We start from the raw sequence: 139,770 nt of genomic DNA, 5'->3' as shown, positions 1-139,770 counted from the left end.
TGGCGCTGGCCAGTGCAGAAGCCGCAGGAGTCCTGAGTTGGATCCACAGGCCAGGAATATCCCCTGGAGGAGGGAATGGCAACCCACTCCAGTATTCTTGCCTGAAGAATCCCATGGACAGAAGAGCATGGAGGACTACAGTTCATGGGGTCATAAAGAATCAGAACTGAGCATGCACACTTGCACAGGCCATAACTATCTGCTTGCTGGTTAGCAAATCCCCATATCTGTGATTGATTGATCTTGCCTGTCTGGAGAAGGGATTGGAGAGTGGGTATGTGTGGAGGCTGGAGGTTGACTAGAGATGTTTGCCTTGGGCACCAAGAGTCTGAGGGGTGAGTTCATACAAATCTGTGTGAATGTCTCCCAGCTTCCCAGCACAGCCCTCGCCGGGTTGGTATGGCCCCTCCCCCACCTTGCACACTCAGCTCCCCTTCTCTGCCTGCTTCCCTGTCTGTCCTCCTCTTTCTGTCCCTCTCTCCTCCTGATTTCTCTGGTTTCATCCCTCCCTCACTCAGGTGTATTTCTTTCGCCCCCCCACTCCTACCTCAGAAGATCTGCAACCTTGTCCCGTGATCACAACTGGGGGGCTACCTTTTTCTGTGTTCAGGCAGGCTGCACTCATGGCACCTCCAAGTGAGGAGACACCCCTGATTTCTCAGCGCTCCTGCAGCCTCTCCTCTTCAGAGACTGGTGCTCTGCACGTGCTGCTGCCCCCTCGGGGCCCTGGACCCCCACAGTGCCTGTCCTTCTCCTTTGGGGACCACTCAGCTGAAGACCTGTGTGTTTGCGCTGCTAAGGCCAGTGGTAAGTGCGTCCCTAGAAGACTTGGTCAGAAGGAGGGTTAGGGTTGTGTGGAACACAGATTGGGAGCTGAAATAGCTGTCAAGCAGAGTCAGCATTGGATCTGGGGCTTTGAGGGATGAGTAAGAGTTTGGTAAGGGAGGAAGGTGCACAGGGAATGGCATGTGCATAGACTCAGAGGCATGACAGTCTATTAGAAGAAACAGATGGTCATCCCTTGAGGTAAACTGTTAAGTGGAAAGAGATGCTCTGGAGAGAGAGGCAGGGAGCCCTGAGAAGCAGGCTGAGTCCATGGCTTTTCTCCTAACGGCACTGAGGAGCCCTGGAATGGGTGCAAGCAGGGGTGGGACATGATATCAGAGCTGAAGGTGAGAAAGAAACTGTGGGGCTGCATGAGGATAACATGGCAGCCCTGCAGGGGACAGATGGGGAGACTTGAGAGGGAACTGATGTGACTGTCCCCTCAGGCATCCTGCCCGTGTACCACTCCCTCTTTGCTCTGGCTTTGGAAGACCTGTCCTGCTGGTTCCCCCCGAGCCACATCTTCTCCGTGGAGGACACGGGTACCCAGGTCCTCGTCTACAGGCTCCGGTAGGAAGTGTCTCCCCACCGCCCCCCCAAATGTGGGTTAAATGGTACCGGGAGGGCATGCCTTTTGCTGAGGGCTTGGGAACTGGGAGTTTAAAACAACAGTAACCCTTGGATCATCATCTCCCTGCACCTCCTGTTGGGTGTTCCAAGGGAGGGCATGAGCACAGTTCATTTCACAGATGAGAAGACTAATGTTAGAGAGGGTGGTTCACTTGTCCAACATCACACAGCAAGTCAAGGGTATAACCTGGGCTCTGTGAGGTCTTGGCACAGTCTCCCCCTCATCATATCCCCTACTCCAGGGTTCTCCCCTTCTCCACAGCTTTTACTTCCCCAACTGGTTTGGACTAGAGAAGTGCCACCGATTTGGGCTACGAAAGGACTTGGCCAGCGCCATCTTGGATCTGCCAGTCCTGGAGCACCTCTTTGCTCAGGTAGGTGTCTGCATGGGGATAAGCTCAGGGGTGGGGGTACCCAGGGCAATGTCAGGGCTGATGTTTGGGCAGCCTTGGCTGACTCTCCAGTGAGTAGGGCTGAGCGAGGAGGTGGGAATGAATTGGGCGGTATGAAGAGGGAGGGGCTAGTTGTGTGGGCGGGGCTCAGAGTGGCAGCTCCAGGGTGAAGGTTGGCCCAGGGATGGGGGTCTATTGACGACATCAGGGCTCATTTGGGCTGTGACCGGCTCCTAGCACCGCCATGACCTGGTGAGCGGCCGCCTCCGGGTAGGCCTCAGCCTCAAGGAACAGGGTGAGTGTCTCAGCTTGGCTGTTCTGGACCTGGCCCGGATGGCACTCGAGCAGGCTCAGCGGCCCGAGGAGTTGCTGAAGACGGTCAGGTAAGGGCTTCCAGGCTGTGGCGCCCAGCCTCTACCTGGGAGCGAGCCAACATGGCTCCACCAGGGCATCATGAGTCCGCCTCCCCACCTACAAGCCTACAGTGTGTTCATGGGACCCAATCCCTCCCCTTGAACCCAGCCCCCCTGAGACTCCATAGCCAGACCTCAGGCAGCTAAAAAGACTGTGTCCCTGTCTGTCTCATGGACCCCAGCGGCCCTTCCCATGGAGGCCCTCCCTACCCCTATGCCTGTCCCCGAGTGTGTTTCTGTGAGTGTTGTGTGACCCTCTACTGAGGCCACACTTCAACCCTTCACCTAGAGGCTGGGTTGATGTGCCGCCTCGGTCCTCCCTGGCGGAGACCCCGCCCCATACTGAGGGCCCCACTCCGCCCACTTGCAGCTACAAGGTCTGCCTGCCCCCTGGCCTACGCGACCTGATCCAGGGCCTGAGCTTCGTGACTCGGAGGCGCATCCGAAGGACAGTGGGCCGGGCTTTGCGCCGCGTGGCGGCCTGCCAGGCTGACAGGCACTCGCTCATGGTCAAGTACATCATGGACCTCGAGCGGCTGGATCCAGACAGGGCCGCCGAGACCTTCCGCGTGGGTCTCCCCGGCGCTGCTGGTGGTCAGGATACGCCGGGGCTGCTCCGTGTGGCTGGTGGCAGTGGCATCGCCTGGAGCCCAGGAGAACACGAGGTGCGGGGCATGGGGGAGGTGGGGTGGGGGGTGCTGAGCGGGGCCAAGGGCGGGGCCGGGTCGTGGGCGGGGATTGGGGCGGGGCCGAAGGAGAGGCGGGGCAGCGAGGGGGCCTGGGACGGAGGGGCCAGCGCCCGGCTGAGTGAGGTGTGGGTGGGGCTGAGCGAGGAAGCGGGAATGAAAGGGCGGGACGTAGAGGGAGGGGCTAGCAGGGTGTGCGGGAGCCACACCCTGGGTGTGTGTTAGCCCAGAACGCGGCTAACAGCAGGTGGAGCGAAGAGGCAGGACTCGGGGTGGGTGAGGCTCCCGACTGGACTGAGACACCAAGAGATAAAGTGGAGTTCAGTGAGGGAGGGACCGGCCGAGAGAAGGACTCGGGGGTTGGCAGAGGTGAGGGGGCGGGTATGTGGGATGAGCAGGGGAGGGAGTTGAGAGGGGTGGTGTGGACAGCAGGAGGCGGGGCTTGGTGGGGGCTTGACAGGAGAGGGATGGGACTCGGTGAGGCTGGGAGGAGCGGGTCTCGTGAGTGTGGACTGGTGGGGTCCCGGCTTCCAAAAAAGGACTGGGGTTGCGGAGGGGGCGGGATTCCCAGCTTCGGCCCTCCCCCTTCTTCACAGGTCCTCCAACCCTTCTGCGACTTTCCAGAAATCGTGGATATAAGCATCAAGCAGGCGCTGTGCATTGGCCCGGCTGCGGAGCATCGCCTGGTCACCGTCACTAGGACAGACAATCAGATCCTGGTGGGTGCTGGAACCCCCTCCCCTCCTACCTTCCCCGTCCCTGACGGCGGGGACGCGGGATTGTCACCCTCGGACCGCGGCGGGCCCTGACACCGGTCCTCACAGGAGGCCGAGTTCCCGGGGCTTCCCGCAGCGTTGTCCTTCGTGGCGCTCGTGGATGGCTACTTCCGGCTGACCACGGACTCGCGGCACTACTTCTGCAAGGAGGTGGCGCCGCCACGGCTGCTGGAGGAGGTGGCTGAGCAGTGCCATGGTCCCATCACGTAAGGACTCACTGGGGACCAAATCTCTGGCACCCCCCTTCTCGGTGCCTCGGTGTCCTTGCCTCTCGGGAGCCCTTCAACAGCACCAGGTGCATAGCTGGCGCTCAGTGAGTCTGCAGTCTCACTTCTGCAGCCGCTTCCTTCCCTTTGGCTCCTTGAGGCCGCAGAGCCATTTCCTGGGGATGCTCGAGGTGCCCAGGTGTGGGGCTTCACCTGGGATTTCCTCTTTAATCCCCTAGGCAGAAGCCCAGCTTTTGGTTCATTTTACAAATGGGAGTGAGGGAATGTTACCTGGTGACGTTCCCAGGGCTTCAGAGAGACCAAGATTAGAGCTCAGGTTTAGTTTGGTTTCTCTGCCTCCATCTATTTCTCACCATCTTCGACTCTCAGTTCTCTTCCATCTTTCCCCACAGCCTGGATTTTGCCATCAACAAACTCAAGACTGGGGGCTCACTTCCCGGCTCCTACGTCCTCCGCCGCAGTCCCCAGGATTTCGACAGCTACCTCCTAACTGTTTGTGTCCTGGTCAGTCCACCTCCAGGGGCCAGGAGGGCAAGGAGGGCTTCCTGGAGGAGATGATATTTGAGCTGAGAACTGAAATATGAGTCAGCATGGCTTCCTGAAGAAGGGGAGGGAAAAGGCATTCCCAGTGGAGGGAATAGAATGTGCAAAGACTTGGAGATTTGAGGGGAAGAGTGCCGCCCACTTCCACTCAAAGACCACTCACTCCTCTTTGCAGACCCCCCTGGGCCCGGATTATAAGGGCTGCCTCATCCGGTGCGACCCCACAGGAACCTTCTCCCTGGCTGGCCTTGGCCGTCCCCACAGCAGTCTTCGAGAGCTCCTGGCAGCCTGTTGGAATGGTGGATTGCACGTGGATGGGGTTGAGCTGTACCTCACCTTCTGCTGCAACCCCAGACCTAAAGGTGAGCCTGCCTTCTCCCCCGAGCTGAGTAGGCAATCTGGGACCCTGCCTTTCTGTGTCTGTCCCAGCTCTTGAGTGGCAAGTGACAAAGACTGCTGGTCAAAGTAGTCTAGGAGGGAAAAAGGGTGATCTAGGGCTTGTGGGATAGAGGCTGCTTCCAGGGATGGGGGAATCCAGGCACAGCTGGATCTAAGTGATGTCACTAGCACTTAGCCTCTGTTCATCTCTTGCCTGTAGCTCTGGGTGAATTTTGCTCTCAGACAGACTCCTGGGATGGGACAGCTTTGAAGTGTGAGTTCTCCAGATTTTCCCAGAATCCCTAGTAGGACTTGAGACGAGGCTGCCCACAGTATCACCTGCTCATTTGTACCACCTGCAGGGTTCCTTCCATTTCGTTCTCACTCTCTCTCCCCTCACTGGGACTTCCTGGAATTTCTTTTCAAATAAACTGTGTGCCCTGGAACCCTCATCTTAGTCCTGGTTTCTGCAGAAGACCCCACGCTGAGACGGTTTAGTGTCTGTCACTCAGTTGTGTCCAGCTCTTTGTGACTCCACGGACTGTAGCCCGCCAGGCTCTTCTGTCCATTCTCCAGGCAAGAATACCAGAGTGGGTTGCCATTCCCTTCTCCAGGGGATCTTCCTGACCCAGGGATCAAACCCGGATCTCCTGCATTGTAGGCAGATTCTTTATCATCTGAGCCACCAAGGACGTCCCCACACTGAGACAGGGAGTGAGCAATCTTTTGAGGACCTTTCACCTTTGACCTCTAGTTTTCTTCCTCCTTCCACTCCCCATAGAAAAGTCCAATCTGATTGTGGTCCGGAGAGGCTGCAACCCACCCACATCATCTCCTGTTCAGCCCCAATTCCAGTGCCAGCTGAGTCAGATGACATTTCACAAGATCCCTGCTGACAGCCTGCAGTGGGTAAGGGGCTCCAGGAAATGGGGGGAACATGCTACAGTTGGGATCCAGAGACCAGGTCTGCATCCATCTCTGCTCTGTGGCCTCAGTCGTGCGATATAACCTCTTTGTGTCTCTGTTTCATCATCTGTAAAGTTGATCCATTACCTGTGCCTTGCTTGGGCCAGAGCTAAGGGACAGGATCCCATGGGAGCCCTGTTACTGGCCTTTCATGTTGCCTCCTCACTCTCCAGCATGAGAACCTAGGTCACGGGTCCTTCACCAAGATTTATCGGGGCTGTCACCATGAGATTGTGGATGGGGAGGCCCGAGAGACAGAGGTGCTGCTCAAAGTGATGGATGCCAAGCACAAGAATTGCATGGAGGTGAGCAGGGTGGGACCAGACCTTCTGGGTTAGGGCCTAGCTGGAAAGGGGTTGTGGATTCAGAGAAATTTAAAAACACGCAGGGTCGGACTTCCTAGTGGTCCAGTAGTTAAGACTCCATGCTCCCGCAGCAGCAGGTGCAGGTTTGATCTCTGGTTGGGGAAGATCCTGCATGCTGCAGTGCAGCCAAAACAAAAAACAAACAAACAAAAAAAACAGAAAAGAAACCCAAAACCAAAACAAAGAGAACACACACAAGGTCTTAAAATAACAGAAATGTAGCCACAGCATCTTCATGAAATATAGAAGGGTGGGGAATTTATATGCAAACAGGTGGAGTATACCAGACAGAGGGAACAGCCAGTGCAAAGGTCCTGAAGCAGGGCCAAGTCTAGCATGTTTAAGGAATAGCACGGAGAACCGTGGGTCAGGGAGGAATGAGCAAAGGAGAAGAGAGGAATGATGTGGACTGAGGCATCTTCAGGGTTGGGCAACACAGAGGAAGGTTTGAGCCAAAAGGTGAGTGACTCAAGGTAGACTACAGTGGGGACTTCCTGCCTCCATCAAAAAAATCACGACACAGAATACTGTGTGCATTAATGGTGGACTCCAAGGCCAAAGGAAGCTGGTGGCTGGGTCTCCTGGGGCAAGTTTGTGAGCAGCAAGTTTGGGGCTCATTGGTCTGACCCAGGAGTGGAAGAAACCCAAACATGTTCTCTCCTTTCTTTCCTCCCCAGTCATTCCTGGAAGCAGCAAGCTTGATGAGCCAAGTGTCATACCAGCATCTCGTCTTGCTCCATGGCGTGTGCATGGCTGGAGACAGTGAGAGACACTCCCCACCTCTGCCCTGCCTCACTGAGCCCACCTACAGCAGCAATAGCAACACACTCAGAGCCTGCCCTGGCTGGGGCTCCATTCCACTAGGGTCTATCATCTTGTACTCATGTCCCTCCATCATCACTCTGAATAAGCAGCTCCAGGCTCCCACCAATACTTAAGCCCCCAGAATTATCTCATTCAGGTAGACCTGGGTTCTGATCTACTGTGTACCATCTCTGCAGCTTTGCAAGGTCCATGCTGCCTCTCCAAGCCTTGTTTCCATCAGTTCAGCTCAGCAGCTGTTTATTGGGAGCCCAACTTGTGCCAGGAGCTGGGTGCAAAGTATAGAACATGACAGGCTAAGCAGGATGATATATGATTGTGTGTGGTGGGGCATTGTGGGTGATCAGAGGCTGCTAACCCAGCTTGGAGGTCAAGCAGTGATTCTGAGTAGGTAAGGGTACATTCTAAGCTGGAAAGGCAAGAATAAATAGACAGTAGGGAATTGAAACAAGAGGGGTGTTCCAGTCAGAAACACAGAACTTGCAAAGGGTTGGGAGTGAGTCATGGAGAGAACGCGACGCCTTCCAGGCATTACAGGCAAATGGTTCTGAGATGGGAAGTGGGGAAGCAGAGAGGTGAGTAGGGTAAGGATGGAGGAATAGGGGAAGGAAAGTCAGAACTGAGGGTTCAAGCGCCCCTTGAAGATGGGGTTGGGGGCAGAACCTGTTGAATACAATACAGTCCTACCCCCCAACCCTGCCCCTTCCTACTTCCACCAGGTATCATGGTTCAGGAATTTGTATGCCTGGGAGCGCTGGACACATATCTACGCAAGTGTGGCCACCTAGTGCCAGCCAGCTGGAAGCTACAGGTGATCAAACAGCTGGCCTATGCCCTCAACTATCTGGTGAGTGCTCCTCTGCCTGCTCCATCCTCCATTCACAGAGTGGACGGGGCTTTGAGAGTGGGCTGTGTCATATGAATAGGAGTTTGGTAAGGGTGGAGGGCAAGTGGAGGGCATTTGAGACTGAGGGAACAGCATACATACAGGCTCAGAGGTGTAAGAGCAGAAGGAGACAGCTGATCATTCATGGAAGTTGAGGGGACTGGTGAGCAACGAGTCTGGCCCTGGGTGGGGAGCCTTCCCCAGAAGAAAGAACATTAAAGTTGGGGTCTTGGAGGTTGAGTAGAAGTTCATTAAGAAAAAAAGGAAAGAGGGCATGTCAGGCTGAGAGAAAAGCCTGGGCAAAGGCTGCAGCTTAGATGTGTTGCTTGTCCAGGAGCGTATCAGGTCTGTTCACCTGGCAGGAGACCAGAGTGGAGATGTGGGAGAGAGAAGCCCATGAGAAGAGTGACCAAGAGTTGGATTTCAAAGGGCCTTGAGTGCCAGTCTGAGGACCTTTGACTTTATTCTGAAGGGAGTAAGGAGCCATGGGATGAAGGAGCAATGTTTAAGAAGAGGAGGGACACAGGTGGTATATTGCCAGTAGTCTAGGAAAGATGTTGAAGTATGGTGGGCTTTGAAGGATGTGTAGGAGTTTGCCAACCAGCATATTCATTCATCCCCACCCCACCCCCGGCATTTCCCTGTGCTTGGTCCACTTAGGAAGACAAAGGTCTCCCTCATGGCAATGTCTCAGCCCGGAAGGTGCTCTTGGCTCGTGAGGGGACTGATGGGAACCTGCCTTTCATCAAGCTGAGTGACCCGGGTGTCAGCCCCACTGTGCTAAGCCTGGAGAGTAAGTGCTGAGGGGTGAAAGAGGGAGGGACCTAGTGGGGCAGGAAAGCAGATCCCTGATCCCATCTTTGCCTCCTGCACCAGTGCTCACTGACAGGATCCCCTGGGTGGCCCCTGAATGTCTCCAGGAGGCCCGAACACTTGGCTTGGAAGCTGACAAGTGGGGATTTGGAGCCACAGTCTGGGAAGTGTTCAGTGGTGTCACAGTGCCCATCAGCACCCTGGAGCCTGCCAAGGTCAGAGCGCCAGCACTGGCTTCTAGAGCTCTCATTGGACAGAAGGGTAGAATGAAGTTCAGCTTGGGGAGGATGGGCGGGTCTAGGGGGTACCTCTGAGGGTTCACTGGGGGTAACCAGCCCTTTGTCCTGCCTTTAGAAGCTCCAGTTTTACCAGGAGCGGCAGCAATTGCCTGCCCCCAAATGGATGGAGCTGGCCCTGCTGATCCAACAGTGCATGGCCTATGAGCCAGGCCAGAGGCCCTCTTTCCGTGCTGTCATCCGTGACCTGAACAGCCTCATCACTTCAGGTGCCCACTTGGGCCAGGCAGGGTGGGCGGGGCTGGGATGTCATACTGGACCCAGCAGAAGAGTGAGATTTGTATGTGGAGCCTGCCCTGCGTGCCTGGCAAGGTTGGAATGATTGATGACTGTAGCAGTCAGTATGAGCTTCAACAGCTATTGTAACAAACAAGCCCCTTCAGTTCAAGGTCACACACAATGGATATTTAGTTCTCATTCAGTGAGGGTATCCAAGTCAGCAAGAAACTCTCCCTTTGTGGTTCCACCCATCCTATGGCCTTAGGCCCCTATTGGATCCTCTGCAAACAGGAGAGAGAGTATAGAGGGTCCCACTCTAGGTTTTCATGGGCCAGGCCTAAAGGAGCTTCCAGTGCATCTCTCTCCCCTATCACCCCATGGCAGTGAAGTCTGGGAAATGCCTTTCTGTCTGTGTGCAGCATGGGCACTGCGTAAGAGGGCTGCCTTTTCCCAGCCCTACAAAGCGCCTCTTGGCTTGCAGTGGCCCTGCCATAATGCACAGAGAGGGTGAACGTTCAGATGAGGGTCACACAGCAAGTTAGCTTGGGGCGCCCAGGGCCCAATACACTGCTCACTCACTGCCTGTGGCCCCCAGATTATGAGCTCCTCTCAGACCCCACACCTGGCACCCTGGCACCCCGTGGTGGGCTCTGGAATGGCACCCAGCTCTACGCCTGCCAGGACCCTACCATCTTTGAAGAGAGACACCTCAAGTACATCTCACAGCTGGGCAAGGTGAGGTGGGTTAGGCTGGGGTGGGTGGGGTAGCACTCATGCATGTGGACACCAGCCCCATTGTCCCCCAGGGCAACTTTGGCAGCGTGGAACTGTGCCGCTATGACCCGCTGGGCGACAACACAGGGGCCCTGGTGGCCGTGAAGCAGTTGCAGCATAGTGGGCCAGAACAGCAGAGGGACTTCCAGCGGGAGATCCAGATCCTCAAAGCCCTCCACAGTGACTTCATTGTCAAGTACCGAGGTGTCAGCTATGGCCCAGGTGAACCGCTCTTCAAATTACACACCCTCCTCCTTCTGCGCGACCATTCTGGTGGTCCAGGGGCGCTACTGACTGATCTTGTTTATCCAGATCTGCCTTGTTGTTTAGTCATTCAGTCCTGTCCAACTCATTTGTGACCCCTCCCTCCTGGACTGTAGCCCATCAGGCTCCTCTGTTCGTGGGATTCTCCAGGCAAGAATACCAGAGTGGGTTGCCATTTCCTACTCCAGGGGATCTTCCCCATCCAGGGATTGAACTGATATCTCCTGCAAATCTCCTGCATTGCAGGGTGATTCTTTACTGTGGAGCCACCTGGGAAGCCTAAGACTACCTCAGCATCGTCAGTTTTCCCACCTGAAAAAAACGGGTCGCTATGAGGTTAAAAAGAATTAACGTATATTATAGAAAGTACTCAAATAGACTAGTCATACGTGTCAATGTGGCCGTTCCCATTTTATAGAAAGCAATTCTGAGGCCCGGAGGGGACACAAGGTCCCACTCTGATCGGGGAGGAAGAATGGGGAAGGGAAGAGACGAAATTAGGCCCTTTGGTGACTCCTCCCTGCCTCCCCTGCCACCCCTAGGCCGCCAGAGCCTGCGGTTGGTCATGGAGTACCTGCCCAGTGGCTGCCTGCGCGACTTCCTGCAGCGGCACCGCGCCCGCCTCGACGCTGGCCGTCTGCTCCTCTATGCCTCACAGATCTGCAAGGTGCGGGGCGGGGCGCGTCCACAGAGCTGGCTCGATGGGCGGGGTCTGCATGGATTCGCCAGGAAGGCTGAGGGTTGAAGTTTGGGGTCCAGGTTAGGTTGGAAATGCGATTGAGTTAGGGCTAACGTCGGGGACTTCTCTTGTGGCTCAAACGGTAAAGAATCTGCCTGCAGTGCAGGAGACCTGGGTTCCATCCCTGGGTCGGGAAGATCCCCTGGAGGAGGGCATGGCCACCCACTCCAGTATTCTTGCCTGGAGAATCCCATGGACAGAGGAGCCTGGCAGGCTGCAATCCATGGGGTCGCAGAGAGTCGGACACGACTGAGCGACTAACACTTCTAGTAGGTCCAAAACAATAAGAAGGTGAGGACTGGAGTGCAAGATGGGCCAGCGGTAGGGTTAGGCTTGGGATCTGGGTTGGGGCTGCTGTTGGATTCCACGTCAGACTTGGGGCCCCTACGGAGTCATCCTGGGGGTCCACACCCCATGCCCGCCCATAGGGCATGGAGTACCTGGGCTCCTGCCGCTGCGTGCACCGCGACCTGGCAGCCCGGAACATCCTGGTGGAAAGCGAGACGCACGTCAAGATCGCCGACTTCGGCCTCGCCAAGCTGCTGCCTCTTGACAAAGACTACTACGTGGTCCGCGAGCCAGGCCAGAGCCCCATCTTCTGGTAGGGACCTCCTCCCAGCCCCACCCTTCCTCCGTACTACCCTGGCAGCTCCGCCTCTCGCGCTTCGCGGTTCCCGCCCTGCCTCCCGCGGGGAGGGGGCCTGCTGTGGCCACGCCCCCATAGCCCTGGCTCCTCCCCGATCACGCTCCTTTTCTTGTTCCGGCTCCGCCCCTCCCTGGCCCTGCTCCCCACCCCACCCCCGATCGCGCCCCGGCCCCGCACAGCTTTGGAGCAACCTCCCATCCCACAGCCAGGGAAACTGAGACCTCGGAACTGGCTGGGACTGACTTTCTCATAGTCACCTACCGGGACCAGGGCTGCGGCCTTTCCTGTCCTCTGCCTTAATGTCGCATCCCAAGACCTCCCTGGCCCCCTCCAGGTATGCCCCCGAGTCCCTCTCGGACAACATCTTCTCGCGCCAGTCGGATGTCTGGAGCTTCGGGGTCGTTCTGTACGAGCTCTTCACCTACAGTGACAAGAACTGCAGCCCCTCAGCCGTGAGTTGGCACCCCTGGGTTCCCCATACCCTCTCCCCCCAGGTCACCCACTGTCCCTGTGCTGAGGGTCACCCGGTCCCAGCCTTGGATCTCCAGGAGGACCTCTTTTCACTTTGACTGATGCCTCCCACTCCTCCCCTCCAATCACAGGCAGCTCCTTTCCCCATCCATCACAGACAACTCCTCCTCCCCAGTAGGAGGGCCCCCATCCCTTACCGCGGGTGGGTGATTCCCTTCCTTCACTGCGGCTGGCCCCCGCGATAACGGGCGGCCCCTCCCCTCTCCCTGCCGGATGGCTGCTCCCCCACCTCGGGCCCCCTCCTTGGCTCCAGGAGTTCCTGCGGATGATGGGATGTGAGAGAGATGTTCCAGCCCTCTGCCGCCTCCTGGAGCTGCTGGCCGAGGGCCAGAGGCTGCCCGCACCTCCTGCCTGTCCTAGTGAGGTGAGCTCTGGAGGGCCTGCCTCAGTTTCCCACTTTGTAGATTCACCACGGTGTCTTGGGCGAGCCTGCTGATCCCTCTGAATTACTGTCCACTGAAGATATCTCTTGGTTGAGAGCAGGGGTCAGGGAATGAGGCTGAAAGGGATTTCTGGCCTCTGTTTTGCTGCTCTCTCAGTGTACGGTAAAGCAAAAACACTTTCAGAGCCTCAGTTTACCCATCTCCAAAATGGGAATAACAGTGCCTTATAGGGTGGGGGAGGATCAGTTTGCTAACACCTTTCCAGTGCTCATCTCGGAGCCTAGCATACAGTTGGTGCTCAGTAAATGATGATTCTTACAGTTTCTCATCAGAGCTTTTGTGGAAGTGTCTGACACGTGGTTGGTCATTCACAAATTAATTTGCTCAAGCCACAGACATTTATTGAGCTCTGACTGTGTGCTGGGCTTTGTGCTGGGTGCTGGGGACCCAGTGTAGGACAGAACCGATAATACCCCTCCTTCTTGTAACCACCAGAAGCTAACAAGAACATTCTGGTGTTGCTCAGTGCCTAGAAAGAGATGAGGGAGGTATAGTCAGGAGCAGCTTCCTAGAGGGGGTGGTGCCTGAGGGAGCAAGAGGATACCATCCAAGGGGAAAGCTGGGGGAGAGTATTTTCAGTGGAGCACACACCAGGTGCAAAGGCCCTGAGGTGGAAATGAGCTTAGTGTATTTGAAAAATGAGATGGGGGCAGATGTGGCTTCATGGAACACGAGAGGGGGTGATGGAGGGGTGGCAGAGGGAGGGAGACGGGAGGGGATGACATTTTTTTCTAAGACCCATAGGGAGCCATGGGAAGCTTTGGAGCAAGAGAGGGATGGAGTCTAGTTTAAATTTTAAAACTGCGAACACGAGTCATGTCCTTTCTACCACTCCCATGTGACCCTGTTGTCTCTTCTCCACCCCTCAGGTTCATGAGCTCATGAAGCTGTGCTGGGCCCCAAACCCTCAAGACCGGCCATCATTCAGTGCCCTGGGCCCCCAGCTGGATGCACTGTGGGGTGGGAGCCGGGGATAGTGTCCAGAGGCATGAGACTCTCACCTTCCCTGCTTGTCTGGAGGGAGAACACCATTCTCTGTCATTTTTCTTATCTCCTGCACACAGGCCTCCAGGTTCTGGCCTCCATGGCATTGAGCAGGAACCTGCTCCTCTCCGGCCCTCCTGCTTCACAGAGACCCCTCATAGGGTAACTGACATTGCACTTGGGGGAGCAACCCCAGCTTGCAGGGCAACAGCAGCCTTGTGGCTTTGTGAACTTGGGAAGATTCAAGGCAGATGTCATGATGGGGTCTAATGAGCTCCATCCACTCCCCAGAATCAAGGGGCCACATTTAAGGCCCTTCCGTCTTCCCAAGCTCTCAGGGTCTGGCCTGCAGCTTCCTGTTCTCATTTTCAGAGGAGACATTATGTAGCCTTAAATATGTCATCTCAGGCTTCTGTTCCCCTCTCCCTCTTTAGCTGGAGGAAGCCAAGGACAAGAGCAACTGTCCGGGCTGAAAATCTACTCTTTGGGGGGGAGCCTGTGTGACTGTTTGGAACTGTGTAAGAGAACAGGAGAGGCTGAGGTCCCCAGCCTCTGAACCTGAGTGTCCCAGGGCTTCTGTACACTGGGACCCTTTATATCTGGACCAGAGGATCATATAGTTAATGACAATGGAGCCTAACAGGAGCTTTTCATCAGTTGAAGGAAGGAAAGTCATTCTTGGCAGAGGAAACGGCATGGGGAGAGGAAAAGGCTCAGGGTACAGGGGTTAAGAGCACGGGTGTTGGAGCCCACAGTTCTGCCACTTACTTACTGTGTGATGGTGGGCGAGTTGCTTCCTTTCTCTGGCTTCAGTGCATCCTCTGTATAATGGGCAATAGTGTTGGCTCTTGGGTTCTACAGAGTCAACTTCTGGAAGCTTATGGGAAGGCATCTGGTGCAGGCTCAGCCCCCACCACTCCTTCACTCCTGCCTGCAAGGATTTTCTGCCACTTTTGCCTCCCTGGAAAACTCTTATTCATCTCTCAAAACCCCAGCTATCACCTCCCTGCAGCCTTCCCTGGGATTCTCCCACTACTCCCATTCAGCCCTATACTTCCAGCTCTAGGGCTGGGGTATGGCTATATTCAGCTCTGTCTCCTCTGACCTGGAGGCTCCTTAGGGAGCTGGGCTGGGGTGGGCACAAAGAGGACTCTGGGAGTGTTCATTGAATGAATAAAGAAGTTCAGTGGAAAGGCTGGTTTGTTGCTGGACTTGGGCAATGGGAATTCTTGGGGATGTGTGAGCCAGGGAGGAATGTGATCAGAGTTGGGGGATAGAGACCCCTGGGGGCCACAATGGGAGCCTCAGGACATGCTGGGGGAGGAGGGACAGGAGGGTGAGGCCCTCAAGGACAGAAGCCCTCCCCCGAACCCCAGCTGCTGGCCTTGGCTCTGTCCTGGGGAGCTGATTACAGGCTCTTGGGGGTGGAGGGAACAGGCTGCTCTGGGGGAGATCAGAGGGCAAGGCCCTGTTGGGAGGGTCAGACTATGGAGATGGGCCCAACATTACTGGGGGCCAAGGCAGCCCTCTGTCTGCTCCTCAGGACTGATGGAAAGGTTTGGAGAGTGACAGAAACAGAGACACAGGGGGCATGGGAGAGACAGACAGATCTCTGTACCTACTGTCATAGTCTGCTTCGGTGAAAAGTGGTAGGGGATGCAACACAGGGTTTTCAGCTCAGGGTCTCCCCTGCACTGGACTGAGTAACCTTTATGCCTTAATTTCCCTCCTTGGTAAAACTGACACCTAGTAGAGGCCTCCAGCCCCTGTCCAACCCAAGGAGACCCTGATGTGGAGGCAGAACCAACAAACACTCCCAGCCCTGGGGCCCAGCCTCTTGTGACCTTGGGCAAGTATGGGGTCCCCTCTCTGAGCCTCAGTTTCCTTACTTGTACAGTAATAAGGATAACAAGATTCTGAATGTCCTTGGTCTCGGTTGGATGCTCACCAGCACCGGGAATTAATATATCTAAGTTTATTTCTTCTCTTTAAAAGAGTTTAAAAATATATCTTCAGCAGTCCCCCTGGGAAAGATACACCCAGGAAGACAGACCATGGCCATTTTGTGTGGCTCTTAGCCTATCAATGGGTTTCCCAGGTGATGCTAGTGGTCAAGAACCCACCTGCCAATGCAGGAGATATAAGACACATGGGTTCCATCCCTGGGTCAAGAAGATCCCTTGGAGAAGAGCATGGCAACCCACTCCAGTATTCTTGCCTGAAGAATCCCTTGGACAGAGGAGCCTGGTGGGCTATAGTCCATGGGGTCACAAAGAGTTGGTCACGACTGAAGCAACTTAGCATGCACACACACAGCCTATCAATAATCAGGGTGGTGGTTGGACTGGCCCTGGGAGTTCTTATTACAATTGCAAGATGCCTTTCAGCAACAGCCATCAGGAAAGTTTGAAAAAGATTTATTACTTATAAATTACATGGCACACCCGGAAATAACACAGCACACCTGGGGCCAGGTTCTTGTAGAGAAAGCAGTGTTGGCCTGGGTTCCTGCTTTTATTGGGGTCAAGCATAGGAGCCTAGAGTTTCGCAGGCTCACTCTTACTGGTGAATTTAACATGGGTTGTAGTTTAAAGCATAAGAAGAGAAGAACAAATGAAACAAAAACAAAGCAAAAGAGCCCAAGTGGCCACAATGGTAAGATACTGAAATCAATCAAGATGTCTAAAACAAAGGTGGGAAGAGGCAGTCGGGCTCCTTAGTCATATTTATCAGAGAGCCATGGTTGAAGCTGATGCCTGGGCAATCAAAGGATGTCAGACACTCACATCATAAAAATGAGAAAACTCAACTATCAGAGCTTCCACGAGGCTTGCCCTGACCCTGCCCTCGACCTCCCTGGGCCGTCCTTTGGGAAGGCTCTGTCCCCGCTCCAAGGCTCCCAGCTGGGGCAGGCCGGGCGCCTATAAGGGGGATCCCCACTGGGGCCCAGTGCCTCTCACCGCCATGGACCGTCGCCCGCTCATCTGGGCTCTGCTGCTGCTGGGCCCGGCCCTTGCGATCGCCCTCGGTCCTGCTGCCGCGCAGGAGGCGCCTGAGAAACTGTGTGGCCACCACTTCGTGCGCGCGCTCGTGCGGCTGTGCGGCGGCCCGCGCTGGTCTTCCGAGGACGGGCGACCTGTGGCTGGCGGCGACCGTGAGTGCGGCAGGCGAGGACCGTGCGCTGGGGTCTCTGGGGCGGGGTAGGGGTGCAGGTGTCTGCAGACGCATTTGCATGCATGTTCTGGCTTCCTGCTCTGGCGTGTGCGAGTCTGCGGGGAGGAGACCCTGCCTGGCAAAGGAATCAGCGGGAAGCCAGGTAGAGTCTTAACAAGTACAAGGTCAGATCCGATCCTATCTCTATTTACAACTTCAATATTTTGATCTTCAGGAATTTTTGCGTTAATTTTACTAGTAAAATATTCAGTTATAATAGGAGTGATCTTTACTGTTGAGTGTTCTTGGCACCCCCTTAAATTGCTTGCCCTGCGTCAGTGCCTAGCTCTCTTCACTGTAGACCCGACCCTGGGGCATAGGGTATTATGCACAACATCTGTCACAGGCGTCCTGTGTGTGTGAGTCTGTGTGACCTGGGTCCAGATGGGTGTGCCGAGACACACGTGGTGGCATCAGGGAACTGGGAGGGGCTCCAAGGGTGAGTGGCTGTGTCGGGTGTGTACACACACGCACGCGTCACACGCCACCCTTACTGTCTTCTGCTCTGTGAAGCCTCTATGCCTGCTTACCATAGGTGGCATGTGGGAGTGTGCACAGCTGGGGACTTGAGTGTGGGTGTGGGTCGAGAGTGTACATGTCCAGATGGGGTGATTCAGTCTTGTCCGGATGGGGTGATTCAGTCTGGGCCTGGTATAGAGTAGGCACTTAATAAATGCTTATTTTCTATTTGTGTGCATGATGCATGTCTGGCTGCCATGCGGACAGTGTGGGTGGGGTCCTCTGGGGTTCCTCCCTCTATGCTGAATTCCTCCCTATTCCCAGGTGAGCTCCTACGGTGGCTGGAAGGACAACATCTCCTCCATGGGCTGATGGCCAGTGGGGACCCCGTGCTGGCACTGGCCCCACAGCCCCTGCCCCAGGCTTCTCGCCATCACCACCACCGCCGGGCAACTGCCATCAACCCTGCCCGCCACTGCTGCCTCAGCGGCTGCACCCGGCAAGACCTGCTGACCCTCTGTCCCCACTGAATCCTCCTGGGGCGTGGCCTTGGGGGAGCCTGAGATGCACAGGAGTCCAGTCTGGTGAACTCCTGATGCCATACAGCACCATGAAACCCCACATCTAGGGGGATGTTGTTGATTACCCCCTAGAACAAGGTGCTCACCACCTCTCCCAGGCCACCTGTCCTCTGGGGGACCAACTAGGGAGACCACCAGACCCCAAATCTGGCTTGGAGGATCCTTGGTTTTGCAGAGATGCCAGACACTCTTCTCAAATGTTCTCACCTCAGAGGAGCCCCAGGTGCCCCGCTCCCTGCCTTTGACACCCTTCTGTTGTCTCTTCAATAGTAAATAAATAAGATGCCTGCAGAATCTGAAGCAACATTGCATTTTCTCACAGGAAAAAGGGACAAGCCAAGGTCAGCCCTCATTTGGGATTTTCCCCTGACAGCTGCAGACACACTAACACTTCTAGAAACTTAATCACAATTGGAGAGTCATCACAATACACAGTGGGGAAACAGGCCAAGGGAGCTGGCTGTTTGCCTGGTTCAGACAGGGAGGGAGCAGCCAAGGTCAAGATTCGAATCCAGGTCTCTGTCCTGTCTCACGCCTTAAACTCATGTAAGGTCCACTTATCAGTGGACACAACACATGGATGTGTGAATGAGTCGCAGTGGGTTTTTTTTTTTTTGGCCATGTTGCATGGCACATGGGACCTTAACTCCCTGACTAGGGGTTGAAACTGTGCCCCCTGCAGTGGAAGCATGGAGTCTTAGGCACTGGACTACCAGGGAGGTTCCCTCACGGTGGATATATTTAAAAAAAAAATTCGGGGTGTAGTTGCTTTACAATGTTGTGTTAACTTCTGCTGAACAGCAAGGTAACTCAGCCATATGTATATCCCCTCTTTTTTGGGTTTCCTTCCCACTGAGGCAACCACGGAGCACTGAGCAGAGCTCCCTGTGCTGTACAGCAGGTTCTCGTTGGTTATCTATTTTATACATAAATGTATGTGTGTGTCGATCCCAATTTCCCAGTTCATCCTACCCTCCCTTCCCTCTTTGGCACCCATACATTTCTTCTCCACATTGTGTCTCTATTTCTGTTTTGTGGATAAGTTCATCTGCATCATTTTTCTAGATTCCACATATAAGCGATATTATACAACATTTGTTTTTCTCTTTCTGACTTACTTAACTCTGTATGACAGTCTCTAGGTCCATCCACACCTCTGCAGATCGCACAGTTTCATTACTTTGTATGGCTGAGTAACACTCCACTGCATGTATGCAGCACATCTTCTTTATCCATTCTTCTATTGATGGACATTTAGGTTGCTGCCATGTCCTAACTATTGTAAACAGTTCTACACTGAACATTGGGGGGCATGTATCTTTTCGATTTATGGTTTTTTCCATGTATCAGAGTGGGTACTTATTGGTCCAACCCTCACCATTCTCTTCACTTGCATCCTCCCTTAATCCTGAGATGGAAATTATATGATTTGACCCTCTTGGGGGAAAAAATGATATTTGATTATGTGTTCACATATATATTTGTTTCCTAAGGCTGCTGTAATGGCCGCAGATTGGGTGGCTTAAAATAGTAGAAACATACCCTCCCAGTTCTAGAGGCCAGAAATCAAGGTATTGGCAAGGTTGGTTCTCTTTGAAAGGTCCTCAGGAAGATTCTATCCTCTGCCTCTCTCAATTTTTGGTGGCTACTGGCAAACTTTTTTTTTTTTTTCCTGCACCGGGCCTTAGTTGCAGCATGTGGGATCTAGTTCCCCGACCGGGGATCAAACATGCAGGCCCCCTGCATTGGGAGCTTGAAGTCTTAGCCACTGGACCTTCAGGAAAGTCAATCCCAGCTACTGGCAATCCTTGCCTTGCAGGTGCCTCTCTCCAAGCTCTGCTCCCATCTTCACATCACCCTTCTTTCCCGTGTCCCTCTGGGTTTTCAGTTTGGTCTCTTATAAAAAACACTCTCGTTGGATTCATAGTTCACCTGAATCCCACACGATCTTGATTTCGGACGTGCGCAGCACTCAAGAGCCGCTTGCAGCAAACAGCAGCGAGGTGTAACTGGAAGCAAGGTCTTAGTTTCCCAGACTGGGAATCCTAACCACTGGGCCACAGGAGCCAGCAGTTATGGCTAGAATCCCTCGACCTTGCCTGCCTGGTCAGAACGAGTTCAGCAAGGCAGAAGGTAAAGAGTAAAGTAAGTCTATTGAAACATACATGCGAAAAGGCACACGGCTGAGCTCAGAGAGACAGAGTTGTGCTTTGGGGAAGTTTAAATCCTATATCAGGAGGACGTTCTTAGGGTCTTTGCCTTCGCTCAGGCCAGTCCCTCCCCAGGCTGTTCATCTCAGGACCCTCCCCTGGGGTGCGCATGCACCCCTTAGCCAAGATGGATCTCTAAGTGAACGCTTCTGGGAGGATCAGGAGTCATCCCAACTTGGAATTATCCTCTGACTTTTGACCCCAAGGAGCCTTTCTGTGCAGGTGTGGTGTCTCCCTTCTGAAAAGGGGGAGGTGGCGATCCCTTCATCCTTTGCCCAGACAGGGCTTTGCCTCTGTTTGTCCCATGTTGTCCTTCAGTCCCTCAATCATGTCCGACTCTTTGCCACCCCATGGACTGCAGCGCGCCAGGTTACCCTGTCCTTCACCATTTCCCAGAGTTTGCTCAAACCCATGTCCACTGAGTCGGTGATGCCATCCCACCATCTCATCCTCTGTCGTCCCCTTCTCCTGCCTTCAATCTTTCCCAGCATCACAGTCTTTTCCAGTGAGTTGGCTCTTCGCATTGATAGCTTATGGTGAATAATGTCGGATTCATGATCTCTGAAGAATAAGATTTAGCTTTGGGATGAGGGACCAGGCTTGATCACTCAAGAGCTTTTGTGTAGCAGAATTTTATTGAAGTGAAAAAGGAACAGAGAAAGCTTCTGGCATAGACATCAGAAGGGGGATGAAGAGTGCTCCGTTCCCTAGTCTTAGCAAGGGAATTATATACTTTTTAATTGGTTATTACAATAAATCAAAAGAATGTCTCAAGGTTGTGAAGATCTTACTAGATCCACTCACATAATATACATTTTAAGATAACAGGATTAATCAGAGGTTTTCAGGAAGGAGAAACATGTCCTCAAGCAGGATACATTATTGTTATATAATCCTTACTAAGGAATGTAGAAAAAAACGTTTGTTCTTTCCTCCTCCTTGAGAATTCCAGACCCCTTTCTCCTCCTCGGGGACCCCGGATTTCTTATCCACCTGCCTAGGAATTGACTCTCTTAGCATCAGGTGGCCAAAGTATTAGAGCTTCTGTTTCAGCATCAGTTCTTCCAATGAATATTCAGGGTTGATCTCCTTTAGGATGGACTAGTTTGATCTCCTTGCAGTCCAAGGGACTCTCAAGTCTTCTTCAGCACCACAGTTCAAAGGCATCAATTCTTTGGCATCAGTCTTTTTTATTGTCCAGTTGTCACATCTGTACATGACTACTGGAAAAACAATAGCTTTGACTATTCATACTTCTGTAGGCAAAGTAATATTTCTGCTTTTTAATACGCTCTATAGGTTTGTCATAGCTTTTCTTCCAAGGAGCAAGCGTCTTTTAATTTCATGGCTACAGTCACTGTCCACAGTGATTTTGGAGCCCAAGAAAATAAAGTCTGTCACTGTTTCCATTGTTTCCCCATCTATTTGCCATCAAGTGATGGGACCGGATGCCATGATCATAGTTTATTGAACATTCAGCTTTAAGCCAGCTTTTTCACTCTCTTTCACCTTCATCAGGAGGCTCTTTAATTCCTCTTCACTTTCTGCCATTAAGGTGATGTCATCTGCTTGTCTGAGGTTATTGATATAACCTGTTGGTTATTGTCAAGGTTATTGTCCTTGCCATGATGTTTACAAGAGGCAAAGACTGGCTCTTGACCCTGTTTCTGTAGTTACTTCTATTTTGGAGAGCAAAGAGGCAGCTGATGGTAAATTCTTCACCTGGAATCCATCAGTCTCTTGCCTCAGGAAATGCAAACAGAAGGGTGAGTCAGTTAGTGAAGTCACTCAGTCGTGTCCAACTCTCTGCGACCCCATGGACTGTAGCCCACCAGGCTCCTCCGTCCATGGGATTCTCCAGGCAAGAGTACTGGAGTGGGTTGCCATTTCCTTCCCCAGGGGATCTTCCCGACCCTGGAGCCTATTTCCTACCTCAGTATTATCTGAGCCTTACCTTAATGACATCTTCAAAGACTCTATGTTCAAATAAGACCATATTCTGAGTTTCCAGGTGGATGGGAAATTTTGTGAGACACTTCTCAATCCAATGTTACAGGATTTTGTGGCTTTCCCAAGGGCAGTGGGGAGCCACAGAAGATGTTTGAGCAGTGGCAGGGTGAGGTCAGATCTAGCTGGTAGAAACCCCTGCAGCCCCTGACTCATCCTCCTCTGGCTTGGATGCTGTCTCAGCCTCCACCTTCCTTTCCCACAGTCTCCACAGCAGCCACAGTGCTTCTTAAAACTTAAAGCCAATCATGCCACAAGCTTCCCTGGTGGTCCAATGGTTAAGAATCCTCCTACCAATGAGGGGACACAGGTTTGATCCTTGCTCCAGTAAGGAACCAAGTTGGGCAACTAAGGCCGTGCACTGCAGCTACCGAGGCCATGTGACCTAGAGCCCGGGCTCCAAAACAAGAGAGGCCACAGCAGTGAGAAGTCTGCACACCGCAACTAAAGAAAGGCCATGTACAGCAGCAAAGACCCAGCACAGCCCACCCCCATGCAAAAAAACTCAGTCGTGTAATTTGCTTGCTCCAAAGGTACCATAACCCTCAAAACTACCCTCTCTCCTCAGCCCACAAGGTCCCACGTGACTTGTCTCTATGATCTATTCCATCTCCTTACTCACCCAGCTCAAACCACAGCTTCCTGGCTGCAATTCAAATGCTCCCGTTGTAGCTACACGTTTCAGGAAACAAACTCACTCAGAAGGACAATGCAGATAGTGGAGTGCAGTTTATTACACAGGTGGGCCCAAGGCAGAGTCTCCTCTTAGCCAAGGACCCCGACTAGTTTTTGTGAAAACCTTATATACCCTAAGTGTATAAGTTTCCCTGAAACTAGTCTGAACAAAGGAAAAAGAAAGATACAATCAAAGTTAACCTGTGATTCTATGCCTTAAGCTTAGGTAGTTAACAATGGACAATTATCAATAGGCCTGTGGTCATACCTCAATAAGAATAGAATGTATGGTTACACAGATAATTAGGGTATTCTTTTAGGAGATGGAGAGCCCTGGGGCTCTTCCTTCCGGGGACCTGGTTTTCAAGTTGGGCCTGGTTTTCCAGTTGGTATGTCATTTCCGTAGATACTGGGCATATAGCTCAAAGTCCACAGTCCAGCCCAAGATAAGAGTCCTGCTTTCAAGATAGAGCCTGTTCTGTTTCTTCCTTCACTCTAAGATCATCTCATTTTCAGGCCTTTGTATATGCTGTGCCCTCTGCCTGGAACATCCTTTCTCCCAATTCTCCCCAAGGCCATAGCTTCCGCCTTCAGGCCCCATCTCTGCAGATCCAGGCCACTGACCACCTGACCCATTACTGTGTCCAGTTGAAACCGTTAACCATAGATTGGGACTTGAACTCATGTGCTAGGACTCAAACCCAGACAAAACCCTGCTTGAGACTTGAACCCACATGGTTGGGGCTCAAACCCAGGCAAAATCCAGGGTACCTGGTTTCAGAACTTAATGAAGTTCAGGTTCTTGATGTCTCATCGCAGAAAGAATTCAATGAGAGACAAAGTGATAGGTAAGAAGTGGATTTATTCAGATACAGAGAGAATTGCAGAGGGTGAGCACAGTCCTGAAATTCAGGTGGTTGGTTTTTATAGGCTGGGTAATTTCATATGTTAATCAGTGGGAGGATTATTCAAACTATTTTTGGGAAGGGGTGGAGATTTCCAGGATTTCAGCCACCGCCCACTCCTTGGTCTTTTAACAGTGAACTGTCAGGGCACATCTGGGTGTGTCATTGCACTTGCTGATTAAGGACTAGTTCAGTGCAGTTCAGTCGCTCAGTCTTGTCCGACTCTTTGTGACCCCATGAACTGCAGCATGCCAGGCCTCCCTGTCCATCACCAACTCCTGGAGTTCACTCAAACTCATGTCCATCAAGTCGGTGATGCCATCCAGCCATCTCATTCTCTGTCGTCCCCTTCTCCTCCTGCCCCAAATCCCTCCCAGCAACAGAGTCTTTTCCAGTGAGTCAACTCTTCGCATGAGATGGCTAAAGTATTGGAGTTTCAGCTTTAGCATCAGTCCTTCCAATGAATACCCAGGACTGATCTCCTTTAGAATGGGCTGGTTGGACCTCCTTGCAGTCCAAGGGACTCGCAAGAGTCTTCTCCAACACCACGGTCCAAAAGCATCAATTCTTTGGCACTCAGCTTTCTTCACAGTCCAACTCTCACATCCATACGTGACCACGGGAAAAACCATAGCCTTGACTAGATGGACCTTTGTTGGCAAAGTAATGTCTCTGCTATTTAATGTGCTGTCTAGGTTGGTCATAACTTTCCTTCCAAGGAGTAAGTGTCTTTTAATTTTATGGCTGCAATCAGCATCCGCAGTGATTTTGGAGCCCCAAAAAATAAAGTCTGACACTGTTTCCACTGTTTTTCCATCTATTTCCCATGAAGTGATGGGACCAGATGCCATGATCTTTGTTTTCTGAATGTTGAGCTTTAAGCCAACTTTTTCACTCTCCTCTTTCACTTTTATCAAGAGGCTTTTGAGTTCCTCTTCACTTTCTGCCATAAGGGTAGTGTCATCTGCATATCTGAGGTTATTGATATCTCTCCCAGCAATCTTGATTCCAGCTTGTGCTTCTTCCAGCCCAGAGTTTCTCATGATGTACTCTGCGTATAAGTTAAATAAGCAGGGTGACAATATGTAGCCTTGACATACTCCTTTTCCTATTTGGAACCAGTCTGTTGTTCCATGTCCAGTTCTAACTGTTGTTTCCTGACCTGCATATAGGTTTCTCAAGAGGCAGGTCAGGTGGTCTGGTATTCCCATCTTTTTCAGAATTTTCCACAGTTTATTGTGATCCACACAATCAAAGGCTTTGGCATAGTCAATAAAGCAGAAATAGATGTTTTTCTGGAACTCTCTTGCTTTTTTGATGATACAACGAATGTTGCCAATTTGATCTCTGGTTCCTCTTATCTGCCATCCTGGTTGCATTTAATTCTAATCATTTTATATTGTGTCCTTGGGCTGTTATCATTCAAAATTATGCCCTGCCCCTTTCCCTCCTGTTACATTCCCACCTCAGAAGTTTTACTCCTGTATTCTTATGGGAAGCAGAAGTGTGAAGGTCCATCTTCTGTAAATTGCTTCGAGGCTGAATAGAAAGCAGCAGCAGAAATCCCTACGTAGCCATCATCTTGATGTAGAACTGTTGTAACTGGTTCCTTAGTCTTCTCATGTATCTTTTTGCTTGATGAAGCCTATTTGTACCAGCACCCATGCACAGAAATATCTATAAATGACAGAAGACTCAAAAGACATGGTCAAATATCTGATTATAGTGTAACATAAAGTTTGGTTACAATAACCAGAATTAGAAATGATCACATTTAACATAACATACCAAATAACCCTAGTTAAATATTTCTCTTTAAGATAACTCAGGAGCCCTCTAAAACATTCCAAAGTTAGTTTTTAGTCAGAAAAGATCATAAGTCACTGGGAGACAATACTTATTCCCTATCCGAAGTTATAAAGATCTCAAAAGCAAATACAAATCACTTACAGCAAAGAAATTCACCTCAGTCTATTTGTCAAAAGCAGCATTTCAAGGAGACTTCAGAGGGAGAAACCAAATACAGTCTTGTCTTAGCCCATTCCTAACAAAAACCATTTACCCAACTAAATGAAGAAAGCTGATCGCCGAAGAATTGATGCTTTTGAACTGTGTGCTGGAGAAGACTCTTGAGAGTCCCTTGGACTGCAAGGAAATACAACCAGTCCATTCTAAAGGAGATCAATCCTGGGTGTTCATTGGAAGGACTGATGCTAAAGCTGAAACTCCAATACTCTGGCCACCTCATGCGACGTGTTGACTCACTGGAAAAGAATCTGATGCTGGGAAGGATTGGGGGTAGGAGGAGACAGGGACGACCAAGAATGAGATGGCTGGATAGCATTGCTGACTCTATGGACGTGAGTTTGAGTGAACTCCGGGATTTGGTGATGGACAGGGAGGCCTGGCATGGTTCATGGGGTCACAAAGAGTCGGACACGACTGAGCGACTGAACTGAACTGAACTGAACTGAAATTTAATCCAGTCTTAGAAAACCCTTTCTTTGCTTCTTGGTCTGGTGATTTCCCTTTCTAGTTTCAGAACCGGGATTCTGAGACTGATGTCCCCTACAGCGAGCAGCAGCCATTTCTTGAGGGTCCTGTGTAGTAACCTGTCAGGAACGTTTAACTTTAGGATTCCTGTATGTTGTTTTCTGTTTCTCACGAACCCTGTGTTCCTTATCACTGGAACCACTGTGTCCCAGTGGAGCGGCACGCTGTTCCCAGGTCTGAGGTCATGGAATTCGTGCATGGATTTCCTTCAGTAACCTGTTGCCCCAAGGTAAAGCTGTCTAGTCACAACCCTCTTCCTCAGGTTATGGACTGTCCTCTGGCCTTGTGGCGATGGTTATTTCTTATTATTCCCTTGGTAACGGTTGTTATACATCTGGGTTTTGTTCTTTGCCTAACTTTATTTTTTACCTAAGGCTTCCTTGTTTAACAATATATAAGCGCATGCAAATATAAATAAAGCACCCTTGTTCCACTAGAGACTTGGGCCCCTCCCGTGTCCTTCTTTCCCTCTCTGGCTAGTTCTTTGGAGCATGGAGGTCTACCGAGCTCACTTTCCTGCCTGGACTTTCAAGACCTCCTCGAGAGGACACCCTGTGCCTTTGTGAGTTGTACAAGCCCTATTCTAGGGCTTCATTGGTTTTCCACGTAACCCAGGGAATATTAGTCTCTCTCTCTCTCTTTTGCTTTCTTTTTGTCGATTCCGATCCACCAGGTCCCGGGCTGTAAAAAAGACCGCAACAGTAACCATTGGCTGGACCTCTTTGGTCAGACCTGGAACCTCGATATTCCACACTCCAGGGCCTATTAAATCTTCTATCTCAACTTCAGATTCAGTCTGTCCCTTTCTGTTTTCTGTTAAAATCATTTGGCAGTGAGGGTGGTTCCTTTGCCCTTCCAGAAACAGAGTGGCCCCTGTAAGGTAAAGGAACTAGAGAAGGTGAGGTTCAGAAAAAGAACGAGACCGGCACTTTACAGGAACAGATCACCTTTAATGAGTCGAGAAGGGGCAGCCGTGAGATTGGTGAGCTGTCGTGCTAGGTCAAGGGGAGAGTACGTATATACAGAAAACATACGCGGAGATTCATTGTTTTGAGGGGGTCTGTTTTTCCTCAAGGTTATTTTTGATTAGTTAGCTTTAAGCAACTGGGGCAAGAAATTCCTCAGACCGGCCAGAGACTGGGATTGGCTGGGAGCTGAACGTAATCAATCTTAATGTCCGTTCCTTTCTTCAGGGGAGAAAGTTCTTTATTCTGTGTAGAATGGTGGGGAGGACCTGGAGGGGAGTTTTAACTACAGGGTGTTTTGAGCCGTGTAGCTTTCCTTCAGCCCCTAACTTAGTTAGTAAATCTGTTCCCATTAAAGGGATGGGACAATCAGGCACAAGCAGAAATGAACGGAAAAGCAGCTGAGCATTAGCACTGCACAAGAGAGGCTCCAGAAAATCGTGTCCCTGTTTCTTCCCTGACAACTCCATTACATATTCCTTTCGATTGCTAAGGTTTCCAATCCTTTGGGTTAAGACTGAGAAGGTTGCACCAGGGTGTGTCTATAAGAAATCTATCAAGTGGCTGGCCACATTAATGATCACCTGAGGCTGGACATTAGTTATGTAGACAGTATCTCTAGGCAGAGCCACTTTTGGCCTTGAGTCCCGTCGGTTTTCTGATTGCAAAACCATCAACGGCTGAGGGGCCCCCACTGGTCTATGGCATCTAGGACACTCTCTCTGCCAATGCCCTGGCTGCCTGCGAAGGCCACGTCAACCTCAGTCCTTCCTCCAGTGTCCCCTTGGTCGACACAGGATTCACCAGCCTCATCTGGGTACCCATGGGCCTTGAGGTCTGCCAGGACCAGGTTGGCCCACAAAGGGCTGCCTCCTGAGCAGACAAAGCCATTGCGATCATTTGGGTCCCTTGCATATTTCTCTGGGTGTGTTCAGCCTTTTCAGCCATATCCCTATTATAGAAAACCAAAGCCAATTGGAGTAAATCATTCATTAGAGTCTAAGGACCAGCAATTGCTTTCTGAATTTTGTGCCTGTTGTCTGGGGCAGACTGGACTATGAAATGCATAGCCAAAAGGGTCTGTCCCTCAGGGGAGAGACCCACATTTATATGGAAACACAAAGCCTTCTCTAATTAAGTAAAGCCTCCTCTAATCTCCTTTGGAAGACTGCAAGATTTTCATCCTGTTCCTGTTGGACCTCACTCACCGTTTCAAAATTAACAGGTTTTACTGTAAGTTTCTTCATACTGTCAACTACAAATTGGCACTTACCAAGAGCATTGCCAATGACTGAACAACAAAGGCATTTGCCATCCGCCTCCACAGGGACTGAACCTCCTGCTGCTATAGCTGCTGACCTTCAACAATCCCTGAGGGAGTTCAGGGTGGAGTGAGGCACTCTGTGCTCCAGGGAATCTGGTGGGACAGGTCTTTAGATCAATTCAGTTCAGTCACTCAGTCGTGTCTGACTCTTTGCGACCCCATGAATCACAGCACGCCAGGCCTCCCTGTCTATCACCAACTCCCAGAGTTCACTCAAACTCATGTCCATCGAGTCGGTGGTGCCATCCAGCCATCTCATTCTCTGTCGTCCCCTTCTCCTCCCGCCCCCAATCCTTCCCAGCATCAGAGTCTTTTCCAGTGAGTCAACTCGTCACATGAGGTGGCCAAAGTATTGGAGTTTCAGCTTTAGCATCAGTCCTTCCAATGAACACCCAGGATTGATCTCCTTTAGAATGGATTGGTTGGATCTCCTTTCAGTCCAAGGGGCTCTCAAGAGTCTTCTCCAGCACCAGAGTTCAAAAGCATCAATTCTTCAGCGTTCAGCTTTCTTTATAGTCCAACTCTCACATCCATACATGACCATGGGAAAAACCATAGCCTTGACTAGATGGACCTTGGTTGGCAAAGTAATGTCTCTGCTTTTTAATATGCTATCTAGGCTGGTCATAACTTTCCTTCCAAGGAGTAAACGTCTTTTAATTTTATGGCTGCAATCAGCATCTGCAGTGATTTTGGAGCTCAAAAAATAAAGTCTAACACTGTTTCCACTGTTTCCCCATCTATTTCCCATATATTCTTTTGTAAAATGTTTAGGATCCTCAGAAAAGCTTCTCAACTTGTCCTCTGCCATACTTAGACCAGACATTGACAAAGGTATGTAGACTCTTATTGTTTCTCAATTTCCACCAGGAACTTCTTTCAGAGGCAAAACTGTAGGGACAGTTGATTGGTAACTTATATTATTACCAGCCTAGCTGAGCTAAGGATGGGCCCCTTGGGTGACTCAGGGCACAAAGAAGAGGCTTCAGAATATAGGTGGGGCCTCTTCTTCCCTAGCTGTGTCTTCCCCTGAGACAATGGTTCCTCTCTGTAGGTGAGGAGTAGCTCTGGTGCTTCCTTGCAGATTATTTAACTTTTGGATGGCTCCATAGGGTGGGTCAGTTAAAATGTCTTTTGTCTCCTTACCAGAATTATCCCTCGGAACTAGACACATCTTAAATTCCTTTTGGGTCTCATTGTCTAAATACAAGGCCATGAAAATTTGAACATATGGGAAAAAAAATTTTGAACATATGGAAGTTCACTCCATTTAAATTTCCTTCTACAATATGAATCTAACTGCAATATAGCATCATAACTCAAGGACCCATTTAATGGACATTTTTCTTGGCTTCTTAGCTCATACCATGGCCAAACATGATTGCATAACCTAATGAGTTTCTTTGTTTTTAGTCTCAGTAGCCAGAATCTTTCCCAATCCTGGAAGATAAGACCCAGAGGGGTATTGGTTGGGATAGATGCTGCCTGACCCATTTTCACACCCAAACCAGCGATGATGTCTCTAACTCCAGTTCTATCCAAAATTTTACCCTTAAGTCAAAATCCACCACACAATTTGGTCAAGATTTGCACTTAAATTTTCAGATGCTATCCCTTCCAAAGGAGTCTCCCAACCGGTTGTTAGTGCCCAAAAGCTGTCGCAAAGAAATGGCACGAAGACTTCCCCAGTGGTGCTGACGATGAGATGGAGGTGCTTTAGCTATAAGTTGGGAATAAAGGGTCAACACTTGTAAGGGTGAGAGGGAGGGGAATAAAAGCAATCTGGGGTTAACAGAAGAAACAGAGCAGAAATGAGCAAGAACAAAAAAATATAGGATAAAAACCTCAAAGAAAACACTGTAATTCTGTTTTGGACCTGCTGTTGGATATGCATAAGCATACAGGACTGACTTGCCAGTCACAAATAAACAGACAACCGCAGAGCATCTTCCTCAGTATACCTGGCCAGGCTTGGTATCCTGGGACCTCTTTAGGACAAAGACCTGACTCTAAACCTTTTATTACCTTATCAATGTCCTACCTAGGGTGCTAGCTGAAACCGTTAACCACAGATTGGGACTTGAACCCATGTGCTGGGACCAAACCCAGCCAAAACCCAGGTTTGGACTCAAACCCACACGACTGGGACTTGAACCCAGTCAAAACCCCGCTTGGGGCTTGAACCTGCATGGCTGGGACTCAGTCAGTTCAGTCACTCGGTCGCGTCCGACTCTTTGTGACCCCACGGACTGCAGCAGGCCGGGCCTCCTTGCCCATCACCAACTCCCAGAGTTTACTGAAATTCGTTTCCACTGAGTTGGTGATGCCATCCAACCATCTCATCCTCTGTTTTTCCCTTCTCCTCTGCCTTCAATCTTTCCCAGCATCAGGGTCTTTTCAAATGAGTCAGCTCTTCGTATCAGGTGGCCAAAGTATTGGAGTTTCAGCTTCAGCATCGGTCCTACCAGTGAACACCCAGGACTGATCTGGACTGGTTGAATCTCCTTGCAGTCCAAGGGACTTGCAAGAGTCTTCTCCAACACTAGAGTTCAAAAGTGTCAATTCTTCTGTGCTCAGCTTTCTTTATGGTCCAACTCTCATATCCATACATGACTACCGGAAAAACCATAATCTTGACTAGAAGGACCTTTGTTGACAAAGTAACGTCTCTGCTTTTTAATATGCTATCTAGGTTAGTCATAACTTTCCTTCCAAGGAGTAAGCATCTTTTAATTTCATGGCTGCGATCAGCATCTACAGTGATTTTGGAGCCCCCAAAAATAAAGTCAGCCACTGTTTCCCCATCTATTTGCCATGAAGTGATGGGACCAGATGCCATGATCTTAGTTTCCTGAATGTTGAGCTTTAAGCCAACCTTTTCACTCTCCTCTTTCACTTTCATCAAGAGGCTCTTTAAAAGGTTCTTCACTTTCTGCCATAAGGGTGGTGTCATCAGCATATCTGAGGTTATTGATATTTCTCCCAGCAATCTTGATTTCAGCTTGTGCTTCTTCCAGCCCAGCATTCCTCATGATGTACTCTGCATATAAGTTAAATAAGCAAGGTGACAATATACAGCCTTGATGTACTCCTTTTCCTATTTGGAACCAGTTTGTTGTTCTATGTCCAGTTCTAACTGTTGTTTCCTGACCTGCATATAGGTTTCTCAAGAGGCAGGTCAGGTGGTCTGGTATTCCCATCTCTTTCAGAATGTTCCACAGTTTATTGTGAATCACACAGTCAAAGGCTGTGGCATAGTCAATAAAGCAGAAATAGATGTTTTTCTGAAACTCTCTTGCTTTCTCCATGATCCAGCGTATGTTGGCAATTTGAACTCTGGTTCCTCTGCCTTTTCTAAAACCTGCTTGAACATCTGGAAGTTCACAGTTCACGTATTTCTGAAGCCTGGCTTGGATAATTTTGAGCATGACTTTACTAGCGTGTGAGATGAGTGCAATTGTGCAATAGTTTGAGCATTCTTTGGCATTGTGTTTCTTAGGGATTGGAATGAAAACTGACCTTTTCCAGTCCTGTGGCCACTGCTGAGTTTTCCAAATTTGCTGGCATATTGAGTGCAGCACTTTCACTGCATCATCTTTCAGGATTTGAAATAGTTCAACTGGAATTCATCACCTCCACTAGCTTTGTTTGTAGTGACGCTTCCTAAGGCCCACTTGACTTCACATTTCAGGATGTTTAACTCTAGTTGAGTGATCACACCATTGTGATTATCTGGGTCGTGAACATCTTTTTTGTACAGTTCTGTGTATTTTTGCCACCTCTTCTTAATATCTTCTGCTTCTGTTAGGTCCATACCATTTCTGTCCTTTATTGAGACCATCTTTGCATGAAATGTTTCCTTGGTATCTCTTATTTTCTTGAAGAGATCTCTAGTCTTTCCCATTCTATTGTTTTTGTCTATTTCTTTGCAATGATCACTGAGGAAGGCTTTCTGATCTCTCCTTGCTATTTTTTGGAACTCTGCATTCAGATGCTTATATCTTTCCTTTTCTCCTTTGCTTTTCACTTCTCTTCTTTTCACAGCTATTTGTAAGGCCTCCTCAGCCATTTTGCTTTTTTGCATTTCTTATTTTTTGGGGATGGTCTTGATCCCTGTCTCCTGTACAATGTCATGAACCTCTGTCCATAGTTCCATAGTTCATCAGGCACTCTGTCTATCAGATCTAGTCCCTTAAATCTATTTCTTACTTCCACTGTATAATCGTTAGGGATTTGATTTAGGTCATCCCTGAATGGTCTAGTGGTTTTCTCTACTTTCTTAAATTTAAGTCTGAATTTGTCAATAAGGAGTTCATGATCTGAGCCACAGTCAGCTCCCGGTCTTGTTTTTGCTGACTGTATAGAGCTTCTCCATCTTTGGCTGCAAAGAATATAATCAATCTGATTTCGGTGTTGACCATCTTGTGATGTCCATGTGTAGAGTCTTCTCTTGTGTTGTTGGAAGAGGGTGTTTGCTATGACCAGTGCGTTCTCTTGGCAGAACTCTGCTAGCGTTTGCTCTGCTTCATTCTGTACTCCAAGGCCAAATTTGCCTGTTACTCCAGGTGTTTCTTGACTTCCTACTTTTGCATTCCAGTCCCCTATAATGAAAAAGACGTATTTTTTGGGTGTTAATTCTAGAAGGTCTTATAGGTCTTCATAGAACCATTCAACTTCAGTTTCCTCAGCATTACTGGTCGGGGCATAGACTTGGATTACCTTGGAAACAAACAGAAATCATTTTGTCTCAGTTCAGTTCAGTTCAGTCACTCAGTCGTGTCCGACTATTTGCGACCCCATGAATCACAGCACGCCAGGCCTTCCTGTCCATCACCAACTCCCGGAGATCACTCAAACTCATGTCCATCGAGTCGGTGATGCCATCCAGCCATCTCGCTCTCTGTCATCCCCGTCTCATCCCACCCCCAATCCCTCCCAGCATCAGAGTCTTTTCCAGTGAGTCAACTCGTCGCATGAGGTGGCCAAAGTATTGGAGTTTCAGCTTTAGCATCAGTCCTTCCAATGAACACCCAGGATTGATCTCCTTTAGAATGGACTGGTTGGATCTCCTTGCAGTCCAAGGGACTCTCAAGAGTCTTCTCCAGCACCACAGTTCAAAAGCATCAATTCTTCAGTGATCAGCTTTCTTCACAGCCCAACTCTCTCATCCATACATGACCACGGGAAAAACCATAGCCTTGACTAGACAGACCTTGGTTTTCAAAGTAATGTCTTTGCTTTTTAATATGCTGTAAAGGACAGAAATGGTGTGGACCTAACAGAAACAGAAGATATTAAGAAGAGGTGGCAAGAATACACAGAAGAACTGTACAAAAAAGATCTTCACGACGAAGATAATCACGATGGCGTGATCACTCACCTGGAACCAGACATCTTGGAATGTGAAGTCAACTGGGCCTTAGGGAGCATTACTACGAACAAAGCTAGTGGAGGTGATGGAATTCCAGTTGAGCTATTTCAGATCCTGAAAGATGATGCTGTGAAAGTGCTGCACTCAATATGTCAGCAAATTTGGAAAACTCAGCAGTGGCCACAGGACTGGAAAAGGTCAGTCTTCATTCCAATCCCAAAAAAGGCAATGCCAAAGAATGCTCAAACTACCGCACAATTGCACTCATCTCACACGCTAGTAAAGTCATGCTCAAAATTCTCCAAGCCAGGCTTCAGCAATATGTGAATCGTGAACTTCCAGATGTTCAAGCAGGTTTTAGAAAAGGCAGAGGAACCAGAGATCAAATTGCCAACATACGCTGGATCATGGAGAAAGCAAGAGAGTTCCAGAAAAACATCTATTTCTGCTTTATTGACTATGCCAAAGCCTTTGACTGTGTGGATCACAATAAACTGTGGAACATTCTGAAAGAGATGGTAATACCAGACCACCTGACCTGCCTCTTGAGAAACCTGTATGCAGGTTAGGAAGCAACAGTTAGAACTTGACATGAAACAACAGGCTGGTTCCAAATAGGAAAAGGAGTACATCAAGGTTGTATATTGTCACCCTGTTTATTTAACTTATATGCAGAGTACATCATGAGGAATGCTGGGCTGGAAGAAGCACAAGCTGAAATCAAGATTGCCAGGAGAAATATCAATAACCTCAGATATGCAGATGACATCACCCTTATGGCAGAAAGTGAAGAGGAACTCAAAGGCCTCTTGATGAAAGTGAAAGAGGAGAGTGAAAAGTTTGGCTTGAAGCTCAACATTCAGAAAATGAAGATCATGGCATCTGGTCCCATCACTTCATGGGAAATAGATGGGGAAACAGTGGAAACAGTATCAGACTTTATTTTTTTGGGCTCCAAAATCACTGCAGATGCTGATTGCAGCCAGGAAATTAAAAGACGCTTACTCCTTGGAAGGAAAGTTATGATCATTTTGTCTGCTGGGACTCAAACCTAGCCAAAACCTTGCTTGGGACTTGGACCCACGAGACTGGGACTTAAACACAGCCAAAACCCATGGTACCTGGTTTCAGAACCGAATGAAGCTCAGGTTCTTGATGTCTCATCACAGAAAGAATCCAGTGAGAGACAAAGAGATTTTAAGGAGTGGATTTAATCAGATACAAAGAGAAGCACACTCCGGACAGAGTGTGGGCCATTGCAGAGGACGAGTGCAGCCCTGAAATTCGGCGGGGCTGGTTTTTATAGGCTGGATAATGTCATATGCTAATCAGTGGGAGGATTATTCCAACTATTTTTGGAAGTTCAGTTCAGTCGCTCAGTTGTGTCCAACTCTGAGACCTCATAAACTTAGCACGCCAGACTTCCCTGTCCATCACCAACTCCCAGAGCTCACTCAAACTCATGTCCATCAAGTTGGTGATGCCATCCAACCATCTTATTCTCTGTCATTCCCTTCTCCTCTGCCTTCAATCTTTCCCAGCATCAGGGTCTTTTCCAATGACTGAGTTCTTTGCATCAGGTGGCCAAAGTATTGGAGTTTCAGCTTCAACATCAGTCCTTCCAATGAATATTCCGGATTGATTTCCTTCACCTCATTTTAGTTCTCCTCAAAGTTCTTGCCACTTCTGGTAACTTCCTGTTACCATTGTTCACAGGTTTGTTTTCTCACTATAAGGTGGGTCAGTGCCCACTGACCTTTCCCAGGGGCTGGAGGAGGAGTACAGGGCAAGGTGTGCAGCATACAGTACGTGCACAATAAATACTTAAAGAAGAGACAGAAGGGGAACTTCCTGGGTAGTCCAGTGGTTACGAACCTGCCTGCCAACGCAGTGGACATGGGTTTGACCCCTGGTCCAGGAAGACCTCACATGCCGTGGAGCAACTAAGCCTGTGTGCGCCAACTACTGAGCATGCATGCCATCACTACTGAGCCCATGCAGGGCAACTGCTGAAGCCCGTGCGCCTAAAGCCTGTGCCCCACAATGAAGAGGAGCCCCTGCTCGCTGCCACTGGAGAAAGCCCTTGTGCAGTAGCAAAGACCCAGTGCAGCCAAAATTAAATGAAATGAAATTGAAAAAAAAAAAAAAGAAGAGACACAAGGAAGGGGACAGAGGAAGGAGACAGAGCTGTAGTCCCAGTGGGAGGAGGTGAGCCCAGTGAAGAGAGGGAGGGAGGGTGGTGGGATCCACAAGGAGCCTGGCCAGAAGTGGGTGGGTCCAGTGTCCCGTGCAGCCAGGAGCAGTCTCTCCATTGTGTCTCTCTTTCCTGAGCCTGCCACTAAACTGGCAGTGAGAATCAGTCTGGGGAGGAAGCTTGTTAGGGGAAGCTCACTGCCTGAAACTGCCCACCCTGGCCAGGCACCATAGTAACCATTCGCATGAGTTATTTTATGACAGGAGGTCCTTGTAAGGAACGTGGAACTAATAAGCCACCACCAACCGGAAGAATTTGGAAAAGGTAAAAAAAAGACATCACATGTCCAGCCACCTCGCAGAATCCTTGCTGGCATCCACCTTGGCTGAGCAATGCACCACCAGGAAGGACTCTGAGTCAGAATCATTGGCCAAAGACAACCTGGAAATTAGTCTCATTAAAATGCAGAGGCATCAGAGATCAAATTGCCAACATCCGCTGGATCATGGAGAAAGCAAGAGTTCCAGAAAAACATCTATTTCTGCTTCATTGACTATGCCAAAGCCTTTGACTCTGTGGATCACAATAAACTGTGGAAAATTCTGAAAGAGATAGGAATACCAGACCACCTGACCTGCCTCTTGAGAAACCTGTATGCAGGTCAGGAAGCAACAGTTAGAACTTGACATGGAACAACAGACTGGTTCCAAATAGGAAAAGGAGTACATCAAGGTTGTATATTGTCACCGTGCTTATTTAACTTATATGCAGAGTTCATCATGAGGTGTTCATTGGAAGGACTGATGCTAAAGCTGAAACTCCAATACTTTGGCCACCTCATGCGACGAGTTGACTCACTGGAAAAGACTCTGATGCTGGGAGGGATTGGGGGCGGGAGGAGACGGGGATGTCAGAGAATGAGATGGCTGGATGGCATCACCGACTCGATGGACATGAGTTTGAGTGAACTCCGGGAGTTGGTGATGGACAGGGAGGCCTGGCGTGCTGGGATTCATGGGGTTGCAAAGAGTCGGATACGAATGAGCGACTGAACTGAACTGAACCATAAACCCCGAGACTGCGAGTCACACTGCAGAGCAGTTCTCCAGCATTCCCTTACCCTGCTGCTCTCCACCCGGGCGTCCTTTCCCAATAAAGTCTCTTACTTTGTCAGCACGTGTGTCTCCTCGGACAGTTTTTTCCAAATGTTAGACAAGAGCTCACTCTCAGGCCCTGGAAGGCATCCCTCTTCCTGCAACAATATGAGCTGAAGGCAATAGGGAGCCATGGCGGGTGTGTGAATAGGTGGGGGATAACATGAGATCTACCTATAGAAGCTCTATAGCTTCTGCTTCATCCATGCCCTATTTTTACTGGTGTATATTTTCTTCTGGAAATAAGATTTTAAGGATGAATGTGGACTGATCTGATTTACAACTTGTAAATCACTGTGAAAAGAAAAAGACCTCAAATTCTTTTGCAAAACATTTTATTCCCTGAGGATCTGGTCTCTGCAGTGAGATCCCCTTGCCATCATCCCAATCCCTGTGAAGCCCGTTCCAGACACCTGTTTGACGGTAGCAGGGCAGGGGGGTAGCAGTTCACTTGGATCTCCCCAATGGGAGAGACACACTGGGGTGGGGGCCAGTCTGAGAACTTAGGTGCCCCAAATACCTGAATATCCCCTTCTCTGGGCACAAAAGAGTGTGTATGCAGGACTTGGACCCAGTGAGAACCCATCTGGCCCCATTACTCTTCCCTGAAATCTTGGGGAGCACAGATGTGGGTGCTGGGCCCTGCCAGGGACGCCAGAAACTCTGAGATCCCATAGCCTGAGATAGATAGCTGCCTCCCTCCTCTGTTCAATGTTCCCACCATTAGAGCAATTGATGCCACAAGCAGGGAGGAGGCAGTCACATTCCCAGCCTCTCTGGCCCCTCCCACCATCTGAGGGGTCCAAGATCTGGGGAGCGATGGAGAACAGTAACCCTCTCTCCCCAGCTGAAAAATCCTTCTCCCTTCAGCTATGTGTGGACGCAGAAGTTCTCAACTGGTCTTGAACCATGGCCAGAACTTACCCACTACAGCAGGTTCATGACCAAGAAGCAGCTGGCCACTGCTTAGGGTTCAGCCCGTGATGAAAGTCAGGGCTAGGAGGTGGGACATTGAAAAGGAATGGATGTAGCAACAGTAGCTGGGACCTGAGCAGAAGTGCTTCTGCCCTTAGCAGCCATGGAAAGAGAGGGTCCTTCCAGCTGATAATCTAGGGAGGAAGATGGAACATGGTCTAGGCAGTACCAGGTAGGTTTTGAAGGATGTGTAGGAGTTTGCTGGCCAGATGATTCACTCATTGAGCCCTCCCTGGTACCCTCCTAGCTCTGCCTACTTAGGAGGACAAAGGTCTTGGCTTCCTGGATGGAAGCTGCTGCCCTTTCCATAGGGATGGAGATAGTAGCCTCAAGGCTGGGGGCATTGACCCCACCTCAGTAGACCTGTCTCTGCCTGCCACAGGTGAGGTTGGGCTGGCTCAGTGCGTCCCACATGAGCAGCATCTCGTAGGGCAGGAAGCGGTGCACCAGCAGCAGCTCTCGGTAGAAGCAGGGGTCAAAGGAGGACAGGCGGCTGGAAGGGGACTGAATGCCACCCGTGCGGATACCACTGTGTGAGGCGGGCTCCAGGCCCTCCTGCTTCAGGCACATGCCCAGGAAGACATCATCGATGGGGAAGAGGTCCAGGGCGCGGGAGGCGTTGCGCAGGGCGGTGGCCGTGAAGCGGGACAGCAGGAAGCCACCACCCCCGCAGTAGGGCGGGTAGTGTTCCTCCTCCATGACCACCTTTGGCACATAGTACTTGCTCCATGGAATCCGGATGGGGCCCACATTGTGGATCAGGTGGCCCACAAAGAGGTGGTGGTCAGGGTTGTGGCTCTGCAGGTAGGCGACCATATTGTCTGTGTGGGCAAAGACGTCATCATCCCCGTTGAGCAAAAAGCTGGCATTGGTGCACTGTGTCTTCTGCCACTGTAGGAAGAGCACCTGCAAGGGGGGGCGGTGGGTAGACAGGGCATGCGGGCTTGATGCCCGGGCCATCGCCTTTGGGTCCCTATGACCCCATTTATTGCTATTCTTTCTGACTCTGCCTTGTCAAGCACTGCCATCACAGAATTACCTGTATGATTCTTATACAACATCTACTTCCCCTAGCATGGCTCAGATGGTAAAGAATCTGCCTGCAATGCAGAGACCCAGGTTCAATCCCTGGGTCTGGAAGATCCCCTGGAGAAGTTAATGACTACTTACCTCAGTATCCTTGCCTGGAGAAATCCACGGACAGAGGAGCCTGGCAGGCTTCAGTCCATGGAGTTGCAAAGAGTCAGACATGACTGAACAACTAACACTTCAGTACTTCCCCCACCAGACTCTGGACTCCCCCTGGGTGGCAGCTGTGTCTCTCCTATATGCCATCAGCACCCAGGATGGAGTCAACACTTTGTAGACACTGGATTCATGTTTGTCAAGTTGACGTTCATCACTGGCTTTTATGTTTTGCATTAAGAACATGGCATATTAAGAGGCTCTGGGTCCTCTGCCCACCTTGGCTTTAGTTTTCATAACAACTATTGCTGCATGCCAGTGCTTGCCCTACCTTGAATCCTTAATACAATTTTAGGAAGCAGATGTGGTCTTCAACTCCATTTACAGATGAGAAAATAGAGGCTCTCCAGAGAAGGTGCCTTGAGTAAGGTCACACAACAGAGATGGTCTATTTTCCAAGGTCTTGAACCCAGACCTTTCTGTACTTACTATGAGAAGGAATCTGCACTGGGCCCCTTTCAACTTGGATCTCTATTCAGCTTGCTCCACCCTTCCCACCCCACAAGCTGGTTGGGTCCTTGGAGCCTTCAATTCCTCCTCTGAGCATGGGCAAGATAACCTACTTCTCATGGTTTCTCTTCATCAGAAAGGTCTTAGTTGAATACCTACTGCACAGACCTAAGCCTCAGGGGGAGCCAGACCAGAACAAAGAAACAAAATGTGCTCTGCTCAGTGTTTCCCACCATGTGAAGTCACTTCACTCGTGTCCAACTCTTTGCGACCCCATGGACTACAGCCCACCAGGCTCCTCGGTCCATGGGATTTCTCTGTCAAGAATACTGGACTGGGTTGCCATGCCCTCCTCCAAGGGATCTTCCTGACCCAGGGATCGAAGCCAGGTCTCTTGCATTTCCTGCATTGGCAAGCATGTTCTTTACCACTAGCTCCACCTGGGAAACCCTATCTGGCCAGGTACTTTATAATATCATCTCAGGGACTTCCCTGACGGTCCAGTCCCCGCCAGTCCCTGGCGGACTCAGAGCTTCCACTGCAGGGGGCGCAGGTTTGATCCCAGATGGAGGAAATTAAGATCCTGCATGCTGCACCACCAAATATATAAATAAAACCTCATGTAATCCTCACTGTGGCCCTCAGAGGAGAATGAGTTCAATTAATATCCCATTTCCTTGATGAGGAAACCGAGGCACAGAGAAGTGAATGGTCATCTAGGGCAAACAGCAAAGAAGACGTTTGAACCCAGGTCATCAAGGCTTGGACAGCCAGGCTTGCAAGCTCACACCACCCTGTCCTTTCTCCCTGCCTTTCCTGGATATAGAAGACTTCAGATCACTATGAGGATAGTAGAGGGGTGGGGTGAGAGGACTTCTGGTCTCCAGTACTCCTCAGAGAAGACGGTAGCAACTTTGGGCACGAAGGACAGGTGGCCCCAAGTAGGTGACACCCCTCCCCCGCCGCCGCCCCCCTCCCCGCGCCGCCCCCCCACCCCCAGGCAACCTGCTTGAGCGTGAGGTTGAAGAATGAGTCGTAGAAATCCCACTGCAGGATGTCCCGGTGCGTCCGCGCCTCCATGGCCAACAGCCGGTTGACCTTGCGCGCTTCCAGCGGGTTGGCGTCGGTGCCCACCAGGAAGAGGCGGCGCAGCTGGACGCCGAGCACCTGGCGCTCCCGGCCCCACGTGCGCCGCACCAGCTCCCGGCGCTCGTAATTGCTGGGCGAGGACTTGATCACTAACAGCAGGAAGACAGGGTCCGCACACTTGTCGGGCGGCACCTCCTGGAGCAACGCGAAGTCGCGGCAGTGTTTGTACAGCAGGAAGTCGCGGATGTGCTGCGGCTGCCCCGCGAAGTCCGGCAGGGACGCCGCGGAGGTGTTGGGCCGGCAGGGGGCGGGCGGCGGGCGCAAGGGCGGTGAGGGCCAGTCCCGGGCCTTGGGGGCGCGCGGCGGCTCCTTCAGGCGCGGGCAGGCGGGTGGTGAGCGGTGCAGACTGAAGAGGAGGAGGCTGAAGGTGGCTAGAAGCAGAGCCAGGCCCGTCTCTTTCCGCAGGGGACTGGAACACTTCATTGTGGTCCACCGGAGTTCCGGAGCGGTCCGAGGAGACCCCCGGACAGCTCCTGCAGACAGTAACACTCGCTGAAGCTGCCAGATGGGCCAAGCGCTTTTCCGGAGCTACCTGTGGACCCCAGCACCTGGTTGCAGCTTTACAGTTGCTCAAGTCGGTAAAATGCTGAAACTTACCCCCAGAGATTCCCCCGCCCCCCACCCCCTCCAGAACCCCATCTGGCTCTGACTGTTGCCCAGGGCCTACTGGGGATCAATATTTACAGAGAAAACAGGCATGGAGATGTCAAGGGGAGCCTCCCAGATTCAGTGTGCCCAGAATCCTTGACATCCAACCTGGACCTCTTTATGTTCCAGCCTCAGAGATGGCTCAGGAGCCTCCCAGAGAAAGAGACAGAGAACTCCCCTTTTAGTAGCTGAGAGCTGCTGGGATCCTTCCTGGTTCCCTTTTCACTTGCCCAGGAAACTCTGAGCTTCTGATATAGCCATCACTCATTCTGCATTTTGGTGGCAGGGCACCGTATGTGGGATCTTAGCTCCCCCACCAGGGATTGAACCTGCGCCCCAGTGTGGTGGAAGCACAGAGTCTTAACTCCTGGCCCACCAGGGAAGTCCCATGACTATTTTTAATGGTCCTGTGAGCTGAGCATGGGCTTTCCTGATGGCTCAGTTGGTAAGGAATTTCCTGCAATGCAGGAAACCCAGGTTGGATCCCTGGATCAGGGAGATCTCCTGGAGAAGGGAATGGCAATCCACTCCAGCATTCTTGCCTGGAGAATCCCATGGACAGTGGAGCCTGGTGGGCTATAGTTCATGGGGTCACAAAGAGTTAGACACGACTGAGGGACTAACACACACTGAGCTGAACATGGGCCCTGGCTCTTCACAGACCTCTCAGGCTCAGCATGTCTCAAACAATGTTATCTTCTTTGGCAAACTCCTGATCCTCCTTTAAAGCCCATCTCAAATGATCCATTCTCTGGGCTCAAATGATCCTTTCTCCAGGAAGCCCTCTTTGACCTCTCAGGAAGAGTCCTGGTTCCCTATTCACCACCTCTAGTCCCGTGGCCCTCTCTGGCTCAGTCACGGTCCCATGAGGGTGTCTGTGTCTAACTCTGATTTCTTAAGGCTGAGGGCTTCTTGAGGGTCCTGGCATTGCCCAGCATGAGGCAGACGCAGAGGGGAAGCAAGGAGTGTCTGAATGAATAATTTATGAATAAAAGTAAGTTCACTTAGTTCCTCTCTGGCAAACTCTTGTTCATCTGTCAAAACCCCTCTTCCAAGAAGATTTCCTTTCCCATATCTATGCAGAGCCCTTGGTATCCTGTTCAGATCCTTTCCCCAGGCTTCCCTGGACTCCCTTGATGTCCTTTTGTCTGAAAAGGTGGTGTCTGTGCTGTGTTCCAGCCCTAAATGTGACAATGAACAGCATGAAAATGCTAAATTAGATCCAAGGCAGGACCTACCGATCCATTAAACGCTTACTGGCTTATCTCAGAAAGGTGCCCCCTGGAGCCAAATTCCCGGGTTTCAATCCCAATTCCATCATTCTCTGGCTGTGTGCCCTTCATACCTAGGGCCTTAGTATCCTCAGCTATAAAGGGGACATGTGAGCAGTCCCCAAGTCACTGGGCTGTGCAGGTGTGAAGGGAGTTCCTGGCACCTGGTACTTAGTGGCCATTCGACCAGTGTTTGTTGAATGAATACGTGAACCTCAACACTTACCTCAGACTGCTTCAGGAAGCCCGTGCTGGTCTGGGGTCTCTGCGTTCTTTCCTTTGACACCTGAAACACCGTAGGGCAGTCAGCGGATTCTCCTAGGGCCCTCCAGCTCTAAGGAACTTCAGCCAGTTCTTCCCTAAGAGCAAGAGGAGAGTAGTTCCCCATTTGATCTAGAGCTACAAAAGGGTGCTGGTGCTGGAGACAGGGCTCCCTTCCCTGATCCACGAGGTCGTTTCCCCAGTGTGCCTGTCATCATCTCTGCACACTGCCTAGCCAAGGACTCTCTGACCAGGTGTGTCCCCAAGAAACGGCTCAGACTCCACTCTACAGGTTCTACTGTGTGACTTCAGGAAAGAAGCTCGACCTCTCTGAGCTTCAGCGTTTAATGGGAATTAACCCTATGTAAGAATTTAACTTATATGCAGAGTACGTCATGAGGAACGCTGGGCTGAAAGAAGCACAAGCTGGAATCAAGATTGTCGGGAGAAATATCAATAACTTCAGATATGCAGACGACACCACCCTTATGGCAGAAAGTGAAGAGGAACTAAAAAGTCTCTTGGTGAAAGTGAAAGAGGAGAGTGAAAAGGTTGGCTTGAAGCTCAACATTCAGAAAACAAAGATCATGGCATCTGGTCCCATCACTTCATGGGAAATAGATGGAAAAACAGTGGAAACAGTGTCAGACTTTATTTTTTTGGGCTCCAAAATCACTGCGGATGCTGATTGCAGCCATGAAATTAAAAGATGCTTACTCCTTGGAAGGAAAGTTATGACCAACCTAGACAGCATATTAAAAAACAGAGACATTACTTTGCCAACAAAGGTCCATCTATCTAGTCAAAGCTATGGTTTTTCCTGTGGTCATGTATGGATGTGAGAGTTGGACTGTGAAGAAAGCTGAGCGCCGAAGAATTGATGCTTTTGAACTGTGGTGCTGGAGAAGACTCTTGAGAGTCCCTTGGACTGCAAGGAGATCCAACCAGTCCATTCTAGAGGAGATCAATCCTGGGTGTTCATTGGAAGGACTGATGCTAAAGCTGAAACTCCCTCCAATACTTTGGCCACTTCATGTGACGAGTTGACTCACTGGAAAAGACTCTGATTCTGGGAAGGAATGGGGGCGGGAGGAGAAGGGGACGACAGAGAATGAGATGGCTGGATGGCATCACCAACTCGATGGGCATGAGTTTGAGTGAACTCCGGGAGTTGGTGGTGAACAGGGAGGCCTGCCGTGCTGTGATTCATGGGGTCACAAAGAGTCGGTCACGACTGAGCGACTGAACTGAACTGAACTGAAGAATGTGATTGGGATTTTAACCTCAAACATGCTGAGGATCTCAAAAATGGTCCTGCCTCAGGACTTCTGCACAGGCTGTTTCCTCTGCCTGATTCCCCAGATTTCCACACATTCCCTCCTTCACTCCCTCCTGTCTTTGCTCAAATGTCCCTGTCTCAGGAACATCATCTCACTGGCAGCCCTGATCCTCCACCTTAGCCCACGTTTTCTGTCTTCCACAGCACTTTTCATCTTCTGAAGTGAAGTGAAAGTTGCTCAGTGATGTCCCACTCTTTGCGAACCCATGGACTATATAGTCTGTGGGATTCTCCAGGCCAGAAAACTGGAGTGGTTTGCCATGCCCTCCTCCAGGGGATCTTCCCAACCCAGGGATCAAACCCAGGTCTCCTGCATTGCAGGCAGATTCTTTACCAGCTGAGCCACCCGGGAAGCCCAAGAATACTGGAGTGGGTAGCCTATCCCTTCTCCAGCAGTTCTTCCTGACTCAGGAATTGAAACAGGGTCTCCTGCATTGCAGGCGGATCCTTTGCCAGGTGAGCTACCAGGGAAGCCCCTTTCATCTCCTAAAATACATGATAAAACTTTAAAAAGGGACTGCTTTTCATCCATCCTCTCCATGAAATGTCTTGTTCACCATTTTATCCCCAGCCCCCAGAACTGTGCTTCACGCATAGTAGGTGTTCGGTAAATGAGTATTGAATGAAGGAACGAATGCTCAAATGCTGAAGATTCTGAAAAAATATTGACTCTTGGGACTTCCCTGGTGGGCCAGTGGCTAGGACTACTCGCTTCCACTGCAAAGTGCAAAGATTCAATCGCAGCTGGAGAACTAAGATCCTGGAAATCACACAGCATGGCCAAACATGCAAACATATATACAGACTCTCAGAATGACTTTATACATTCATTCAAGCCAGTATTTACTATGCTTCTCCTATGTGCCAGGCACCTCCTGGGAGCTGAGGACCCAGTGGTGAACAGGCATGGGATACCTCATCGTCTCTGCCACTCTGGGACCCATACTCTCCAGGGGGAATAAACACTAAATAAAAATATCAGTGAAATGACATGGGAGGAAATGGGGTGTGGTGTGTGTGGGGGCATGGATTTTGAGGTCTAGTTGACATTTAAGTGGGATGTGAATGGCACAGAGGAGCCAGCATGGCTGAGGTCGCTGTGTGTGTATGTGGGGGTGAGGTGGGGGGAGGGCAGGAGGATACCAGGGACGGCAACAGCAAGTGCAAAGGCCCAGAGGTGGGAATGAGTCAGTGGAGTCTGAGTAGCTAGAGACCCTGTCTGCTCATGGCACAGAGCCTGTCTTATTGCTGTGTGTCCCCGGCTTGGCTGCCAGCCTGAGAGGGGGTGGTTTCATCATCTGGACAGCAGGTCTTGAGACCTAAAAGGACATATCACAATCTTGTGAACTGACAAATGTGATGCAAGAATGAACAAATCCAAGGACATTTTCCTGAGTTGAAGAGGAGCCTGAGTTCAGAGTGGACCACAGGAAAGGAGTGTTTCAGGCAAACCTGGCAGATCCCCGAGCTCCAAGGATGGGGAAAAAAACTCAGGAGCTGCAGTAGAAAGCCCAAGTCACCAAAAGTCAGACGAGAGGTGTCACAATGTTCTCTTTGGCGACACTGGTGGCCAGAGACCCACAGATGCTGGAAGACATGGAACCCCAACTTCTAACTCAGACACCTTCATTCAGAGGGTGAATTCATTTACAGTCTAAATCAGTTTTCAAACAGGGATTATTCTGCTTCCAGGGGATACTTACTGGGCAACGTCTGGGGACATTTCTGGTTGTCATGATTGGGGGAGGGTAGAGATATGGGGCTGCTAATGGCATGAAGTGGGCGGGGGCCAGAGATGCTGCTTAAATGAACATCCTACAGGTCACAGGACAGCCCCCATGACAGAGAATGATACAGTCCCAAATGTCAACATTGTCAGGATTGAGAAATCCTGGTCTTATTTAAATAAACATAGAAATGGAATAGAAAATTGAAAAGGAGGAAGAAGTCAAAGAGAGGAATGAGAGCTGAACACAGAACCTTGATAGAGGTTTAGATAAATTCCCTGGATGGAGTATTTGAGATTTATTAGTGTTTATTTCTATTCAAATAGAAAATCAAACCTAAATGGCCATGGATCCCTTAGCTGGGAATGTGTTTAGTTCCCAAAACAAAAATAATTCAGCAAAATAGGAATATCTACAACTCAGTAGGCTTCCCTGGTGGCTCAGTGATAAAGAACCCACCTGCCAAGGCAGGAGAAACGGGTTAGATCCCTGGGTTGGGAAGATCCCCTGGAGAAGAAAATGGCAACCCACTCCAGTATTCTTGCCTGGGAAATTGCATGGACAGAGGAGCCTGACAGGTTACTGTCTATGGGGTCAAAAAGGAGTTGGACACAGCTTAGCCACTAAATAAGAACAACAGTCAAACCTGGGCATTGGGAAGGGGGAAGGGGTGAGAAGGGATAAAATGACTAAATGGCTCATATTACAGGGATCAGGGTGTCTGGGCAAAAGAGAACCTCTTGAGGGTGGTCATTTGGTTCTAATTAATTCCATTAATGCTTGTTCTTTTCCTTGCACTTTCTTTCTTGTTTATTTGTAAGGACTCTTTGCATATGAAACACTCACTCTGTTGGCTACCTGCATTCCTAACTTTTTCTTGCCAGATCTCTGCGTAAAATGGAGGGAGCTTACAGAGACTCCATCCTCCCAGTCTCTGTGAGTCTCCTGACTGGGATCTGAGAGTTCAAGTTGGGGGCAGGGGAGGGGATGGAGGTTCATTTCCCCTTCTCTCTACACTAGAACTCTATTAATGCACTTCAGTTCCCCTTCCCTTTTTCATCCACCAAGGTCACCCCCAATGCTAACTCGTGGCCTCTTGAAACTTCAAGCAGGACATATTTCCAAACTCACAACATCCCACATCCGGATTGACACAAAAAAGGATCCTTGGGGCCCCCTTTCAGTCAGGCTGACAGTGTTGGGGATTCAGTGATCCAGAATACCTTGTTGGGTGTCTCGGTGGGCGATACCCCAGGTGGTCCCCAATCTCCCCTTATAGGCCTTACTTTCTAAAGAGGGAATGACCTCACACCTGCCATGGGACAGACTGGGTCTCAGGGGCCCAGTGTTGCCAAGGATGCTGCAGCTATGCAGCAACTCTGGGACCTTTGTTGGTGGACTGGGTGGTTGGTGAGAAGTTCCTCTCAAGCCTGCTTTCAATTCTCTGACCCTCCATCCCACCCCAAAATTCTACTGTCTACCCTCTCCAGACTGGGAAGGACCAGACTTGTGGAAGCTGAAATAGCTGCTCACTCTGAAGTCTGTGGGGTCTGAATAACTCTAGGAGAATTCTCACCCTCACTTCATTGCTGGGGAAGTGCAGCTCAGAGAGTCATCTTAAGGTGGCCCAGTAGGTGACTTGCATTGCCACAGAAACCCACTTTGTTTCCAAGTTCTTCAGTCCTGAGAAGGGTGTTGTAGTCTCTTACCCCAAAGCACACATATGAAACATTCATTCATTCAACAAACAGATGTTGGAGGAACTGAGAAGCCTCAACCCTGGGCCTGGCCCTCCAGAAGCTCTCAGACTGGGGGAGACAAATCCAGACACCTGTGGTTTCAGGTCTGGGCCAGAAGAATGGATTGGGGTATTGAGGCTGAGCTTTTGAAGGATGCATAAGAGTTCACCAAGGGAGTTCAGATAGGAGGGTGAATGCAAAAGCGAGGAAGAGAAAGAAAACAAAGACTATTCAAGGAATCACGTGGTTTATTTTGTTGAAAAGCAGAATTTGGACAGGGGTTGATTTCTGAGGCTAAGAGGTGGGGTCAGACCCCATAAAGACCTTGAATGTCAAACTGAGTAGTGGGGTTCTTTCCTGGGGGTAAGGGAGAGCCATGAAAGGGGTGTGAGCAGAGAGGCCCGATTCCTTGTTGAAGGGTCCTCTTTGCTCAGAGTTGACCTTGGTGAGGCACTTCCTCTGGGGCATCTATTTCCTTGTTAGCATGTGGAAGTACTGAGAACACTCCTTGCCCTATAAACACACAATGGGTCACTTTCTATATTAAGTAGCAGAGGGCTTGGCATACGCTGACTATGCAGTGACAACCTCAGTGACCTTGGCTCATGGTTCTGGATCCTTTAATGCCCCCAGAAACCCTACTTACAGATGGGGATAATGAGGCTCAGCATAATGCAGGATTGGAATGCAGAATCCGGATGGGTGGGAACCCTGTAGTTCCCACCTAGACATCCTTCCAGAATCTGTCACAAGGAACCCCTGTGCTAAACATCTGCCATAGGACTGAGAACCTAGTGAGCAGGTGAGCCATGCTGGGGGGAGGGAGAAGGGAGCAGGGGGCGGGGGACTGGTGAGTGAATCTAGGAATAGGCAGTAATCCAGTTGTTTTACTTGTTGCACTGACTTATGGGCCACAGAGTATTTACTGTGTACCTAATATGCGCAAGGTGCTGGGGACACAGTCCTGCCCAAGTCATCACCTCTCTTATATCAGCACATGGGGTGGTTCTTTTAGTTGCAACCATGTTAAATGCTGTCAAAGACAAAGGGATCCGTGGCAGGGAAGGGACCTGACCAGCTTGGGGATGCCCTGAAGGATGAAGGGAAATCACGTGGGCAGAGCCCTGGGAGAAGGGCATTCTAGGCAGAGGGCACAGCAAGTGCCAAGGCCCTGAGGTAGGCACAACTTTAGGTTGCTGAAGGGGGAGGCAGGAGGTGGTGTGGCTGAAGCTGAGGAGGAGGGAGACAAAGGCAGGGGGAGGAGAAGGAAATGGGGCACATCAGGAAAGAGCAGGCCAGGGAGGGTGTGTGAGCAGGGGAGGGAGGAGACTGAGTTATGCTCTGAAGATGTTCCCTGTGGCTGCCGAGGGGGAAGTGCAGTCAGGGCCTGAGTTAGAGGTCAGGGCAGCATGAGTTTGGGGACCTGGATAGGAGCTGACTGGCGGGGTACAGGGGTATGAGTGAGTTCAGCAAATAGGATGAAGGGAGTAATCAAAATTTAGAACCTGAGTCTTTCCTGGAGGTGTAGTGGTTCAGAGGCTGCTTCCACTGCAGGGGGTATGGGTTCAATCTCTGGTCAGGGAATTAAGATCCTGTATGCAGCTCAGCATAGCCAAAAAAAACACAAAAACAAATTGAAACCTGGATGTGGGGGAAAGAGAAGGATGGACCAGGCAGAAGAAAATGTGAGATGTCTCTGGGCCTTTCACAGGGGATGTTATGGGGCAGCAGGTGACCCAGGCGCAGTGTCTGGGCAAGAGCCTTTGGTACACAATGGCAGGTAAACCAGGAAGACCCATCAGGTATTTGATGGATCAGTCTATTGCTTGCACTTGGCAGGGCCTCCTCCCTCTAGCTCACAGTGCTACTCTGTAGAGTGACAGCTGGGATGTCCAGGCTGACTCTCCAAGCCCAACACCCAACCCCCCACCGCAATACCCGCCAGTCCTGCTGGAGGCTGTTTGCCGTCTAGGCACCACCTTCCATCACCCAGAGCCTGCTTCTTCCACTGCACACAGCAAAGCCTGTTTCCACTGACTGAGACCCATAAGCCTCTGCCTCTTGCTGTTCAGTCGCTCAGCCGTGTCTAGATCTTTGTGACCCCATGGACCGCAGCACACCAGGGTTCCCTGTCCTTCACCATCTCCGGGAGTTTGCTCAAATTCACATCCACTGAATCGATAATGCTCCCTGGCTTGGGTGCTCTCAATCCCCTTCTCCCCCCGCCCCATGACCTCTTTCCTCTCTCCTCCACTCCAGGCACACACAACTCCTGGTGGCTCAGACAGTAAAGAATCTGCCTGCATTGTGGGAGACCGAGGTTCGATCCCTGAGTTGGGAAGATCCCCTGGAGGAGGGCATGGCAACCCACTCCAGTATTCTTGCCTGGAGAATCCCATGGACAGAGGAGCCTAGTGGGCTACAGTCCATGGGGTCGCAGAGTCGGACGCGACTGAGCGACAGCACACACCACTCAAACACCCAGGCCTGACCCTGCCACAGGGCCTTTGCACCTTCCACTTCAGACGCCCTTCCCTCCTGCTCTTCCTTGTGGTTCTCCTTTGTCTTTAGGCCTCCGTCCAACATTATCTCCTTAGAGAGGCCCCGGCCTCCCAACTAAACCACCCCACCTCGGCTCTACTTTCCTCCGCTGCTCTCACCACCACTGCAGAAATCTACTCGCTTCTTTCCTGTTTATTTCCCCAGAAACATGGAGTCCCAGAAATGGGGCCCAGCATCTTGTCACTCACAGCTCAGTCCCCAGGTGACACTTGCTGCTGTTTGTTGTACGGGCAAAAATACTAATGATAATTCATGTATTGGCTATTTCCTTGTGTGTCATTTCAGCCTAACCCCATGGCAGACAACAGCTGTTGCCATTCCCTACTCAGGACCCTAGAGGATGCAGGTGATTCAGTCCTGGTAAATCAGCAAGCCCAACCGTGGAGCCAAGGGGGCAGGACCAAGAAGCACTGAATATCCCTGACTCCTCCTTAATATGTGAAAGGGCCAAATATTCCTGGCACTGAAATATATTCACAATGTATTTAATGAGCTGCTGCTGCTGCTGCTAAGTCGCTTCAGTCGTGTTAATGAGCAAGAAGTGCTAAATATGAATGACCCACTAACTATACAGAAGACACTCAGCATTTATAATACATGAAATAGTTATAAGGCAACAATTAATAGTTGCAAGGTATATTTGTGATGCATTAATTAATATGCATATTATCACAATCGTATTCAACTGTTTGCGACCTCAAGGACTGCAGCCCATCAGGCTCCTCTGTCCATGGGATTCTCCAGGCAAGAATACTGGAGTGGGCTGCCATTTCCTTCTCCAGGTGATCTTTCCTACCCAGGGATCAAACCTGGGTCTTCTACATTGCCAGTGGGTTCTTTACCAACTGAGCCACCAGGGAAACCCTAATGAATATGCATATTATCATAATGAATATGATATGGACCAGCCACTAAACAGCCCCAAGGCACCAAGAAGACATGCTCACTGAACAGTTTTGATTCATTGCATATATATACACAGTACTTCCTGTTAATAACTCATTGAATGTTCATGAGACACTAGATGTGCAGAAGAGGCCAATCACTCAGCAGAATTAATTAGGAACCCCCGCTGGTGAAAGGTTGTTGTTGAACCACGGAAAGAGGCCGGGATTCTTGGCCTCCAGAGGAGAAGAATTTAATCCTGGGCCAGAGACAAGGCTTAATCGCTCAGAGCTTTTGTGTAATAATAAAGTTTTATTAAAGTATAAAGAAGCACAAGCTGGAATCAAGATTGCTGGGAGAAATATCAATAACCTCAGATATGCAGATGACACTACTCTTATGGCAGAAAGTGAAGAGGAACTCAAAAGCCTCTTGATGAAAGTGAAAGAGGAGAGTGAAAAGGTTGGCTTGAAGCTCAACATTCAGAAAACAAAGATCATGGCATCTGGTCCCATCACTTCATGGGAAATAAATGGGGAAACAGTGGAAACAGTGTCAGACTTTATTTTTGGGGGCTCCAAAATCACTGCAGATGGTGATTGCAGCCATGAAATTAAAAGACGCTTACTCCTTGGAAGGAAAGTTATGACCAACCTTGATAGTATATTAAAAAGCAGAGACATTACTTTGCCAACCAAGGTCCGTCTAGTCAAGGCTATGGTTTTTCCCTTGGTCATGTATGGATGTGAGAGTTGGACTGTGAAGAAAGCTGATCGCCGAAGAATTGATGCTTTTGAACTGTGGTGTTGGAGAAGACTCTTGAGAGTCCCTTGTACCGCAAGGAGATCCAACCAGTCCATTCTAAAGGAGATCAATCCCTTGTACTGCAAGGAGATCCAACCAGTCCATTCTAAAGGAGATCAATCCTGGGTGTTCATTGGAAGGACTAATGCTAAAGCTGAAACTCCAATACTTTGGCCACCTCATGCGACGAGTTGACTCACTGGAAAAGACTCTGATGCTGGGAAAGGTTGGGGGCGGGAGGAGAAGGGGACGACCGAGAATGAGATGGCTGGATGGCATCACTGACTCTGTGGACATGAGTTTGAGTGAACTCCGGGAGTTGGTGATGGACAGGGAGGCCTGGCATGCTGTGATTCATGGGGTCGCGGAGAGTCAGACACGACTGAGCGACTGAACTGAACTGAACTGAAAGTATAAAGGAGATAGAGAAAGCTTCTGACATAGGCATCAGAAGGGGGCAGAAAGAGTACCCCGCCCCGCTAGTCTTCAGCTGGATGTTATACACTCACTAGCAGTCTGTTAATAAAAGAAAAGAATGTCTTAAAACTCAGAATGGCACCAGGCCCCTCATCCATAAGATGCACTTTGGAATAATCTTGGCACCAGACCAGTCATCCTGCGCCATGAAACGATTGACTTGAATCTTGTAGAAGGGCAGATTACCATACAAATAGTTTCCTTTACATAGATTAGGGGAACAATGTCTGAGTATAACATACTGGTTTGTCAAGTAGGTTCTGAGCCATTAGGTGGAAGCAACTTGAAGACAGAGTTTGGGGTAAATGCAAAGTACATTAACATAGCTTAAGACAAACATTTCCAAAAGAAAAAGGCATCGGTTAACTCAAGGTTGAGAATAGTTAACTTCAGGTGAAACCAGGTGTCATTCTGGCAACACAGTATTTCAAGAGAAACCTCCTTTTAAATTTGTAGAGAGAAGGGGAAAATACTGCTAGTTGGTTTCCTCCTGCCGCTTAAGAGAGAGAGAAATGTCTGACACTTGCAGCCTATTTCCTCCATTTGGAGACCCTGGCCTTCCTGCCTGTTACTCTCACTGGCAACAGTGCTCTAGTCCCCCATCCTCTGTCTACACCCACAAGTGACAGCCAAGGTCTGGCAAGGTCTGGACACCTCTATTCTCACCTTGTTCTTGTCACCATCCCTTGGGAGGCCAGGAAGACAGAGAGGCTGAGACACGCATGCTTAGTCACTCAGTCGTGTCCGATTCTTTGCCACCCCATGGACTGTGGCCCGCCAGGCTCCTCTGTCCATGAAGATTCTCCAGGTAAGAATACTGGAGTGGGTAGCCATGCCCTCCTCCAGGGGATCTTCCCAACCCGGTATTTGAAACCAGGTATCCCACACTGCAGGCAGAACCTTTACCATCTGAGCCACCAGCGAAGCCCTGAGACATGCGGGGAAGTGAGAATGCCACACAATCCAGGCTAGCATCCTTGGGGGTCTTGGCCAACCCCGCATCGCTACCCGGCACTATTTCACAGATGGTGAGGGCATGCCTGATGCCAACTTGGAGGTCACATCAAGGTGATTTCCCACACGAGACTCCCAATTTCCAGATGAGAGAACTGAGGTTTGAAGACAGTGAATCCTGGGTCCTTCTCCAGACCTGTCAGACACACAGCCACCAGTCCCACTTCCTACCCTCCAGTTCCAGGGTGCTCCCAAACAGCCCAGTCCCTGGGGCTCAGTTTTTAAGCCAGGAACATGAGGGCTCATTCCCCCCTCACCCAGCAGCTGTGAGGATCAAGAAAGCGGATGCTTCTGAAGCTGCCATGGTGGCCCCTGGGGGTAGAAAAGCCCAACCCAGCTGCTACTGGCCATCGGCAGACTTGGGGCAAGTAGCTGTCCCTTCCCACTCCAGGCCTCAGCATCCCCTCTCCAAAGCTGCCTGGTGTCAGCTGATCACTCACAGGTTACCCTCAGCACGTGCTAAATATCAGCCACTGGGGCTTCCCTTGCTCCTCCTCTCCTCACCGACCCTCAGCATGGCATCTGCATGGGGATGGGGACCTGAAACATTCTGGGGTGACAGGAAAACCCCCGAGCCCTGGGAGAGGCTAGAGGACCAAGCGGTGACTTTTCCTCCAAGTCACACACACATTTATGAAGTGCCAACAGTAACAATATTAGTAGCAGCACCAGCTATTGATATGACTTGCACACTGGTTAGCGCTCTGAGTTGATCATCCAGTGTATACCACTCACTACTCTAGGTTCTGAGTGCCCAGCCAAGTCAAGGGAGACAAACCACTGCTATCGGGGAGGCGACAGGCTAATAGGGGACAGAAGTAGCGAATGAGACAATTTTCCAGAAAAGGGCAAGTTCTGGGGAGAAAAGCAAAAGCCCAAGGATGGGAGTTGGGGGTGCTTGCAGGAAAGGGTATGAATCATACCTTGGATGGGCCTCTGTAGCTCTCAGTGAGCCTCCAAGGAGGTCCCAGGTCCCAATTCCTAGGGGGTGGGGGTGGGGGTCAGGTGGGCACAGAGAGGGCACCCACCTACCAGAGGCCGGGCTGCTGGGATTTGAACAGTGACCACCTGGACCTGTAGGTGACCCCTCACTGGTTCGTACCAGTTTAGCCTTCCAGCAATGATAGGCTGGTCCCTTTTTACAAGAACCATGGGTTGCTTTTGTAAACAGGAATAAAAAGGAGCGAAAGCCCAGTAAAGATAATTTCTAAGAATGGCTCATTATGAGCTGACATTGCTTACCAGGTGTATGAGTGGGTTTTATGCAAATATACGCCCAACATTCACTCTGGTGAACTCCTGGGTGTGGAAGAAAGGGTGGGAGGGGGCCGGGCGGCACATGCCCTTTAGACCCTTGAGTCCTGTTTCCAGGTCCCAGGGCTCCTAATGGATGACTCATTGAATGAGCTGGCCCTCACCTACTGCACAAACTGGGATGAGTCCAGGAAGGATTCTGAGGCTGGACAGAGGTCCCTGATTAAATGCCAGCCCTGCCCTCAGTGAGTCACAAAGGGCATCTCTGGGCTCATTTCTTCAATGGGGAAACTGAGGCTGGGGGAGGCAGGCCACGTGTCGCGGATCAAGGCTTCAACTCTTCCCATGATCCAGGGCTGATGTGGAAATTGAACCCCTGGGAACCTTCTGAAGGACCCCCAAACTGAGTCAGGGCCTTTTCCAGGCCTTGTTAATTTCTCGCATCCAACGATGAATAAATGTCATGAATGAGAACATAATCAAAGATAGAGTTAACATGCCAGGTCTTGCAGGCAGCCTTTCCACCTACACTTGTGCTGGGGTAGGGCTATGTTAGCCTCATTTTGTTTGCGAGGGGAACTGAAACACAGAGAGGTCAAGGAACTCATTCAAGGGAGGTTAAGTGGTAGCCCAATCCCTGCCTTTAACTACCACCTGGTGGAATCTCCTTTAGTTTGTGATATTGGTAGTGAGTTTCCCTATCATGGGGGTCAATCAAGCTGAACCAGATTCCCATCGGGTGGAGGGACCATGGTGTGCATCCTCCTGGGGTCATGGGGGTTGGAGGGCAAGCTATTGTCCCACTCTGAGCCTCAGAGGCCATTGGCAGGAAGAGAAGACTCAGTGACACCTTATCTCCTCCCCTTGGGCTATCCCAGCCCAGCCCTAGGGTCCCTGGGCCAAGCCGGCTTGTCTGGATTCCCCAAGCTCTGGCTTGGAGGAGAGAAGCTCCAAGGCCCCTCTTCAGAGGTGTGTGGCCCCTCCCCAACACCCAGAGGATCAGTCTTCACACTCTGTTGTTAGGGATCAGTCTTCACATTCTGGGGTGAGGGAGAGGGGAAGGGAGGGTGGCTGGGCTGGGCTGTGCAAACATGAGCTGCTCACACTGGCAGCTAGAGGTGGGGGCCCAGTGGCCAGACGCAGGGGCCACACTTCTTCCTCTGGACTCCTCAGACCTGTCTGGCGTGGTGGTTACCTGGGAAGGCAGCTATACTCACCATTACACCACCAATGCTGGTGGCCACCTTGGGAACAGAGAGGGCTGTGGGAGAAAGCTGGGGCCCCAGTTTGAAGTGTGTGGCTAGTCGCTCAGCTGTGTCCGACTCTTTGCGACCCCATGGACTGTAGCCCACTAGACTCCTCTGTCCATGGGATTCTCCAGCCAAGAATACTGGAGTGTGTAGCCATTCCCTTCTCCAGGGTATCTTCCCGACCCACGGATCAAAACAAGTCTCCTACATTGCAGGTGGATTCTTCACCATCTGAGACACCAGGTGAAGCCCATGTGGCCCCAGGGCCAGTCTCAAATCCAGCAAACTTCCCCTGGGTCCTGAATTCCAGATTTGGACAAGGAGGCCCCGGCCTAAGGGATAGGGGATAAGAGTAGGGGTAGGGAGAGGGGTCAGGAGAGGTCGGGGTAAAAGGTTGAACAGGTAGGTCCTCAGTTTCTCCATCTGAAAAGTGGCCATAAAAAAAAAAATCTGGCCCAGAGGGAAAGTTGGTGGAGAAGCCATAAAGATGGCTAATGATGCAATATAATAATTATAATTACAAATATACTCATGGGATGGCTGGCTTTCTGTGACCCCACGGTTTGGCTGTTGCACTTATTTCACCTTCACCACAGTTCCACATCATGAGCCCCACTTGACATACAGGGAAGCCAAGGATCAGAGACACACAGTCACTTGCTTGAGGTCTTTCAGTGGCCAGAAGCGCCCTCACCATAAAAACATTATTTATGCAGGCTAACCGCTCAGGCATCCTCGTGGAAGCTGGGTCATTTTGCTGCCCCACAGAGGGGACACTGAGGTGCATTCAGAGAGCAGGAGCAACCAGAAGCAAGCTATATAGCCGGGCACTGGCTGAGCCGGGACCTGAATGAGGACCTGAATGAATCCCCAAGGCAACTGTGAGCTGGGGTCCCGCGCGGGACCCTGGTGCAGCGCCTGGCAAGGCTGTTGCTGTTCCTGCCCAGACCCTCCCAATCAGCGTGTAACAATCTCAACAATAACGATAACAGAAATAGTAATGGCCAGCGTGTACAAAGCGCACTCCACTCTTCGTTCGGTTCCCACTCTATCCTAGGAGGAAGGCGGGAGGCGGGGGTCCAGGGTGGTTTCACGGTGTGCACCACGGCTGCAACGGGACAGTTACAGGATCAGGGGCCTCGGTGTCCCCCCATTCCCCAGGCGTGAGTGAGGCTTCCTTCGGGGCCAGGGCTGAGTCGGCCGTGGGACGCAGGCGACTACTACTGCCGATGGGCGAGGGCAACAGGGTTTTTGAGACCCGGGGCTCCAGGATCTCCCCGCATGGGATCGCAAGTGTTGGTCACGACTTAGCAGCTAAACCACCACCACACTTCAGAGTACACGCAGCGGGATACCCCGACCCCAGGGACCAGTCCAGGTTTCCCTAGAGCCCCGACTCCGCCCCTCCACCAGAGTTCCACTAGATCCTCAGGGGCCCCAGTACTTACCCTCAGACAACCGTCCAGCCGCCGACCCCTTATTCTGCTCCGGAACAGGAGGAAGAGTTTCACTTAAGCGCGAGGCCCCGCCCTTCCAGGCTTCACGCCTTTCTGCCGGTCTCCCGCGCTACCCCCCACCCCAGCTGAGCCGCTTTCCTGGAGGGCAGGGTCGAAGTTTTCCAGCCGGCCCCGCCTTTCTGTCCCGGCCCCGCCCCTCTGCCCCGGCCACGCCCTTCTGCCCCGGCCCCGCCCCTTCCCCTCCACCGGCCGGATCGCGCCAACCCCGCGGCTTCTGGCCTCCCCCGACCCTATCCCGGCTCCAGACCCCATTTGGGTCCCGCCCACAGCCAGAGAGTGAGCGCCCCGAGGCTGGAGGTGTGCGAGAGGCGCCTTCCTATCTCTGGCCAAGGGCCACAGGGTTGGTCCAACGTGTGTTCGGTAAGAAATTATTAAGAGGGTGAGTGTGTCGCGGGGGTGGGGGGGAGCAAGGAGGCGAGTCGATCCCAGTGGTTCTTCAAGGGGTTACAATATTTCAGAACCCCATAATCTATCCGGAGCCCCCAGACGTCCGGGTTCCGCGGGCTGACATTCGCAAAGTTGCAAGTCAGATTGGAAGATTCTTGAGGTTGGGGCTGGCCAAGATGCGAACCCTGCCTGTGCTGCGTTTGAGTGTCTAGAACTTTCTGGTGTTGGCACATTAGATGAGTCGAGTTGCAGAGGAGAGCTCCAGGTCCACAGGTGTAAGCCAGGTGGCGGTTCAAGCCATCCTCTACTCCCTCCCCCATCGCGATTTCCTCCCTCGGAGGAAGAGGAGCAGGTCCTGGCTGCACTTCATTTTCCTCATCTGTAAAGTGGAGGAACTACACCCGGGCTAATCCAGCTAGGACAGGTCTGGGGAGCAAGGTCAGCACACGGGTGTTGAAGAGCGATGACATTAAATGTCTGCCTCAAATGGGGGCATTTCAGGCCTCAGATCCCTGGGTCGGGAAGATCTACTGGAGAAGGGAACGGCTTCAGTCCATGGGGTCGCAAAGAGTCGGGCACGACTGAGCGACTAACACTTTTGGGTCACAGAGACCCTGGCTTTTGAACTTTCTCGCGATGACAAACCTTTGAACTATGGAACCCATTGAGGTTTCCTTTAAAGGATGGGGCCCCCTCGGGTTTCCTGCGTTCACAAGCCCCATGTGTGTGTGCGTGCTCAGTCACTTTAGCTTTAGTCCTATCCAACTCTTTGCAACCGCCTGGGCAGTAGTCCCCCAGGCCCCTCAGTCCATGAGATTCTCCAGGCAAGAATACTGGAGTGGGTTGCCACTTCCTTCTCCACAAGTGCCAGGTAGGAGAGCTTAATCAGACAACCGATCTGGTGGGTGTGCCTCTGCTCTTCCCCCTCCACATCAGGCAAGTGCCCCCTTCCTGTGTCATCCCTCTCCCCAACCCCTCCTCCCCAAATGTGCGGGTCCTGGGAGCTGACCAGGCTCGCCCAGCCCGGCTGGCCCGTCTGGCAGGAAGTTGGAGTCTCCTGTTACAGCCAGTTCAGTTCAGTTCAGTCGCTCAGTCGTGTCCGACTCTTTGCGACCCCATGAATCACAGCACGCCAGGCCTCCCTGTCCATCACCAGTTCCCGGAGTTCACTCAAACTCATGTCCATCAAGTCGGTGATGCCATCCAGCCATCTCAGGGTGGCTTCAAATGCTTTCAGGGTAGAACCGTGGGGCTGGAGGGCTTGGGTTCAAATACGGACTAGAATTATCATATGACCCAGGAATTTAATTCCACTCCTAGATATCCACCCCCCTAAAAATAAAAAGCAGGTGTTCAAACAGGCATGCACCATGTTTATAGTAGAACAGGGCAATCACCGAAAGGTGAAGACAACCTGTGTCCATAAAAGGATGAGTGGAGGAGAACAATCTGGAATATTATTCAGCCATAACAAAGAAGAAAGCAGTGACACATGCCACAATGAAAACGATGCTGAGCAAAGAAGCCAGGCTAGAAAGACCACATCGGGTATGAACCCACTTATATGAAATGTCCAGAAGAGGCAAATATCTAGAGTCAGAAAGCAGATTAGTAGGTACCAGGGCCTGGAGGGAATGGGGAGGGGCAGCTAATGGGAACGGATTTCCTTTTGGGGTGATCGGAATGTTCTAGAACTAGAGGGGACAGTTGACAACATTGTGATTGGTGCTATATGGCACTAAATTCTTTTGTATTTAAACAAAAAATATTGTTTTATTTATTTGGCTGCGGGAGGGATCTTTTCACTGTGGCATGTGGGATCTAGTTCTCACACCAGGCCCCTGCATTGGGAGTGCTGTGTTTTAGCCACTGGACCACTAGGAAAGTCCCTGAATTGTTTAAATCAGTAATTTCTGTTATGTGAATGTCACCTCAATCAAAAAAAAAAAAGATCTCAGGTCATTCACGTACTGGGGGTGGCCTCTGGCTGGTCACCTAATTGCTTTGTGTTTGGAGGCCTCCCAGGTGTAGGAGACCAGAGCATTGTAAGCCACCAAATGACAGGACTGCCTGCCTGGGGTTTGCCAGTTAAACGGGGATCCCACCTTCCCTCCTGGGACTCACCCTCCCACAAAGGCACCTGTCACACCAGTTCTGGATGTCCGGGCACTTAAGAGGCCGCACCCAGAAATGCCTGATGTGTTTTAAAGGTTGCCCAGCCTCACTGGTGACCCAAGGAGAGCAAATGAAAGCCACCAGGAGGTAGCATTTTCCTGCTTCTTATCAGATGGGTCAGAACCCAAACCCAGATAAAGCCCAGAGCCGTGATACACATCATTGTCTCCTCACGCTCCTGTCCACAGTGCGGACGTGGCACCCTCACCTTTCAGCCATACAGGACCAGCAAAGGGACTGCTTTGGAGGGCTCAAAGCCACCAAGAGTACGCGCACTCATGTATGCACAGTGCAAAGACTTGGAGGCAGGGTCAATCCCATAGGCTCTGACATCTGATTCTCGCATATTCATGGGGCTCATGAACTCAGGGAACCCAGGGTGAGTGTGGGCTGTAAACTTGCGGCTGAGGAGCTGAGGGCCTGTGAGGGGAGGGCCACCTGCACTGGCTCTAAGGTCCTGCTGGAGGCAGCAAAGTACGTGCACTGGCGGCATCCCTGGGATCTCCACGGCCTTCAGGGTCAGGCACCCAGGATCCCCACGTGTCCACCAGGACCCGGGACTTCACATCAAGCTGACCTGCTCCCCACCGCAGCCTGCTGGCTACCTCACTTGTCCTGGCCCTCCCTCAGGCCACCCCTTGCCCACCTGCACGTAGGTCCCCACCTTCCACCCGGGGACCCCCAGTAAATAAGAGAATACCAGGACTTCTGGAGTGCTTACTCTGTACCAGGCACTCTTCAAAGTATGTGACCGCCTCCCAAGCACCCATTGAGGTGGGTTACAGATGAGACCTGGGGAGCTCAGGTTACTGGCTCAGTCACACAGCCGCTGGCTCTAAACCCTGTCTTGTCAGCTTCACGGCCTCACGGCTTCCAAGAGCTTCGTCCTGCTCACAGCTGGAGGTGGCTGTAAGTCCTAGGGGACTGGAAGTCAGTGTTTGTGGGCTGTTCGCTTCCTCACACGAATTGCTTTTTGCACCATTTTCCTTTGGTCCCACAGGGCTGTGTGTGGTTTGCAAAGGAATCCTGCCTCGAGGTCTTTGCACCTCCTGTGCCCACCCCCTGGGATGCCAACTCATGTTATTCTGCTTGGCATGTCCACGCCAGCCTGAAAACTTCTACTCAAACCTCAAAGCCCCATTTATAATGCCCTCTGCTTAGAAAGTCTTTCTGGCATACCCCTCTAGGTTCCTCTAGTCCGTGTTCTCTTTCACCAGCCCACAGGACTGGAGGTACCCATGGGGTTGGGGGTGTTCATATCTCATTATCACCCTGCACTGGCTAGGTAAGGGTGGAGGGGTGGTGGTAAGATCATCAGAAATTTTAGATCTCTCCCACCCATCCGTCTTTTCTTCCTCTTCTCTCTGGAAATGTGAAGGAAACTTCTGGTGCTGGAAAAGTCTTGTTATTTATTTTATTAGAAAATAGAGTGTTTATGTAAAGAACATCAAAAGGTTGAGGACCTGCGTGGGAGTTGGCGTGAGCAGGAGTGGATCTCAGGCTCAGCCAAATTGAGTTCGGGGATCCTCTCCATGGAGTCAGGGCCTCAGGGGAGGCTAGATGGGGAGCCCCCGGGGCCAGCGGGAGGGCAGGAAGCAGTCAGCAAGCACCAGGATGCAGTGCAGTGCCGGGGCCAGCAACGCTGGTCAGCTTCTGCGGACTTAACAGCTCACCAGGTACTTCCCTGTGGAGACAGAGTGGTGAGGGGAGAAGGGGTCCCCCAAGCTCTCCCAAACACCCCTGTAACTCACTGTTCCCACTGTCCCACGGGCCTTGTGGGGACAGGAGCGTGGGATGGGGGTGGGGGTGGATGCGCCAGTGGGGCTTCTGGCTCCTGCCGTGGGTTCCTGCAAGGACGCCAGCCAGCCAGGGGACACTGCTTTCTTTCTTTCTTTTTTGGCTGCTCTGCGTGTGTGTTCTCCGACTAGGGCTCGATTCCATGCCCCTTGCAGTGGAAGCATGGTGTCTTAACTACTGGACCATCAGGGAAGTCCCATAGAGGATACTTCTTGATCCCTTTCACTGGGGCTCTAACCACCCATCTCTCCACCCCTACCCCCATCTTGGGTCTCCAGGCCCCAACACCCACCTATCTTTTCCAAACACCCTAAATGTCTCCCCTCCCCCTGCATCCTAGCAGAATCAATGAGTGGGACTCAGGGCCTGGCCTGGTCTTGGCTCCGGGGATGCGCAGTGGCAGGGCAAGGGCATACCTGTGGCGAACCTCCTCTTTACCAGTGACATGCGGTAGCCACTCCCCACCAGCTCCAGGTCCACGCCGGACAGAGTGGCCCCCTCGCTGGTGAACTGAGCAGCCACAGGGCTGGGCGTGCTGGGCCCAGAGCACGGCTCCCAGCTGGCAGACAGGCGGCCAGAGCCTGGGGAGGCCTGAGGTCAGCTGTGCCTGTTTCCCCACCCCAGCCCTCCAGTGACCTGCGTTCCTCCTCAGCCCTGCACCCAAGCCCTTTGACCTGTGGCTCTGTTCCCTTTGACTTCTTGTGTCCTGCACCCTTTTCCTTTGGTCCTGCTGGGGTTGTGTGTGGTTCGCAAAGGAATTCTGCCTCAGGGCCTTTGTACCTCCTGGGCCCAGCCCCTGGGATGCCCTCTCTTCCCACTTTGTCAAAGCCCTTTTAAGCTTTCCTTGAGGCCTACACTTCCCTGCCTCCAGCACATCCCTAGTTCTCCCCTAATTTATTTACAAAACATTTTAGCCACGCGTCCCATGGCTTACTGGATCTTAGTTCCCCAATCACGAATCGAACCCCCACCTTCGGCAGTGAAAGCGTGGAGTCGTAGCCACTAGACTGCCAGGGAATTCCCTCTCCCCTAGTTAAAATAAGCCTTTCCCATTTAAGACCTCCAAGCCCTCATGTACAACCATAACTCACCCCCTGCCTCAGACACATCTGGAAGCTTCCATAGGAGCCGCTTCTCCTCCAGGTTCCTGGCATCAAGAGATCAGGTCAGGTCTTTCCCAGAAAAGACATTCGGAGCCCTGGGTCCCAGCTCAGTTGCCTCTTGGCTATATGACCCGAGAAAGCCAGGTCCCTCTCTGGCCTCAGTTTCCCCAGGTGTGAAAATGGGGGTGGGGGTGTGGAGCGGCTGTTTCCTGAAGGCTCCTCAGCCTTGTAGCACTTTTAGATGATGCATTTGGTTCTATAAATTTGGTTTCTTGGTTGTAGGTTCTACCTTTTGTACAAAACAAAGTTGTACAGTGACTAAAAGCCCGGGGCCACGAGTGGGCAGCTCATTCACATCCTGGTGGGACCTCCGGTAAGTGACTTTGCCTCTGTATACCTCAGCTCCCCCTCTGTAAGTGGGGATGATGGTGGTCCACCCAAGGGGCTGCTAAAAGCCCTGAGCCAGTCAGTGTATGCAGAGATGTAGAACAAGCCTGACATGTAGGAAGCTTTTGGTGTCAGACATTACTTGTGTTAATGGTATCGCCCTTAGCTCCAAGCAAGGCACGTGCACACATGCTCAGTCACTCCCGTCCTCTCTGACTCTTTGTGACCCCATGGACTGTAGCCCACAGGCTGCTCTGTCCATGGGGATTCTCCAGGCAATAATACTGGAGTGGGCTGCCATTTCCTCCTCCAGGGGATCTTCCTGACCCAGGGACTGAATCCACGTCCTCTGCGTCTCCTTGCACTGGTGGACGGATTCTGTAATACCAAGCTTCTCTGGGAAGCCCCTGAGCAAGGTGAGCTCACAGTGAATGGTCAGCTCCATGGTGGACCCATCAGTTGCTGCATCGGAGGGAGGTCTAGGTTCTGAGCCTCCCCCGGCCTCCCGCTTGCCCTCACCAGGTGGCAGCTGGCTGCAGGCGGACATTGGTCACAGGTTCCCCCACGGGCAGCAGGATCTGGACGTTGGTGAGCGGCGTGGGCACGGTTGTGGCACCGGGTTGGTAGCTGTACTCCACCGAGACCTGAGTGAGGGTCGGCCCACACTGCCAGTGCGCGCTCAGCTGCAGAGGCATGGACTGGGGACCGGGGCGGGAGAACTAGGGGGAGCAAGAACAGGAGAGAGGATGTGGCTTGAGTTGCCCAGTCCTGCCACACCGCACACTATCCAGCCACGCTGCCCCAGCCATGCCACCCACCATTCAAATGGCCTGATTCTGCACTGCCTGTGACACCCAAGGGGCTCCTCATACCCCAGGGGAGCACCTTGTTGATGAGAGGGTGTAGTCCAGCAGAGGGCAGTAGAGTGCCTCATTCTAACAGTCTTGGGGACAGGCCCTGGGAAAAGGCCCCTTCTAATTTGCATAATGCAGCCGTCTACCCCAGCAGAGTCCTGGCCCCCTTACACTGCCCACCCTGCCTACCTCCCGCGGCTCACCCCGCTCTCATTGCTCTCACCAGTGAGAGCTGCCTGCTCACCCTGCCCCCACCCACCGTCCCCTATGCCCACTCTGCCCCATCCCATCCACCAGGTCCACCTGGTACCGCAGGAGTACTATATTGTAGTAGGAGGCAGATGGATTCTGCTCTGCCTGGCGCTGCAGAGTCTCAGTCAGAGTCGCCATGTTGAGCCAGAAGTCTTTGGTCTCCGGGTCACTCTGGGAAGGGTCACTGCAGAGACCGAGAATAATCACCCCAACCCTTGGGAGATGCCTACACCAAAGGCTTCCGAAAGATGCAGATTCCCAGGCTAACCTTGGGGCCAGTAAAGTGTAACTCCCAGGAAAGGGGGTGGTGGGAAGCAAAAGAGGGAAGGAAAGTGAGTTTCGGAGAGGGAGAGTGACTTGCCCAAGGTCACACAGCAAATAACAGGAGGCAGAACAGAAATTCAAAGCCGGGGAGCGCCTGGCCTCCACCAGCTCCTGGTACCACCTAACTTTGCACCCCTTCCTCTGACGGTACCTGAAGAGCAGGTCAGCATTGGGCTGGAAGTGCTCAATGGGGGCCGTATGCACAAGGCGGAAGCTGAGGACGGGAGGGGGTGGGGTCCCGTTGAACACGCGCACGATGCCGGCAGGGAAGGTCATGGTCAGCTCCCCAGTTACTCGAGCCAGGCAGCTGGTGGGGGGAGTTGAAGAAACTGGGCATTGGCTTCAGGCTCTATCAGGCCGCTCGTCCTCCCCTCGCTCCTAGCTCCACTGCAGCCTGTGGCTCACCAGGTCCATCAGAATCAGCAAGGCCCTGACCACGGCGGCATCCCAGCCCCAGCTGCCTCCCCTTGTGTCCCTGCCTGGACAGCAATCTGGACACCAGGAAGAATCCACAATGAGTTAAAGGAGACAGGGATACTCCCTTCCCCAGTTCTCTTTTCCCCTAGCCCACCAGGAAGCTCAAAGCAAAACATTTGGTCCACAGCTTGGGTTTTGGGTCTGATACACTCCTCCTCCTTGTGGCTTGATCCTATGGTGTCTTCAGCTGGGCACTGCCCCCACATTATCCCTGGTCCCTCAATTCACCCTTCCCTTTCCCGCTCTGTGGGCTGGCCTCTGGTCTTGTTCCCTTCAGTTTGATGCCCACAGCAGCCTCGGAGGAGCTCCTTTAAACCATGGATACCTCAGTGCCTTGTCTGCCTGCCTGTGTGTGTGCACACCTGCTCAGTCACTGAGTTGTGTCCGACTCTCTGCACCCCCACGGACTGCAGCCCACCTGGCTCCTCTGTCCATGGGATTTTCCAGGCAAGAATACTGGAGTGGGTTGCCATTTCCTTCTCCAGGGGATCTTCCTGACACAGGCAACCTGAATCTCCTGCTTGGCAGGCAGATTCTTTACCACTGAGCCACTGGGGAAGCCCACATCAATGCCTTAGCCCTGTTCAAATGCCCTCTATGGTTCCTATTGCTCTCAGGATGGGCCTAGTTGTTCAGCTCCATGTTTGAGGCCGTTCCATGGTAAAGCAGATCATGAAACCCCCCTGAATGCTGGCCCTGCTGGAACCCAGATGCACAGCTCCCAGGAAGCCCTGTTTACTTGTCACCATCTGCCCCACCACTGTGTACCTGGGGCTGTGGCCACGGAAGTAGGCGTGGACGTACTCAGTGAAGGCAGTGGCCACGGGCAGGGCGTCCTGGGAGCCCAGGACCACAGGGCTGGGACCCCGGGAGACTCCTGGGGGTGGCAGGGAGGGGATGGGGGACAGAATGAGCACAGGTCCCAGGCTCCCGAACCCCCGCCCTCCGCGACAAAGCCTCCGTTGCATCACTTGGCCACCCACCCGGACTGCAGAGGGTGAAGCTGAAGCCCAGAGAGGACCCACATACCATGTCCGGCCTGGGATGAGAAGCTGGGCCGTTCAGGGATGGAGCTGGGAGCTGAAGAGCCCAGTGGGGAGGGGCTCAGCGAACGAGACTGGAAGGGAAGAAGATAAGCTGGCCTGTGAACACCCTAGCAGAAGTGCCCCAATGCTGACCCTGGAGGCGACCCCCCCAGCCCAGCTCCTGCTCCCCCTGACCCTACCAGGTCTCCATTGCTGCGCATGAGGGGACAGGATGCCTTCCTGGAGCGTGGTCTCCGGGATGGGGCTGCCAGACCCTCCCTGACTGCAAGGTCAGCAGGTACAGGCATCAAGTCTGGGGGACAAGCATAAGAACAGACATGCCTCAGCTGCTGTCTGGGCCTCTCGGTGGAGGAATTCAGCCCCAACCTGAGAATTGGGCTTACAGGGGGAAACCCCCTGATGGTCAGAAGTCCTAGGGCTGCAGAGAAGGTGCTGGACAGGACTGGAGACACCATATGCAACCCTGAGTCTCCCAGACACTAGACTGGCGGCTCAATAAGGGGTCAGCTTCCAGTCGCTGGAGGTATGCAAACAAGGGCTCGATGTTCATAAGGCAGGCACACTGTTGCGGGGAGGGGGGAGGGGATTTGGCAGAGACCTTTTATCCAACATTTGGCAATTCTATGACCTTCATCGTCTCTGAGAGGGTCTCCCACCCTGGCCACTGTCCGAGTCACACCCTTCTAATTTAACTGATCTCGGTGTAACACCTCAGTTACCCGTGCTCTCCTGCTTCCCTAGTATTCCTGCTTTGCTCCATCTATAAAAGCTTATTTGCCCACCTACACCCCAGACTATGCTGGCCATCCCAAGGTTCTCAACAGGGTCAGATCCTTTGCCGTGGTGGGGCTGTCTTCCTCCCTGGCCTCCACCCCGCAAACGTCAGGTGTAGCCTACCCCCAAGTGGTGACAATCAAGCATCAGTGATGCCGTTGCCAAGTGTGCCCGGAGAATAAGGGGGCAGAACCGGCCCAGTTGAGAACCTTAATTCTATAATAAACCTCTGATAACTTCATCTGTCTACACTTGTGGTCTACACTCACTCCTCTGAGCCCTGAGCCCTCCCTTGAGCCAGTTCCAACCAGGCTCTTTCCTTACACCAAGGATGGTGGGGATCTCACGTGGCCACAGCCTGCAGTCCCTCTAACTCAGGCCCCGGAAGCCAACCCACACCCAATCCCCTCCTCCCTCCCAGCCTGGACCCACCCCTAGCCCGGCTTCTTCCGCCCCATCCTTCCTGCTATTTCTGCCCCTCCCTCTCCTTTCAGTTGCGCTCAGGCCCTCCGCCCTGACGCCTCTTTTCTCTGGGCCCCATGTCACCAGCGGCTTCTCCCCACTGTTACCCCATCACCACTTACCTGGACTCACCTCCCTGGTCTCCAGCTCCCATCCTCACCGACCAAGTGGTCAGAGAGCCTGTAACCCCAGCAGGTTTCACCCTTCTCTGCTCACAGCCCCTCCCTCTTGTGGCTCTGGCCTTGTTAGGGGTAAAAGTCACGTTTCTCCCTGGGATCCCTGGGCCCCATCTGGTCCCATCTCCCTGTCGACATCTCCCCTCCACTCCCTCCTCCTCCCGGTCATTATTCTGTTTCAGTCACACTGGCCTCCTTGCTCGTTGTTCTTCAAACGGCCTAGCCCCCTTCTAGCCCAGGGCCTTTGCACATTCCTCTGCTGAAAATTCCATTCCTGGGGTCCGCATGGCTTCATCCTCACCTCCATCAAATCTCAGTTCAGCCTCTTCAGGAGGCCCTATGCTTCAGTGCCGTCACCAGGCACCTGTCACCTCCTGCCTTGTTAAACATTCATCTCATTAATGTCCCTGCAAGGATTAGGGTTTCTGCCTGCCTGCGTCCCAGCTGTATCCCTCAACACCCTGTTCAGGCCCTGGCCACATTAGGAACTCTCTCATCACCCAGGGCTCAGAAAACTCTCAGACCAGGGGTAAAGGGACTCACCTCCTCCAGCCACAGCCTCCGGCCCCCAGGGGCTCGGGGATGCTGCAAGGGGCTGTGGCGAGTCTGATGGCAGCAGGGAATGTGGGCCCCTCGACTCTGGGGGTGACACCCTACAAGTAGGTGGGCTCTGTGGGGTGCCCGGGCGTGGGACCCAGGAATCCGGGGAGGGACCCGGTGCCGCGTGGGATGGTGAGTCCAGTCCGGAGTCCTCCACGTTCTCGGGAGACGAGGAGGAGAAAGGCGAGGGGCTGGAGGTGAAGCCGAGACTGCTAGAGCCTAGGGGAGGGAAGGGGGCAGCCAGCTCCAGACCCCACTCGTACGGAGTCCTGTCAGTCCTCCCGCAGGCCACGCCCATGCTGAGGATGGTCCGCCCCCATTCAATGTCTTGCCCTTCTCAGCAGGCCTTGTCCATCTCTACTGATGCCCCGCCCATCCACTACTGTCATCCCACTCCCACAAAGGCCACGCCTTCCCGCCAGCTCCGCCCATTCCTGCTGTGGCCTCGCCCACCGTCACTTTGACCCACAAGCATCCCCACCGCCTCCCTCCAACCCAGCCCACCGTCCCGCCTATCCGAGCCGCCTACTCTTGTAGTGGCCCCACCCACCCTCCTGTAGCCACGCCCATGCCCCGAAGCCCCACCCCCTCACCTGTAAAATCTTCGTGGTCCAAGGCGGACTCTAGGGTAGGCCCAAAGAGGTTCTTGGAAATCTGCTCATCCGATTGCAGCTTCTCCGCATAGCTGGGGACACGGATTGGACAGGCGGGGTGCGTTCTGTTACTTCCATGCTTCCTCCCTTCCACTTCAGGACCTTGACATACCCTGTTTTTGGTCTTGAGCTCTGTCCCCCCAAATCTCCCTACAGCCACGTCCTGCTCCTCTTCAGGAGTCAGCTCAAGGACCTCCCCACCTCTCCTGCTACCCCTCCACCACGGCCCCAACGAAAGTCACTCACTCCTATTTTCCATCATGGCCCCCGTTTTAGTTTCTTCACAGCACTTCGAAGCATCAGATACGCTCTATTGTACTATTTAAAAAATCCAAGCCACTAGACTGTGACTCCGAGAAGGAGGATCTATCTAGATCATTTCTCTTTGGAAGCCAGAACAGCAGGAGTACAGACAAAGCACTCAATAAATGTTCATCAAACGAATGACTAAGTGGTCCCTCAAAAATGGCACATCCTTAACTCCCCGCCAGGGTAAAAGAAGGGGAGTCAGAGACTTGGGGAGGCAGCAGGGGAGGAGGAGGAGGAAGAGGTGGTGTCAGGGACGGGCCACCCACCTGCCCACTCATGTGGGCCCAATGCCCCACCCCCATGGAACCCACCTGCTCGCCCTTGGGGCGGATTGAGGCCTCTGTGGTCTCCCGGCAGTGTCCCCTGTGAAAGAAGGACCTCCTGAGCCTTCCTGTCACCAGGCCTGCACAGCTTCCCACTCCACAGACCAGGAGACCAAGGCTTGGGGCTGTCCCGTCAGCCGCCCAACGTAACCAACAAATTGGGCAGAGAGGGATCCGAACCTGAGCCAACTTTTCTCCAGCTTTTGGCTTCTCTCCCGGCCTCAGTGATCCCTTTTAGCTCTCATTTAATTCTCATAATGAATGACCCCAGGTTATTAAAGGAGAGTGAGATCAGAGTGGGCAAGCAGTTTGCCCCAAGTCACACAGAAGAGCTGGGATTCAAACCCACACCCACATTCCAGGCCCAGTCTCCCTTCCGCGGGCCTCTTGTCAAACTGAAGACCCCGCAACAGACTACTCACGTGAAGAATGGCGTTTCATGGTGCCCTGTGGACAAAGGGGTGGCATCAGGTGGGGGCGGCGTTCAGCCGGCGCCCCCTGCCCCACGCATGGCATCTCCCCACGCCTCACCCCGGGGCCAGGAGGAAGAATGAGGCTGCCAGCTGTGGCCTTGAGCTGGGCTGCAGCTGCCTTGGGGCTGCAGGGCGGGGCCCGGGCTGAGGCAGGCTTGATGTGCACGTAGATTTTGCGGGGCTCCTCGTCATCAAAATCGGAGTCGCTGGATGAGAAGTGGGTGGGCTCTGCTGTGCGTGCACTGCAGTCAAGGCACCAACACTGGTTCCCCTCCAGTCAGCCCTCAAATCCGTCCCTTCCCGCTCGTACCCCTTGAGTGCTGCACCATTTCCTCTCTCATCACTTGCCACCCTTGCCTTGACACCATGTATGTGCCACCATGCTCCTCTTCCCACAGGCCTTCATACAAGCATGTGTGTGTGCTCAGTCTTTCAGTCGTGTCTGACTCTTCACAGCCCCATGGACTGTAGCCCAGCAGGCTCCCCTGCCCATGGGGTTTCCCAGGTAAAACTACTGGAGTGGGTAGCCATTTCCTCCTCCAGGGGATCTGACTGACCCAGGGATCAAACCCGCGTCTCCTCCGTTGGCAGGCAGTTTCTTTACCACTAGTGCCACCTGGGAAGCCCCTCATATAAGCATGCCCTGACCTAATTAGCAAACTGTTCAGCTGCTAAACCCCAACTCGTGACCGCCTCTTGCAGGAAGCCCCTTTTGCTCCCCGCTCTGGGATAACCAAGTCCTCCCCTCTCCCTCTTGCTCAGCTTTGACCCCTCAGGGTGAGTGTCTGCATCTGAATCTGCTTGCTTCACAACTGGAGGCTCCACCAAGGATGTACGCAGAGAGGGTTGCTAATGGTGGGCGGATCCCTGAGGATGGAGCTTTGTCCTTGCTGTGCCAACAACTGCCCCCAGAGGGCGCCAGGAGGATATTGTTCTGGGTGACATCAGGCCTGACGGTGAAACCTTCCTCATCCACCTCTGGACAAGTCTGGGGAGGGACAAGCAAGGAATGGGTTAGGCTCTCTGGTACCAAACCGCCCATCTCACCCTGCCATGCCCACCTCCCACCTCTGGGCCCTGTCTCAGATCAGAAAAGAACCCCAATAGCAATAATTATCTTCCCGCGGTGTGTGGGCAGGTTCTTAGAGGAAGAGAACACGCCACTACCTGTCCTGAGGGGCAAATTGAAGCGAAAGGAGGATATTGGTCCCTCCCACATCGTCCATGGGGGTTTGCAGCCAATGTGGGACTGGAACCTGGTCCCTAAGCTGTGTGACCTCTAGCCCCTTGAGCTCCAGGCGTGGTTTCCAGGCAGGACTGGACCCCTCCCACTGGGCAGCGCAGCCCGGCCCCTCCCATGGCACTTACCCCTAAATCAGGTTCCAGGGAATCTCTGTGGATGGAGAAGCAGATGTCAGTGTCTGCTCCGCCACCTCCGCTGGCCCTCCCCTCCGCCCCCAACACCAGATGCGGAACCTACAGGCAGTCCCTGGGCAGCTCTGTGGTCCTGGGCCAGCCCTGCAGGTGGGGCAACCTTGGAGCTAGCTTGGGGCTGAGGCCAGTGAGTCTGAGTTAGCTGAGTAAGGGGCATTCTCAAACAGCTTGGAAAGGGAGGGACTTGGAAATCAGTCTGAATGTAGGGCTCACCTTGGCAGGGAAGTAACGGGGCCAGCCTTGGCAAAGAGAATTCTGGGCTAGCCTGGGCAAGGCTAACCCTGGGCTAGCCAGGGAGACCATGGTTATAGGGAAGAATTTGGTACTAGTTTAGGCAGAGAGACTCTTGGGCTCATCTTGACAAAGGTAGAATTACCAGCCTAGATGAGATGAGGGAAACAAGCAAGTCTAGCCCTGCCAGGGAGAAATCCCAGGCCAGCCAGGGCAGGGGTAATCCTGGCTGGGTCTGGAACAGGCTGCCCCTGGTCTAGTCTTGGCAAAAGGAGAATTCTAGACGACCTTGTGTGTGTGCTAAGTCACTTCACTCGTGTCCAACTCTGTGTGGCCCTGTGGACTGTAGCTTGCCAGGCTCCTCTGTCCATGGGATTCTCCAGGCAAGAATACTAGAGTGGGTTGCCATGCCCTCCTTGAGGGGATCTTCCCCACCCAGGGAGTGAGCCCATGTCTCCTAAGTCTCCTGCATTGGGTGGGTTCTTTTCCACTAGTACCATCTGGGTAGCCCCCTGGACTAGCTTGGGCACTGGTAATACTGAGCCAGCCTGGACAGAAGTGCTTCTGGGCTGGCCTGGGTAGAGGGGATCCTGGACTAGCCTGGAATAGAAATTCTCTTGGGCTACGCTAAGCAGGGGACTTCCAGGAGAGCCTAGGAATGAGGAGGGATCTGGGTTAGCCTGGGCTAGGGCCGGGGGTCGGGGTGCTTCCTCACACAGCTGTAGGTGGCTCCCGCTCCCGCCGGCTCAGTCCTGGGAGGCGAAAAGCCTTGGCTCCACGCAAACGTTTCATTGCTGAGAACAGATGAAGGGGTGCAGATGAGCCCTGGGTGGGGTCCCCTTCCCATTCAGATATGCCTCCCTCATCCCCATGGTCCAGCCTGGGCATCCAGGCCCAGACGTACTTGCCTTCCTGCAGGGCAGCCGTTCTGTACGCCTCAAAGTCCAAAGGCCCTGAGATAGAACAAATTGAGAAACTCAGCAAGGCAGGGGGACTGGGCCTGGGAAGGGTAGCAATATGCCTTTGGCCACACAATGGCACCTGGATCTGGGCTTAAGGTGAGTCAGAGTCCAAGGCATGAGCCAAGATGCTGAACCAATCTCTGAGATAGTCATGAATGGGATGGCCCAAGGGTTCTTGGTCTTGCCTTGGATGGCTGCCACCTTGGGATGGACTGGAGGGACTGCCTGAGTTACTTCTACTTTCAGAATTTCTGGGTAGAACTTCGGTGGGTCAGAGGATGGATCATAAATGTCAGTGCAGTGGGCTGAGCCTTAAGTCCCAGGATGAGGACATGGGACTCTCTCCCAAGGGTGATGGGAAGACATAGACGTTATGTGAACAGGAGCAGGGCATGAGAAATCCGGAGTCAGTGAAAGACAAGGATGGAGATTCACACAATGAGAGGCAGCCTGAGCTGGAGCTGAGCTAGAGAGACAGGAGGGAGAAAAGACAGACCCTAGTGGTTGTCTAGACCTAAGCATGTAAACAGCATTTACTAAAGTGCCTACTGTGTGCCAAGCACACATTTTGCCCTTTATTTGCATCAAATTAGTGAACCCTGAATATTCACTGGAAGGACTGATGCTGAAGCTCCAATACTTTGGCCACTTGATGCAAACAGCTGACCCACTGGAAAAGACCCTGATGCTGGGAAAGACTGAGGGCAAGAGAAGGGGATGACAGAGGATGAGATGGTTGGATGGCATCACTGACTCAACGATGTCCATTGAGTTTGAGCAAGCTCAGTGAAGGACAGGGAAGCCTGGCGTGCTGCAGTCCTTTGGGTTGCAATAAGTCGGACGTAACTTAGCGATTGAACAACAGTAACACTGAACTTTCACGACACCATCAGTTGGGCGCTATCACCCCCACTTTCCAGAAGAGGAAACGAAAACTCAGAGAAGGCAAGACAGACGTCCAAGGTGACACAATGAGTGACAAGGGAAAGATACAAACCCTGACGTGACCCTAAAACTTGGGCTCTCAATTCTTCCTTGACCCTGTATAATGGGCCTTTTGTCAACAATCCTCAGTGGCTCCCTTGGGCCCTCAGGGAAACATCTGAAAGGCTGACCCTGGCATTCAAGGCCCCTCTGGTATCTAGTGGTAAGAGATATATCTGTAAGATTAGGCATCAAGTTCTCTGCCTCTGTAGGTTGCTGAGTTAGACTTGTCTTCAGTCCATTTTTTTAAAAGATTATTTTTTAAAATGTGGACTATTTTTAAAGTCTTTTATTGAATTTGTCACAATACTGTTTCTGTTTTATGTTTTGGCTTTTTGGCTGCAAGGCACATGGGAGTTCACTGACCAGGAACTGAATCTGCAACCCCTGCACTGGAAGAAGTATTAACCTCTGGACCACCAGCAAAGTTCCATCAATCCATTTTACTTTTTCTTTTAACCCCATTTTCTGGCGAGGAAAATGAAGCCCAGGGAGGTTCATTCTCTAGGCTCTTGAATCCCGTTCCTTCCCCATAGCTGTGGCTCCACAGCCCAACTCCCATAAGCGCCCCCGACTCACCAGGCTTCTCACGGCCTGTGCCTTTGCTCTCTGCAAACTTCCTCAGCAGCATCTCCACGCTGACGTTTTCTACGTTCTGCTTAAACTCCTCATGCACCTGGGCCAGGAGGACGGAGTTTGTAACCAGTAGGGCCTTCTTGCCCAGCACCCCAGCCTCATTCCCCACCCCCAGCCCCACTCACCTGCCCAATCTGCACATGGGTGTCCTCCACTGAGTGGGCATAAGAGCCCATCAATGCCTTCATTTGCCGCAGGTGGGTCTCTTCCATGGCTTGGAAGCGCTGAGGCAGGAGGGGAGGAGCAAAATGGGAAGGTGCGGCTAGTGACCCCACCTGACCAATCAGAATGTTCCAACCCCCTGGCCTCAGTGATTGATTTGGCTAAGAGCTCTGGGACTTCTGTTGGAATCATAGAAAAAACACTCATATCCTGAGTCAATGAGTTGGTAGATAAATGGGGCCGCTGCTGGGGGATACTTTGCTACACACACACACACTGAGGAGGGTATGTCTGCCTGGGAATAAAGCCCTCAGGGAGAATAACAGATTTGAAAAGCAAAGAGGCACAACTTCCTGCCAACACCATTTGGGCACCTGGATCCAGCCATGCCTGAAGCTGTACCCCACCCTGAACTTTTCAGTTCCCTGAGCCTGTAAGTCTCCTTGTCAGTTTGAACGAAGATTTCTATTACTTGCAATTTTCTATCACTGCAAAATCAGAAGAAAAAAAAATCTAATTCTTAATCCTGAGCTCCCAATCTGCTTTCTAAACCTTTGAGTAGACAGAGACCCAGAGAGGTGCAGTGCCTTGCCAAAGGTTGCACAGCTGATGAGAGACAGAGGCTAGACCGGGAATCCAGGCTTTTCAGTCACCATGACATGTCAGGAGACTCTTGGCTTCTAAACCCTGCCCCGTCTTGTTGAAAAACCTCATCAATAATAATAATAATACATCATAGAGTGGTTTCTATGCACCTGGTTCAGTTCAGTTCAGTTCAGTTCAGTCGTGTCCGACTCTCCGCGACCCCATGAATCACAGCACGCCAGGCCTCCCTGTCCATCACCAACTCCCGGAGTACACTCAAACTCATGTCCACAGAGTCGGTGATGCCATCCAGCCATCTCATTCTCCATCGTCCCCTTCTCCTCCCACCCCCAACCTTTCCCAGCATCAGAGTCTTTTCCAGTGAGTCAACTCGTCACATGATGCACCTGGTACTAGTCTGAAAACTTCATATATGGTGACTCATTTAATCTTCACAAGTCTACGAGGAAGGTAGTATTACTGTCCCCATTTTACAAATGGTGAAATTAAGGCACAGAACTGATTTGGTCTTTGAAATAATAATAACATGAACAACAACAACAATAGCTAACTGGCTCTAGAATTTCACAGTTTTAGCCTGTGATTCTAAGGCTTCTGGGAGTCGAGGGTTTGGAAGGTTCTGGACTTCTGAGGCCCATAGCATCCTGGGCCCAGGAATGTGTAGGTCTCCAAGACCCGGTTCTTACCAGAGCTGAGTCCAGCATTTTCTGCTCAAAGTCAGAACGGGCTGAGTTGTATTTCTCCACCAAACGCCGCAGGCTCTCTGCCGCCTTCCTGGTCTTGGTCTCCGCCTAGGAGGCACAGGGAGGGGACAGGTTGGGAAAGGGGCACTCGGGCACTTTCCCTGGCCCCGTCCCCCAGCATGCAGACTCCCTGCGGTGCCCAGGCTGTGGTTCACGCAAGTTCAATGGCCGCAAGTTCAATGGCCGTGGCTCTGTGCTGTTTCCCTCCCACCCGGCAGCCCCGCCCCCGGGCCGGTGTGGGCCCCGCCCTCGGGCCGGTGTGGGCGGGTGGTGGCTGCGGACCTGCAGCTGCAGCCCACCTTGTCCATCTCCTTCTGACTGGTGCTCTCCCTCCGCAGCCGCTCCTGGTCCATGCAACGGCTCAGGTAGTTCTCGCGAGACTTGGGCAGGAGCTGGCTGACCCCCGTGAGGACCTGAATGGCATCTAGCGTGCCCACCGCTTCCTCTTTGCACTGTGGGGGTGGGGAAGAGCATGAGGACCCCCTGAAGCCCCTGCTGGGGTGCAGGACCTGAGCAGCCCCAGGTACACACCATGGAATTCCCAGCCTCCCAAATTTACAGGCTTCCAGGTCCTACAGAATACTTTTTTCCTGAGAATTCTATGAATTTCAAAAATTTTAACTCTTTAAATAGGTAATATTTACACATAATTCACATTTCAGAAAGTTTTAAGGAGTGAGCTCAGGTAAACCCCACCCCTTTTTTTTAAACTATGAAGTCTTTTTTTTTTTTCTTTTGCCCCACTGCAAGGCAGACATGTGGGACCTTAGTTCCCTGACCAGGGATTGAACCCACACCCCCTGCATTAGAAACACGGAGTCTTAACCACTGGGCCACCAAGGAAATCCCAAACCTCTTACTATTACCATGATACATTTCCTGAAATAACTGGCACGAAGATCAGTGAATGTGCCCATTTTTTATGACAAATGGTGACAGGCCATACTGTTTAACTGACTGCTTTTTCCACTTAATAATTCATTCTCAAGATTGTTCCATATCAGTCCAGAGAAAACTTCCTTGTTCTTTAATGTTTTAAAGAAAGTTGTGGTAAAATACATATAACGTAAAACTTGCCATTTTTAAGTGGATGAAGTACTGAAACTCTCTTCTTTAATGGGGGTTAAAAACTGCAGATTCTAGGGCTCTGTAAATGCAAACCCTCTATGACTGTGGATTTATAAGCTTCAAATATTTTGGAATCTTGAGAGTCTAAGGTCTGGCTCTTCTAGGATTTTAGTTTTGTTAAGAGTCCAAAAGCCTGGCACTCTGTGAGGACATAGAGGGGCGGGATGGGATGGGTTTGGGAGGGAGGTTCAAGAAGGAGGGAATACATATGTATGTGTGTTAGTTACTCAGTTGTATCTGACTCTTTGTGACCCCATGGAGTTAGGGTCCTCTGTCCATGGAATTCTCCAGGCGAGAATATTGGAGTGGTTTGCCATTCTCTTCTCCAGGGGATCTTCCTGACCCAGGGATTGAACCCAGGTCTCCTGCATTGCAGGAGGATTTTTTACCATCTGAGCCACCTGGGAAGCCCCATGTTGTTGTATGGGAGAAACCGACACGACATTGCAAAGCAATTATCCTCCAATTAAAAATAAATTCAAAACAACTTTATTTAAAAAAAAAAAAAGAGTCTAGAAATGTCAAATAACAAGACCTGGAGCTTCTAACCCTCTAGATCAGGGGTCGGCAGACTTTTGCTGTGAAGGATCAGGTAGTAAATCTGAACACTGAACTCAGCCATTGCAGTTCATAAGCCAGCCACAGAAGATCTGAACGTGAATGGGCATGACTGTGGCCAACACAACTTTATTTACTGGCATTAAAATCTAAATGTCCTGTAATAGTCACACACCATAAAATATCCTCTTTATGATTTTTTCCCCCAGTCCCTTAAAAGTAGAAAAACCACTCATAGTTCGGGGTGATGGTCTAGCCATCGCCTGCTAGCTGTAGTTTGCAGACCCCCTGCTCTTAGAATTTTGAGAGTCTGAAATTCAGCAATGCTCAGGTCTGTGCGATTCTGAGTTTGATGTCGTGGAATTAGCGACCTCAGGGGCACACACCAGGAGCTGGGATTACAAGGCCCCAGAAGTCCTGGGGTCCCAGGAGCCACAGCCGTTCCCCACCCACCGGCCCAGCGGCACCCACGGCACCCACCTTCTTGTGCGCCTTGAGCTGTTCCTCCCCGTGGCGAAGCACATCCTTGATGAGATCCTGAAGCTTCCGTGTCAGCTCCAGGTGGCAGAGTGCCAGCTTGTCTGAGGAGACCCGGAAGACCTCCCAGAGCGGGGCAAAGGTCCTGGAAACAGAGAGGTGGGGGTCACACCCAGGGCCCAGCAGGCCCAACACCAACCCCTCGGCAAGGGACCCTTCACCCAGCATGGCCGGCTTTGGCTCAGACACCTCATGTGTTCTGGGCCCTGCTAAACATGAACATATGTGAACTCATTTGACCCCCACTGCAACCACGTAAGGTGGGCCCGCATTAGACAGGGACACTGAGGCACGGGAGGCCCCGTCCCTCACCCAAGGCCCCTCAGCAAATGACCGTCAAAGCAGGAATTTAAACCTAGGCTGACACCCGCTGTCCTCTCTCTGGACTCCAGGTCCGCCCTGACACTCCCTTTCCCCTCTTTCTCCTGCACCTCCTCTCCACTGTGCCCAGGCCCTGCAGCCACGCCTGCCTCTTTGCTCTTCCGTGAAATGCACAAGTGTGCCGCTGCCTCAGGGCCTTTGCACGAGCGGAGCCACCTCCCTGGGTCTCTGTCCCTCGGACACCCCCATGGCTGATTCTTTCTCATTACTGAGATCTCGGCTCCTGATATAGTACCCACCTTCTAATGCTCCTATGTCATTCTCTTCCTAGCACTGTTCTCTCTGGGAAAGGACTTTGTTTGTGTTTGTGCTTAACATTGGTCACATATCCCAGACGCACACCCTATGAACAGGGCATGAAGGTGGCTGGAGGCTTGATCTGTTTTGATTGCCCCTGGGCCCCCTGGTGCCTCGAACAATGTCTGGCACACAGTATGGGCTCAGTAAATGTCCACTGAATGAATGAATGAATTATAGCCCGCCAGGCTCCTCTGTCCATGGGATTTCCCAGGCAAGAATACTGGAGTGGGTTGCCATTTCCTTCTCCAGGGGATCTTCCCAACCCAGGCACTGAACCCAAGTTTCCTGCATTGCAGGCAGATTCTTTACCAATAGTACCACCTGGGAAGCCCCTTTACCACTGAGCCACCTATATATACATTCATATTCCTCTGTCCAATTAGCCCATAAGCAGGGGGATGACTCCGTGCCCCACATATCACAAGTGTGAAGAGATGTACAGCCAAAGGCAGCCTTCTGTTGCCCCCAGGGACCCCCACACCCTTGGCGACTCCTGCCTCACCCACAGCCCACTCACCCCATGGGGGTCCCGTTGCTGGCCAGCTTGGAAAGTTTTGCCATCGCCTTTGAGTAGGTCTCCTCGATGGTGGCCCTGGTTAGGAGGACAGGGAAAGGATAGGGAAGGTCCTGGGCACCTTGGGACAGGTCCCACACCCCTGGGCCTCAGTTTCCCCATCTCAAACATCTGAGCAGAGGCCTGCAGGAGGATGATACAGCCCCCTGGCAGGGGAAGATGTTTGGGAAATTCACCGGACAGGTTTTCATCCTTAAATAAAATTTTACTAACAGCAGTAGTAGTAGCAGCAGCAGCAAGAGCAAGTAAACCAAATTTTGAGCACATAGTTTCAATGTTTCATGTGCTTTGTCTCATTCAATTGCAGGAGATAAACTCAGATTTCCTTATTCCCTCTAGACAGACGCTGCTAAATGCCCACTCACATTTTCATCCTAATAGAATTTCAGTTTTGTTTGGGGTAGTCATGTGCCCAGTTTAAACTAGTTACCTACTGGGGTATTTTCTGACAGAGGCATCCATGGGGTACCACAGGCAACAGTGGATGGATCCAGGGTCTGAAACCTCATGAAACAGAGCATGGCTGTGACAGTTCTTGCGTGACAGCCTCAGAGAGGAAAAACCTGGTTAATAATCCTCTGGACTCTCTGCCCGGATTTAACGGGCATTCGGCCGCTGAGTGGCTGGGGAGCAGAGGTTGCCTTGCAATTTGAGTTTATTGTGTTTTCTGGGGAGTCAGAGCATTTACAAGCTGAAATGCAGATTATTTCATCATACATGTATTTTCTTTTATCGCACTCAGGGCCCGAGAGTGAGTTTTCAAATTTCTCCTTGTAAGTAGGTCATATTATCATCTCTACAAGAGGAGGCCTTAGAAGTCTGGTGATTATTGTTTAAAATAGGGCTTAGGGCTGACAGTGTTGAGAACTGTCGGTCAGGAAGGTCTTCAAGCTCATTTGGTTCCTGGAGACCCCAGGGATCAGGACCCTTTCTGGCAGAATGTGGTGCCCTGTCAGGGTCGGATGGGCAAGGGAAAAAGGGGGCAGAGCCTGGGTGGAAGTACAAGATGGGCACGGCAGGGTGGACTTCAGGTCTTGGCCACGGGGATGGATGGGGCTTGGGGAACCTCACCTCTCCCGGATGAAGTCTGCCAGCTCCTTGGTGGAGATGGGCCCCTGCTTCACGCTGTGGTACAGGACCTCAAAGCCATGGTTTTTCTCTCCCTGCAGGGGGTGAGGATGGAGATTGAGAAAGGGGATGGAGAGGACATCAAGGATGCCTAGCCACAGGGGCCTGGGCTGAAGAGCTGACTGGCAGAAGTCCATCTTCTTGGCCGTAGGCACTGGTTCTGGCCTGAGCCAATCACCTGGTGCATTTCCCCCTGGTCCTAAGGACTGGCTTACAGACCTTAATTTGGTCTAATTAGAAAACCCCTGGGATTCTTGTGCCACGGTTGAGAGAGAGGCAGTCTCACTCACGCTTATCTTCCTCTCTCACTACCTTTCTGCCTTCCTGTGCGAGTGTGTACATATTTCTCTGCCTCTGAATGCTCCTTTCTCTTTGGGCTCTTCCCCTCTGTTTTTCTCTTTGTATTTTTCCATAAATGAGCGATTAGGTGGTCACAGGAGATCCTGGAAACCAAATGGAAACCATGAATTTTGGGAAGATGCTGAACTTGAAGGTCTGAATAAAAAGCCTGTTGAGGGACTATCCTGGGGGTCCAATGGTTAAGAATCCACCTTCCAATGCAACGGATGTGGGTTCGATCCCTGGTCAGGAACCTAAGATCCCACATGTCGTTGCGAAACGAAGCCCATGTGCCACAGTTACAGAGCCTAGGCACTCTGGAGCCTGTGTGCTGCAACAACGGTCTTGGTTGTGAAGTCTCTTAAAAAAAAAGCATCTTGAGTAGAGGTGCTGGACCAAACCAACCCTGAAAGTCACACTATTGCACAACTCTTCAATTTTATGAATTAATACAAACCCTGTTGCTTAATGCACTGTAGCCTTATTTTCTATTCTCTTCAACATGAAAATTCTAAGGTCCCCACAAAGCAAGACGTGGGTCTGATACTCTCAGGACCCAGCAATGTCCAGTGCAGGGTGGGGCACAGAAAGGGCATTTGAGTTTGCTGACTAGAGGGAAGGTTGTTTTGCTGTTGCCTGGTGCTATGGGAACAGAGCCTCTATCCTGGTGTCTGCTGATGTCTTGCACGGAACTCCTTTTCTCCCAGTTCTGGGGTCACCACGGTTTGAGGCAGGGCTAGGGCTACACTTGACTAGACGGACCTTTGCTGGCAAAGTAATGTCTCTGGGAGGCCTGGTGTGCTGTGATTCATGGGGTCGCAAAGAGTCGGACACGACTGAGCGACTGAACTGAACTGAGGGCTACACTGTGTGATCCAGACCAGTCGTGTCTCTCGAGGAACCTATAGTGGCTCCTCATTAAGATGGGGGCAGGAAGTCACCTACCTCTCATATGGGATGATCCACATCATGGTCCTCTCCTCTAAAGTCCCAAAGGCAGCCCTCCTTGATGAATAAATCACTAGCTTAGTCACTGTCATGTCCCACTCTTTGCGGCCCCATGGACTGTAGTCCACCAGGCTCCTCTCATCATGGGATTTCCCAGGCAAGAACACTGGAGTGGGTTGCCATGCCCTCCTCCAGGGGATCTTCTCGACCCCGGGATCAAACCCACATCTCTTGCACCTCCTGCATTGGCAGGCAGGTTCTTTACCACTAGCGCCACCTGGGAAGCACAGTGGGGAGGCCTCAGCAAACAACCCCAGCAGCCCCCTGCCCACCCCGCCCAGGGGATCCTTGGGTGAGGCTGCACCAGGCACTGCTGCCCAGGCAGGCATCTGGAGCTGACTCAGAGCCAGCTGCTGGCCTGCTTCCCAGACCTGGCAAACCCCCAGCAGTGTCTGACCCCCTCGGGCTAGGCTGGCTGCTGAGGGTCCTGGGAGGGGCTGTCTTGAGCCTATGTCTCCTATCAGAACCTCTGGACACCAGTCTTGCTCTCAAGCCAGGCCCAGAGAGATGTTTCTCTCTGTTTTTTATTTACTTATTTGTTTTTGGTTGTGCTGCATTGTTGTTGGTGTGCAAGCTCGTCTCTACTTGCAGTGTGTAGCTTCTCATTGCAGTGGCTTCTCGCGTTGGGAAGAACAGGCTTTAGGGTGCGATGGTTCCAACTGTTGCAGCATATGGTCTCAATAGTTGCGGCTCCCGGGCTCTGGAGCACAGGCTCAATAGTTGTGGCGCACGGGCTTAGTTGCTCTGCAGTATGTGGGCTTTTCCTGGATCAGGGATCGAACCTGTGTCTCCCGTACTGGCGGGCGGATTCTTTACCACTGAGCCGCCAAGGAAACCAAGAGATCTTTCTAATATAGCCTGATCATGTCCCTCTCCTGCTCACATTTCCCCGAGTACCCTCCATGCTGCCAGCCCTGCCTTGGCCCAGCAAGACTGGGGCATCCTTGTCTGGCTTGATCTCTCCCAAATGGAGCCTTCATCAGATCAGTCAGGGCCCCAGCATCATCCAGCAAAGAGCCAGCAATACTAACAATAGATTAAAAGAAACATTAATTAAAAGAAATAGACAGGGGGCTTCCCTCACAGTAGTTAAGAATCTGCCTTGCAATGCAGTGGACACAGTTTTGATTCCTGGGCAGGGAACTAAGATCCCACCTGCCCCTGAGCAACTAAGCCTGCCTGCCACAACTACTAAAACCTGCATGCCCTGGAGCCTGTGCGCTGTAGTTGCTGCTGCTAAGTCGCTTCAGTCATGTCCGACTCTGTGCGACCCCACAGGCGGCAGCCCACCAGGCTCCCCCGTCCCTGGGATTCTCCAGGCAAGAACACAGGAGTGGGGTGCCATTGCCTTCTCCAATGCGTGAAAGTGAAAAATGAAAGTGAAGTCGCTCAGTCGTGGCCGACTCTCAGCGACCCCATGGACTGCAGCCTGCCAGGCTCCTCCGTCCATGGGATTGTCCAGGCAAGAGTACTGGAGTGGGGTGCCATTGCCTTCTCTGGTGCGCTGCAGTTACTGAGCCCATAACTAGACAGTCCGTGTGCCACAGTGAAAGATCCCGCATGCTGCAACTAAGATCAGACACAGCCAACAAAATAGATAAATAAATAAAAGAAAAACGGACATTCCAGGGCTCCCTGAGTCCTGGGGAAGTAGGAGCCTCATTCCCCTTTCCAAGATGGAGAAACTGAGGCTTCAAGATGCAAAGTCACTTGCCCAAGCGCTCCCAGAAGAGCCCAATTCAAATCCCAAACTCAAAGCTCTTATCCACTCTGTACCAGGCTATCTTTGGAGGGAGGGGTTGGGGGTGGCTACTATTTTCTCTTTGCTAGTCTGAATTTTCTGCAGTGAACTTGCCTGCATCACACAATTAATAAGAATTTAAAATACATGTAGGTACTCCTGTCAAGACTGCAAAATGTGGGCAACAACTGATCCTCAAAAGGTCAAAACCTCTTACACAAAGTGCCACCGGAGTCTCAGCGAGGGGCAGCCCTTGGATGAGGTCACACAGCCATTCAGCGACAAATCCAGGGATTGTGACCCTTGGAAATAAGGTGGAGGTCCAGCCCTCCCCCCATCCCTCCCACCCCCCTACCCACCGCCTGCAGGTGGCAAGGGGGTGCTGCCCCTTTAAGAAAGCAAATGCTAGTAAGAGGAGCCCCAGCTGGGGAGGGAGAAAGGCCTGTTGCCAGGGGCAACTAGTTGCCTAGCGACGGCCTTCCTCTCTGCAAGCTCTGGGCCTGCAACCTGAGGAAGGGGCTTTCTGCCCTGGGTCCTACCCTATTCTCCTGTTCACATGTCCTCTGTGTCTCCCCATTAGCCTGGCTCTGCAAGAGGAGTCCTTGTGCCCTCCACTGGCCACCCCGTGTCACACCTCTTTATTTTTGCCCAGGTTCCCCCTGCCCAGAATGCCTTTCTGGCATCCTGGAAAATCAGCCTTCAAAGCCCATGCAAACACGGCTCTGCATCCTTGCTCCCTCTCTGGCACATCCAAGGTTGGGCTCAGTAGGACTAGAGGTGTCCTACTAGCTCTGTCCCCCAGATTGGGGGTTCCTCAGGGTCAGGGTTGGGAGGAGTCTCCTGGGGGCTCCAACATCTCCCAGAGTGGGCTGGGTGGGCGGTGGTGGTGACAGGGAGGGAGGAAGGGAGTGAATGAGTAAAAACAAATCTGTCTCACTTGGCTCCTTGAGTCATACTATGTGGCCCCCAGTCTGGAGAGCAGACAGGTGAGCAGGTCCCTAGGGGTCAAGTCAAGAAAACCCCCCAACTCTCCAGGATGGGGAAGACATGGAAATCCCCTGGCTGGAATGATCCTGGAAGCTTGGTCTGGCCATGGGTTTGAGAGTTGACTGTACTTTCTCGCTGGGCAACTTTAGGTAAGAGATTCCTACTCTGGGCCTCAGTCATCCTGTTCAAGCTGTGATGTGCCCAAGACCACAAGGCCTATGACATCTGGGGCTAGAGATTCAAACCCAGCCTGACTCCTCCCGCTTTAATTTCTACCCCCTGCAAACCCTCCATCTGCCCAAAACTCTGCCCACAGCCACCAGGTTTCTCCATCTCCATAAAAGCCCCCGCAGCCCTTCCAGGACTCCCCACCAAAATAAGAGTGAATCCTACTTACCCAAAAATACTCCCCAAAATACGACATTTTGATGGCCTCTGTGGAGACCCCTGAAGGTTCCTATCTTGTGCCTGTCCAAAGAGAGAGGCCAATTTGAGTTGTAGTCACAGCCGGCTCGGGCCTAAGGAGGGGAAATTCCAACTTCTCTCCTTGTGGAGGAAGGAGAAAGAGGATGGAGGAGGAACCAAAAGCCCCAAAGTTGGGAGTATGCCAGGGCCCCTGGAGTGATTCAGCTTTGAGCATGGTCCCCAAGTAGCTCCCAGCCTAGGGGGACAGAGTTGGATACAGATACCCCCAGTCCTGTGGGGTCAGAGCTAAACTAAATGAAGGGATAGGGGCTGGGGGAGCCTAGACTAGAGGAGGGGGCATAGGGGTGGGGTTTTTAAGCATGAAGAGGAGTTCAGGGTGGGGGATGGGTAGAAAAGCTCTGGGCCATTTCAGAGACAGAAAAACTGAGTCCCCTCAAGCTACTTGCCAAGGTAACAAAGCCAGAAAATGACAGTGGATTTGCGCTTGGGTCAGCTGAGTCCCGTGAGCACTCGGCTCCGCACTGGGCAGCTCCTGTCGGAAAAGGGTCTGGTAAGAGCTGGACACTGGGACTGTGATTGGCCACGTGGGAGTTGGGGTCCCTCAAGTGGCCCTAAGGTTCCCTCAGGGTTTCCTGAATCCCTCTACAACAGTCACCATGCCATGCACATTCCTGGGATGGAAAGTTCAACCCTCGCCACGGTGACCCAGCTGACACTGGTGCGTCCATGAGTCCTGACCCTGCCCCCTGGAAGCCAGTGTGTTCACCTGGTAGATATCTGAGTCACTGTCCAGCTCTGTGCCTCAGTTTCCCCATCTGCAAAACACGAGGAGATGCCTAGAAAGGATCTTACTGGAGAACCCCAGGCCTCCCAGGAGAAGGGGATGAGCCAAGCCACCAGGCGAGGGAGGGACATTTGGTGTCCTTGGCATGTTGTCGAGGTTGGGCTTGTCACTGGAGCCCACAAGCCTCATCCATAATTCATGACCCCGAGGGCAGTTCAGCAGCAGCTGGGAGCCCAGGAGGCACAGTAGCAGCAGAGATGGGGCTGGTGACCGCAGGGATGCATAAGCTCCCTGGGCCTCACTAGAAAGGACTAAGCAAGGACCTTGGGCAAGGCTGCCCCTCTCTAAGCTGCAGTTTTCTAATCTTGAGTTTAATTTGACCCATTATCAGCTAGCTTCCGTTTACAGGACTTCTATAAGTCACCCAGCACCCATCATGTTCCTACCTGGCCAGGACAATACCAGGGTCCATGAGATGATTCAGCTGGGGGACTTGAACTAAAGGAGAGGGCATGGGAGTTGGGGTTTTAAAGCATGAATAGGAGTTCATCAAGCAAACAATTATTTTATTCAACAAACATTCCCAACCACCACCCTGTGTTGGGTGGCACTGCGAACCCTAAGAAACTCTAGCCCCCAGTGTAGCCCATGAGGAAACCTAGTCTAACTGGGGACATACAAAGCTGACATCTCAAGAGGGAAAAGCCCTAAATTCCCATCTCATCTCTTAGATTTTGGCCATGACGTAGACCCTGAGCATCTCTGAATCCCTTGGAGCTATGCTAACTGATCATGGGAACCACTAGCCCCCATGTGGCAACTTAATTTTAAACTAAATAAAATTAAATACAATTAACCTCCTACTTCCTCAGTTGTGCCAGCCTTGTTTCCAAGGCTCAGTAGCCACACAAGACTCGTGGCCACTGCACTAGACAGCATAGATGAAGTTCCGCTAGACAGTACAGGTCTAGGAGATCCTAGGAGCCAGAGGGCCTAAGTTCCCCCGAAACCAAGAGTCTTTGCTACTGTGTTCACAGCTCCCATTAGACTGCCCCTCCCCATCACACACACACCGAGCACCAGTGTGAGTGTGACACTGTGTTCGCTCCCTTCAGGCACCACACATTCATTCAACCTTCACAACCACAACGTGGGGCTCAATATCAATGTTACAGATGAGGAAGCTGACCCACAGAGAGGCCACCGACTGTCCTCAGGTCACTGTGATTTTGTCCCTGACCTGTCTGCTGAAGAACCCCTATTCGAAACTACCACATGTGGCTCTGTTTCGCCATATTCCCGCGACCGCCCTGCCATCCATCCTGCCACTCAAGGTTGTAAAGTGGGGGAGCACAGTGGCAGAGCAAAGGGTGACCCTGCGCAGGCCCAGGAAGGGACACCTACTGTTTCTCTCGAAACCCGGGCCAGGTAGGAGGGTCTCCCTTCTGTCCGTGAGAGGGGAAAGGAGGAGCACTGGGGGCCTCCTGGCCTGGGCTCAAACTCACCGGACAGCGAGTGGGAACAGAGCCCCTGAGACAGGGCGGGTACCAGGAGACAACCACGTGGCCCCTGCCACTTCCGTTAGCTGAGGCCCCTGTGCCTGGGGGACAGGAAGCTCACCCCGCCCCGCCCACGGCCCAACCGCCAGCTCACCTCCCCCGCCAGACCAGCACCCCTGGGACCTCCCTAGAACTGCGCAGGTGCTGGGTGGGAAAGGCCCCACCTTGGGGCTTTTATTAGTGAGCAAATACAATCTTGATAACAACTGTCAAATAATAGTACCCACAAATCTGAGCACCAACCATGCAGACTAAACATTCCACATCTCACCATTCTTAGGTGGGCCAGTGATGCCTGCTTCACTGGGTTGGGGTGGGGAACCCAAGACTCAGAGAGGGGAGTCCACGTGCCCAAGGTTGCGCAGCCTGTGAACGGGAGCGCCAAGACTCCAACCCAGGGCAGCATGAGGACTTCCATGGGCCTGAGGCACCTTTGCTTTCAGGGTCCCTTTCTTCACTAAAAAAAGAGTTTAAACTATTTTTACAACTACATTTGACATAGAGACGAATATATTAATATCATATATTAAATGTTTTCTTTGACCCCAAAGCCTGGGTTTTTTCCCCTTCTGATTTTAAAAGAAGTTAAAACACCTTTACGACCCCAAGGTTGTGCCTGAGACATGGTGGTCACCGTGTCTGATGGAGAAGTCAGCCCTGTGTGAACGCAGGTCTCCCAGCCTCCTCAGTGCTGGGGCAAAGTCCAGAGATGGACAGGTCCTTGCCCAAGGTCACACAGCAGGCTGTCAGCTGACCCGGATGCCCCCATCCTCTGGCTGCTGGAAGTGGGGAACAGAGTCCTTCCCAGAGATGGCTGACACAAGCTCCGGGTGCTGCCTGGAGATCCAGCCTCCCCAGCATCAATTCCCAAAACCCTGGGGTTTCTCGCCAGTTCAGCATTTGAGCAGGTCCAGGAGCAGATAAAACAAGACAGGAACCAAGTCAGCAAAGAAGGCAGGGCTCCTGTTCCTGACGGGTTGTCTGGAACTCCTGACCTCTCAGTAGGTGGCCTTGGGCTGCGCCTGACATCTCTGGGCCTCTAGGCTTCTGCAAAACAGGATCTATCATTGTGCTCTCCCTTGGACTCCAGTTTGCTCCCAGTAGGGCCAGTTTGGGATCTTTCTCTTCTTTCCTGTGACTGGCCTCTTGGCTATGCTGTTTCAAGGACCAGGTCTGTCATGCACTTGCTCCCCTCTGGGCTGGCCACCAGGGTTGTGCCCATTTACACAGTCTGGCTTGATTCTCACAGTGGCACTTGGAGGCAGGGTCTCGACTCAGCCATCACCCCCAATGAGGCAACTGAGGCAGTGGCCCCATGTCATACAGTAACTGGGTGGTGAATAGCCTCTGAGCTTCTGCTCAGGAATTTTTCAGTCTTCCCTGCTGTCTGCTCCCTCTCCATCACTTTCCTTGGCCTACACCTATTGAGCACCAACTGATTACTGAGCTCTGGAGACACAGCAGGCAATACCCTTGCAGATTTCCTCCTTTCCTATCCTGCCCTGACCTGAATCAGCTGTTGACCCTGTTTATGCTCACTAATATTGCAATTAGTATTATAATTACAATATGGCAATGATTATAATACTGTATGATAATGACTACAGTATTACAATGTCTGCATTTACAGCACTCCCGTTCTGCCAGTCTGCTCTGATCTTCCAAAGGGAATTCAGCCCATTTCATAGACGAACACACTAAGGTGCAAAGGGGCAAAACCACTCACAGGAAAGCTGGATTTGAACCTGGGAACTCTGGACTTCCACCCCCACCACAGGGACAGAGCCCCAAGGGACAGGGGATAGACTGGTCCAGCGCCTCCCATCTCGTCCTGCCCAGGATCCTATCTAGGTACTGGCTTGCCCCTGGCGTGGGTGAAGGTATGTAGGTCAGGATATGCCCCGGGCAGTCCCGCCAGCATGACGAGGGTGGAGGAGCCCCTGTTCTGATGATAGCAGCTTGGTAATACGTTTTATTGTCTGGCAAAGCAACTCTTCTGGCAATGCCAGAGTGTGACCATCAGCCCATTTTGCAGTGCAGTAAACTGAGACTCTGAGGCCAGCAAGGCATATGCAGGGATCTCCAAACCTATCGCTCTCTCTCCTCTGACCACCATCTTTAGCAAACGGGTGGAGTCACAATTTAGCAAAAGATGGAGTGGGTGGGTTTCAAAATCTGTAGAGAATAAGCTGTGAAGCCTCAATCCCACTTTCAAATTAAAAATAATAAATAAATAAAGACTCAGGGAGGTCTGTCATCTGTCCAAGGTCACTAGTGAGGCAGGTCCATCCGAAGCTACCTCCTGGTACCTACTGCAGATGAGGCAGGCGAATTCTGGGATCTGAGGCAGATGGAGGGGCCGCCCACCCCCCAACCCTCCTCCGCACCCCACTTTCAGTCAGCCTCCAGCAAGATCCTAATTTACCTCGATTTATTTTAATCCTTGGGAACAGATGCTCACTGCCCATCTCCCACTGAAGCAGGGACCACCATTGAGTCCATGCTCCAGGTCTTTCCAAGCCTGGCCCGGCCTGGCCCTGCCAGGCAAGCGACTCCATCTGACCCTCCCCAGAATTCCTGTCCCTGCAGAGGATGCCAGTGAAATGCCCCTCCATTACCCCATCCTTGTCTTAGGGAGCTAGAAAAAGACACTCTAGAGGAGGGGCCAGGGGACCCCCAGCTCCTTAGCCAGGCCTAGATAGGGGTTCACAGAGGAAGGGGTTCCTCATGTTGGTCTCGGGGCCGGGGGTGGGGGCGGGTGGGGCGATCTACAGGCCAGAGCTGGGAAGAGGGAAATTGGGGGTGGTCTCCATTTCATCTGTCTTAGGTCCCAGGCTCGAGGGAGAGCGACAAGCTCATCTTTGCAGCTCTGGAACCTAGACCCAGATCCAGGCTTAGAATAAAGGAATTTTGGGGAGGGGTCTCGATTCATAGCCGCCCCGCTGCATGCTCCAGTTCTAGGCCAGGAGATGGAGGATTTAGGAGGGTTCTCTATCTCCCTCCGCGGATCCCTAGTTATCACGCGGGAGGTGGAGGAAGGACCGGGTACCCACCAAGCAGCCCCCCACCCTCTGTTCTCCGTCCCTCACATCCCGCCGCGCCTTTGACCCTGGGGCCGCCGGGCTGCCAGGCGCGGTGCGCACGGGGTGCTGCGCGGGCCAGGGGGGTTCGGGGTGTTTCAGGGAACAGCACTCACCTCCCGAGCTCGGGCCGAGCCCCGCGCCCGCCGCCACCTGCGGCTCGGTAGCTGATACCCGAGCCCGCCCCGCCCCTCCCTCCGAGGCTGCGGCGCGGCCGCCGGATGGCCCCGCCCCCGGGGCGTGGCCGGGAGAGTCCCCACCTCCACGGCGGCCCGGGAGGCAGGGGCGGGCTGCGAGTGCGCGCGGCCAGCCATTGGGCCATTTGGGCGGCCAGTTCCACCAGCCCTGCGCGCTGATTGTCTTGGGGAGCGGCTCCTTTTTTTAATCTCCCCGTCCCACTACCCGCATTTATTTGCATAATTTAAAGCGATAGATCCGGTTCTTTCCACCTGAGACTCGGTGGGAAGGGTCTGTATAGTTTACTTAGCTCCAGATGTGTGACAAGCCCTGAGAAGGACTCTTCTGATTCCTCCTACAAGCCTGTGAGCGGCACATATTGGTCCTCATTTTACAGATGGGAAAACTGAGGCTCAGAGAAGGCTCCCGCAGGCTACACAGCATGTCTACAGCCTGATGCAGGCAACCTCAGGATCTGGTCCCAGGGGTGGGGAGAGCCATCCTTCAGAATGTTGTCATGTAATAAACCTGAGCGGCTCCGGTCGCCCTCAAGTGAGTGCTCATAAAATGAGATTCATACAGCGCCTGTGGGTCCTCCATTCAAATATCCGTTCCCGGCTGATCTGCTTGCCTCCAGGCCTGCTCCTCCACCAGCCTCCCCAGCCTAGAAAGGCCGCTCAGGAACCTGGCCAGAGGCCCGGGAGTCTCTGAGATCCTTCTCTTCCCTTCATCAACCACACTGGTCACCGTTTGCTCATTCCCTGCACCCTGCAGTGGCCTGGGTCCAGGGTACAGCCTGGATGTTGCCGCGGCTTCCTGTTAGTACCTGTGCCTCTTCTTGCCTTCACCCCTCCCTCCTGACAATCCCTGTTCCGCATGGCAACTATAGGGTTCCCCCCAGCAAAGATTTACTTATTCACTTGTTTTTGGCTGCTTGGGGTCTTTGTTGCTGTACAGAGCCTTTCTCTATTTGCAGCGAGCAGGGATTGCTCTTCAGTGAAGGCACTTGGGCTTCTCATTGCGGTGGCTCCTCTTGCTCTGGAGCACAGGCTTCGGTGGTTGCAGCGTGTAGCCTCAGTAGTTGTGGCACACAGGTCTAGTTGCCACATGGCATGTAGGCGCTTCCCAGACCAGGGATTGAACCTGTGTCCCCTGCATTGCAAGGTGGATTCTTAACCACTGGACCACCGGAGAAACCCTATAGAGGTTTTTAAAAATACATTTTAAATTTTAGAGCAGTTTTCAATTTACAGAATTACTATGAAGATATTGCAGAGAGTTCCTGTGTATCCCACACCCAATTTCTCCTGTCATTAACACCTGACATTAATATGGTACATTTGTCTTGATGAGTGAACCAACATTGAGATGCTATTATTAGCTAAAATACATACATTATTCAGATTGCCTCAGTTCTCCCTAATGTTCTTTTTCTGTCCCAGGACCCCTTCTGGAGAAATCAAGTCATCATATCTCTTAGACTTTTCTGAATTAAGCAGTTTCTCAGACTTTTTTGATGTTAGTGACCTCGACAGTTTTGAGAAGTGGTTAGGTATTTTGTAGGATGCCACTCAATGGGGATTAAAAAAATTTTTTTAAACTGTGTTTGACATATAATATTGTGTGAATTTCCTGTGTAGTACTTGTTGGTTTGATATGTTTATATACTGTTATATGATTGCCACAATTGGAATTTGCCTGATGTTTTTCTCTGGGTTTGACTGGGGTGATGGGTTAGAAGATCTCAGAGGTGAAACCTCCTCTCATCACACTGTGTCCGGGGCACACGCCTTCAACACGAAATTTCAGTGATGTTGAGATTGCCTGGCTAAGGTAGCATCTGGCAGGGGTTTCCATGATCAGGTTAGTCTCTGCCACCTTTCCAAGCTCTACCCTTAGGAAGGAAGTCACTATTTACAGCCCACATCCAAGGGATAAGGAATCACTCTCTCCTACCTCAAGGGCAAAAATTTACTTGGAATTCCTCTGATGGGAAATAAGTCTCTTCTCCCATATCGGTATGGAATCATGGATATTTATTCTATACTTTGGGTTATAATCCAATACTACTTTATTAATTTTCTTGTTCAAATTGTTCCAGCTTTGGTCGTTGGTAGCTCATTCAATTGGCTCTCATGTTGCTTTGACACGCCCCCATCTTTTGCATTTTTTGTCTTTCTTTGTCTTTTTTTCTCTTTTAGCATTTCCCTTTCTTTGTCACTGTGACATGCTTCAAGCTCACCTGATATATTTCCTGCCCTAGTCCTAGCATCAGGCTTTCTCCAAGGAGCAGCCCTGGTGCCCTTCGTTGGAGAATATTTTCAGAAAGCCAACCTTTGGGCAGTAAGTGTGCTCATCACCACTGGAGCATAGTTGCTTCTAGGCCCTCCCGGTGGACAGAGCAAGGACATATATGTGTGTATATTAACCTGTGTATATACACAGATCTATAAATACTCCCATACGTAACTGTATCTATAGGCAATTAAACACAAATTCATACAGATGTCTTTGCATTTACTAAACTGATCCTCCTAACCTCCTTTGCCTGTCTGTAACCTCCCACTCCAGTAGGGAGAAACCTGGCGCCTACCATCCCCTCTCCATTCGATGAATTATTCCATTCAGGGGTACAGGTATAGAGGCTCAGGATGTTAACTTGTACCCACAGGGAGCAGGTTTCAAACAGAAAGTGATCACCTGCCTCTCTAGCTCCAAACCCTGCCCCAGTGCCCAGGACCCTCAGTAAAGACCCTACACCACCACTCCCCACATCCCTAAGCCCTCCAGGCCAGCGCAGTCTGGCCTTGCCCCTCTCACGGCAGTTCTACAAAGCTGGTCTCACCTCAGAGCCTTTGCTTCTGCTGTTCCCTCCTCCTGGAGTTCTCTCAGTTCCCCATCTGACTGGTAACTTAGCTTTCAGTTCCTGCCTGGTAGCTCTGGTCTGGCTTTCTTTCAGCTCAGAGATAACCCCTCAGGGCTGGGACACTGTGTTAGGCTTGGTGTCCTCCCCATCAGAAGCTGGGAGGTCCATGGGGGCTCTGGCACCACCCACACCGGCTAGGTGGTGTCTGAACTTCATTCATATCCCCATACATGGCTTCCTCAAGCCTGGGCCAGGGGCAAGGTGGGGAGAGGGCTTTGATTCTTGTTTATAGGTGAAGGGACCAAGGCTGATAGACAAGAGGCTGCTCTCTGAAGTCACACACGAAGACATGTCAGAGGCAGGGCTTGACGGGTGCACTGAGGCCTAAGCTCTCACCGCTCCTGACCTTGGATCCCAGATGTGAGGATGGTGAGGACAGGATGCAGAACAGGCCTGTCTGGGGTTGGGGAAGGAAACTCAGGTGTCTGGTTACCACCAATACAGTTCGAGGGTACCTGGAGGTTCATGCCAATTTCCTGTGACTGGGTGTGGGATGAAGGTGTGGGGTCCAGACAGCTTAAGTAATATTCCCCAGGACACAGTCCCAGTGCTGCCAAGTTGGAACACAACCAACATTTCCTGAGCACCTACTGTATGTCAGGAAGGGCAAAGGCACATGCTATACAGGTAGGGTGCCAGCCACGTCCTGTCCCAGCAGCAACCCTGGCTACAGACCAGAAGGCAGCACAAGAGTGACTTACTTGTGGACAGGGTGGTGTTTTAAATTGATGGTTTTGATTGTGCTGGGTCTTCATTGCTGTGCACGGACTTTCTCTAGCTGAGGTGAGTGGGGACTACTCTCTAGTTGTGGTGCGAGGGTTTCTCATTGCAGTGGCTTCTCTTGTGGCAGAGAGAGGGCTCCGGTAGTTGTGGCATGGGCTTAGCTGCCCCTCGCCATGTGGGATCTTCCCAGACCAGGGATCAAACCCATGTCCCCTGCATTGGCAGACAGACTCTTAACCACTGGAGCGCCGGGGAAATCCAGGGTGGCATTTAAAAGGGAGTGGGTCAGGAAGAGACAGAGGAGGCCCTGGGCTGGGGGTGGGGACCAGAAAGAGAGCAGGGAGGGCTTCCTGGAGAAGGATCCCTAGGAAAATGAGAGGTTTTATGTTGCTCTCTCAGAGAAAGGCTACCCCTACCCCCTCCATCATGGCCTTCCAAGAGTCCACATCTTTCCAGATAAGTGCCCTGGCCACGCCCCACCAGGGACCATGTCCCCCTAGCCCCGCCCCAAGCCCCTCTGGAAACACTGCCAACGCTACATACCAATCCTGGTGTGCTCACAGCTCCCCAGCTTGGCTGATCTCTTCCAACAACCGGTCTTTTCAAGGGCAAGTCCCATCTGCTCAATGGGGTGTCCATGAAATTGTAGGGATGGCCCCACCCCCAGCCTCCCAGAGTTCTTGAAGCTTCCATTTAATGTCTCTTCTCGGTTCCTCAAAAAGACCAAGCCTCTGCTTCTGTGGGTCCCTCCGCCACCTTTGCTCTCTGTCGTCCCCTAATACTGGCTTAATCCTTTGCATCCTTAAAGTTTTCCCCACCCCCAGGTGCGGGGGACTCCTCTGGCACCCAGTGCCACCCAACATGCCCGGCATCGTGGGGTGTTGTCCCCTCCTCTGTCTGGCTCCCTTACTTGACACTGCTTCCTGACAGGGCAGCAGCCAGTGTGTGGTGACTGGTGCAAGGCTGGACGGTGGCATTCCAGGGAGGGGACACCTTGGGTGCAAAGGCCTGGAGGCGTGATCCAGACGTTGGAGCAACACCGAGAAATCAGGGGGCGGTTGTGGCTCAGGCTCTGGGCAAGTATCGGGGAGGGGCTGCCAATGAGCAGGCGGCGCCCAGAGTGGGTGCCCAGGACAAGGTCACTCATGGGTCACACATCTGGCTCCTGCCAGGGCTCCAGGGCCCCCAGGTGCTCAGGCTGCTGCCGGGGTATTTTTAGTGCATGCTCTGTAGAGGCTGGGCCAGACAGCTGTCAGCAGAGACTGGGGTGGGGAGGGAGGAAGAAGAGGGACAGAGAGGAGAGAGAGGGGGAAGAGGGGGTGGAGCATCCGGGTCCCTAACTGTTCTCAGAGGCAAGATGGGAAGTCAGAGTAATGCCCTACACCAGGTGTTGGGAAACCACAGCCTTTGTAAACTGAATCCAGCCCACTGGTTTTTTTCTGTAAACAAGATTTTATTGGAATGCAGCTATTTATTTCCATTTGTTCAGCTATAACAGCAGAATTGAGGTCTGGACAGACTCTATAGCCCACAGCACACACAAAAAATTATTTTTTTTAATAGAACAAACCTCCTGCCTGCCAGAACAAAATTCTCTGGGGGGACTTGTCAGTGGCTATTCATTGATTTCCATCACTGTTTCTGATTCTCCTTCTTCTAGGTACAAGAGAGGAGTATGTATCTTTCAGCTCCTGTATTGGGCAGAGTCATGTGACTTGCTTTGGCCAATGAGACGAGAGTGGAAGTGGCACATAACTTCCTGCTGGAAAGCCTTAGGAGCTGGTGCCTGATTTGTCACGTCCCTTTCCTGTCTGGCCACCTGATGTTCTAGGTGGTGGAAGATCCATCATGCTGAGCTGCTGAGTGAGGGTGATGAGAAACACAGCAGCTTGGGAAATCTGAAGGGAAGGGAAAGATCCGCCAAGTGTTGAGGGCAAAAGCCCAGACCCCTCCCTGCTCCCCACAACACATACACAACTTATTAAAAATAAAAGAAATATAATCCAGGTGAAGTTCTCTCTAGGAACGTAAGGACAGATCAATATTAGAAAACCTACTAATAGATTAAAAAAAAAAAAAACATTTTGGCCCTGCTGCATGGCATGTGGGATCTTAGTTCTCCAAACAGGGATTGAACCTGTACCCGCTATGGTGGATGCTTGGAGTCTTAAAGAGTCTTAACCACTAGACTGCCAGAGAAGCCCCTAGATTTTCTTTTTAAAGATAAACTTACTCCCTCTGGTGATTCATAAATTTGAGGCCCTGTTATTAGATGCATACAAATTTGGAACTGTTACATCTTTTTGGTGAGTTAAAAGTTTTCATTTGACAGTCCTTATTTCTAGTGTGTCTGTGCTAAGTCGCTTCAGTCATGTCCAACTCTTTGTGACCCTATGGACTGTAGCCCGCCAGGCTCCTTTATCCATGGGGATTCTCCAGGAAAGAATACTGGAGTTGGTTGCATGCCCTTCTCCAGGGATCGAACCCATGTCTCTTGCATTGGCAGGCGTGTTCTTTACCCACTGAGCCACCCAGGAAACCCCTTATTTCTAGTAATACACCAAACATAAAACTTTATTAGTGTGGGTATATCAGCTTTAATGTTTTTCTTTAGTATTTGCCAGATTTATTCTTTTTTGTCCCCCCATCATTTACTTTCAAAATTTCAGCATCTTCATGTTTAGACGTTTCTTGTAAGTAGCACAAATTGAACTAAAAAATACAGTCTGAAAAAAATCTTTTAGCTGGCGTTTTTGTCCGTCTGCATTTGCTTAATTTCTGGCAAACTTTCATGTCTGTATTTTCATTATCTTGTGCTTTGTATTTGTACCTGTTTCCTTGTGGAAGAATCTGGGGTTTTCTTTTTTTTCAGTCTGATCTCCCCCCTCTAGACTAGTTCCGTTCACCCAGTATTTACTGTAACTATTAATACTGCTACTCTGCTCAACTAACCAGTATGTTGCTCTCCCCTCAAACAAATGCAAAGGTTTTAAAAGCTCACTCCACTCAGTTTTTACTTATTTGCCACTATCGCCTAAATGCAATTTTGCATCCTACACATTGGATACTATAATTCTTGTTAACGAGGGTGACACTTTAGCTGTTATTCAAACTTCTTTGCTGTTTCCTTGTGCAAGTCAGCTCTTCCACTTGGATAATTTCTACCTGAAAAAAATTCCCTCAGGATTTCATTCCACAAGGGTCTTCATTTCTCTCACCCTCCAAAGATGCTTCTGTTGAACGAGAACTTGTGGGTTGCTAAAGACGGTAGCCGACTGGGTCCTGAGCTTCATGTTGTGGGGCTGAGGAGCTGTCTCTCCGTCTTCGATTCTTGCGTTTCTTGTTGACTTTGGTTTTCTGCACTGTTGTTCAGTCACTCAGTCATGTCTGACTCTTTGCAACCCCATGGACTGCAGCACACCAGGCCTCCCTGTCCTATCTCCCTGAGTCTGCTCAAACTCACGTCCACTGAGTCAGTGATGCCATCCAGCCATCTCATCCTCTGTTGTCCCCTTCTCCTCCTGCCCTCAGTCTTTCTCAGCATCAGGGTCTTTTCCAGTGAGTCCACTCTTCACATCAGGTGGCCAAAGTACAGGAGCTTTAGCTTCAGCATCAGTCCTTCCAATGAATATTCAGGGTTGATTTCCTTTAGGATTAACTGGTTTGATCTCCGTGCTATACAAGGGACTCTCAAGAGTCTTGCCCAACACCACAATTAGAAATCATCAATTCTTTGGCATTTAGCCTTCTTTATGGTCCAACTCTCACATCTGTACATGACTACTGGAAAAACCACAGCTTTGACTATATGGACCTTTGTCAACAAAGTGATGTCTCTGCTTTTTAATATGCTGTCTCGGTTTGCCAAGTTGTCTCTTTATATATCCTGCTTGGGATTTGGCTTTCTGAATATGAGTGAATTGATACCTTTCATTACTTCTGGAAAATTCTCCACCATTATCCCCTTCAGAATTTGCCTCTGCTCTCCCTCCTCATCCTCTTTTTTCCCTTCCCGTTTCAGAAACTCATTCAGTTCCATCTTCCAGTTCACCTATTTTCTCTTCAGCTACGTACAGTTCACTGTTGATCCAACCCAATTATTTGCTTTTCATTTCTCTTAGTTCTATTTGGTTCTTCTACAAATATTACTGTCTCTTGCACTTGGTTCACTTTTCAGGATTAAACACAGCAAAAACACCAGGATTAAAGACACCAGGCCTCACCACTGGCATTGACAGGCTGTGAATTTTGATGCTGGCTCATATGTCCTGGGATGTGACTGGGAGAATTCTTTAAGATTAGTTGAAAGTTCCCCCAGGCTCTCCAGCATCCTGGGCTGCTTTAATCCATGTCATCCACGTAAGTTTGCTTTCCATCTTTGGGAAGATCTTATTTTGATGTCTACTTCATGCTTTGAGGTCTCTACTTATCAGACACACCATCTTGAAGGTCCATGAAAAGAAGATGGAAGACTGCCTTGTGTAACAGAAAAGCTGCTTCCTTTTTCCGTCCTGGGGTTTCTGTCTGCACTGTTCTGGTCTCTGACTGTTCCTCATTTTCTGGGTGCTCACTGATACATTAACCAACACTTAACTCATTTTCACCCGGCAATCTTAGTTGTTTTTGTTGGGACTCTAGCCCACTATCTGGTCAGAAGCAGAAGTTGACAGCTTTTCTTAAGCATGTGTTTGGGCCCCCTTTGTGGAGATTCTAGAATTCCAAGAGGAATGAGAATGTAAAACAACCTTTTATGAAGGGAAAAAGTAAAATTAAGGAGAAAGACCCTGCCTGATGAGCTACTGAGGCACAGAAATCTATTCCAGAGAAAGCAAGGAGATGGCCAGAAAAGTTTGCGATGGATTAGTACAGATTTGGAAATAAGCAGCAACACATTTGGGATCTTTTTCAGGGAGGAAGGCGTGTTTTAAATCTGTGTATTGCAATGAAAATTGAACTGTCCAGGTTGGGGTAATCCCTACCTCTCCCTTCATCCCAAAATAAGCCCTACGTGGGTAAAAATTAACAGGAAAAAAAAAAAAACCACCTTGGGAGAATCTGTGCCAACTATGGAAGGACCACTAAAAGCACAAAAGAGAGACATTTAAAGAACTGAGGTTTGAAAATCATAAAAATAAAACATTTACAGCAAAACTGCTCCTAAACAAAACTGAAAGGCAAATTTGGGGAAAAAAATTTACAACACAAGAGTTTGTTAGTGGTTAAAATGGCAAATTTTATGCTATGTACTTTTTTACAATTAAGAATTTTAACAAGTTTATTGTCCCTATTTAGAAAAAAAAGAATTATGATATCTGAATGAGAAAAAGACAAACGTCTAAATAAAATAATTGACCTAATTAAAAATAAACATAAGAAAACCTCCCTGGAAAGAAATGAAATGAGAACAAGCAGGCAGCACCTGTACTCAACAAGATGAAAAATCAGGGTGACACGGCCTCATGTATAAACAGTAACCATTCTTCAGATCCCAGACTAAGAAGTCTCTCCTTACAGGAAAACGAGGGTAAGTATTGAGGGGTTAGCACTTGTCACATTTTTTTAGGTCGCCATCCAATCCAGTGATGGCATCTTAATGAAAATTAAATCTAGGTGTTCCTATACGTGCAGAACAGACAGATGAGGGAGTGGGGTTCATCGGGAGATTGGTGTTTTGTAGCTTTTAGGTTTCAGACTGCGTTTTAAACACATTGCTGACTGGAGACCTATTAATACATCTTTTGTTACCTGAACATTATTGACCAAAGACGTATCAATATTTAGACAGTAATACAATGAACGACACCAGACAAAACTGTTAGAGCTTAAAACTGATCAAGGGTTCATTATGTGACTTAAGATTGTCGTCATCATTCACGTTTTCCTCCGTTAGTTCCAACCTTGTGTATTTTATAAACACAAGTTTGTTACCATAAATTTTTCAAAAATGATCTATTGCTAAATTTTGAGTGGAGAATTTTTCAGTGAATTTTATGCAGATACCTGCTCTGACTATCCGAGTGAAATACACAGTAGTGTCTCCAAAAGAGGCAGTTCTTTAGAAGATAGTTCCGATTCAGATGATGTGAATGTTAGACCAATGAAAAGACAAGAAACTTTAGTGATTGATCTGACACGGAAGTGAAAATGAAACTCACGGTGCTGGAGAAGACTTTACAGGTGCATCGCATGTAACTATTGAATGTAATAAACCACACAGTGTTAGTGAAATAACAGAATAAAATTTTGGCTGGCCAAAATAAAAACGTTGGCCACGGGCATTAGTGTCTGCAAAAATCTCCCGGTCGATAATGAGTTGACAGCATGCTGTAGAGTATAAGACTGTCCTGCCATGAGTGTCAGTTACCTCTAGGAACAGAGGGTGATGTCTGTTGAAATGGCTCGGGAGCACAGAGTCAGGGTTCAGATCTCACCTTGGCCACCACCTGGTTTGTGCGGCTGGGGTTTGGCAGCTGCCTTCCTGTCTATAAACCGGGGGACCCGCAGGCACAGTTGCTGGGCTGGAGGGCTGATGGCAGCCAGCTCCACTGACCTGGGAGGTCCTGCCTCCCCTGGGCTTGGGTTTTCCATCTGTGACACGGGGGCCAGAGCACATCTGACCTGGAGACTACTCGGGATTCCGCAGAAGCTGTCCCTCCCCAAACTGGGGACCACCCATGGCAGCAATGACCGTCTGGAGTGCTGCCGAGTCTCCTGCTGGCAGAAGGAACTGAGGCCACAGCTGAGCCGTACCCGGTTTATTTCTGACGCAGGTACATCCCAGGACAGTGGCAGATGCTGGGGGTGCTGGGGTGGGGCTAGAACTCCACCTTGCAGGCAGGGAAGGCCTCATCCTGCATGGACACGGTGCTGTTGCTGCCCAGCACCGTGATGCCCAGCGCCTGGTGCCGACTGTGTGTTTCCTCGTACCACTCGTGCATCGCCACCGAGTCGAAGGTGGGGATCAGGGTCACCTGTGGGTGGGACAGATGGACTGATGGTGAGGGGGCGCACCCTCTGCCCTCCCGGCCCAGCCCCACGCATTGGAGGCCCCTCTGCTCTGACCACGTCTGTGCTGCCTCCGTTCTCCCGCCGAGGTGTCTGCAGCTGGTGGCCACCTGTCCCTGAAGTCCCTTTTCTTTCCCATGGCACCCCAAGCGCCCCTTCAGAGCCCGGGAGACCAGACCACTCCTCTGCGAGTTCCTCTCCCTGCTTCCCACCCATCCCCCCACTCCCCTGCTATGTCCCCGCTTCACCTGCCCAGACCTCCCACCAGCTCCCTGAATACAGCATGCTCCTGCCTCTGGTCGGAACACTCCCTCCCAGCCGCTCTGTAACCTGTGTGCCTGACCGGGTGTTAGCACACTCGCACTGTGTGGGCGGTGAGGTACTGGAGGCTCCTTCCACCCAAATTCACCTTGTGCTTTGAGGCTGTATTTCAAGGATTCAAGGGTTTTGGACAACCCAGCCTTCAAGGGTCAATTGTCAACATGCGTAGACACCATACACCCCATCTCTTCCTCCTGGCTGATTCTCATAATACTGGGAAGACTCAATGCCAGGGCTCAGGTGAGGTGATCAAACCAGCCCCACCCTGCAACCTCACCCAGGGGTGCTGCAGACAAGGAGGTGGAGGTGACAGGAACAGAGTCCCAAAAGCTGGGCGGGTCCTGCATTTGCCCTCATTGCTGCATGGCCTTGGGGACAGGAGTGAGTTTCTCTGAGCCCCACTCCCTCTTTGGATGTGGGTGAAGGTCACACAAACCGCACAGGACTGTGTCGGTTTGGCAGGAAGACATTGGGAACTGTTGCCCTGCCCAGTGCCAGGAGCTTGAAAATGCCCCAGTGACCTGTGCTGTCATCAGGCCCATCCAACGCCCCGGCCATCACACACCTGGAGCTGCCGGTCCCACTGCTGCTTGCCAGCCAGGAGTGCATCCAGGACGGCCCGCATGCCCTCTTCCTTGTGCTGGTCCTGGCCGCTGATGACGTAGCAGAGCGCACGCACCCGCCGGAAGAACTCCTCATCTACCAGGCGGGCACTGCCCCCGCTGGGCAGGTAGGCCAAGTCAAGGTAGACAGGGGAGCCGGGTGGGGCCGCTGACCCTCCTGACCGACTGCCAGCTGATCCTGTGGGTAAGAGGGATGGGATCAGTTGTGAGCTCTGGGGAACAAGGAAGGGTTGGAGACCCAGGGTCCAGGACGAGGCTCCCAGGTCTACCTGCACCTCTCAGAGTGGCTCCCTCCCTGGCAGGAGGCCTGATCTCACCATTTCATGGTAGACAAGTCCTCCCTGGCAGGTGCAGTAACTGATGAATCCTGCATACACCCCAGTCAACCCCTCAAGGACACACCCTGGCCAGTCCCTGGACACAGACGTCCCCAGCACCTGAGGGGAGGGGTATTCAGGGAGGGCTTCCTGAAAGAGGGGGTTTTTGGAGCTTGAGCCCCTGAAGTAGCAGTATCTGGAACGCTCTGCAGCAGCATCCATCTGTTTAATTACTCATGGGGAGTTTATCTGTTGTTTTTCAATTACTCCTGGGCACCGCACCCATCCTGGGGACACAGCAGTGACCAGAACAAATAACAATCCCTGCCTTCAGGGTTGATGGGGGGCCAGAGTGGGTGTGGGAAGGAGAGAGTCAAGAAAGGGAGATGCAGGCTGGGGCAGCTGCACCAGAGCCTTGTCTACACGCTGAACCCAGAGCCTGGTGCGAAGGGGACAGGGCCATCACTCCCAGGCCACTGAACTCATCAACTGCTTGAGGATGTAGCCGGCTCTTGGGCACAGGAAGTCTGTCAGATGTCTGATCATCTTAAGATCCTAAACACTGCCCAGACGAGGGCGTGGGACCAGAGGGCTGCTGCACGGTGCGGAGGTGAGGTGGGGGAGCATTTGCAGGATGAATGAAATCTCCCAGCTTTCAGTAACTAGCATCCCTCACTTATGACTGGGTACAGTGGTGCACCAGGAAGGGAAAGCCAGCAGAACTGTGGAAGGCGAGAGGCAGACGGGAACAGGAGAGGCAGAATGGCAGAGAGAAGACAAGGGGAATGAGGGCAGAAGCCAAGGGGCAGGAGGGCACGGGTAGAGCAGAGGCTAGCAAGCTACGGCCCGGGAGCCAAACACAGCAACTGCCTGCTTTGGCAAACTGTTGTACCAGAATACCCATCTGAGTGCTCTCTGAGCTGCTTCTGTGCTGTAACACCTAGCTGTGCAGCTGGGACAGAGACCCTCTGGCCTGCAAAGATGAGAACCCTCTGGCCCTTTAAGACAGGCTTTGCTGACACTAGCGTGGACCGCTGGTTTGTTAGAGGCAGTGGGAGCAGGAGACCCCAAGTGGCCAAGACACGTGGTCTGTGAAAGAGGCCAAACACCCCAGCAGAGAGGACCTCAGATGACCCCCCAGGTCTCTGGGTGCCAGCCTTGTTCATCGCCCTGAGGGCCACCCTCTCTCCCCATGCCACTGTACTAGGAACCCTTGACTTGCCAAAGGTCACAGGAGCCCACCAAGTGCCTCTCTTGTAATCTGCCCATGAAAAGACAAGAGGTGGTGGCTCAGGGAGGCACTGAGGCTAGAGGTAAATCAAGAGACCAAGGTGGCCAGGAACCCAGGACAGGCCATATGGGGAAGAGAAGCTGGAGATGTTTCTCAGCTCCTGGAGGGCAGGGCCACCCCAAGCAACTAGCACACCGCCCAGTCCACAGCAAGCTGGATTCAGAAAAGTCAAAGGAACCAGAGATCAAACTGCCAACAATTGTTAGATCATAGAGAGGGCAAGGGAATTCCAGAAAACAATGATTTTTGCTTCACAGACTACACTAAAGCCTTTGACTGTGTGGACCACAACAAAGCATGGAAAATACTTAAAAGAGATGGAAATACCAGAACACCTTATCTGCGTCCTGAGAAATCTGTATGCAGGTCAAGAAGCAACAGTTAGAACTGGACATGGAACAACAGACTGGTTTAAAACTGGGAAAGAAGTACATCAAAGGCTGTATACTGTCACCCTGCTTATTTAATTTCTACGCAGAGTACATCATGCAAAACACCAGGCTGGATGAAGCACAAGCAGGAATCAAGACTTCCAGGAGAAATATCAATAACCTCAGATATGCAGATGATACCACTCTAATGGCAGAAAGCGAACTAAAAAGCTTTCTGATGAAGATAAAAGAGGACAGTGAAAAAGCTGGCTTGCAACTCAACATCCAAAAAGCTAAGATCATGGCATCTGGTCCCATCACTTCACGACAAGTAGAAGGGAAAAAGTGGAAACAGTGATGGACTATTTTCTTGGGCTCAAAAATCACTGTGGACAAGGACTGCAGCCATGAAATTAAAAGATGCTTGCTCCTTGGAAGGAAAGCTATGACAAACCTAGACAGCGTATTAAAAAGCAGAGACATCACTTTGCTGACAAAGGTCCGTCTAGTCAAAGCTATGGTTTTTCCAGTGGTCATACATGGATGTGACAGCTGGACCATAAGGAAACACAGAGAAAGTAATGCTTTCAAGTTATGGTACTGGAGAAGACTCTTGAGAGTCCCTTGGACAGCAAGGAGGTCAAACAAGTCAATCCTAAAGGAAATCAACCCTGAATATTCATTGGAAGGACTGATGCTAAAGCTGACACTCCAATACTTTAGACCCTGATGCTGGGAAAGATTAAGGGCAGGGGGAGAAGAAGGGAACAGAGGATGAGATGGTTGGATGGCATCACCAACTCAAAGAACATGAGTTTGGGCAATCTCTGGGAGATAGTAAAGGACAGGGAAGCCTGGTGTACTGCAGTCCATGGGGTCGCAGAGAGCTGGACACGACTTAGGGACTAAATAACAACAGAGAAAGCACTCAGTGAACATGAGCTGGAGCTGCTATCACTGCCATTGCTGTGGCTGCTTTCTCACCAGCCCTCCAGGTGACTGCAGACCTGCTCTGACTGAGCACTGGCCACTGAGCACTGGAGCATGGTGCGAGCCAAGATATGCTGGGGGTGCAGACGACGCACCAGGCCCCCAAGATGCAGTATGGAAAAGAGAAGGGGACTATCTAGCGATTTGTAACGCTGATTATATGCTGCACCATCACTGTGATACAGCAGTATGCAGGCCAGCATGAACAGAGGGTTCTGGGACGATGGCAGAGCAGGAAGCTCCAGGACCCTGTCTCCCCACCTAGACAGTTGTGCTGGCAGCCCCACCCTGTAGGTTTGGAGCTACTTGAAGAAGAAGGAAAGTCGCTCAGTCGTGTCCAACTCTTTGCGACCCCATGGACTGCAGCCCACCAGGCTCCTCGATCCATGGGATTTTCCATGCATGAATACTGGAGTGGGTTGCCATTTCCTGCTCCAGGGGACCTTCCCGACCCAGGGATCAAACCCAGGTCTCCCACATTGTAGGCAGACGCTTTACCGTTCAAGCTACCAGGGAAGCCCTTGCTACATGGGATTTAAGAACTGCAATTTTTAATTCTTCTTTTCTTCCCCCTTCATTTTTTTTTTTCTTTTTCCCCTTTTGGGAGCCAGACAGTCAAGGACTAGGACACTCAAAAGCAGACACAGGGGAATTTAGAAAGGAACCACAGACACCCAGGGAAAGGTACAGAATCAGAAAAGGCATGCTGCTGCTGCTAAGTCACTTCAGTCGTGTCCAACTCTGTGTAACCCCATGGACAGCAGGCCACCAGGCTCCGCTGTCCCTGGGATTCGCCAGGCAAGAACACTGGAGTGGGTTGCCATTTCCTTCTCCAAGAAAAGGCATAAGAACACCTTACGTTTATACCTCAGACTGACCTCCAATACAGAGACAGCCCACAATAATCAAACTAAAGAGCCACACAAACCCTGGGGAAGAGGAAATTTTGGCTCTCTAGAGTCATCACATTTGTTAGATTCAAGTGTACAGTTTTCAATTATAAAAAATCACAAGTCACACAAAGAAACAGGAAAGTATGGCCCAGTCAAAGGGAAAAATAATTAAGAGAAACTGTCCTTAAGGAAGATGAAAGGGCAGATCACCAGACAAGACTTTAAAAAACTGTCCTAAAGATACTCAAAGAACTAAAGGGAGATGTGGGAAAAAATAAAAACAATGTGTGGACAGAGCACAAATATCAATAAGGAGACAGAAAACATAAAAGTAAATGAAAATTCTAGACCTGGGAAGTATAATAATGGAAATGGAAAATTCACTGGAGAGATTCAACTCTCTAAACAAGCAGAAGAATCAGTGGTCTTGAAAACAGAACAATGGAAACGATCGAGTCTGAGGAACAGAAGGAAAAATAATTGAAGTAAGTGAACAGAGTCTAAGGGACCTATCAGATACTATCAAGACGACCAACATACACATTATGGAAACCTCAGAAAGGGGCAGAGAGAATATTTCAAGAAATAACGGCCAAAATCTTCCCATATTTAATGAAAGACAGGAATAGAAACATCTGAGAAACTCAGTGAACTCCAAACAGGATAAACTCAGAGAACCACACTGAGACACAACCTAGTCAAACCGCCCAAGAAGACAGACACAGCGACACAGAGTGAGGGGTGCTCACAGGTGTAAACGCTGTTGTTACATCTCAGAGCAACATCCTGACCTTCCAGCTGAGCCCAAAGCCAGCAGCGGGAGGAAATCATAGAGATTAGAGCAGAGATTTTAAGAACTGGGAATAGAAAAACATCACAGAAGAAAAAAGGCAAAACCAAAAGTTGGTTCTTTGAAAAGATCAACAAAATCGACGAATCTTCAGCTACACTGACTAAGAAAGAAAAAGAAAACTCAAATTAGTAACATCAGATATGAAAGGGGATGTTACTGCCAATCCTATAGAAATAAAAAGTAAAAAAAAAAAGGTAAAGAAAAAGCATTGTGAGAAAGCTATGAACAATTATATACCAAGAAACTGGATAACTCAGAAGAGATGTATAAATTCCGAGAAACACAAAACCTACCTAGACTGACTCACAAAATGTGAACAGAATTAAAACTAGTAAAGAGACTGGATCAGTAATCAAAAACCTCCTGGGCTTCACTGAGTTTCTACCAAACATTTAAAGAAGAACCAATCCTCAAACTTTCCTTAAAAACTGAAGAGCAGGAAATACTTTCCAATTCATTCTGACAACATCTGGAGGCCAACACTGCCCTGATACTAAAGTGAAACAAAGATATTATGAGAAAAGAAAACTACTGATCAATACCTCTCATAAACATTGATGCAAAGCCCCTCAGCAAGACTGAATTCAGCAGCATATTAAAAGGATTACACACCATGACCAAGGGGGAGCTACTCCTGGGATGCAGGAATAAACTAGCCTGACATATAAAAATCAGTGTAACACATTAACAGAAGGAAGGAAAAACTCCACATGATCATCTCGGTTAGTGCAGAAAAGGTATTTGACAAAACCCAACACCCTTTCATGATAAACATACTCAACAAAGTAGGATTAAAAGGAAACCATCTTAACATAGTAAAAGCCATACACTGGAACACCCACAGTTCGCAGATACTCAGCGGAGAAAGATTGAAAGGTTTTCCTCTAAGATCAGGGACAAGGCCAGAACGTCTGCTTTAGCCACTCTCGCTTCTTACGGCCAGCAAAAAAAAGGCCAGGAGCTGGCGATGGCTCAGACATGAACTCCTTATTGCCAAATTGAGATTTAAATTGAAGGAAAGTATGGAAAACCACCAGGCCATTCAAGTATGACCTATATCAAATCCCTTACGATTATACAGGGGAAGTGACAAATAGATTCAAGGGATTAGATCTGATAGAGTGCTGAAGAGCTATGGATGGAGGTTTGTAACATTGTACAGGAGGTGGTGATCAAAACCACCCCCAAGAAAAAGAAATGCAAAAAGGCAAAGTGGTCGTCTGAGGAGGCCTTATAAATAGCTAAGAAAAGAAGTGAAAGGCAAAAGAGAAAAGGAAAGATATACCCATCTGAATGCAGAATTCCAAAGAATAGCAAGGAGAGATAAGAAAGCCTTCCCCAGTGATCAGTGCAAAGAAACAGGAAAACAACACAATGGGAAAGACTAGAGATCTCGTCAAGAAAATTAGCGATACCAAGGGAAAATTTCATGCAAAGATGGGCTCGATAAAGGACAGAAATGGTATGGACCTAACAGAAGCAGAAGATATTAAGAAGAGGTGGCAAAAATACACAGAACTGTAACAAAAGATCTTCATGACCCAGATAATCACGATGGTGTGATCACTCACCTGAGCCAGACATCCTGGAATGTGAAGTCAAGTGGGCCTTAGAAAGCATCACTACGAACAAAGCTAGTGGAGGTGATGGAATTCCAGTTGAGCTATTCCAAATCCTAAAAGATGATGCTGTGGAAGTGCTGCACTCAATATGCCAGCAAATATGGAAAACTCAGCAGTGGCCACAGGACTGGAAAAGGTCACTTTTCATACCAATTCCAAAGAAGGACAATGCCAAAGAATGCTCAAACTACCGCACAATTATACTCATTTCACATGCTAGTAAAGTAATGCTCAAAATTCTCCAAGCCTGGCTTGGAGAATAGTATATGAACCAAGAACTTCCAAATGTTCAAGCTGGATTTAGAAAAAGGCAGAGGAACCAGAGATCAAATTGCCAGCATCTGTTGGATCATAGAAAAAGCAAGAGAGTTCCAGAAAAACATCTACTTCTGCTTCCCTGACTATGCTAAGCCTTTGATTGTGTGGATCACAACAAACTGTGGAAAATTTTTACAGAGATAGGAATACCAGACCACCTTATCTGCCTCCTGAGAAATCTCTGTGCAGGTCAAGAAGCAAGAGTTAGAACAGGACTTGGAACAACAGACTGGTTCCAAATGGGGAAAGGAGTACATCAAGGTTGTATATTGTCACCTTGCTCATGAGGAACGCTGGGCTGGAAGAAGCACAAGCTGGAATCAAGATTGCTGGAAGAAATATCAATAACCTCAGATATGCAGATGACACCACCGCTATGGCAGAAAGTGAAGAGGAACTAAAAAGTCCCTTGATGAAAGTGAAAGAGGAGAGTGAAAAGGTTGGCTTGAAGCTCAACATTCAGAAAACTAAGATCATGGCATCTGGTCCCATCACTTCATGGGAAATAGATAGGGAAACAGGGGAAACAGTGTCAAACTTTATTTTTTGGGGCTCCAAAATCACTGCAGATGGTGATTGCAGCCATGAAATTAAAAGACGCTTACTCCTTGGAAGGAAAGTTATGACCAACCTAGATAGCGTATTAAAAAGCAGAGACATTACTTTGCCAACAAAGGTCCGTCTAGTCATGGCTATGGTTTTTCCCGTGGTCATGTATGGATGTGAGAGTTGGACTGTGAAGAAAGCTGATCACCGAAAAGAATTGATGCTTTTGAACTGTGGTGTTGGAGAAGACTCTTGAGAGTCCCTTGGACTGCAAGGAGGTCCAACTAGTCCATTCTAAAGGAGGTCAGTCTTGGGTATTCATTGGAAGGACTGATGCTAAAGCTGAAACTCCAATACTTCGGCCACCTCATGCGACGAGTTGACTCACTGGAAAAGACTCTGATGCTGGGAGGGATTGGGGGCGGGAGGAGAAGGGGACGACAGAGAATGAGATGGCTGGATGGCATCACCGACTCGATGGACATGAGTTTGAGTGAACTCCGGGAGTTGGTGATGGACAGGAAGGCCTGGCGTGCTGTGATTCATGGGGTTGCAGAGAGTCAGACATGACTGAGCGACTGAACTGAACTGAAGAGTACATCATGAGAAATGCTGGGCTGGATGAAGCACAACTAGACTCAAGATTGCTGGGAGAAATATCAATAACCTCAGATATGCAGATGACAGCACCCTTATGGCAGAAAGAGAAGAGGAACTAAACAGCTTCTTGATGAAGGTGAAAGAGGAAAGTGAAAAAGCTGGCTGAAAACTCAGCAACAAAAAATGAAGATCATGGCATCCAGTCCCATCATTTCAGGGCAAACAGGTGGAGAAACAATGAAAATAGTGACAGACTTTATTTTCTGGGCTCCAAAATCATTGCAGGTGGTGACTACAGCCATGAAATTAAAAGACGTTTGCCCCTTGACCAACCTAGGCAGCATATTAAAAAGCAGAGACATTACTTTGCTAACAAAGGTCAGTATAGTCAAAGCTGTGCTTTTTCCAGTAGTCAAAAATGTGTGGATGTGAGAGTGGATCATAAAGTAGGCTGAACTGATGGGTGCTCTTGAGCTGCCAAAGAACTGATGCTCTTGAGCTGTGGTGTTGATGAAGACTCTTAAGAGTCCCTTGGACTGCAAGGAGATCAAACCAGTCAATACTAAAGAAAATCAATCCTGAATATTCATCAGAAGGACTGAGGCTGAAGCTGAAACTCCAATACTTTGGCCACCTGAAAAGTTGACTCATTAGAAAAGACCCTGATGCTGGGAAAGATTGAAGGCAGGAGGAGAAGGTGATGACAGAGGACAAGATGGTTGGATGGCATCACCAACTCTACAGACATGTGTTTGAGCAAGCTCCAGGAGATGGTGAAGGACAGGGAAGTCTGGCGTGCTGCAGTCCATGGGGTCGCAAGGAGTCGGAGACGACTAAGCAACTGAACAACAACAAGCCACTCCGAGTCAACACAGTGCTAGGGATTCTAGCCAGAACAATTAAAAGAAAAAGAATTAAAAGGTAACCATATTAGAATGGAAAAAATAAAGTTATCTCTGTTCACATGTGATATCATGTTACGTGTAGCAAATCCTAAAGATTTCACACACAAAAAAGAAACCTGTTAGCATGCCAATGCGAAAAAGGCAAGGACACCCCACTCCAGTACTCCTGCCTGGAAAATCCCATGGGCAGAGGAGCCTGGTAGGCTGCAGTCCATGGAGTTGCTAAGAGTCGGATACGACTGAGCGACTTCATTTTCACTTTTCACTTTCATGCATTGGAGAAGGAAATGGCAACCCACTCCAGTGTTCTTGCCTGGAGAATCACAGGGATGGCGGAGATTGGTGGCTGCCGTCAATGCGGTCGCACAGAGTTGGACACGACTGAAGCAACTTAGCAGCAGCAGCAGCAGCAGTGTGCCAATGCAGGAGACACGAATTCAATCCCTGATCCGGGAAGATCCCGCATGCCTTGGAGCAACTAAGCCCATGCGCCACAACTATTGATCCTGTGCTCGAGATCCCAGAAATGCAAGTGCTGAGCGCATGTGCCACAACTATTGAAGTCTGGGCATCCTAGAGCCTGTGCTCTGCAACAAGAGAAGCCCCTGCAATGAGAAGCTTGTGCACCACAAGTGGAGGGAGCACCTGCTTGCCACAACGCAACCAGAGAAAAGTCCGTGCAGCAATGATTACCCAGCACAATCAAAAATAAATAAATAATTTTAAGAAAAAAGATTCCTGTTAGATGAATTTAGAAAATAGCTGGATACAAAATTTACACACAAAAAGCAATTGCATTTCCATACACTAACAATGAACAATTCAAAAAGAACATTAAGAAAACAATAACCTTTATGATAGCATAAAAAGAATGAAATAATTGGGAATTAACTTAAAAAGAAGGTAAAATGTTTGTACACAAAAACTACAAAACAGTACTGAAAGAAACTGAAGAGAACATGAATTAACGGAAAGACGCCTCATGTTCATCGACTGGAAGATAGTACTGTTAGGATGCCAACACTACAGGATTTTTTTTTTTGGTAGACATAAAAATTTACATTCTAAAATTCAGATGGAATCTCACAGGATCCCAAATAGCCAAGATAACCTTGAAAAGGAAGAACAAAATTGGAGGACTCACATTTCCTGATTTCTAAAATTACTATGAAGCTATAGTAATCAAGGCAATATGGTAAGACTATTAAGACAGACCTACAGATCAATGGAACAGAATAGATAGTAAACTGTCACATATATGGTCAAATGATTTGTGACAGGGGTGCCAAGAACGTTCAGTGGGGGAAAGGACAGTCTTTTCAGCAAATGGTGCTGGGAAACTGGATATCAACATGCAAAAGAATGAAGTTCAGTGTTTATTCAGCACTATATCTACAAACTGGGACTTCCCTGTAGCTCAAACGGTAAAAAAACCTGCCTGCCGTGCAGGGGACCCATGTTCAATCCCTGGGTGAGGAATAGCCTCTGGAGAATGGAATGGCAATCCATTCTCTTGCCTGGAGAACCCCATGGACAGAGATGTCTAGCAGGCTACAGTCTGTGGGGATGCAGCGTTGGACACGACTCAGCGACTAACACACACACACACGTATCCAAAAATTAACTCAAAACTGATCAAACAGCAAAATATAAGAGTTAAAACTATAAAATTCTTAGAAGAAAACGTAAGGCAAAAGCTTCATGACACTGGGCTTGGCAATGACACCTACAGCACAGATAACAAAAGAGAAAACAGAAAAACTGGGCTTTATGAAAATTAAAAATGTTTGTGCATCAAAGGACACTAGCAGCAGAGTAAAAAGGCAAACCAAAGAATGGAAAAAAATATTCACAAATCATGTATCTGATAAGGGATGAATATCAGAATACATAGAGAACTCACAACCTAACCACAAAAAGACAACCTGATTCAAAATGGGCAAAGGATGTCTCCACAGAGACACAGATGTCCCCCAGGCACTGAAAAAGGTGCTCAACATCGCTAACCATCAGTGAAATGCACAGCAAAACCACCACCAGATACCACCGCACACCCATCAGGATGGCCACTGTCAAGAAGCTATAAAACGAGTGACGGCAAGGATGTGGAGGTGGATTCTAAAACAGTACAGCTGCTGTGGAAAACCAGAATGGCAGTTCCTCAAGAAAATAAAAATCAACTCACCATAAGATCCAGCAACCCCACTTCTGAGTATGTACCCCAAAGAATCAAAACCAGGGGTCTCAGAGAGGTATTTGTACATCCAGGGTCACAGCAGGCAAAAGGTGGAAGCAACTCAAGTGTCCATCAATGGATGAACGGATATGTGATCCATCCACGTGATGTAAAGTTTTTCAGTCTTAAAAAGGAAGTTCTGACATATGCTACAACATGGATAAAGCATGAGGACAACATGCCAAGTGGAAGAAACCAGTTACAAAAAGCCCCAATACTATATGATTCCCCTTACATGAGGTCTCTTGAGATGCAAAGTAGAATGGCAGTTGCCGTGGGCTGGGGGCAGGGAGGGATGGGGAGTTAGTTTCACAGGGACAGGGTTTCCGGTTTCACAAGATGAAAGGAGTTCTGGAGATGGATGGTGGTGATGGTCGTACAACAGTATGAATCTGCTACACTTTGTGCTACTGAACTGTGCACTTAAAAATGGCCTAAGGTGGTTAATTTTATGTTACATTAATTTTCTCACAATTTTCAAAAACTGAAAAGAAAAAGTTAGTACACGAAGCCTGAGAATGCTATCCTTAGAAAGCTGACAAGTTGGCCCTTGGCTACCTTCTGAGAACGTGAATTTCAAAAGGTCCCCACCGTTTCCCAAATGGTAAAAGTGGCTCATTGGGCCTACACTGCTTGTGCAGCAAGGCAGTTTATGCTGTACGCCGGCTCGCTCCTTTCCGGTGGGGGCGGGGTCTGGAATTTTGGTGTATACAATATTGTGGTTTATTCTATATTCAAAATTTGATCATTTGCAGATGTATCTGGTCTTTATCCACAGTTCTGCCTCTTAAAGCCCTTGAAATTTTCTGATCTGTAAAAGCAATGTCAGTTATCTGTCACAATAGCTGGTTTCTTGTCCTCAGTTCCTAAAACCACTTCAGGGTCATAACAGTGAAATGAGTGTCGTGTTATTCAAAGCAAACCCTTTCCATCACAACTGGGTTTCTGCTCAAGAAGGTGACTTTGGGCCCCACCCCAGGGTTGGGGCTGGCTCCCAGGAGAGCCAAGCATGTGATTAAAAAGTTGAAACTTTCAGTCTTGCCCTTTGATTTTGATGGAAGGGAGACGGACTTGAGATTGAATCAGTGCCATTGGCCAATGATTTAGTCAGTCACAACTGTGTAATGAAGCCTCCATAAAAGCTCCAAAGGACAGCTTTCTGGCCCTTTCCCACGTCAGGGAACCAGAAGGCTTCTGCGTGCTGCTGTGTGAGCCCCAAGCTCCACGAGGACATCAGATCCCTTGTTTGAGACCTCAGTCTATGTATCTCTTCATCTGGTTGTTGATTTGTATCCTTTAATAGCCTTATATATATAATAAATTGGTAATCTAGAGAGTAAACCTGTCTTTCCCTGTGTTCTGTGCTATCGAATCAACCAAACCCAAGGAGGGGTCATGGGATCCTCTTACAGCTAGTCAGTCAGAAGTACAGGAAACAAACTAGCCTTGCAACTGGCATCCTGAATTGCACAAGGTCATCAGAACCTCCAGTCTGCATCAGTTGCTTGAAGCACAGGTAGAAACCGGGGCTTGTGACTGGCATCCAAAACAGAGTGGTCTTGTGAGACTGAATGGAATGCGATTCCATCTCCGGGGAGATGGTCGCAGGATTGAGTTGAACTCCTGGACAGCCTGCTGGCATCCAAGCTTGTTAGTGTGGGGAAATCTACACACTGGAACCGGGTACAGGAAGCCTTCCTGGTTGGTGTCAGTAGTGGGATTCACTAGAATGGCCCCGGCTGACAGAAACTTGTTTTTTGAAGAGTAAGGATAAAAGGATGGGGAATGAAGAAACTCTGGTCCCTGGATGGCTCCTAGTCAACCACAATGAAACTGAAGCTGCACTGCAGTTACTCAAGGTAACTCTTACCAGCGGAACCTAGACATGACCTTAACTGCTTGGAAGTTTCACTGGATATATAAAACGATGTAAACGAAACAGACGGCTTCCCGATCACTGCTGCAGTGAAAAGGGAAAAAGAGGAAGGAGTTTTTCTTTCTTGAGAACAAAGAAGATAAAAAGATCAGTGAACAGGCTTGATCACTCCTAGCTTTTACTTTAACCATTCCTCATCTGCAGTGTCTAAGTTTGCTTTTCTGCCCCCTAACTTGGCTGAGCTACATTTTGCACCTATTATCCTTTGACTCTCTGCTGATTACATCCTGTATCCAGTGCTCACCTTTACAGCACTCTCTCCACAGACTACCCCGCGTGGTTCTTGTCTGCGTTACAGAAAGAGGGCCGCAGGACAATACACAGAAGACACCGGACCCAGTTCCCGGGTCACCTGATGCCAGCCTACGGCTGTTTTTAACACAATGCAAGAGAAAGAAGACAAGGTCCTTGCACCTTTGTTCCTCAGCACCCACCCCTGACTGCGTGCTGTCATCTTGTATAATCCCCCAGATTCCTCACGGAAGGGGAGCCCCGGCTCGAGGCACGAGCCTACTGCACTCTCCCGCTCTGCAGGCTGAGGAATAAAGCCACCTTTCTATTTCCTTCAAACTCCGTCTCTGAAATTTTTTAAAAATTTGGAATCAGTGGGCAGAAAAAGCCAAGATTTTAACAGCAACATTATCTGTAATAGCCAAAATGAAATTTTTAAAAAGTGATCCTTCAGGCCTTGATCCTGCACCAAGTTCAGATTTAGACAGATCCAGGCTTTGGCCATTAGCCTCAAAGCTGCCCCAAATTACACAGGGGCAACAGGAAGTACCTCTAAAGTTTCTCTCTGGTCACCAAGAAGGTAGTCAATGTCAGGGGAGGGCAAAACCAAGAAACAACTAAAACCAAGGCACAGACTGTGAAGAAGCTGCCTCACTTTGTGGACTGGTATCACCGGTTTCCCAGATCATCTGTGTCTTTGGGGGCTATGTCTTTGGTTTCGAGGGCTTTGGACTGGAAGAACACATTTGGGTGGATGCAGGACCTGTAGCTCACTACTGAACAGTCACAGATTGCCCCAGACACACAGGAGGTTATTCCCGAAGGAATATCCAGCCTGGTCAACTGGATAAAAGACACTGAAAAGGGTGTTTATCTGGAGAACGGGGACTGCCCAACTGGCCCTATAAACGCCGACTGGGACACCCCAGATGAAGCAGCTGAGATGCTTCCTGTGCAAGCCACATAGGACTGCTTTTAGAACTGGGACATTCACCCACTGACGATGCCTGTTACCCAGGTTTTGGTCAATGCTGTGATTAAGGGACCCCTATTTCATGGGCACCCCATGGAACACTACTTCCCAGTTTACAAAACCATTGTAGAAGCCTTATTAGATCTGTTATCTCAGCTTCCCCTATGGCACCAAGAATAGTCAAGTAATTTAGAAAACGGGGAGAGACAAAGGAGAGTCAGGGGACTCAACCAAGCGGAGTGGGAGTCTTCAGACGGCTGTTGAAACGAGGAGCGGATGAAGCAGACGGAGCTGAAACAGGGGTCGATGTGAAACCAAGCGGGACCCTGTGGGGCTCCTGGGTACAGAAGCCGCTCTGTGTCCCTCCTTATTTGTAGGGAACAGGCTCCATCCTCCAAGACGGACGTTCCCTAAAGTCCAAAGGGCAGATTCAAGCAGGTGCTAACTCAGGGATGGGAGGGGAGGCAGAGGAAAAGAGGAGCAGCCAAGAAACCAGGTTCTACCTCAAGGGCTTCTCAGAGTCTTTACAGAACTAAAACCAACAAATGGAAGGCGTCAGCGTTCTTCACTCCAGAGACCACCACCAGATTAAAGGAATTAAAGGATGCTCATCAGATTACCTGAAGGACTTCGCTGGTGGTCCAGCGGTTAAGAATCTGCCTGCCAATTCAGGGACACAGGATTTATTCCTGGTCCAGGAGGACTCCGTGTGCCCCAGAGCAACAAAGCCCCTGCGTCACCACTCTGGAGCCTGTGCTCTAGAGCTCGCTAGCTGCAACTACTGTGTTCATGCACCGCAACCACTAAAGCCCACATGCCCTAGGGCCTGCAAGCTGCAACTACTGCTGAAGCCCACAAGCCTAGAACCCATGCTACCCAACCAGAGAAGCCACGGCTGAGAAGCCTGCGCAGTGCAACGAGAGAAAGCCCGTGCACAGCAACCAAGACCTAGCACAGCCAGAAACACAAATTTAAACGAGAGAGAGAGAGACCGCCTGAGAGCAGATGGCAGGCGCGCAGGCCCGCGCACACCCGCATCTCACCAGCAGCTGTGCAGCAAGCTCGGCTAATCCCCCCGGGTTGGGGGGCAGTTTTTCAGGGGCACAAACCCACACATCCCCTTTTGCCTGGCAAAGCAGTAACAGTCCTCTTTCCTACTTCATCCAAAACTCTGTCTCCAAGATTCAATTTGGCACCAGGGTCCAGAGGCCGAGTTTTCAGCAACTGATGCCACACTCCCAGACGGAGTGGACCAATGTGGACCCAACATGAAAGGGCCCCAAAGAAGTCTGCGATTTACTCCAGTTTGGAAGAGTTTCAAAAGCTGGAAGCAAAAAATTAAATAAGAAACCTGACTAGGGATCCCCAGGTGTTCACTGATTAATCAAGATAAAGACTGAAGCAGGGGCCAGGGTCTTCTGGCCCCACGCCTGGGCAGGGACCCATGGCCTTATGCAAATGCGTGTCACCCAGTTGTGTCCGACTCCTTGAGACCCCATGGACTGTATGTAGCCCGTCAGGCTCCTCTGTCCACAGGATTCTCCAGGAAGAGAATACTGGAGTGGGTTGCCATTTCCTCCTCCAGGGGATCTTCCCGACCCAGGGGATGAACCCAGGGGTCTCACGTCTCCTGCATCAGCAGGCGGGTTCTTTACCACTAGTGCCACCTGGGAAACCCACATGTATATGCAGGTGTGGATAAAATGGCCAGAAGAGGAGAGAGGCCCTCCCCAGGACTCCTAGATACAGGAGCCCAACACACTGTGATTCCAACCCTTGTTGGTGAAGTCTCAGCGGGCAGCTTAGGTTAGACTGGGATGAATGGAGATGAAACATTGATGGGATTAAAGTGAACATTTGAATGAAAACTGGGGTGTATGAAGAGATTTTGTGTGAGGTGGTCACATCTCCTTTACATGAATATATAACTACAATGGAGGTTAAGTCTGACTCGAGGTTGTCTTCCCTACTTAACACTGTACAGCAGAGGCCTGTTAAGTCTGCCCTCCAGCCAGTTTTAATCGGGGACACTAGATGGGAACCTGAGTGCACACAGGTGGCTAATGCAGAATGATCTAGAGTGCCTGGGGAGCAAAATTCATCACAGACTAGAAGCCGGAATTCACTGTACCATACAGCCTTGTGTGGCCTGAAAAAGGCAGATGGTTTGTGGAAACTAACTGTAGACTATTGAGGCTGAAACCAAGCTCTACTGCCCACTGGCTCAGCAGTTTGGACACAGTCTCAACCACCAGAAAATGCCAGGAGGCTGCTACTCAGCAACTCATGTTGCGAATGCTCTTCTCTGTCTTGATCTCAGAGAAGGGCCAGCAGCAACTGGCCTTCACGTGGGAAGGATCCCAACATTCTTTTTCTGCACTGCTAGTTCAGTTCAGTTCAGTTCAGTCGCTCAGTTGTGTCCGACTCTCCGCGACCCCATGAATCACAGCACGCCAGGCCTCTCTGTCCATCACCAACTCCCGGAGTACACTCAAACTCATGTCCACAGAGTCGGTGATGCCATCCAGCCATCTCATTCTCCGTCGTCCCCTTCTCCTCCCGCCCCCAACCTTTCCCAGCATCAGAGTCTTTTCCAGTGAGTCAACTCGTCTCATGAGGTGGCCAAAGTATTGGAGTTTCAGCTTTAGCATCAGTCCCTCCAATGAACATCCAGGATTGATCTCCTTTAGAATGGACTGGTTGGATCTCCTTGCAGTATAAGGGACTCTCAAGAGTCTTCTCCAACACCACAGTTCAAAAGCATCGATTCTTCGGCGATCAGCTTTCTTCACAGTCCAACTCTCACATCCATACATGACCACGGGAAACTAAGGGATACCTGAACTCACTGTCGTAATCTGCTCAGAAGCGACGCGGCCTCGATGAGATCCCCGGTGTACTCATACACTCTGCTGATGGCACTTGGTGGCAGTGGAAACCAAAGAGCAGGTGAGGGCTGATCTGAATGCAATGGGACACACACGACCAACTTGTTCAGTCACTCAGTCGTGTCTGACTCTTTGCGACCCCATGGACTGCAGCACACCAGGCTTCCCTGTCCTTTAGAGTTTGCTCAAACTCATGTCCACTAACCAACCAGGGTGTGTTAATAAACCCAGCACCAGTCCCCAGGCCGGCCCAAACAGTCAAATTTTCAGGGAGAAACCTGGGCAGGAGCTGCCTGGGATAGTCCCCCAAAGACTAGAATAAACTGCTGTCACTACCGTCCCCAGGACTGAACAAGAATCCCAGCATTTGGCTGGTTGCTTTGGGTTTTCATTTGGGAACCGTGCTAGCTCTCAATGGCAACCCACTCCAATGTTCTTGCCTGGAGAATCCCAGGGATGGCAGAGCCTGGTGGGCTGCCGTCTATGGGGTCGCACAGAGTCGGACACGACTGAAGTGACTTAGCAGCAGCAGCTCTCATCTGTAAGACCACCCGAAAGACAGCTCTATCTGAACTGGGGACCCAAACAAGAACAGGTCATGTCTGAATTACAAATGGCGGCAGCTCTCTCAACTTAGCCCTTGGGCCCTGCTGACCCCCCAACTCAGATATGATTTGGGGAGTGTCTGCCACCATACTCTGAAGACTGCAGCTTCTGGCAAAAGTCCACGAGTGCCTTCTAGCAACGACCGTTGGGATTTTGGACCACAAAATTCCAAGATGCTGCCGTCTGAACAAGGTACCTGAGAGATAATTAGTAGCCTGTGATTGGGCGTTCACTGAGATAGCCTTGATGATTGACAGACATAAAACAATCATGAAACCCGAGGTGCCCATAATGTCCTGGGTGATGTCAGAGAAACACTAATGAGGAAGGCAGTGCCCAGGAGAGTTCCGTAATAGTTTTTTTTCTTTTTTTTGCCACACCGCACAGCCTGCAGGATCTTAAGTTTCTTGACCAGGGAGCAAACCCGGGTCCCTGGCAGTAGAACTGTGAAGTCCTGACCACTGGACCACCAGGAAAGTCCTAAGAGCTCCATCATAAAACGCAAGTGGTTCAGAGGGCTGCTGGCAGCCAGGGGAAGCAGGGAGACACCCACTGTATCCTGAGCACATGGCCTCTTTCCCTCCAGGACCAACTTTGGAGCCAACTGAGCTGCTGCTGGAGCTGACTGGCATGAGGACAAGCCCCGCGGACGTCTCTCAAATGAGTCACAGAGAGTGCCCGCTTTACGGACGGCAGTTTTAAGATGAATGGATAATACCCTGTTTGGCAAGTGACTGCATTAAGACCAGGAGACAGCGAGACTGTGATTGAAGGTAGCAAGAACAAATCGGCTCAGTGGGCTGAAGTGCATGCTGTTTTCCTAGCGGTGGTGGAAGAATTGAGCAATGGTAAAAGCCCCTTCATGCGACGAGTTGACTCACTGGAAAAGAGTCTGATGCTAGGAGGGATTGGGAGTGGGAGGAGACGGGGAAGACAGAGAATGAGATGGCTGGATGGCATCACCAACTCGATGGACATGAGTTTGAGTGAACTCCGGGAGTTGGTGATGGACAGGGAGGCCTCGCGTGCTGTGATTCATGGGGTTGCAAAGAGTTGGACACGACTGAGCGACTGAACTGAACTGAACTGAAAAGCCCCTTCGTGTTTTTACTGACTCCTGGCGGTGTGGTCAGGTAGATGGGCTATGGAAACCCGGGCTATGAAAGGGATGTCTGCAAGGGGCACAGCCCTATGGAAAGCACTCTAGGAATTTAAAGGACGTGGTCCAGTAGGACGTGTCAACGTCCAACAGAAGAACCCCTTCTAGATCTGGAAGGTCACTGAACCACAAAGGAAATGTTTCGGGGGTCCAAGAATGAGCCAGCACGGGGAGGTGGGCTGCAGCAATTCAGTAGTGCAAGTGTTAGTTGTTCAACTGTGTCCGACTCTTTGCAACCCAAGAACTGTAGCCTGCCAGGCTCCTCTATCCATGGGATTCTCCAGGCAAGAATACTGGAGTGGGTTGCTGTTCCTTTCTCCAGGGGGTCTTCCTGACCCAGGGATCAAACTCAGGTCCCCCTTGTTGTAGGCAGATTCTCACCAATGAGGAGGAGGGAGCCAAATCGAGAGCTAGATCTAGTCCTCAGGCGCCCTGTGAGGCACAAAAATGCAGGAGAGAACACTGTCAACAAAAACTGCAGATGGCTCTGGGGGAAATGCCCCGGGAGATGGAGCTGGCAAGTGGGTACAGTGGACCAAGGCCAGTAACCCTGGGGGCTATAAATGAGTCCCGACAGGAACAGACCCTCTAGGTTTGCATACCTGAAGGTCCGATGCAAATGCTCAAAATACTACTGAAGGATTGGAACAGAAAATACTGCAGCAGTTTGAGCCACCGGGTTACATTTCTTCAGACAAAGGGATGCACTTTTTCAGCCCATATTGTCCAACAGTGGGGCAGGAGATTTCACATCAGAGGTGCTGCGTATCATCCTCTGAGTAATGGCTTAATAGAAAATTTGACTGAGTGGCTGGAACATTTGCCATCTAAAATCAGGGCAGATGATAAAGGCATGCATGAGAGGCTGGCTTACTCGTCTTCCTGAGTGTGTGCTCACACTCAACACGCGGGGGCTAAGGGAGGGTCCCCACTGAACAGCTTCCTCCACTTTTCTGGAGGGTATGGGGAAGCAGACATGGATGCTGGTACATCTTCTCCACACCATAGCAACCCCCACCCCCTCGCCTCCAGCTACTTGATGCAGTGGTCCCAGAACCAGGAATGCAACTGTGTGGGTGCCAGCGGCACAGCCAACTCCTATACAGGAAACTGTAACTACACCTTTAAATCTTTGTCAGAATTCCCAAGGGCCCAATGGGGTGGAATGTGCCCTCATCGCCTCTAGCAACGTTGGGGCTGACAGTGAATGCTGTTGTGCTGTCTAGAGGTTGTGGAAGCCCACGGTTCTGTACGTGTGCAACCCTGGGGGGGGAGGGGTCAGGGAGGAGGTTTGGGTTAGCCAGCCTAGCCTCCTGACAGCAAGATGGACCAGTGTAGTGGCCAAACTAATGTCCCTTCCAAGGGTGCAGAAGCGTGAGCAAAGAGAGATGACACATGGAAAGGAGAAAGGAGAAATAACCTCTGAGGGTAAAGGGATGAATAAGTGGCTTATGCAATGAGGGAAACCCAACATTTTATTAATACCTGGCCAGAGGCTTAGAGCAGAGTAATATGATCTCTTAGCAGAAGCATGCCAGATGCCTGGCAGGCTGAAGCTAGTTTGCTGAGACCAGGCCTGATTCAGGGACCTGACAAGATGGAGCAGCAGCCTGCAAACCTGAATGGTGTCACTCCGGGAGACATTCTGTCCTAAGAAATATTAATGAACAGGAAAACTGTTCATGACTAAACGGAATTCAAGCGATATGCCTATGTCTCTAAATCCCATTTTTTAGGCTACATCTACTACACAGAGGACAACGTTTCGGAACCATTTCCTCTGGGACTGCAAACCGTGTGGTGTATAGCTCCCAGCAGACTGGTCTATGTAATCACTGTGTAACTACAAAACTTGATCATCAGTTGCTTAGAAACATCCTGGTTATGATGGTCATATAATGGCAACATGCCCAACATGGGGCTTCCACAGGTGACACCAGTGGTAAAGAACTTGACTGCTAATGCAGCAGATGAAAGAGATGTGGGTTAGATCCCCGAGTTGGGAAGACCCCCTGGAGGAGGGCATGGCACCCCACTCCAGTACTCTTGCCTGGAGAATGCCATGGACAGAGGAGCCTGGTAGGCTACAGTTCACGGGGTCGCGGAGTTGGATATGACTGAAGCGACGTAGCACGCACACACGCCTGAGGTGTGCCATGTACAACCACATGGCATCCTGTTTTTGCAGACAGAAAACTATTCATCAAAAAGCGGGGAAAATAGTGGGTCCCTGCAATGAGATGGCTGGATGGCATCACCGACTCTGTGGACATGAGTCTGAGTGAACTCCAGGATTGGTGATGGACAGGGAGGCCTGGCGTGCTGTGATTCATGGGGTCACGGAGAGTCGGACACGACTGAGCGACTGAACTGATGGGATTAAAGCAGAGGGCATCACTTGGTGGCTCAGGTTCCTTGGGGGAACAACCCCACCAGAGACAGGCTGTGCGAAATCTCGTGGCATGCTCCAACTAAACTACATCGAGGTGTGCTTACCATGCATCTAACTCTAGTCTGGGGGATCCAAAACTTTGGGGTGCAAAACACGCATCCTGAGTGCACCCAGGCCACTAGTATGCTGTGGCATCAATGTCCCTAGTGGATTCAGTAATGCTGGCCCACAAGCCAGAAAGAGTCTGAGGGTGAACAGGTGCTAATGGGGATCTGAGGACAAGTGGAATTTGCTTTGAACGAGGAGCAGCATTCAGAGGAAAAAGATGAACTAGAATAGGCAGAACAGGGGGAGTTCTCTACCAGGTGGAAGGCGAAGGATGGGAGCCAGCCTGGAAAAAGAGAGAGAGAGTGTATGCGTGTCTGTGTGCTTGCTCAGTTGTGTGCAACGCTCTGTGATCCCATGGACTGCAGTCCGCCAGGCTCCTCTGTCCATGGGATTTTCCAGGCAAGACTACTGAAGCAGGTTGCTGTTTCCTACTCCAGGGGATCTTCCTGGACCAGGGAAAGAGAAGGAGGCAGTAGCAAAGAGGGCCAGGCAGATTCAGCCAGTAATGCTGGATACGCTAGAACCCAGTGCCGGTAAGGGGCCTAACCTAACAAGCCCAAGGCCTCTTGACTGTTTTAATAGGAACACAGGCTGAAGCGGCCGGGGGCAAGTGGCCCTCTGTTCTAGCTACTGAGACTTGGGGCACACACACCTATGGCAGTGCTATGGCTCTTCAAGCTTAGGGAAGTTCTCTAGAGGCATTAACGATTTACCCAGAGGCACCCAGACTGCTCTCGCCTCCAGAAAGCTAGAAATAAAATATACCCCGCAGCACAGCCAGTAGGGACAAGAATAACCTAAATGCCATTTATGTTCTCCTTACAGGAGAGGTGGGCCCTGCTGCAAAACACAGACTCAGTACAAGCTTGTGAGTTTGTCCCTGGTTACCTTGCAACTCGGAGCTAACTGAATCACCGTCAACCGTTACAACCTCTACCCTTAATAACATTTGGAACATGGGCAAAGGCAGATGTTATTGGGAAGGCAAAGTGAATACGTCCATAGTTCTTACTCATTTGCTCTGTAATGAAATGGAATTGTACCCTGCCGTATTTTGACATGGTATAACCCTGGCACTGGAAAGATTCAACTACCTCATGTAAAGGAGTTGATGGTAACCCTGCATGTGCGTGTGCTCACTCAGTTGTGTCTGACTCTTTTTAACTCTATGGACAGACAGACTGTAGACCCCCAGGTTCCTCTGTCTATGGGCTTCTCCAGGCAAGAATATACTGGAACAGGTTGCCATTTCCTCCTCCAGGGGATCGTCTCAAAGCAGGGATAGAACCCTTACCTCCTGCGTCTCCTGCACTGCAGGCAGATTCTTTACCGCTGAGCCACCACACTGCATTTTGATGATCAAATGTATTGAGGGCCTGAGTTAAGTGTCCTAAGGATTTAACAGTTGTGGAAAATGACTGGACTGAGGAGGAACAGGATCTAATCACCAGCTGATTTCTGTGCCAAATAGTTCTGTACAAATTGACTGTAAGGTACAAGCAGCAATGACGTTTCCTTAACTCAATCCTTATCCCACACCGATTTCTCCAAATGTCGGGCCTATTTGTGTCGGTACTATTGTTGTATCTGTTCTATAAATGTGATCCCAAATATAAGTCTGTAATAGGGACCCACGGTTTTCCACTACTTTTGATTAATCATTTTTCATCCACAAAAACAGGGTGTCATTTGCCATAAGGGATCCGTTCCACCAGGGGGTAGACTGCAATATTGTGATTTATGAGAAATAAGTATATTTGGTCATTCTCAGATCAGTTCAGTTGCTCAGTCGTGTCTGACTCTGTGACCCCGTGGACTGCAGCACGCCAGGCTTCTCTGTCAATCACCAACTCCCAGAGCTTGCTCAGATACACTTGGTCTTTATCCACAATTCCTGACTCACAGTTCTCAAACTCTTGGAATTTTCTGATCAATAAGGGCAATGGAGGCATCTTTTGCTGTATTTGCTCTCTGGTCTTCAGTTCCAAAAAATATTTTAGGGCCAGAGAGGTAAAATGGGTGTCTTGTTATTCCTTAGAAGCTCTCTTCCATCACAACTGAGTTTGGCTAAGGAAAGTGACTTTGGATCCCAGCCCAGGGTGGAGGCTGGTTGTCAGGAGAACCAATCATGTGATTAGAGTGTCAGAACTTTCAGTCCTGCCCCTGATTTTTGAGGGGAGTGGCCTGAGGCTGAACCAACTGCCATTGGCTGATGATTTAGTCAATCGGTACTATGTAATAAAGCCTCCATAAAAGCCTCAAGCTTTCTAGCCCTTTTCCTGAGCTTCCCACCTCAGGGAACCAGAACATTTTGTGCTACCACACACGGCCCCAAGGCTTGTGAGAACAGAAAATCCCTTGTGCAGTAAGTCGCCCTAGGTATCTCTTCATCTGCTTGTTGATCTGTATTCTTTAGGAGCCTTTTATAATAAAATGGTCATCGAGTAAGTACATGAGTAAGTTCTGTCAGCTGCTCTGGCGTATTAACAAATGGAAGGAAGTGGTCATGGGACCCTCTGATTTGCAGCCAGTGAGAAGCACAGGTAACAGTCTGCACTGGGACTGGCACCTGGAGTGAAGGGTGCTCGTGGGACTGAGCCTTTTGCCTGTGGAATGGGGTTCTCTCTCCAGTAGATGGTGTCAACACGCAGGGGAATGTTGGGCCCCCCAGCTGGTGTCCAAGATTTGGACCCAGGAAGCCTTTCCAGTGTCTATGTGAGGCATCAGGTGCCCGCACGCCCAGCGCCAATGGAAACCCTGGGCCCTGAGTCTCTAAGGAGCTGCCCTGGATGGCGGCATGTCACACGTGTCGTCACAGCTCGGAAATCAGGGACTCGAACATGTGATGTGCAATTCCACTAGGGTTCGAACTGTGTGCTGGAGAAGACTCTTGAGAGTACTTGGACAATAAGGAGATCAAACCAGTCAATCCTAAAGGAAATCAGTCCTCAGTATTCATTGGAAGGACTGATGCTGAAACTAAAGCTCCAATACTTTGGCTACCAGACATGCAGAGCCTACTCATTAGAAAAGACCTTGATGCTGGGAAAGACTGAGAAGAGGGCGACAGAGGGTGATGGCTGGATGGCATCACCGACAAAAGGGACTTGAGTCTGAGCAAATTCCAGGAGATAGTGAAGGACAGAGAAGCCTGGCGTGCTGCAGTTCGTAAGGTCGCAGAGTCGGACACAGCTTAGCAACTGAACAACAAAGGTTCCAGAAGCTTATGCCTGGTTTCCCAGACTTCCCCACGCCTCGTCCCTTTGCTGCTCATCCTCTGTATCCTCCTGTTGTGATACAGTTATAAGTATGACCACATACTACCCAATCATCAAATCTGGAGGTGGTTTTGGGACCCTGGATACAAAGGGGTTTCATAAAAATGTATCATTAAAATTAATTTCACTGGTTTCTTTCTGCTTCAAGTGGCTAAGGAAACACCACCACCACAGATGTGCTCACTGGGATGCTACCACTGACCATACTGCCCAAGCGCCTCAGAACCGCAAGTGCTTAAGACAGTCAGGGCAGAGCTTCCATTTTATAGGAGAAACAGCCCCAGAGCGGGTGGTGGGTGTGGCTAAGACCACACTGCACATAGGAACCCCACTGCAGGATTCCAGCCCACAGGTACTTACCGGATGGACCTCGAGTGGCTGTCTTGGGGACCGAAGGCTTTCTGGACAGGGGTGCCCGAGTTCCTTTATCACTGGGCTCGCTGCGGGCACTGAGTGGCCGACTGGGCCTGTCCCCACTGGCCAGCCCCTTGGTTTTGGCAGCAGTCACTGGAGCGGCTTTGGGGGGAGTAGTGCCAGAGCTGGGGCGGGTAAGGGGCTTCCGGGTACGGCCGCCGCCTTCTTTCAGTCGGGCCTGCTCGGGAGGCAGCATCTCCGGGTCCACCATGCAGATACTAGGTGGGGTGGGCAGCGGTGGGGGGATCTTGAGGGGGTCAGGCAGCGGGTCACGGCGGGGGACCCCGAAGCCCTCAGTGTCCTCGTCTGAGTCGGCAGTGGCGGGGGCAGCCGGCAGGGGGTCCGAGTCAGATAGGGTAGGCAGGGACTCGCTGACGGATGTGGGCGGTGTCTCCTCGGCGCCTCCCGGGGCGCCCGCCCGCTCCTGCGACCGGGCGCTGCTGTCATTGGAGCTGCCGGGGGACACGGGGGCCGGCGCCATGGGCACGGCCTTGCGGTGCTCGAACTCACAGGGCGACACCAGGCACAGGTCCACGTCGTGCGGGGAGGCCGAGCGCCGCACCCGAGGGCCGCAGAGCGGGAGGCTGAGCGCAGCCTCACTCGCGCCGGCAGCGGGCGGCGGAAGCACCTGCTCAAAGGAGACCGACAGGGACTCGTCCACCTCCGTGGAGTGCGGGGAGCCCACCTCCGCGGGCAGCGAGGGCGTGGTCACCGTGGGGGACGCATCCGGCCCAGGCTCCCCACCCCGCAGGGGGCTCAGCGACAGCGGCCCGCTGCTCTCTGTTGGGCCCTGCTGCGCCCCGGCGGGCGAGGGCGTGCACGACTGGGGGGTGCTGGCGGCCAACAGCAGCTCCAGGGTCTTCTCCTCTAAGCTGCCGCCTTCCTCCCCCGCCGGGCTGAGCCCCAGATCCAGGCTGCTCTCTTGGCTGGGCGTGGCCACGAGCTGGGGGGCCGGGGAGCCACAGGCCTCTGTTGGAGGGCTGGCCTCTCCGCTCCGGAAGCTGGGGGGGCTGCAGGGCCCATTCTCAGCTGGTGGGACCCCTGGGCGGGGTGTGTTGGGTGCTCTGCGGGGCTTGGGAGCCACCTGGGCACCCACGTTCTTGCCGCTCACTGCGGCAGAGGCTGCCCGGCGCACCTCCCGGGGTTGGGTGCGAAGGGCACTGGGTCTGGGGTCCTTCTTCACCTCCCGGGAGGGCCTGGCTTCTTTCTCAGCCCTGCGAGGGGCCTCAGTCCGTGGAGAGTCCTTCCGGGCCACCCCAGGGCGCTCCTGGGTGGGCCTGGAGGGCACCGTTGTGCGGCCCTCTCTCCTCAAGCTGTCCCGGGAGGCCACGCTCTCCTTGCTCTCAGCTCGCCGTGGCCCCGCCAGGTCCTGGGGCGTCACCACCGGCTCCCGCAGGAACCCCAGGTGCTGCAGGCGGACCAGGCCATCCAGGAGGCGGGCGGGGGGCGTGCAGCCGGGGAACAGCACACGCACCACCTTCTCGGAGGGGCCCGCGGGGTGCCACACCAGTAGGGCGCACACGGAGGCCAGGGTGTGGTCGGTGGTGGTGGCTGAGGGCGGGTGCAACACATACATGTCCAGCCGGCCCACGCCCATCTTCTGGAAGAGCACGGTGGGCTCGGCAGGCAGCGGCCCTCGGTTCAGGGGCATAGGGGTGATGCCCAGTCGGCTCAGGAGGCTCAGGGCCAGTTCGGCCTCATCCTCGCCACGCACCAGCCGCGAGGCAGCCGCGCGGGCGTTGAGAAACACGACGCCCAGGTTGGGGGAGATCAGCCGGCGGAGCCGGTCGTCCCCGGAACCCCCGCCGGCAGCCGCCTCGTCGCGCTCTGCCAGCTTGCGCCGCAGCAGACTGTTGAGACCCGGGAGGCTGTCGGCACCTGCGTGGGTCACCAGCACAGCATCCACCCGGTCCAGGTGACGCACCAGCTTCCAGAAGCTTGACTTGGGGTTGGAGCCGCCGTTGACTAGTACGGTGAAACCATTGACGGCAAAGAAGGCAGCGTCCCCAAGGCCGCCGGGGAAGATGTAGCAGCAGGGCCTGGCTAGCCTGAGGAAGCCCACGGAGGCGGGAGGCTCGAGCAGATCAAAGGGCGAGGGCGGCTCCAGTGACTCAGCCACGTACTCCAGGAACTCGCGCAGGCCCTCGGAAGCCGGCAGCTGCACCGGAGGGTTCAACTGCAGCTGGAGCACGCCCTGCAGGCTGGGCACTTCGGGAGCCAGCCGGGCCCAGTCACCGAAGGTAGGGCAGGTGATGGTGAGCTTGGGCGGCTCTGTAGGCGGGGGTGTGGAGGCCAGGAGATCCCGGATCTGAACAAGGGGGAATGGTTAAGAGGTCACCCAGAGCCAGGCAACACCCAGCCCCTTGGGAAAGCTAAGCCCCTTTGCCTGCTCTTGTCACCCTCAGGACAAAACCGAGCTCTCCCCATAGCCCAGGAGGGTCCATGGTCCTGTCTCACCACCTGTTCCCCTCCCGCCCTCCCCCACTGTCTCACTCTCCCTGCCCCAGGGCCTTTGCACTTGCTGTTCTCACACCCTAGAGCACACATCCCTCCAGGGAGGCTTTCTACACACACCCCCACCCCTACCTCCGTCTACTGGCCTTTATCTTACCATCACCACATCACTCACTACAGTACGAAAACACGGTTTCCCAGAGTTTCCTGCTCATTTGCCCGTTCAGACTAGGGGTCAGAAAGGACCCCATCCAGTTGTGTCCCAGATGAGACCTAGAATCTGGGGTGCCACTTGGAGCCTTTGCAACATCTGGTCTAAAGGCCCTCACCTTGCAGTGGGCCGTGGGACTGAGCCTGACAGTAGATGTTGTCACCATCACCCTAACAGAGGAAGCAGGGATGATGCTCGGGGCAGGGGGACAGTAGGTCATCTGGGCGGCTCAGCCCAGTGGGGATGAACCAGGCTTTAGAGGCAGGATGGCGAGGGGGCAGCTCACCTCTTTGTCCCCCAGGACCTGGAGGAAGTGGCGGGGTGAGAAGCCCCCGGTCTGGAGCAGCAGCTCCCCTGTCTCTTCCAGGCAGGGCCCCGCCAGCACCAGCAGCTTATGAGAGGCAGGGTCGAGCAGAAGGTTCCTGAGCTGAGGGAGGGGGAGAGTGTTCAAAGCCCTATTCCATGCGGTGAGACAGCCAGCACCCCTCTTTGGGGTGGTCCCCAGCCCCAAATCTATGAATAATCACCCCACTCTTGTCCTACCAGTGCTTCCCTGGTGGCTCAGGGGTAAAGAACATGCCTGCCAATGCAGGAGACACGGGTTTGATCCCTGGGTCAGGAAGATCCCCTGGAGAAGGACAGGGTAACCCACTCCAATATTCTTGCCTGGGAAATCCCACGGACAGAGGAGCCTGGTGGGCTAGAGTCCATGGGGTCACCAAAGAGTCAGACACAACTTAGTGACCAAAACACAACAATCTGTCCCCCAAGTGGCCTGGCTAGTACTAAACTAGAAGCCATATTGTAGCCTGTGGGCCTCCTGTTGGAGCTGGCCCCCATCCTCCCTGCCAACTCCTGTTCATTCTACGAAGTCCAGCTCCAATGCCCCCTCCAGGTCTTCCTGGCCCCCAAGCCCACATTTCCCTCTGGCCCAGCCCAGGTGCCATAGGGAAGAGGGCTCTGTGTCTGACTGTTTCCACCAGAGCCTCCTCAGGGAGCAAAATAGGGCATTTCTGATCCTGTACAAGGATCTCTAGAGGGCTCTATCTCATGGGAAACTGAAAGAAGAGTGCCGATGTCCACAAGCTAGAATTATTAAGAAGTCAGTTCAGACAACCAGCAGGGCCCAGCCCAAGGGAACACATGAGACCAAAAACACTGCTTGGGTTCTGCCCTCCCACACTCTAGCCCTCCCCTATCCCATTCAATCCTCCCATGCTCCAGCCTTTTCTGACTCCACCTACTCCCATCAGCAGCTCTGAGGAGGGACTAAGAGGCTGGAGTCATCAGGGGAGGCTTTGTTGCTGCTGGGTGTCAGGAAGAGAATTTCAGGCAGATGAAGTCAGGGACCCCCGGAGGCTGGGGCCAGGGGATGGCACCAGTCCCAGCAGCCCATTTCCCCCAGAAGCCTTCCCTTTCCTACCTCGTCACACAGGGATTTGTCTGATGGATTCAGGAGGACCAGCGTCTCCAGGGTGTCACCACGGTGGTGCAGGCTCCGCTGGCCTGTGGGAGAACCGGGCCCTTTGAGTTTAGGGCTGAGCCACACGCACCAGGGTCAAATCCCGCCTCACTGGGTGATCCTAGGTGGCCAGGAGCCCCTCCAGGACTCTAGTTTCCCAGGACCTCCAGCCAGGGGGTCATCCGGAGATTAACAGACATGAGATAGAACTGCAGGTCAGGATGAGGCAAGAACAGGAAACCGCCTTGGCAGGCCCCATGCTGGAGACAGCAGAGACAGGGCCTCCACTGCTGGCAGGACCCAACTGCAGCTGTCAGCCCTGTGGGGGACAGCATTGCCACCCCATTTTATAATCAAGAAGCCTGAGCCCAGGGAAGGCCAAGGAGGGCACATCAGGAAAAGGGCAAAGGCCCTGAGGCAGGACTGAGCTCTCGGTGTCAGAGGATCAGGAAGGGGCTAGAGCGAGGGGCAGCAAGAGGGAGCCAAGGGCAGGGAGGCCTCATGGGTCACAGAGAGGGGAGTGGGGTTGACTCTGGGATCTGAACCCTTGTCTGTCCCGAGAGTCCAGATGTGTTTCGAGGAACCTCCACTGCTGGTTATCCTTTATCAGCTTATCACAGGCTCTTATCATGTGCGGATATTGCCCCATTCAGGCAGGGAAATTAAGGCACAGAGAGGGGAAGTGGCCACCAAGGTTACACAGCACCAACGGGATTTCCACCCCTCCCCAATCCGATACAGTGAGGGTCAGGAAGCCACCAGGAACCGCTGGGACAATGAGGTGACGGACACTTCCTTCCCCTCCTGAAGCAGCCTGGAGGTGACTCAACAGGCCAGCTGAGCAGGAGGTAGCTAGGCAACACCCAGGCCCCACCCCAGTCACCCCAGAATCCCCAGGGCGCATGGGCCATGTAGGGCTGCCCTAGAGTCCCAACCCCCTCCTCGATCTTCTTTCTCAGCTCCCCATCTGCTGAGCACTTACTGTGTGCCAGGCCCTGTGCAAGAATCACAGCCATAAACCACACCCAGTCCCTGCCAGGCCCAGCCCACACGCCACAGCCCCTCACTTTCCAAATGTCTTGTCCCTTTGCTTGGGTGTTTCCCTCCACCCTCCTCACCAGCTGCTTCTCATCCAAAAAGACCCTCCTCAGAAGTCTCCGTGTCCCCCACACCACACAGCCTCATTTGTCACACGGGAACAAAAACTCAAGTTCTGACCTCATGCGTTGGTGATGACTGAGGGAGTGAGTGCTGGCTCAGGGCCTGCCCCTGCTCTGACTCAGTGGATCTCAGCTGTCTTATCACTGTTGATGTTTACAGCCATCCCTGACGCACACAGCTGGCACTCAGAAACATCCGCCCACTAAGAGAACAGAAGGGGAGCAGCTGGGGCATGCAGGGTCACCTTCCGCAGCCTCACCTTTCACAATGCTGGAGAAGGTGGCTGAGTGCCGGGACACGAAGACCTTGAGCTGCTCATCGAGGCTGCAGACGCCAGGGTCAATGTCCCAAGACCGGATGCCTGGTGGGGTAGGCGGGAAAGGGAGATGGGAAATCAGCTGGGCTCCCCAGCTCCCAGAATATTTCAATAACTGGCAGAGGGCAGGCGAGGGCCACCACAGCCCCCCTCTTCCCCCAACCTGCCCGTGCAGACGAACGCCAGGAGATTCAGAACCATCCAGTGTGCCTCTGGATCTTACTGCATCCACCATCAAAGAAACCCAAAACTCGGGCACTTTACAAAGAACACTTAGGACCTCAGCAAGAAAGTCCCCACCTCCTAGACAGTCATCTTGTCCCCTTCAGTACCCTCCCACCCCCATCACCGGTTTCACTGATCCTCAGCCCTGCCACGCACAGGTTCCACCTCTAAGCTTTTGCAGGAACTGTTCCCACTGCCCAGAGCATCCTTCAGGTCGTCTCAGCCCTTGGGATCTTCCTCTGAACAGTCCTGAAACCATCTGAGCTTAAAACTTGATCCATCTCCCAGACCCCTCCCCACCAGACCATTAGTCCTGAGAGGGCAGGACTGAACCTGCCAGAGGTCCCCGCCCTATCCTCGATGCCTTGCGGGGTGACATTCCCCAAACGCATGAGATGTGTGCTGCCATCCCATTTTACTGGCCATGGAGGACAGGCGCTGACGATCTGAGAGGTGCAGGATGACGGATGAATGCCTTCCAAGCAGCACGGTGTGGGGTGCACCACGCCCGCCGGTCCCACCGTGCCAAGTGCTTGCAGGTGAATCTTGCAGGTGCATCTATGACTCACATATTCAGGTGCCAAATCCCCTAAGCAGGCCGCACCCGCCCACACCCCAATTAGCAGTTCCTCATGCAGCTACGGAAAGTGGCCCCCGGGGCTCCGGGCCCAACCTCCCCATCCCTGCTCCTCCCTCCAGGACGCCCAGGCTACTATGAGCCGGGGAATCGAGGCGCGCCCGGAGGGCGGGAAGCGGAGCCGTTGTCCATGCTGCCCAGTCGCGTGGGCCCCCAAAGCCGGGGCCCGTGTCCCCTCCCCGGTCTGCACCACGCTCCAGGCGGAGCACCTGAGCCCGACCCCGAACGCTGCTTCCTCCGCGGGCGCCCACTCAGCTTGCGCCCTGCGTCTAACGGTAAGAGGATCGGGGCCCGGGCCACCCCCGCCCCCCGGCCCGGCCGGCCCCCGCCCCGACCGCTCCATCCTCCGCCTCTCAGGCCGAGATGCGCGGCCGCTCCCGCCTCCCCGGCACCGCGTTCCCGGACCGGGCCGACCTCGTTCAAGCTCCTCCAGCACGTAGGCAAGCAGCCCCCGGCACCCGCACTCGCCGCCTACTACGAGCAGCACCGAGCTGGGGAGCTCGGCCGCCCCGGACCCCGCGACCGCCGCCGCCATCTTCGCGCCGCCCTGACGCTCCGAGCGCCCGCCCTGCTGGCCCCGCCCCTTAAAGGGGCCGGACCGGAAGGGCTGAAGACCCCTCCCGGAAGCCCCTCCTCGCCCGTTGTCTGCCCCCTCGCGCCCTCTGCGGAAGTGGGGCTTGCGGGTACAGGCGCGTAAGGGTGAGCGGAGTCTTGAATCTCGGCCTTGGGCACCTCTCCCAAATGACTGCTGTTTCATTCATTCATTCTCTCACTCATTTATCCAGCAAGCTCTGACTGCGTGCCTGCTAGTACCCAATTGGAATCTCTGCGCCCCAGAAACTCACATCACATCTCAGTGGGTCCCAGGTCCCAGATGGTCCCGGTTCCCTAGGTCAGGGCTTAAACAGAGAAAAGGGTAACTTTGAGGGCTTTGAGGGATGTGTAGGAGTTTGCCAGGTGTGGGATATGGGATAATGACATGTGAGGCATAAATTAAAGCATGTGCAGAGTTTAGAGATTAGGAAAGTACGTAGGAAGTTGAGACAGATTCCAGAGCACTCTGGATCTGGAGCAGGGCACCACAGTTATTCTGCATCTACAGTTTGCAGGGCGTTTGCTCATTGAAGATATGCATAAATCTATGAAGTTGGTAGTTATGAAGTAGGCTGTGGGAACAGTCATTTCAGAGGAAAGGAGTGGACATAGACTTGGAGAGATGAAGTCACCAGGCCCATAAGAGGTAGAGGAGAGATTCAGGTGGGTCTGATTCCAGATCCAGCCTGCGACAGGGACTGGCTGCCTGGTTCACACGGGTAACCCTCCTTCCCCAGTCAATTGCATTCAGCCTTTTACCCATGGTGGCCACTACTTGAAAAATCGTGTTGCATCAAACTTCTTGACAAATGATCATGCCTAGGAAGGGCTGGGTTTCATCCCTCAGGAATGAGATCCCCATCTTTGGAGGTATGCAAAACCAATCCAGACAAATGAAAAGATCTGCCAAGAAGGATTAACCTCCCACTGCCCTTCATTATCTATCCAGTCCAATTTCCTCCCTGGTCAGTGTATAACAGTCGCTGGCCACGTGCCGTTTGTCCAACGTTTGAGTGCTCCACTTCCTCTCTCTTTATGGCCCTGGCATCCTTCCTCTATCCCAGTCCCTCCCCCTTGGCTCCCTTCCCTGTTTGCTGGCTGCCTGTGATTTCTTCTATTATTGCTCTCAACAGTAATGAAAGTGGGAGTGTCTGTGTCAGGTTCTATCTCCTCCAGCAGGATAGGAGATTGTTGGAGGACAGACCAGGCTGAGGTTTCTCTGGGATCCCAGTTTTTTTTGCAGGACAAAGCTGAGCATCTGAGAAGTGATGATAAAGGGTGTGAAATGGGAGCGAAAAGCTCCTTCGTCCACCATTCACTCATGTGTATTGATTGATTGGGTCAGGACTGGAACCTGGGACCTTCTGCTTGAAGTCTATGCTCTCTCTTCTGACCAAGGCTGTGAATTATGACGGGTAGTGTTCATTCTGAAAGTGAAAGTGGGAGTGGCTAAGTCGTGTTCGACTCTCTCTTTGCGACCCCATGGAATGATCCATAGAATTCTCCAGGCCAGAATACTGGAGTGGGTAGCCGTTCCCTTTTCTAGGGGATCTTCCCAACCCAGGGATCAAACCCAGGTCTACTGCATTGCAGGCAGATTCTTTACCAGCTGAGGCACCATGCAAGCCCAAGAATACCTGAGTGGATAGCCTATCCCTTCTCCAGTGGATCTTCCCTACCTAGGAATCAAACTAGGGTCTCCTGCATTGCAGGTGGATTCTTTACCAGCTGAGCTGCCAGGGAAGCCCTAGTGTTCATTCTCCTTCCTAAGTCGCTTCAGTCGTGTCCGACCCTGTGTGACCCCATAGACGGTAGCCCATCAGGCTCCGCCATCCCTGGGATTCTCCAGGCAAGAACACTGGAGTAGGTTGCCATTTCCCACTGTGTTCATTCTAGTGGGTATTAAAGGGCTCTGAGTTGCCAAGGCTTCTGGGACCTGATGTTCTGAGTGTCCTGGAGTCCTGAGGTTTTCCTGTCCCAGAGTGTCTCTCAGTCTGGAGACCCTAATGTGAAGAGTGGGGGAAACATCTCCCAAGAGATGAAAGAAGCGTCTGGGGACCATTTCTGAAATCCCAGGCAACAGACTCCAGTCACTGCCCTCCTGCTTTTGTCCACACCCAGCTCCATGCCTCTTTTCAGGTCATCAGTTCCCAGAGGGATCAGGTGATGAAATTGTGGGGGAAATGGAAAACCCTCAACCGTCAGGACTGCTGGATGCTCTAGTCTCCTCCCCCTGGCAACTCTTTTCTCTTTTTAACATTTTTACTGAGGTTGAACATAGACATGGTCAAGTTCATGAATGTCAGGAGTGGAGGCTGATGGAGATCAGGATTTAGGACATTTCCAGCACCTGCTGAACCACCTTGGATACTCCGGTTCATTCTCCCCTCCCTCAGGGTGGCCACTTATCTGACTGTCATCACTTTGGTGACTTTGCCTGAGTTTGAACTTCTCATGGATGGGTTGCACAGGGAATCCACTCTTGGTTCTGGCTCTTCTTGCTCCTCATGTGTGTGGAACGGGCATTTGTCCCTTTTCATGGTTGTGTAGTATTCCCAAGTAGCTTTTCTTTCTTTTTATATTGTGATCAAATAAATGTAACATATTACTTATCATTTTAGGGGCTTCCCTGATGGCTCAGCAGATAAAGACTCTGCCTGGAATGCAGGAAACACAGGAGATGCAGGTTCGATCCCTGGGTCGGGAAGATCCCCTCGAGGAAGAAAATGGCAACCCACTCCAATATTCTTGCCTGAAAAATCCCATGGACAGAAGAGCCTTGTGGGTTACAGTCCAAAGGGTCAAAAAGAGTCAGACACAACTGAGTGACTAAGCATGCACTTATTCTTTAACCATTTAAAGTGTATAACTCAGGGTATTTAGGACACTCACAATGTAGTATGACCCTCACTAGCATCTAGCTCCAAAATACTTAAAAGACCCCATACTCTCTAGCAGTCTTCCCCAACCCCCTCTCTCCCAGCCCCTGGCAACCACTAATCTGCTTTCTGTCCCTGTCAATTGTCCTGTTCGGAACATTTCATGCAATATGAAGTCATTTCTCTCTGGCTTTCTTCACTCAGCACAATGTTTTCAAGGTGCCTCCCGTGTTGTATCACATGTGACCACTTTATTCCTTCCCGTGGACCCATGACGTTCGGCTTGTCCATTCATCTGTTGATGGACGTTTGGGTTGTTACTACTGCCTTTCCGCTCTTGCGAACAGTGCTGCTGTAAAGACTCACGTGCAAGTTTTTCTCGAACACTGCTTTCAATTCTCTTGGGTCTGTACCTAGGAGTGGAATTGCTGGGTCATATGGTAAGTCTATATTTAGCTTTTGAAGAACTGCCAGGCTGTTTTCCACAGCAGCTGTTAAGTTGTACATTCCCACTGGCAGTGTCCAGGGGTTCCAAAGCCTCCTCATCCTTGCAGACAATTAGATTTTTTTCCTTTCTTAGTGTAAGCACTGGGTACCAATTTTTCACGATTTACCCATTTTCCTCGTTGGTGAGCATCTGGGTTGTTTCCGGCCTGGAGCAGCTGTGGATAAAGCTGTTTTGAGCACACTTGTGCATGTCTCTTGGTGACTGTACTTTTTTCTCCCCCAGTGAATGCCTAGGGGTGGAATGGCTGAGTCATGGGGTAAGAAATGGTCAGGCTGTTTTCTCAAGTAGGCTGTGAGGGAGGAAATGTCCCCCATGTCCTACCAACACTTAGGTTTCAGCTTTTTTGTTTATAATTTATTATATTTTTTGAAGTTTAGCTTATTTACAGTATTGTGTTAGTTTCTGGTGTGCAGCAAAGTGATCCAGTTACACACACACACATCCTTTTTCATGTTCTTTTCCATTATGGTTTATCATAGGATGTTTAAGATTATTCCCTGTGCTATACAGTAAGACTTTGTTTATTCATTCTATAGATAATAGCTTACATCTGCTAATCCCCAAACTCCCAATCCATCCCTCCCCCACCCCTCCTCACGCTTGGCAACCACAAGTCTGTTCCCCAAGTCTGTGAGTCTGTTTCTGTTTCTTAGATAAGCTCATTCATATCATATTTTAGATTCCATATACAACTAGGATCATATGGTATTTATTCTTCTCTTTCTGCCTTACTCCAGTTAGTATGATAATCTCTATGTCCATCCTTGTTATTGCAAATGTCATTATTTTATTCTTTTTTATGACAGCTATTTTAATATTTGCCTTTTCCCCCTTCTTCCCCAATGCCTATTACCAACCCTGCTCATCAACATTCATTAAGCGCTTGCACTGACAGCACTCTAGCTCTGGGTGCTGAGAAGGGTACAAAATTACTGGTCCTCGGTGCAAATCACTCTGAATCTGAAACAGGAGGGAGCCTGAGGCTTGTATGCTTGTATGTCAGTTCGTGTCATTCTTGCAACAACTTGGCCCCAAGCTCTGAGTAAACGCATTTAATAAAGGAGAAAAAAGGATTCCGAGAGTTAAGGGGCAGATCCAGTATCTAGCACCCCAGCGGGGATGTGACTCCAGGCCCTGCAAGAGGCATCCATTCATCCATTCAGTAAACACTTCCTGACAGATTTCCTATGCCTCCAAGAGGTCCCCAAGGAGACCCCAGTCTGCAGGAGGAAGAGCTGGCCACAGATGCAGGTCCCCTAACTGTGGATCCAGGGCTGGGCTAGAGGGTTACCTGGAGCTGGAGGAGTCCAGAGTGGGGCAGTGAAGGCTCTGTATGGGGAGACAGGGAAGGTATCCTGGGAAAAGGGACAGTGAAGCTGGGCTTTTGAAGAATGCACTTGAATTCATCAGGCAGATCTTGCATTCATTAATTCAGCAAACACCCTCAGCCAAATCCTCTGTGCCAACCTCACCTCAGCCTGGTTGCAAGGAGCTAGGAGAGACAGAACCAGACATGGACTCCCCAATGGGTCATGGATGGGCTGGAAGGGGAGGGAGGGGCTGGTATCGCCTCAAATGGAGGAACATAGAAGTTCTTCAGGGGACCAGCAGGGGTCTCCTGAGAGGAGGATGTGGCTTCAATTCACTCCTGCAGAGCAGAGTTGATGCTAAATGTTTTTGTTTTGAAATATATTGCATGGGTTAAATGAGACCAAGACAACATGTGTGTGTGTGTGTCTGTGTGTGTGTGTGTGTGTGTGCGCGCGCGCGCATGCGCGCGCGCTGAGTCTCCCAGTCCTGCCTGACTCGTTGTGATCCTTTGGACTGTAGCCCATGGCTCCTCTATTCATAGGATTCTCCAGGCAAGAATACTGAAGTGAGTAGCTATTCCCTTCTCTAGCAGATCTTCCCGACCCAAGGATCGAACCTGGGTCTCCTCCATAACAGAATTCTTTACTGTCTGAG

General features: G+C 51.2%; 5 protein-coding genes and 1 long non-coding RNA gene across 14 annotated transcripts; 3 read left to right on the top strand and 3 right to left on the bottom strand.

Moving 5' to 3' along the window:
- The first annotated feature begins 614 nt into the window (after nucleotides 1-614).
- Nucleotides 615-14,811, top strand: JAK3 (Janus kinase 3). Its single transcript, XM_055430938.2, has 23 exons — nucleotides 615-807; nucleotides 1,272-1,395; nucleotides 1,718-1,829; nucleotides 2,085-2,230; nucleotides 2,631-2,925; nucleotides 3,543-3,665; nucleotides 3,771-3,928; nucleotides 4,342-4,453; nucleotides 4,668-4,854; nucleotides 5,652-5,779; nucleotides 6,010-6,141; nucleotides 6,879-6,963; nucleotides 7,743-7,870; nucleotides 8,570-8,702; nucleotides 8,786-8,937; nucleotides 9,077-9,227; nucleotides 9,833-9,972; nucleotides 10,044-10,233; nucleotides 10,818-10,942; nucleotides 11,443-11,615; nucleotides 11,995-12,112; nucleotides 12,445-12,555; nucleotides 13,504-14,811. The coding sequence occupies exons 1-23, from the start codon at nucleotides 624-626 to the stop codon at nucleotides 13,609-13,611; spliced, it is 3,315 nt and encodes a 1,104-aa protein (XP_055286913.2). The 5' UTR covers nucleotides 615-623; the 3' UTR covers nucleotides 13,612-14,811.
- Nucleotides 14,812-16,582: 1,771 nt separating this feature from the next.
- INSL3 (insulin like 3) lies at nucleotides 16,583-18,154 on the top strand. The gene is made up of 2 exons (XM_055431261.2): nucleotides 16,583-16,772; nucleotides 17,615-18,154. Exons 1-2 carry the CDS (start codon nucleotides 16,583-16,585, stop codon nucleotides 17,818-17,820), a joined length of 396 nt encoding a protein of 131 aa, XP_055287236.1. The 3' UTR covers nucleotides 17,821-18,154.
- Nucleotides 18,155-37,541: 19,387 nt separating this feature from the next.
- On the bottom strand, nucleotides 37,542-57,892 carry B3GNT3 (UDP-GlcNAc:betaGal beta-1,3-N-acetylglucosaminyltransferase 3). 4 transcript variants are annotated; one of them, XM_055431038.2, is made up of 4 exons: nucleotides 57,728-57,892; nucleotides 43,194-43,326; nucleotides 40,905-41,580; nucleotides 37,542-39,110 (listed from the first exon to the last, which is right to left on the bottom strand). In XM_055431038.2, exons 3-4 carry the CDS (start codon nucleotides 41,469-41,471, stop codon nucleotides 38,559-38,561), a joined length of 1,119 nt encoding a protein of 372 aa, XP_055287013.1. In that variant the 5' UTR covers nucleotides 41,472-41,580; nucleotides 43,194-43,326; nucleotides 57,728-57,892; the 3' UTR covers nucleotides 37,542-38,558. The 4 variants fall into 4 exon arrangements, with proteins under 4 accessions (XP_055287013.1, XP_055287015.1, XP_055287014.1 ...); XM_055431040.2 differs by having other exon boundaries at nucleotides 40,905-41,521; XM_055431039.2 differs by having other exon boundaries at nucleotides 43,194-43,253.
- A 96-nt stretch (nucleotides 57,893-57,988) lies between these two features.
- On the top strand, nucleotides 57,989-64,304 carry LOC129559185 (uncharacterized). Its single transcript, XR_008686477.2, has 4 exons — nucleotides 57,989-58,156; nucleotides 63,541-63,631; nucleotides 63,959-64,061; nucleotides 64,168-64,304. It is a non-coding gene; the product is annotated as an uncharacterized LOC129559185 (long non-coding RNA).
- Nucleotides 61,759-90,835, bottom strand: FCHO1 (FCH and mu domain containing endocytic adaptor 1). 6 transcript variants are annotated; one of them, XM_088839178.1, is made up of 30 exons: nucleotides 90,773-90,817; nucleotides 86,464-86,515; nucleotides 86,000-86,048; nucleotides 85,680-85,765; nucleotides 85,205-85,275; nucleotides 80,676-80,767; nucleotides 79,548-79,622; nucleotides 78,293-78,434; nucleotides 76,426-76,578; nucleotides 76,070-76,174; nucleotides 74,741-74,839; nucleotides 74,559-74,655; nucleotides 72,942-72,986; nucleotides 72,749-72,827; nucleotides 71,737-71,761; nucleotides 71,299-71,356; nucleotides 70,427-70,605; nucleotides 70,318-70,342; nucleotides 69,884-69,935; nucleotides 69,204-69,295; nucleotides 68,554-68,829; nucleotides 66,778-66,890; nucleotides 66,582-66,669; nucleotides 66,321-66,429; nucleotides 65,227-65,382; nucleotides 64,803-64,935; nucleotides 64,165-64,364; nucleotides 63,247-63,302; nucleotides 62,572-62,736; nucleotides 61,759-62,042 (listed from the first exon to the last, which is right to left on the bottom strand). In XM_088839178.1, the coding sequence occupies exons 5-30, from the start codon at nucleotides 85,229-85,231 to the stop codon at nucleotides 62,020-62,022; spliced, it is 2,664 nt and encodes an 887-aa protein (XP_088695304.1). In that variant the 5' UTR covers nucleotides 85,232-85,275; nucleotides 85,680-85,765; nucleotides 86,000-86,048; nucleotides 86,464-86,515; nucleotides 90,773-90,817; the 3' UTR covers nucleotides 61,759-62,019. The 6 variants fall into 6 exon arrangements, with proteins under 6 accessions (XP_088695304.1, XP_055286709.1, XP_088695305.1 ...); XM_055430734.2 differs by lacking the exon at nucleotides 90,773-90,817 and adding an exon at nucleotides 87,422-87,535; XM_088839179.1 differs by lacking the exon at nucleotides 86,464-86,515 and having other exon boundaries at nucleotides 90,773-90,835.
- An 8,736-nt stretch (nucleotides 90,836-99,571) lies between these two features.
- On the bottom strand, nucleotides 99,572-134,395 carry MAP1S (microtubule associated protein 1S). Its single transcript, XM_055429867.2, has 7 exons — nucleotides 134,239-134,395; nucleotides 132,906-133,007; nucleotides 131,447-131,529; nucleotides 130,310-130,450; nucleotides 127,305-129,666; nucleotides 102,374-102,609; nucleotides 99,572-101,453 (listed from the first exon to the last, which is right to left on the bottom strand). The coding sequence occupies exons 1-7, from the start codon at nucleotides 134,357-134,359 to the stop codon at nucleotides 101,298-101,300; spliced, it is 3,201 nt and encodes a 1,066-aa protein (XP_055285842.2). The 5' UTR covers nucleotides 134,360-134,395; the 3' UTR covers nucleotides 99,572-101,297.
- Between the last annotated feature and the right edge of the window lie 5,375 nt (nucleotides 134,396-139,770).

The sequence above is a fragment of the Moschus berezovskii genome, chromosome 8 (assembly GCF_049115385.1).
Source record: "Moschus berezovskii isolate FMDL1 chromosome 8, NW_MosBer_1.0, whole genome shotgun sequence".
NCBI lineage: Eukaryota > Metazoa > Chordata > Mammalia > Artiodactyla > Moschidae > Moschus > Moschus berezovskii.
Note: the sequence above shows the minus strand (reverse complement) of the source record. Positions and strands in the feature narration are given on the sequence as shown.

Excerpts from the sequence above, each read along its gene's own strand:
- JAK3 (XM_055430938.2), top strand. The coding sequence starts at position 624 with ATGGCACCTCCAAGTGAGGAGACACCCCTGATTTCTCAGCGCTCCTGC. Across the intron at positions 1,396-1,717 it reads GTCCTCGTCTACAGGCTCCG|CTTTTACTTCCCCAACTGGT; the intron begins GTAGGAAGTGTC and ends CCTTCTCCACAG. Across the intron at positions 4,855-5,651 it reads CTGCAACCCCAGACCTAAAG|AAAAGTCCAATCTGATTGTG; the intron begins GTGAGCCTGCCT and ends CACTCCCCATAG.
- INSL3 (XM_055431261.2), top strand. The coding sequence starts at position 16,583 with ATGGACCGTCGCCCGCTCATCTGGGCTCTGCTGCTGCTGGGCCCGGCC. Across the intron at positions 16,773-17,614 it reads ACCTGTGGCTGGCGGCGACC|GTGAGCTCCTACGGTGGCTG; the intron begins GTGAGTGCGGCA and ends CCCTATTCCCAG.
- B3GNT3 (XM_055431038.2), bottom strand. The coding sequence starts at position 41,471 with ATGAAGTGTTCCAGTCCCCTGCGGAAAGAGACGGGCCTGGCTCTGCTT. Across the intron at positions 39,111-40,904 it reads TCAACCTCACGCTCAAGCAG|GTGCTCTTCCTACAGTGGCA; the intron begins GTTGCCTGGGGG and ends CCCCCCTTGCAG.
- FCHO1 (XM_088839179.1), bottom strand. The coding sequence starts at position 85,231 with ATGTCGTATTTTGGGGAGTATTTTTGG. Across the intron at positions 79,623-80,675 it reads GCAGACTTCATCCGGGAGAG|GGCCACCATCGAGGAGACCT; the intron begins GTGAGGTTCCCC and ends CCTCCTAACCAG. Across the intron at positions 74,656-74,740 it reads CCCATGTGCAGATTGGGCAG|GTGCATGAGGAGTTTAAGCA; the intron begins GTGAGTGGGGCT and ends CTCCTGGCCCAG.
- MAP1S (XM_055429867.2), bottom strand. The coding sequence starts at position 134,359 with ATGGCGGCGGCGGTCGCGGGGTCCGGGGCGGCCGAGCTCCCCAGCTCG. Across the intron at positions 130,451-131,446 it reads ACAAATCCCTGTGTGACGAG|CTCAGGAACCTTCTGCTCGA; the intron begins GTAGGAAAGGGA and ends CCCCTCCCTCAG. Across the intron at positions 101,454-102,373 it reads AGTGGGACCGGCAGCTCCAG|GTGACCCTGATCCCCACCTT; the intron begins GTGTGTGATGGC and ends TCCCACCCACAG.